General features: G+C 38.5%; 18 protein-coding genes, 1 long non-coding RNA gene and 1 pseudogene across 26 annotated transcripts; 9 read left to right on the forward strand and 11 right to left on the reverse strand.

Moving 5' to 3' along the window:
- The first annotated feature begins 4,054 nt into the window (after positions 1-4,054).
- On the forward strand, positions 4,055-18,691 carry LOC141815315 (electron transfer flavoprotein-ubiquinone oxidoreductase, mitochondrial). Of its 3 annotated transcripts, none has more exons than XR_012600538.1 (18): positions 4,055-4,460; positions 4,705-4,781; positions 6,606-6,712; positions 7,603-7,684; positions 7,758-7,866; positions 10,068-10,114; positions 10,220-10,294; positions 11,638-11,754; positions 12,377-12,445; positions 13,181-13,273; positions 13,625-13,727; positions 15,685-15,809; positions 15,964-16,013; positions 16,089-16,155; positions 16,266-16,345; positions 17,310-17,389; positions 17,501-17,567; positions 18,105-18,186. XR_012600538.1 is itself a non-coding variant. In XM_074703251.1 (18 exons), the coding sequence occupies exons 1-18, from the start codon at positions 4,082-4,084 to the stop codon at positions 18,186-18,188; spliced, it is 1,860 nt and encodes a 619-aa protein (XP_074559352.1). In that variant the 5' UTR covers positions 4,055-4,081; the 3' UTR covers positions 18,189-18,691. The 3 variants fall into 3 exon arrangements, 2 of the variants coding, with proteins under 2 accessions (XP_074559352.1, XP_074559353.1); XM_074703251.1 differs by having other exon boundaries at positions 17,261-17,389; positions 18,105-18,691; XM_074703252.1 differs by having other exon boundaries at positions 10,232-10,294; positions 17,261-17,389; positions 18,105-18,691.
- Positions 18,692-20,378: 1,687 nt separating this feature from the next.
- On the forward strand, positions 20,379-21,067 carry LOC141814338 (calcium-binding protein KIC-like). Its single transcript, XM_074702280.1, has one exon. The coding sequence runs from the start codon at positions 20,543-20,545 to the stop codon at positions 20,939-20,941; it is 399 nt and encodes a 132-aa protein (XP_074558381.1). The 5' UTR covers positions 20,379-20,542; the 3' UTR covers positions 20,942-21,067.
- A 1,577-nt stretch (positions 21,068-22,644) lies between these two features.
- LOC141814337 (putative serine/threonine-protein kinase WNK6) lies at positions 22,645-26,258 on the reverse strand. The gene is made up of 7 exons (XM_074702279.1): positions 25,647-26,258; positions 25,382-25,419; positions 25,014-25,241; positions 24,710-24,930; positions 24,238-24,395; positions 23,742-24,138; positions 22,645-23,669 (listed from the first exon to the last, which is right to left on the reverse strand). The coding sequence occupies exons 1-7, from the start codon at positions 25,752-25,754 to the stop codon at positions 22,855-22,857; spliced, it is 1,965 nt and encodes a 654-aa protein (XP_074558380.1). The 5' UTR covers positions 25,755-26,258; the 3' UTR covers positions 22,645-22,854.
- Positions 26,259-27,423: 1,165 nt separating this feature from the next.
- Positions 27,424-31,810, reverse strand: LOC141815045 (uncharacterized). Of its 2 annotated transcripts, none has more exons than XM_074703008.1 (5): positions 31,426-31,810; positions 31,001-31,073; positions 30,508-30,658; positions 29,141-29,182; positions 27,424-28,375 (listed from the first exon to the last, which is right to left on the reverse strand). In XM_074703008.1, the coding sequence occupies exons 1-5, from the start codon at positions 31,494-31,496 to the stop codon at positions 27,534-27,536; spliced, it is 1,179 nt and encodes a 392-aa protein (XP_074559109.1). In that variant the 5' UTR covers positions 31,497-31,810; the 3' UTR covers positions 27,424-27,533. The 2 variants fall into 2 exon arrangements, with proteins under 2 accessions (XP_074559109.1, XP_074559108.1); XM_074703007.1 differs by having other exon boundaries at positions 30,502-30,658.
- Positions 31,811-33,361: 1,551 nt separating this feature from the next.
- LOC141814989 (uncharacterized) lies at positions 33,362-39,025 on the reverse strand. Its single transcript, XM_074702948.1, has 9 exons — positions 38,891-39,025; positions 37,653-37,743; positions 35,875-36,463; positions 35,707-35,790; positions 34,654-35,609; positions 34,467-34,568; positions 34,212-34,364; positions 34,009-34,134; positions 33,362-33,906 (listed from the first exon to the last, which is right to left on the reverse strand). The coding sequence occupies exons 3-9, from the start codon at positions 36,404-36,406 to the stop codon at positions 33,745-33,747; spliced, it is 2,115 nt and encodes a 704-aa protein (XP_074559049.1). The 5' UTR covers positions 36,407-36,463; positions 37,653-37,743; positions 38,891-39,025; the 3' UTR covers positions 33,362-33,744.
- Positions 39,026-42,808: 3,783 nt separating this feature from the next.
- Positions 42,809-46,238, forward strand: LOC141814835 (uncharacterized). The gene is made up of 3 exons (XM_074702784.1): positions 42,809-43,183; positions 45,176-45,324; positions 45,806-46,238. Exons 1-3 carry the CDS (start codon positions 42,995-42,997, stop codon positions 45,942-45,944), a joined length of 477 nt encoding a protein of 158 aa, XP_074558885.1. The 5' UTR covers positions 42,809-42,994; the 3' UTR covers positions 45,945-46,238.
- A 4,106-nt stretch (positions 46,239-50,344) lies between these two features.
- On the forward strand, positions 50,345-53,033 carry LOC141814594 (F-box protein PP2-A13-like). 2 transcript variants are annotated; one of them, XM_074702533.1, is made up of 4 exons: positions 50,345-50,835; positions 50,966-51,084; positions 51,430-51,522; positions 52,264-52,396. In XM_074702533.1, exons 1-3 carry the CDS (start codon positions 50,518-50,520, stop codon positions 51,491-51,493), a joined length of 501 nt encoding a protein of 166 aa, XP_074558634.1. In that variant the 5' UTR covers positions 50,345-50,517; the 3' UTR covers positions 51,494-51,522; positions 52,264-52,396. The 2 variants fall into 2 exon arrangements, with proteins under 2 accessions (XP_074558634.1, XP_074558633.1); XM_074702532.1 differs by lacking the exon at positions 51,430-51,522 and having other exon boundaries at positions 52,264-53,033.
- A 1,496-nt stretch (positions 53,034-54,529) lies between these two features.
- LOC141814879 (uncharacterized) lies at positions 54,530-54,955 on the forward strand. Its single transcript, XM_074702834.1, has one exon. It carries the CDS (start codon positions 54,539-54,541, stop codon positions 54,860-54,862), a length of 324 nt encoding a protein of 107 aa, XP_074558935.1. The 5' UTR covers positions 54,530-54,538; the 3' UTR covers positions 54,863-54,955.
- Positions 54,956-58,056: 3,101 nt separating this feature from the next.
- LOC141814943 (uncharacterized) lies at positions 58,057-66,052 on the forward strand. The gene is made up of 3 exons (XM_074702902.1): positions 58,057-58,640; positions 59,139-59,959; positions 65,588-66,052. The coding sequence occupies exons 1-3, from the start codon at positions 58,097-58,099 to the stop codon at positions 65,609-65,611; spliced, it is 1,389 nt and encodes a 462-aa protein (XP_074559003.1). The 5' UTR covers positions 58,057-58,096; the 3' UTR covers positions 65,612-66,052.
- Positions 66,053-66,126: 74 nt separating this feature from the next.
- Positions 66,127-68,382, reverse strand: LOC141814642 (cytochrome P450 704C1-like). The gene is given in 7 exon segments (XM_074702576.1): positions 66,127-66,454; positions 66,549-66,752; positions 66,984-67,319; positions 67,400-67,687; positions 67,754-67,969; positions 68,052-68,291; positions 68,293-68,382. Coding segments are annotated over 7 exon segments (1,554 nt in total). The 5' UTR covers positions 68,356-68,382; the 3' UTR covers positions 66,127-66,247.
- Positions 68,383-71,334: 2,952 nt separating this feature from the next.
- On the reverse strand, positions 71,335-73,453 carry LOC141815272 (cytochrome P450 704C1-like). Its single transcript, XM_074703194.1, is given in 5 exon segments — positions 71,335-71,600; positions 71,683-72,302; positions 72,387-72,663; positions 72,731-72,946; positions 73,130-73,453. Coding segments are annotated over 5 exon segments (1,617 nt in total). The 3' UTR covers positions 71,335-71,420.
- A 3,158-nt stretch (positions 73,454-76,611) lies between these two features.
- LOC141815026 (ethylene-responsive transcription factor RAP2-13-like) lies at positions 76,612-77,481 on the reverse strand. Its single transcript, XM_074702986.1, has one exon. The coding sequence runs from the start codon at positions 77,479-77,481 to the stop codon at positions 76,612-76,614; it is 870 nt and encodes a 289-aa protein (XP_074559087.1).
- Positions 77,482-79,825: 2,344 nt separating this feature from the next.
- LOC141814398 (CBL-interacting protein kinase 9-like) lies at positions 79,826-83,265 on the forward strand. Its single transcript, XM_074702357.1, has 13 exons — positions 79,826-79,840; positions 79,994-80,065; positions 80,251-80,358; positions 80,445-80,525; positions 80,644-80,697; positions 80,796-80,921; positions 81,017-81,106; positions 81,232-81,354; positions 81,619-81,726; positions 82,327-82,443; positions 82,552-82,608; positions 83,049-83,123; positions 83,203-83,265. The coding sequence occupies exons 1-13, from the start codon at positions 79,826-79,828 to the stop codon at positions 83,263-83,265; spliced, it is 1,089 nt and encodes a 362-aa protein (XP_074558458.1).
- Positions 83,266-84,526: 1,261 nt separating this feature from the next.
- On the forward strand, positions 84,527-85,803 carry LOC141814152 (uncharacterized). The gene is made up of 3 exons (XR_012600454.1): positions 84,527-84,577; positions 85,237-85,341; positions 85,432-85,803. It is a non-coding gene; the product is annotated as an uncharacterized LOC141814152 (long non-coding RNA).
- Positions 85,804-90,932: 5,129 nt separating this feature from the next.
- LOC141814843 (homeobox protein BEL1 homolog) lies at positions 90,933-94,451 on the forward strand. Its single transcript, XM_074702792.1, has 5 exons — positions 90,933-91,133; positions 91,662-92,333; positions 92,857-93,236; positions 93,468-93,528; positions 93,665-94,451. Exons 2-5 carry the CDS (start codon positions 91,674-91,676, stop codon positions 94,220-94,222), a joined length of 1,659 nt encoding a protein of 552 aa, XP_074558893.1. The 5' UTR covers positions 90,933-91,133; positions 91,662-91,673; the 3' UTR covers positions 94,223-94,451.
- Positions 94,452-94,945: 494 nt separating this feature from the next.
- On the reverse strand, positions 94,946-98,989 carry LOC141814844 (uncharacterized). Its single transcript, XM_074702793.1, has 4 exons — positions 98,601-98,989; positions 95,876-96,349; positions 95,497-95,801; positions 94,946-95,185 (listed from the first exon to the last, which is right to left on the reverse strand). The coding sequence occupies exons 2-4, from the start codon at positions 96,300-96,302 to the stop codon at positions 95,141-95,143; spliced, it is 777 nt and encodes a 258-aa protein (XP_074558894.1). The 5' UTR covers positions 96,303-96,349; positions 98,601-98,989; the 3' UTR covers positions 94,946-95,140.
- Positions 98,990-100,852: 1,863 nt separating this feature from the next.
- LOC141814919 (homeobox protein knotted-1-like 3) lies at positions 100,853-102,812 on the reverse strand. Of its 2 annotated transcripts, XM_074702878.1 has the most exons (7): positions 102,775-102,792; positions 102,388-102,652; positions 102,131-102,251; positions 101,543-101,733; positions 101,348-101,479; positions 101,136-101,272; positions 100,853-101,034 (listed from the first exon to the last, which is right to left on the reverse strand). In XM_074702878.1, exons 2-7 carry the CDS (start codon positions 102,631-102,633, stop codon positions 101,031-101,033), a joined length of 831 nt encoding a protein of 276 aa, XP_074558979.1. In that variant the 5' UTR covers positions 102,634-102,652; positions 102,775-102,792; the 3' UTR covers positions 100,853-101,030. The 2 variants fall into 2 exon arrangements, with proteins under 2 accessions (XP_074558979.1, XP_074558978.1); XM_074702877.1 differs by having other exon boundaries at positions 102,388-102,812.
- Positions 102,813-104,636: 1,824 nt separating this feature from the next.
- On the reverse strand, positions 104,637-112,215 carry LOC141814947 (protein TRANSPARENT TESTA GLABRA 1-like). Of its 3 annotated transcripts, none has more exons than XM_074702906.1 (2): positions 111,136-112,194; positions 104,637-104,656 (listed from the first exon to the last, which is right to left on the reverse strand). In XM_074702906.1, the coding sequence occupies exon 1, from the start codon at positions 112,192-112,194 to the stop codon at positions 111,154-111,156; it is 1,041 nt and encodes a 346-aa protein (XP_074559007.1). In that variant the 3' UTR covers positions 104,637-104,656; positions 111,136-111,153. The 3 variants fall into 3 exon arrangements, with proteins under 3 accessions (XP_074559007.1, XP_074559006.1, XP_074559008.1); XM_074702905.1 differs by lacking the exon at positions 104,637-104,656 and adding an exon at positions 108,768-108,959; XM_074702907.1 differs by lacking the exon at positions 104,637-104,656 and adding an exon at positions 110,712-110,913 and having other exon boundaries at positions 111,136-112,215.
- A 1,922-nt stretch (positions 112,216-114,137) lies between these two features.
- Positions 114,138-115,686, reverse strand: LOC141814945 (B3 domain-containing protein Os03g0120900-like). Its single transcript, XM_074702903.1, has 2 exons — positions 115,485-115,686; positions 114,138-115,414 (listed from the first exon to the last, which is right to left on the reverse strand). The coding sequence occupies exon 2, from the start codon at positions 115,340-115,342 to the stop codon at positions 114,233-114,235; it is 1,110 nt and encodes a 369-aa protein (XP_074559004.1). The 5' UTR covers positions 115,343-115,414; positions 115,485-115,686; the 3' UTR covers positions 114,138-114,232.
- A 2,274-nt stretch (positions 115,687-117,960) lies between these two features.
- On the reverse strand, positions 117,961-120,130 carry LOC141814944 (uncharacterized; annotated as a pseudogene).
- Between the last annotated feature and the right edge of the window lie 1,766 nt (positions 120,131-121,896).

The following is a 121,896-nucleotide window of genomic DNA, read 5'->3' on the forward strand; positions in this document are numbered from 1 at the left end:
CTTCACCTCCGTCCAATAATGTAAAGAGGCAAGGCAAATCGATGACAATTTGAAATCAAGGCTAAAACTTTGGATTGATTCATGATCGACAGCTCTGAGAATCAGTAGTGTTTCTGATCGAGATTTAAAAGAAAGTGAATACCAGGAAAGCCGTAGCGAGCTACGTTAAGGACATCAAGCTGTGACTTGGTCTATCAGGCTTCGATGCATCAAAGAAGTCGATAACGAGTGGTGGAAAATGAGCGTTGCCGGAGGATGAGACAGACTTCATCAATTCTTCGCCAAAGGGTGACCCAGCTGATCGTAGGAGAGTGTGTGTGTCTCTAATGATGAAGTAAGATTTTGGTTTCAGATCAAAGATGTGAATTTTGTGTGTTTAAGATGGTTCTATTTTTTTAACCAATAGTTAGCGCAATTGCAGGCGAACGTCATCTTGTTGTTTGTGAAAGTTGGCATAGATAAGATTCTTTACTCGAGGAAGATTAACCTCAAGATTTATAAAGGGTACAAGGGGTTCATGGAAACCTTGGATAACATATTCAAATGATTTTCCTTATGCAAGCAAATTGTTAATATCGTCACAAATTATGTGTTTGTATTTTTCAATAATTTTTATTATAAATTATTAATTCTCACATCTTTTGTAACAGAAATATCAAGATAAAAAAAGTTACAATAGATGTAAATATATTATCACTTATAAAGATAAAGATTGTGACTTAATGTTGGTTAGAGATATTCTAAGTGTCATGTATTAACTTGTGTGTTTGAAAAAAAAAATTCTTGTGAATTAACATGAATTTTTTTAATTGCTATTTGCAGAATATTTATATCTTCTTGCAAAACACTAAAGATAATGAAAGGATATGAAGCAAGAGGTCGAAAATCAAGACAACAATAAATCAACTAATTGTACAAAGAAATACAAATGGAACTTGAATGTTTACTTCATTAAATTAATTATTTTATTCAAATTCATATACGCTGAACAGAGAGAAAGGAAAAAATTGAAAATAAATTTTAGATCATTTTAACATCCCTATTTAAACAAGAAGTCAAAAATATAAAAAAAAAATTTATAAAATAAGATACTAAACTATTCAAGCATGCATCTAATTGGGAATATCATATATGTTATATATAGCATGTGTTATTATTGTATGAAACAAAAGGAAAAACTTTAGATCTATTTATATATTATAAATTAATATTTAATATATTATAAAATAATTGATATTGAATTCTTATTATAGATTGATATTTAAGAAATTATCATAAGAATACTTTTGTAAAATGGTCTTAGTTTTGACATTTTAATGAATTTATTTATGGTATCGATCAGTGAGTATGATCATTGTGGCCCAAATAATGAATTTTGATATCATTTCTCGTACTTGAATAAAGTTGAAAAAATTATTGAGTCAAACTCATTTGTGATGTCGGATAGTGAATATTATTGTCTTACCATTTATAATGAGCTCCCAATATCATTTCTCAAGGTGATAACATATTTTAAAAAAAATTGAGTTCAATATAGTGTATCGCGATGGTATTTGATGACATGAGTGTATTAAAGAAATCGAGCCGAGCACATATGACTTTGTTTAGAATGATTTAGGCATTTCTAGATCTATCAACTATTTTGGAGATAAAATTGACTAATAAATCTAAGATATTCTAAAAACGTATCAATCTATCTTCATCTTTAGATCATTCTATATTACTGAGTAACACATTGTTGCTGATCTTCAAAAGATCAGCAACACATTATTATTATTGGTCTTCAGAAGACCAACAACATGTCTCTGACCGTCCGAAGATCAGTATGAAATGCCTATATATGCATAATAAACCAAAAATATTATAATAAAAAAATTGATCTGACTCAGAGAATAAGTTCATGGGTGGTTGATATCAATATGAATAATCTAAGTTGAATCAATGTTGGAAAGACCAATTCTATGTTTTAGAAAAAAAAATAAAGATTTAAAGACATTAGTTAAATTGAGTTGTCAGGTTGCCTAACAGTCTTCTTCCCCCATTTCCTAATTATGCCACCAATTGGATCTCTATCATTTTGTTGTTTCACTGCTTTTTTGCTAACGTGTTCGATATATAATTTCATGTTTCTCATTGAGAAGATAATTAATTTAAATTGAGTTAGCAACATAAATCAAGTAGACAATTAATTTTTGAAAAGCAATAATATGTTACACGCATTACTACTACACATGAATTCCCAATATAAAGACATGCAAAACTAAACAACTTACAATTTTTTTTTTATTCCATCGAAAAATGGAGGAAACAAATAAAAATTAAACAAATGATATTAATTCCTGTAATTATGAAATGACAATGAATATGAATCTCAAAATAATTTAAATATTTATTAATTAACAATATATTTTATAGTGCATCTAACCTCTTAAGTTGTATTTTCCTATTCCTTATATTTTGCCAAATAAATTTTTAAATACATATGAGGAACATCACTATCTTTATTACTGATTATAATTTTTTTTCTTAATACTTCTTTTATATGGAATGTAAGAAGTAATAATTTACAATAATAATTATTGAAGAATACAAACACATCAGTTGGTGATGATAATAGCAATTAAATTATGCTTGTTTATCTAGGAAAAATCGTGCTTGTTTACCCAAGGCCTTCTTGAGCTCCTTGTACTCCTTTAAAACCTTGAGGTCAATCTTCCTCAAGTAAGAAGTCTCATTCATGCTAACTTTACAAACAATCAGGCAGTGTCTGCCTCCGTCTCCGCCTTCAATTATGTCTTGGTATTTTATCAAACAACTATTAGTAAAAAAATAGAACCATCCTAAAACACACAAAGTTCATATATTTGTTTTGAAATCAAAAACTTACTTCGCCGTCAATGACACACCAACGCTCTTGCAACCAGAGTCACTCTCTAGCGAAGAATCGACAAAGTTGGTCTAATCCTCTAGAAGCATTTATTTTCTGCCACTTGTGATTGGCTTCTCTGATGCATCGGAGCCCGACAGACCAAGCCGCAACTCAATGTCCTGGACATAGCTTATCACGGCTTCTATATAGTTCACTTTCTTCCAAATCTCAATCAGAAACACCATTAAACTCATAGTACATCATGAATCAATCTAAAATTCTAGCCTTGATCTCAAATTATCATTGACTTACCGTGCCTCTTTGCATCGTTGGAGATGACGGAGAAAACCCATCGAAATGGAGACCAAAGAGCAAAGTTGAAAGATTAGATAACAGAAAAAATAAAATCCTTTGAATTTTTTTTATTCAGATGAATAGTACAAATATAGAGGAATTATGGGGAAAAATTAAAAAATATATATATAATTTAGTCAATTAAGAAAAAATGAGGTACACATTTTAAATAATACTTAAAATCAAATACACGGTTTGTTAAAATACCGAAATATCAATCTTTGATCTCGATCTCTAAAATCTTACAGCATCGTTGCCCAACTCCTAGGTCACGGTGGCCTCGCGCAGGCCGCTACCACCTCGTAGATAACTCACCGTAACCTCCTAGATAACACCTTTTTCTTCTTCTTTTTTTTTTTTTTCCATTTTCATTTATTTATTTTTTATTTTTTATTTGTTTTCTCCCTTCCGTCCATGTGAAATAATTCGTGGATCATAAATATGCTCCAGAGATTTTATAACTTCACATAATTATTATATTTTAATAATTTTGCAGATTAAAATGTGAATATAATTATTAATATATTCTTAAAACTCGTTTATATTATTATATCTTCCTATTTACATTTAAAGCGATCTAAGTTTGTTAAATTAAAATAACCATTTTATTTTAATAGGTCTTCATACTTTTTAATGAAACTAAATATCTTTAAAAATATATCAAATATATAGAAATTTAATATAATAAAAGGTGATTAAAGTTTTGCGTTCCGTACTTGGCTTCGTGGCCGTCTGCAGATAAGATCGACACGTGTACGTCGATCTGGTTATTATTATTTATTGTTATCTTTTTCGATCAATTGCACGAACACAGCGAAAGCCGTCCGCCGGAGAAATCACCGTCGTGGATCCTCCGCCATGTACCGATCTTTGCTCTCCGCTTTCACCTCCAAATCACGCCTTGTCTCATCCCGCTGCGTTAAACCTTCCGCCATTTCTCGTCTTCAAGCACCGATCGTCTCCTCAGCACTCCCGACCGCCCGCAGCCTTCTATCTGATGCCCTAGATCTGACGAGATCGATCATCCCCCATCGAGGATTTCTCGGGGACTGTCGCGTGATCAGAAGAAGTAGAGGCTACGCCAGCGGGTCTGGCGACCGGGAGGTGCTGGAGTACGACGTGGTCATTGTGGGGGCGGGGCCAGCTGGACTGTCTGCTGCCATACGGTTGAAGCAGATGTGCCTTGAGAGGAATGTTGATCTTTCCGTCTGCGTCTTGGAGAAGGGTCCTGAAGTCGGTGAGGTCCTAATTTGGCATTGTTTTCTCTTCTGTATTAGCTAGCAATTATCGGGACTTTATTTTTTTCATCTTTGGTTGTTCGCCTTCTTTTTTTCGAGCATGTCTGAAAACTTACGTCTTGCTCTGCCATTTATGATTAAAATAGGAAGAGAGAAATGAGACATTTTTTCCTTTCGTTTTTTGGTAAAATGTGACTTTGCTTATAGTAAGTGTTTCTTGTGACCTATAGATTTTTCTTGCAGGTGCTCATATTATATCAGGGAATGTGTTTGAGCCTCGTGCATTAGATGAACTAATCCCACAATGGAGACATGAGGGTGTATGTTTACTCTCTATTGGTTCATATTCCCATATTAATTTTTTGAAATCATTCACATAGATAATTTTGTTTTCATTTTTTCTAATCATTGATGAGCTGAGGAGGAATACTATCAAAGGGGATCTTAACTTGTTCAACACCTAGCAGGTTATGCTTTATTAGTTTTCATTCTCCCAATGATGAACATGGTTGGTTAGAAATTCAATAATTAACAGTAAAAGGAATTTGACACATCTCCGTATATTGTGTTAACTTGTAAGGTCTTTGGCTAATTGCATATTCTTAACAAATGTGAGGTAAGAATCTCTCTTTTAGGCTGTTGGTCTTATAGGTTGTTTGTGAATCTCAATGTTTAGAGAATGCATATGAGGGTTGTTAAAGTTGATTCCATCCATCCCAAAAGTCTAACACTTAGGAAAGTAACCGATATATATGTGCTACCTATTTATATGTGGGTCGGTATGTTTGACTAGCCCAGATTCATCACATCAATACATATGATAACATGGTTCTCATATTGTGCCAAGCAGTACAATTGAAACATATTGTTCCCATACCAAAACTCGATATTACTCTACAGATAATCTATCATATGTTGTCGTGCTAATCATGTTAATGAGTATCATGACATATTGAGATTCAACTCCCCTTGGCATTCAATAAAATGTCTCAAGATGAATTTAAATAATGTTTGTTACTTTTTTGTAGCTTTGTTTGTTTTATACATCGTGAAAATTGTACCATTTTAGATGGGCATAAAGTCCAAAATCAGGTATATAGTTTAGTTCTCTTCTTCTTCTTTATCATCTCCTTCCGCCTTTCCCTTCCAATTATCCATTGACATTATACATTGAAACATAGGCACAATACCAAAACATTAATGTCCGAAACTATGACATAGCTCTAGATTTTGAACCAATGTGATATTACTATTGTCATATGTAGGATGTGGATTCAAGACCTTTTGTCTATTACCATGTTAAAGTTGTTTGACTAAGAACTTATCCCAAAGCTCAAACTATTAGAAAAGAAACCAATTCATATAATTATACCCAAAACTTGTTATGTATGGATGAGAGATTGTCGGTATCAACACCCATGATGGGTGCAGCAGGTTTGGGAAGATCACCCAAACCCTTTGTTACACTTCTCAAGCATTATTTAGAAATTTCCCTTTCTAGGAATGACATGTTTTAAGGCTTTGGGTTCTTAAAAATTTAATGACTTTCAATGAGACTAACTTTATGTTCCTGTCATCTAGTGTACATTGGTTGTGAAAATCAAATTAATTTCCATCCACATGGAAATTGTTACTGAAAAGTCAACAAATCTTGATTTACCTATCTCTTGTTTTTCTTGCTGCACAAATATGATAGAACTTGACGTTTACATCTAGATTTTGTGTATGCCCCAGATACTCTCCAATTATTACCTATAGTAACGACGCATGGATTCTTTGTTTACATTGTTTTGCAAGTGGGGATATTTAGTAAACTGTATAATTGCTTGATACATATTGCACAGTATTAATCCTTGATAAAATAAGCAAGATTTAACTATGGTAACAATTCCTGAAATTAGAGATGCAACAGCAGTTTACTAGCTGAGGCCCTGCGATCCTAAGACCTGATCATCTATAATGGAATTGTCAAAAGACCTACATGGAATTTCAGGACTTTAGGTCATTTTGAGTGAGATGAGTACCAACAAGGACCTACCTAAAAATTCAAGTTGTTGCTATGTGCACTTAGGACTACAAATACAATGCCAAACAAATACATGGTCATTTTTTTTCTTTTTTGTTTTTGTGTAAATGCTCTGCAGGCCCCAGTTGAGGTTCCTGTCTCCTCTGATAAGTTTTGGCTGCTTACGAAAAATCACTCATTGGCACTTCCTTCTCCTTTTGATAACAAAGGAAACTATGTGATTAGGTATGTAGCTTTTCATTTCTTACATCACCATAGAGAAGTTTTATGATTTGCTTGTATAATTTTTTAGATTTGAAGCTTCTCCATATTGCTATTGCCTGCTGCATTTTGCTTTCTCTTCACCATATGAATTTGGCATATGTGCATCAACATATTTTGGCAACACATTAGAAAAAGCTATATTAAAGGTGAGGACTATATTGAGATGGATGGGCAGAGTTGCTAGCAGGGCTAAAGGTAATAAAATGTTGATATCCTTTCTGGATATCTGGTTTCTCACCGTCAAAAACTTGATGACTGAAGCAAATCTAGCCTTATTTTAAGGGGCATTATTTGAACATAGTCATCAATTAAGATGAATCTCCAATTTATTTTATTTATCTTTTGTTCTTTAACAATGTTTTCTTTTTCTCACATTATTGTTGAGTTGTCAGAAACCAATAAACACTCATGTTTCTGCCTCATTATTATATATTGATGCACCTAACTCTCCTATAAGTCACATCTAGGATATAAATGCATCTTCATATGTGCTATACACACTAATTATCGAGTAGCTTAATGGCCAGTATTTTGCCAGTGTGGCTTTAATAACTGAGTCTCATGCTATGTCAGGGTATGCAGACAAAATCTTTGCATGATCTTTGGCAAATGAATGGTGGTCATGCACCTCCGCAAATTATGGATAGAGGATGGACACATAGAATGCAAATTCTTTATAGAACTAAAACACTTCATATTCACAAATTTGATTTTTTTAGTCTATTTACTCATATTAGTTAGGAACATGTGCTTAGGAGTTTTGGTCTTATCCTCTAGTTATTTTCTGAAATGATTTTAGTTTATTTTGTATTCTGAAGAGAACTCCCCCTTCACACTATTTCCTCTTGTAGCTTGAGCCAGCTGGTCCGTTGGATGGCTTCAAAAGCTGAAGAGATCGGAGTTGAAATATATCCAGGTTTTGCTGCTAGTGAGGTAACATAACTGGTATCTCGAGTGTACAATATATTTAAAAGTATCTTTTTTTCTGAGTTTTATAATTGGACAGATTTTATATGATGCAAATGACAGTGTGGTTGGGGTTGCGACTAATGATATGGGAGTTGCTAAAGATGGTTCAAAGAGGGAAACATTTCAACGTGGTGTTGAGCTGAAAGGCATGCATCTTTAACATCTGTAACAGACTGCATTACTCTATTCTTATCTAGCATGATCCTAGTCACGATATCCAAATACTAAGCTTGTATGTTTTTCATCTAGTCAGATTACAGTAAGGGATCATGATTGCGAGTAAAGGTGATGCACAACAAACTAGTGAAAATAAGAGGAGAGAGGAGGAAGGATTAGAAAGCCAAGAGAACTTTATTTAATTAGCAAATTTTCACAAACATATATTAAACCACTTCTATAAGATTTACAACAAAAACATAGTAGACTAATGACTGAATCTAAAATTTTGAATCAGCTTTATTTTGCATCATTCTTCCCATTAGGAAAAACGCTATCCATTTAATAGGGATGTCAACGGAGCAGAGCAGCTTGTGTGATGGATTCTTATTCTCAATCCTCACCTTGCCATACTTATTTTGCAACGGATATAGGGCGGGGTAATAAGATTTAAATAAAATATATGATAACATATACAAAATATGTATCGTTCATTAAATTTCAATGCACGTGGGCCAGGATAGAGCATAAATATTAGCACCCCCTCCTCCACCAGCATGCACGTTATAATTTTTGTATCTTATTCCCGCATCATCTGTATCATGAGTTATCCACCCCATTTATATTATGGGTGGGGTGGCGGCCCCAATTAGGGCGGTTGATGAAAGTCATTCATGGAGATACCTTTAGATTCTTATTTCTTACCCTTGTTAAGTTTCAAAGAATATATTAGGTATAAATTCTGTAGCTTGTTTTCAGTCCTAAGTAATAGCTATATGTAAGTTAAAATTTGATAAGGATTAGAAAATTAAACATATTGATAAGAACTTCTATCCCCTTCATTTGTAAACCAATCTAATATTGACCAGCGTATTGTATGTCAGTATGAGGGTATTAGTCACCATCAGTAAAGAGGAACCATGGAGGGAAAGATGGAAATAAGAACGAGAAAAAGAGTACTAGGAGGAAAAATAAGAGGAAGGAAGAGTAGCTGAACCATTGTCATATTGAAGAGGAAGATTCTCTTTAAATCAAGAGGAAGGGAAGGTGGGCTTGTGTCAAAATTGTTGTAATTCAATTGTGTCATTCTTTTTCCCGTTATAGTTGGCTGTTGGAAATAGAAATTTTGACCATGTCGACCAAAGTGACATGACATTTAAAACCCCTAATTTGCATGGTGCAATTTTTTGCATATTAAATTATATATCTCATTTGATCAAGTCATAACAATTGGTATCTAACCATTCTGATCCTAAACACGGAGAGTGATTTGGAGAGGGTCTATGTTGTGATGGTGGAGCTACCATCGAGCCTTGTATTCTCTAGGCTATGGGTAGGACTTCCATTCTTGATGAAGATATATAGCCTTGTGTGAGGAATTTTAGGTACCCTTAGTCCCACATGATGACTTATGGATTAACAAAGAGGCTCATAAGTTTAGAGGAACTATAATTTACTCGGGCTTGAGCATTTGTCTAATGATTGTGCCTAAAACATTAAAAGATTAGTCCTCTATTTGGGGCGCCCCAACAATTACTGTTAGAGTGAACATAATACTAGACATGGTGAGCTATTCAAAAATGGTAGCATGTGTGATGGGGGAGCTACAATTGGACAAGGGTGGCATGACAGAAGGTGTCAATCTAAATATATGCATTACAGAAGCTTTAACCATGTCAACCCTGGGCGTGGAATCAAGGTAGGCAAGCGATGGAAACAGTGGAAATGTGCAAACCCTAGGTCAAATGGTCGAAACATGGTGGATGGAATATATATGCATCTTCTTATATCAACTCCTTCTTTCTCCTTTGCATCTACTATTTGTATGAAATATGCACAAATTACCTTTGCCAACTAGCATGTCTTTCAGGACAATCTGGCATCTTGCTACCATTTCCATTCAGAAAATGAAACTGCTTGAAAGTCCGGCAAGGAAGATCACTAACAATCCTAGTTTTCTTTATTCTAGTTTATATGTAGCTTGTCTTTCAGTAATGTTTTTTTACATATTATCTTTTATGAAAAAATGTGGTCCAAATTCCGTGCTTATACAAATTTATTAACTTGCATTCATGAAAAATAGGAGGTCATGATTTGCGGAATTCTTTTTCAATGCCTGAATCTTTTTTTCCTTTTAAGACACAGCAAGTTTTGATTTTGAAAATTACAAGGTGTTTGAAATATGTTGCAGGACGTGTTACACTTCTTGCAGAAGGATGTCGAGGATCACTATCAGAGGTTTGCAGAACTTTTACTCTTTGCCACTATCGCTATTGTGCCATCCCTTTTGTTAGTTTTTGGGATTGTAATTCTTATCTTTACTTGTCAAAATTTTCTTGCTAGAAAATTATAAAGGGTCACAAACTGCGGGAAAAAGTACAAGGACAACATCAAACATATGCCTTAGGAATTAAAGAGGTAATTGATATTCTCTACTTGTTTTCTTTAATAATAATTTAGATATATTAATGCCATAGTCTAGTCTTGCATTTTATTCCTTATCACGAGCAGGGATGTTGTTTGCATATGTAGGTCTTTTGGCACTTCACTAGTACTATTTTTGAGATACAAACATCTGGAAAGCATTGCTGCAGATTTTCATTTCTCCTAAATGCACAAACATGAACTGATTTGCTTTTTCCAAATCAATTGCAGCTTCTGATTTCAATTACCTTATAGCAATATCCCTAGCATAATAGAGTCTGTATTTCCTTGTGTTGCTCCTGATAGGAAATACCCATAGCATAATAGAATATGTATTTCCATGTGTTTCTTTTGAGTGATTTGGAAATCCATCTTCTATTCAATTTTGTATTCCCAGTACCAAATTATGAAGCCAACTCAATCTGGCTCTCAAAGCTTTTGGCAATTCAACACTAACCCCAAACAGCTCTTAGCACAACCATATAGAAATCTACACGACATTAAACTCCAAATGATAAAAAGCTCCCTTTTGTCCTTTCCATTTTGAATGTGAAATGTTGTTTTATTATTCATCTTAGTTGGAGAATACTTTACTAATATTATTCAGAAAAGAGAACTATTACAGCATCTAGAATCCTGATATAATAACTTATAACTACTTAATATGGAATTTCAAAAACTCTCACTTATAAGGAACTACTTATCCAAGTCATCTCCTTTACAATGAAATTATGATATCGTCTTATCCAAGTCATCTACTTAATAATAAATTCAAGTCATCTCAAAAAGTCTCACTTAATAGGAATTTCTTTGTTTCCTTGATTATTCTCTTATTGTTGAGCCTATACGTCGTATGATAATTTAGTTATACTTTGAACCTATAGTTTCTAAAAATTTTCTGCACAATCAAAGTCTCGAGTTTAATCTACTTATACTATCAACATTGGCACAATATTATTTGTAAATAATATACCTTAAGGACATTTAGTTTGGATTTGATTGTTGAATTCATGCGGTATTAACATAAAATGATGGATTTTAGAGTTGAAATTGGTTGTTATTAATAACTGTCCTTATAATTTGAAACTTGGATCTTCTCCCAGTAATCACCTATATGATTGTTCTGTGAGTTGTTGGTTTGTCATTTTGTTGGAGAACAACATAATTATTATCAAAATGTTAAAGCAATCTAAATCTTGTTTTTACAAGTGCACATAAGAGTTGCTTTCAGATGTTTTGAACAAAGATTTCTGACCGAATCCTTATTCAAGGTCTTTCTATTATATGTTTTATGTGTCAAATATTTAAGTTCTTGACGAGAAGGCATGCATATTCAGGTATGGGAAGTTGAGGAAGACAAACATAACCCAGGAGCTGTGCTGCATACTATTGGATGGCCACTGGATATGAAGACATATGGAGGTTCTTTTCTGTACCATATGAGCAATAGGCAGGTGAATTAGTATTTCTTTTTCTTTCCATTAAATGACATGATGAGCAGAATAGAGGGTGATATTCTATAGGTTAAAGCAAGTTTAAAATATCGTTTTATGCTTTATCACAAACTAATAATGTAGGAGAATGATATTTGTGCTTAGTAGAATGCAAACAAATGCATCTAGATTTTTTTTTTTATCTCCAACTAAATATTTCTCAAGTCACTGTGATTGCCTGGCCAACTTGTGTGCGGAGATGTACAACTTTCCCAAGATTTAAGAGACTTGGTGTATCAGTTTCAGGTTTCTATGTATTAGTTGTTAACCTAGAGAAATCTAACTTTTCAAAAAAAAAGAGGGAATCATACACCAATGGACTAATCTTGTAGTTAGTGTAACTATACACAATTTCCCTCCGTTATTTTCCTTCTCAAATTGCATCTGTTTCTTTACTTGTAAGCTAACTGCTCCTACTGTTTAATATTTGAAAACAATCCTTGTCACTGGGATATTTATTTACGGTTAGCATAGCAATGCATTTAATTCTTTCTGTTAAGATTTCATTTTGTTGCTTATTACCTTTTAATGTGTATTGTGATTTTTATGATACTGAGTCCATTGTTTACATGTTTATATGCAGATTGCAATTGGACTTGTTATTGCCTTGAACTATCAGAATCCATATTTGAGTCCTTATGATGAATTCCAGGTAATTTTACCTGGGATACATGGTCTCTATGGATCCCTCAAAATATAGTGTTTGTAATCTTATAGTTGGAGCATGAATCGGAAACTGTGTGCTTATTGATTGCTTGCATTTTAAAAGCTTTTTTAGTTCTAACATAGTCAAAGTCAAAAGAAGACAACATAATCACACCACTTAATCTTATCAATATGTTTAATTTTCTAATCCTTATAAATTGCCGCAGTGCTAACCCTATCAATGCTACCCTATCATATCTTGGCACCTGTTATATGGTGTGAACTTCAGTTCATTAGTCTTCTTTATCTCTTTACATTGTTGGCACATAATCCATATTATTAGTTTGATACTATCTGGATGATGGTATGTGCTTAAATCTAAAACATTATCCGTGTATTGATTCTAAAATCTGTCTTCCTCATATAGAGTGCTGCATCTATGAACATAAACACACATCTAAAATTGTTTGCTCAGGTTGGGAGATTTAAAATTTGATGCTGAATTTCTGGAAAGGTAGCTAATATCAATCTACAATTTTCATCTAAGAAATACTTTTCATTTAATTATCTTCAAAAGTAGTTGGAAACAATAACTGATTCATTCTATACTAATTTTCTTCTGTATTCTTCTTTGGCTAATTTGGTAATCTTTCTACTCAATATATTTCTTCCATCATGTTGATTGACCAAATTAAGCATTTGATTGACTATTTTGTTTCCTGTGTTTCATGCTAAATTTTAGAGATTCAAGCATCATCCTGCAATAAAACCTCTCCTGTCAGGCGGTACAGTTCTTGAATATGGTGCTCGCTCACTAAACGAAGGTGGTTTTCAGGTAGGTATGGGGAATTGAGTATTTGATAAAAGCTGATATGGTCCAGACTTTAGGCCTCAAAATAGTATTGGAAACAGTTTGTGCTTGGTGCCATGGACTGGAATTGTTCTGTTGTCCATATGTATGCTGATTAGCAAGAGATGATATGAAGAAAAAATTATAAATGATTAGGAACAGACAAAAAAAAAAGTTATATCGATCAAAACATTAGTACTTTTCTGGCTTGTATGTACAAACCATATGATTGTGATCTAGGACCATGATATATAACACCTTATGCACTCATCTATACATAAGTATTCCATTTTTAATGTAGAGATACTGACATGACTATCTTACATCTATTTTCAGTCGATACCGTATCCAGTTTTTCCTGGAGGAGCAATTATTGGATGTTCTGCAGGCTTTTTAGATGTGCCGAAGATAAAGGGCACACATACTGCCATGAAATCAGGTTTGGATATTTTATTCCATTCTTTTTGAAAGCCTGAGTTGATTCATCGCTCCTTTCTATGCAATGCATTATATTTATCTGTTTCGACTCCTTTACTAGCGTAATTGAACAGACCACCTATTTTACCTCTTCTCTATTCAAAGTAGAATTTTGCTTATTACACATTATAAATATGCATGAGAATATTATAACCATTGTCATCCACATGTGGACATCAAGAGCATAAAAAGGATAAAGTTTTTATTTAAAGTGAATCATTTAATAAGGCTTACCAAGTGCAAAAATAAGCCATCAGGACGTTATGGCAGAAGATAAACTAAAATAACATAACAGATGCCTCTCAGACGAACTTGCTCTTCTTTGCAGTGAGCTCACTAAGTCACTCACTAGGATCTGGGAAAAAAATATTTATGCAACTAGGGTCGGGTATGTTTCTTCTGAATCAGGGTCAAGGCAATTATATATCAAATGCTAGAGATCAAGTAAAATTAGAAGCAAATAAGAGTAAATTTGATGGAATATAATGATGCTATCATACAAAACATTACATGGAAGCATAAGAGCATAATTCACAAAGAAACTCCTATACTCCTTTGGAGAAGTGGACACACATGTCAAAGTGTGTCATGAACTCTATTTTTGTCACGTTTGACAACTCAGATCTGAATAAAGAACCACCATAAAACACAATCTATTAGTATTGATTCCCTATATTGGGGGGCAAAATTGTGCTTTTGGGGTATGTCATAATAAGAAAGCAATAACAAGTGCCATAAAGAAGATGATATACAAGTGAAGGAACAAATTACTAAACGTGATGCATTGTTGGTTCTTTAGAAAGTCATATTTGTAGGATATAAAATCATATATTCATCAAGCACAATCTAAACTAATTATTAATAATTAGATCTATAGTGTGCCAGAAAATCAAAGAACATTAATTAAGTAGTAATGGAAGAATTGTAATGTAGTTGAGGTCTTCAAGAATGAAAAAAGGGCACTAAATGAAATTTTGGTAGGTTGTGATTGGATATAATAACTTCATAATGATCATTTTCCTTACACTACATATATTGATTGATTATTGAATTTCAATTTGACAAACTACTACGTTTAGAGGACAACTTAACTTGCAACTCACTACATATATTAATTAATTATCCAATTTTGCTTAGACTAACTGCTATGTTTAGAAAACAACTTAACTTGCAATTCAATGGCATTTTATATAATAGATGAGAGAGTTTTATTGGATTAATCAATCCATTTGCAATATTAATAATACCACAAACTCATTGAACCTTTTGATAAATTATGCAGTACAATGAGTCGTATGTAATAAAAACTAGTTAAATAAAAAATTATCTAATATTGGGCTTGAAAATAGTATAGCTAGATTATAATAGGTATTTAACATAAATAGTCCATTACTATTTATATTCTGGAAAATTGATTTAGTAGCACTTTTGGTTTCCCACATTGACATTTTGCCATGCATCATACATTTCATTAATATTCATAGTAGTAATGCAACATTTCATGATCAATAATAAGCAAAGATTTCACAAAAGTGTATAAAACAATTGATGCCAACGATGTGCAAAAGCTGATAGAAGAATAAAGGAGATTAAATAACACACCACCAAAAAAGAAGGGTGAAGAAACCATACTTGAAATTTGAAGTCAACTCTTCTCACAATATATTTAAGATCCAAAATTTTAATTTTAAATTCGGAATTTATTAAATATAGAAATATTAGTAAACATGAAACTCCAGCATTTGAATTTTAAACATAAAATTCGGAATTAAATAAAAGGAAAATATTTCGTGCATTGGATTTCAAAATTTGAAATAGAGATTTAAAATTTCAAAATTTGTGACAAGTTATCCTTGGATGCCCGAGCATCAATTTGTTTTTTCAAAAGAGCTTAACTTGATCAACTTTGTTCTTTCTAGGTATGCTGGCAGGGGAGGCAGCTTTTAAGGTGCTTGTTGAAGGAGCAAAAATGGAATTGTACTGGGAGAATCTGAAAAAATCTTGGGTGTGGGATGATCTAAAACGGGCCAGAAATTATAGACCAGTTAGTCATGAATTCATTATCTTGTCATATTTAGCATATTGCCAGACAAAGTCTACAGGATTCACACCATAAGCACATTAGTGAATCTTTTTTCTTTTTGGCATATATGTTTTCCTATTTCAAGCTTATGAAGAACATTCACATTCTCTTGCAGGCATTTAATTTTGGCCTTGTTCCTGGCTTGGCCTTCTCAGCATTAGAGCGGTAGATTGACTTACATATCAATGTTATGATTTCTGCATTTTCAACATCAAATTGCCAAGTTATCTTTCATTGCAGTTATATATTTAGAGGAAAATTGCCTTTGACACTGAAGCATGGAAAACCAGATCATAAAGCTACGCATGTGAGGACCAGTTGCTTCTGATTGTTAGAATATAAAATTCTATTACATATTGAATGGGAAATTTGAAAATGAATTATTAATTTCACCTGGAGATTTGGAAATTTCCACAGATCTCCAGTATGCACACTCCAATCCAGTATCCAAAACCTGATGGACAAATTTCTTTCGATGTGCCAACTTCCTTGTACAGGTTTGTTGAATGCCAAACTATATATCTGCAATTCTGCCTTGCAATGTTAAAATATTTTTATTAGTAGATCATGCACTTCAGAGCTGTAAGATCAATGAATTCTTCTATTCATATGGCGCCCTTCAAGCTAGGGGGATTGTTTACTGTGGATCTCATCACATGGCATCTCCATCCATACAAAGTCTTAAGTTCCTTGCAGGAGATTAATAAGAATAGATTTAGCAACTTGCAAGGAAATCCAGAAAGAACAATTTAAATGTAAATTCCTTCATCAAGGACAGAATTTGATTATGGGTCTAGTTTTGTTTTATATGAAAATTAAGCATTTCCACACTTCACAAGCTTGCTGACGTTGCATGAATTTAGTGCTATGTGGTAATCATTATTTTTTATGCTGACATTTGCTGGCATGTATGTAATTTTTTGGCATGTGTTGTTTGCTAAGAAACATAAAATCACAAACATCAATATATATCTAATGTAGCCTCTATGAGCTGGCCAGCTTTTCGAAATTGTCAATGTCATACACAATTATCTTTCCTTATGCCTTTATTTCATCTGCACAGACCATAAATGTTAATCAAAGAATTTGGATGACACTTGCCTGTCATATATCCTTTTTTTGTCATTCTAGTAATGGTTATCTCACTGATTGTCTTTATCTTCACATTTGTCAAAGTTCAGTCCACCAGTACATAATTTAGATGAATTATGAGTATTTTAGTTTTACTTGGATTGGAGATTAAGAATTTCCCCTTTTGGTTTAAGTAGTTTGGAACCATAGAGAACTGGTGCTTACTTTGACAACCAGATCATTTGATAGAATTTTGCTAGAACAGTTAACATCTTTTAGCCTTTTCTCCTACACTATTGCTCTACACTTAGAATAATTTGATTTGATCTATGCTACTGCAGAAGTAGCACAAATCATGAACATGACCAGCCTGCTCATCTACATTTGAAGGATCCAACATTACCTGAATCAGTAAATCTTGCTCTATATGGTGGACCAGAATCAAGATATTGCCCAGCTCGTGTATATGAGTAAGTCAATTCTATGGTCACATTGTGGCAGAAAAGACTTAAATGAAACCAACTAGTAGGCTTTCTTTCCACATTTGTGATTAATCTTTTTTATATTTTTGTTTGTGGAAGGTATGTTCCAGATGAGAATCAAGTCATGAAGCTTCAAATCAATGCACAAAATTGCCTTCATTGTAAGGTACTAAATTCTCACTCAGATCTTCTTTGTGACTGGTAGAAGGGTAAAGGTACCTACATAATTGATTTTAATAACGAAGTTTTTGTTCTATTGCCATGGATTGTCATGACCCTACAGACTAAGTGATGATACATTAAGGTCCTTGATACCACAAATAAACTTTTTTTTTATCATAATTATTGTGGCTAGGTCACTTTCCTGGTTAAATGCACCTCCGAATCATACTACAGGAGCATTACTAATCTGATGAACAGGTTGTATCTTTCTTTGCTTGATGGTTGAATGATTTCATGCTATTAGACGTTTAGCATTAGCCTTGGCATTTCAACAGTTTAAGGATGTCATTGGAACCAAATTATCATATTTCTTTATAGAAATGTTTACTAGTTCCTCGACAGTTGTCATTGAGTGTGTGTTTTTGGTGAAAACTAACTGTTGTATTACACTTATTTTAGTAATCTTTGCTTTCTATGGTGCTTTTAATGAAATATCTGAATTGCTCTCACTGTAATATTGTTTTTGTTAATCATGTCGTAGGCCTGTGACATTAAAGATCCAAGGCAAAACATCGAGTGGACGGTACCTGAAGGTGGTGGTGGTCCTGGATACACAGTTATGTGATAACATCACACACAAAAAGGGGCCACAGAACTCGCAGTCGAATGCAACGATCAGCAATATGATTGATGGCTTGCCTCTTCCTGGGCACATTCTATCATACTAGTTTTCTCTCTCAAAAGGGAAGTACTTGCTCATGGTCTGTAGATTTATGTCATCTAGGACACAGGAAAGCGATAAATTATTGCAATATGAGTAAAGAGGTGAAGTTTCCTCAAAATAAACCCCATAGAATCCGAAACAGATTTTATCCTCAAACAAGGTGAAGTTTCTGCTGCTCAGAAGAGGACAAAGTTGGTTCAGTGGGGAAATGTGATCATCCTCTGTTTCTGTATTACCCTCTTTTTCTGTTTCTAGAACTCATTATTGTTCCTTTAAGCAACCTTATTCCAAAGAATCAATTCTAATCAAATCTGATCGTGCGAATTTCAAAGTCAACCTTGCTACCATCCTTTGGAACCATTAGTGCTGAGAGGCATATATAGGAGTCACAGTCAAGAACTAACAGTGTGAATATATTTTTAAAGCACTATGAACCTTGCTACCATTCCCATTGTTATTTTAATAATTTGAGAACTGTCGATGTGATTTGTTTTTTCAAAAGGATGTTGATGGTCAATTGTTTATAAAACTTTTCAAATTGGAAGATGAAAGGTTCATTGGATTTGCCTTCTGCTCTATCATATTCAAAGGTTTCTTTTTTTATTTAAAAAAAAAGAATTATATTTGAATTAATCTCTCACAATCAGTCCGATTAATTTTGAAAATAGACAGTTCGTCATCAATGGTTCGAGGTGAGATTCCTGTATAGACAAATGGATGGGCATCGACTGCATCCGTTTCTAGGGTTACCTACCCTCTCCATCCTCGATCCACCGTCCAGTAGTAGCTCAACGGTGGATCTATAAGCTTGCAGTTCCACTGATGTAACAACACCTCGCTTGCGCCTGCCCAAAATTGCACCAGTCGTCTTATCTTCTTCTTCATCCAAGTGCAAAACGATCGTATTTCATGGACGACGTACTACGAAGAAGAGGAGAAAGCAAATTTAGTGGGAGCTTTTTCTTTGAGGCGAATGTTGTCCGGCTCGAGGTTTCACCAATTCTCCACGATGCAAACAAATTAAACGAAGAATTGAAGAAACCTCGGACCAGGCTTCATTCCCCCCAATCACAGCTAGCCAGCTATAGCTTCCATCACCACCATTCTCGATCTCATGTGTTTACTTAATCTCTCTTTCTTCCTTCAATAGATCTTTTTGTGGATTTAAAGTTCAGAGAAATTGATTTCTTCTGGTATTCTGCAATATTAATTAATCCTCCGGCCGGCTAGAGTTGTTCTTTGCCATCTTTAATTGGTCTCTGAAATGTAACTGCATTAATATTACTTAAATTATGTTTAATTAGATGACTTAAATTATGTCTGCAACTCGTCTGTGAACGCATGTAGTAGTAATTATATTAATTTGGAGGTAGCAGCTTGTACTTAACTCAGTAAGGCCGGCCGGCCGGCCGGCATGCATGACGTCGACGACGCCGAGCCGGTTGCCGACACGGCGGCGGTCCAGCTGGAAGCATGCAAGAGTTGAGAACCCGGCCGCCGGTAAGGGATCGAGCTGGAGGTCCTGGCCATCGGAGCTGCTCCAGCCTACGTACGTCTCCAAACGGTAGCGTTTCGTTTGATAGAAGCGGAAGGGAATGACTTCTTGCCATTTAGGGAAACAGGGGGAGTGATGTGTACAGAAGTGTTCCTCTCAATCTTTCCCGTGTTTAGTGTTTACCAATTCTAGCAATATTTAACTTTTCTTATTTTCTAATTTTAGGATCATAAAAAACTTTTGATTAAATAAATAAATATATATATATATATATTATAAAAATATATATAAAATTGTAGACGTACAAAGTTTCTATCAATATGCATTTTGGAAAAAGATCAAATCATATACGTTTTCAGAAAAAAATTTAATCATATTAAATCTATTGTATGTATTTTTTTTTGCTATATTTGTAAGATTTTGTTTTTGCAATTCGAATATGTGATTTTTCAGAAAACATGAAAGCAATTTTATTATTGCTCAAATTAAGTTCGCCATTAATTGAACAAGTAAGCCGGAGAAAATAAAAGCAATTGGTTGGAATAAATTAACTGGACGCGGAATTCGTTGACGATCAAACTCTGCCAGATCTTCAATATTATTCCCGATCGAAGAACCTGTCTCGGAACACGCTCGAGGAAGCTTCTCGGAAGCCGCGCCACGAACACCGTCCGCCACACACCTTCGCCGAAACTGTTCCATCGCCCCGCAATTAAATACCAATTCGATCGAGATTGAACTGCCAGCCGAGTGGTCCAACATGGCGGAGGAGGGAAAGGCGAGAGGGGAGGCCGCGGCGGCTGCGGAGGAGGAGTACGAGGACCTGCTGCCGGTGATGGCGGAGCGGATGGAGGCGGAGCAGTTCATGCGGGAGCTGTGCGCGGGGTTCCGTCTGCTGGCGGAGGCGGAGAGCGGGCTGATCACGCCGGCGAGCCTGCGGCGGAACGCGGCGGCCGCGTTGGGGGTGGAGGGGATGGCGGCGGCGGAGGCGGAGGCGATGGTGAGGGAGGGGGACATGGACGGAGACGGCGCGCTCAACGAGCGGGAGTTCTGCGTGCTCATGGTCCGGCTCAGCCCCGAGATGATGGCGGACGCCGAGGCGTGGATCGAGAGCCTGCTGCTGACACCGCCGCCGCCGCCGCCGGCCGATGCTAATTGACGATTAATTAATTGATAAATTTGTGACTGTGTTAATAACGATCAGACGATCGATGAATTATGATGATCTTGTTGGATCGTGCGCTGTCAAAATTTTGGTATACAAATCTCCTCTGCCTTACTATTACTTGAATTGCATGGAATCTTTTCTTTTGTTAATTATTTTTTCAATACGCTATCGGAAATAATTAGTAGATTTCAAAAAAAAAATAAAACAAAACAAAAATGAATGATTATCAATAAGATCAGGTATAGGCCCATTAGCATTATATATATATATATATATATAGAAATGATATCATGCACGACAAATTCCTACGTGTCCATGAGCGACACCGCTGACCCACCGCCACTACCACCACCCTCGCCGCCCCGTCCGGCCACCGCCGACCTTTCCCGGTCGTACGTTGGTCCTTCGATCGGTCTTCGACCGCTATTCGATCAAAATCCGACCCGATCGCGCCACTGTCATAACACGGTCGACGTCGATCCTTCCTCGATCAATCTCCAACCGCGATTCGGTTGGAATCCTGGCCGATCGCCGTCGACAATGACCGCACAATGAAGGGCCGCAAGATTTGACTGTTTCTGATCAAATTACGTCGAATTCCGACCACTATCCGACCGGAATCCAACGCCGGACGAAGCGCAGACAAATTGCGCGTCGATCGTGATTCGACCGACGACCGACAGTGGTCAAACGGTGCAGCAAAAGCAACGACAATGGCGGTAGATCGACGGTGTCGCACATAGACGCGTACGAATCCGTCACGTAAAATATCATTTTCGTATATATATATATATATATATATATATATATATATATATGAGTTTGATATCCTGCGCGAACGAAAAAACGCGCCCCATGCGCACGCGATCCCGGCCGTTCATCGCGAAAAATCCAGGCCGTTTATTAAAAAAAATCACTGTAGCTTCTCTGCGTCGTCGGCGCCGCTCCCCCGTCCGGCCACCGCCGACCACCGGACAGGCGGCGATGGATGCGCAACTCACCGGCGCCGGACTGGTGGTCGGATTCCGACCGAATCACGGCTGGATACCGACCGCGATCGCGGCCGGTATCCGACCGCGATTCGATCGAAATCCGACTGATTTCCGGCCGACAGTGGTCGTTGGGCACTGTCCTGTTTCCGACCGGATTCCGACCGTAATCCGATCGGAATCCGATGCCGGAATGTGCACCGGCGAGTTGCGCATCCAACGGTCCGGGTCCGGTGGCCGGCGGTGATCAGACGACGGCGCGACAACGGCGGAAGTGGGCGGGGGTCGGCAATCGCGCACGGATCGCATAGGAATGAGTCGCGCGGGATATCAAACCCCATATATATATATATATATATATATATATATATATATATATATATCGGTTACATATGAAGCGAAATTCAATTTCAAATTAAAATGCCAGAAGAATTCACCACAATGCCAGGAAACAGAATCTCAAGAGTGTCCCTGTATGCTATCCTATTCTATCAGAAAGGCCAACATAGATTATGAAAAATTTCAACCTAGAAATTTTCGAAAAAGACTAGTGACACCTCTCTTATTCATGGACTATGATCTTCTACATAAACTCTGGATACATCACTTGTATATACACACAATAAATGAGAATCCTTGTGAGTTGTAGCTTATTTATGAGCAAAAACAACGCATGAGCGTAGAAGAAAAAGCACAAAGTGATCCTTCAGTACAAAAATAAGCAATAGTCTGTATATAATAAGAATGCAAAATCAGAAATGGAACCAAATCGCATTCTGTGACCCAGAGGAATCCAACCATATCAATTACACACTATAACTAAATGAACTTACAGTTGAACAAATTTAATGTGAAACATCTATGCAAAGAAAAAAAAGAGAAAAAACTTTCAAATGAAGATGGAGTAGGAAGCAATTAATCACCACTCTTCTTCTTTGAATACCTCTTTCTAGCATTTTTCTTTGCTTCCTCTCGCATCTTAGAAAGCTCATAAAGCCACCGTTCGAAATGAGCATCTATCATGACCAGCTCTGATCTCAACTCATTTTGATCTTCATCAGTCAGGGGCAGTGAAGAAGATTGCTTCAGCATATTCAAGTCAGTAGCATGATTTCTATCATTGCAATTGAACGAGTGCGAGTTTAAATTAATGTTGGCAAGCAAAAAAGGAGCCCCAACATCACTAGTTTGTGTATCTGCTTTAGAATCAACATCAGTATTATACCCACTTGGGTTCTTAAAGCTTCCCGTAAAGATATCAGAATAAAGTGACCCTTGAGAACTTTTGTCCCCTCTACAACCATATAATGTGTTGCACTCAGAAGGCGACATCATTGATTCTTCCACCTTTTCTTCTACCTTCCTGTATGATCGACCATGATCACTTTCTACAAACTTCCCTTCTGAGCTCTTCAGGTTTAGCTGAGATAAACCAGTATGGTCATAGTCAAACTCAGAATAATCACTTGAGTGTTGTGACTTGGAGGGCTGCACTGAAAAAAACTCATTGTCGCCATATGCTTCATAATCCTCGTTATGAATATTCTCACTAGAATGACCAATTGAGAGTTTCCAGCCAGGTGCAAGTTTCATGATCAGGAAATCAATAAAATCAGCTATGAAGACAACATCATAATCAGATAGTTCCAGTTGTTCCACCATTTCAGAAGCTACTCCAAGGGCAGTATCAGATTTTAAGCAGAACACAAAATGAATATACTTTACCATACCTGTATACCAAAGAAAAAAATATAAGCAATTTCATAGAAAAGTCATCACGAACACAATATTGCTTTACTCACCAAATGCATCTCCAATACGCAAAATTAGTGAGACAGATGAATCATCATGTTTACTTCCTTGAAGTGTAAATTCTTTGTTTTCATTTGTTCTTTGGAATTCCAAAACCGTGATAGGTGTTGTTAAATTACTGCTCTCAGTGCCATTACTAGTTGGAAGTGACTTGTAATCAGAGTCAATGTCCATGTATAGAGGCCTTGAGATTGGATTTGTATTAAGCATATTTTTGGAAACTTGAACAATATCTGAAAGAGATTCCTTCTTGTTATTAATTTGAAGAAATGGATCTTTCAAGAGTTCCTTGGCAGGTAATCTTTCTGAAGCAGAAACCAAGCATTTCTCAATAAACTGCCGTACCTCAGGATCTGTTACTTTAGCAAGTGCAGCAGGCTTTATTCCCTACAATATTAAATAGGACGTCTTGGTAATTTTAAAAATTGAACTGCAAAATAAAATTCATTATTAAGTGGGCAGATGCTCTAATAGGTAACAGCTTACATTTGTGACTTTCTTGAAAATTTGAGCTGGATTTTTGCATTCACTGTATGGATATTCAAGTGTAATCATCTCCAACATGCACATTCCAAAAGAATAAATGTCCACTAATTCGTTGTACTCCTCTTCATACAGCTCTGGGGCCATAAATTCAGGGGTACCTGTCATTGCCATTTGTTAAGTCATTATATACATGTATGCTCATAAGACATTTATTTGACACCAAAAGATAATAAACATAATGCAAGAAAGTAAATAATGGAAAAACAGACAAGTGATAGAGAAAAAAAAAAGGAAAAAAAAATTAGTAGTGAAACAAAAAAGCAACCTAAATAGAACATCATCACAACCAATAGACAACTTTTTTAAGAAATAGCCATTTGGTAGCTAAAGATCTGACACTGATGTGACAGAGAATAAGCATTCAAGTGTTATCTTCTGATGAAAAAGGAATTTGGAAAACTTTTGTTCATACCAATAACACTACGAGCACTAGGTTGCTGCATGACAATAGCCAACCCAAGATCCCCAATCTTAACTTCTCCATTATTTCCATTCACAAAAATGTTATCACATTTCAGATCACGGTGAAGTATTGGAGGTTTGTGATTGTGAAGGTACTCCAAACCTCGAAGGATTTGTGATGCCCAGTTCTTTATAGCCTTCATATCCACATTCTTATGCCTCTTGCGATATCTACAAGTACAGAAATTGGTCCAATTATAGATGTATCCCATTCAAGTAAGTCAAGCATCATATAATGGGGCCAGACTACCTACTGCCTTAAACTTCCAGAAGTAAAAAGCTCAGTTATGATGTTTATGGTCTTCGTCTGATGATCAACCCATGAGTCGATAAATTTGATGATATTCTCATGCTTTAAGGATCTCAGAAGGTAGACTTCAGAATACAGACGCTCAAGGCTATCCGGAGATTGCAGCACCTCCTCAATGCATACTTGGTTCCATGCAACTTCTATCCCATCAACCTCATCAAATCCTTTGTAACTACACAGGGCAAATAGAACTTATATTTGTAAACTCTCCAAAGTCATACATATTATCGAAACATTTCGTCAACTGTAGCTAAACAGATCATTATAAATAAGAAAATAAAGGGAAAAAAGAACTGAAAATCTATAACATACACGGTCTTAAATGCTCCCCTTCCCAGAATCTCGTTGAACTGCAGCAAAGGAGAACAATGATAGCAAACAAAATCAAAACTAAAAAAATAAATAGCTGGAGATTCCAAACCATTGCTCATATTAGTATCAATCAAAATGAAAAGTTGAACGACAAACTGCTATTCTTGAACCAATTTAATTGAAATAGAAAAATATGGACAAATATATAAATGTTAGAAAGGGAAAAAAAAATCTTTGACGCAGAAGTTTATCAGAATGCACTCACACGAATATACCGCCCCGTCGGATCAGTCTCCACACAGCGTTCAGCCTCCAACAAGCTACTCACCCCTAGATCGAATGGAAATCCATTTACTGATGACCCCAGCTCCATTTCAAATAACGACGACAGCAAGACGAACAGAAGCGAGGAGAGAAAGGGAGGTAAAAGAAAATCAAGTGGAAGGTATCAAAGGAAGACGAGGCGGCGAAGGAATCCTTCAGAGAACGCCTCGGACGCGACGGAGAAGGAATCGGTGGCCGATAGCAGGCGGGATCCGCAAGCAACGGCCGGCTTCTCCACGAGGGCGAGATCCATCGCCCCAGTCCCAGTAGTAGTTGTCGCAATTGTGCAACGACTGCGGCCTCTCATGCTCCTGCTACCGCTCCCGATTCCGGCGACTGGCAATCTCGCGTAGTCTGCATCCCTCGGCAGGCGAGGCCGATCCCCCTCGGAAGAGAGACAGAGGCGGACGAGGGCCAACCCCAGCAGGGAACCGGCAGATCCAGAGGAGGACTAGGAGGAGGAGGAGGAAGGAAGGAGGGGAATGAAAAAAAAACCCTAATCGCAGATGCGGAAGCGGCGGAGAGAAAGGGGATTGAAGGAAGCGAGGATTGGAGCCGGAAGAGGAGGAAAGGCGTAACAGCTGTTCGGTGCCATAATTATAGACTTTTTCTTTTACTATTTCTCCGCCTTTTCGGGGGAGCAATTATAGACATTCCTTCAAATTATTATTATTATTATTAAATAAAAATAATTTATTTATTTTTTTTTCCATTGAGAAATTGAACGCAGGTGTTTAAATTTTCCAAAAAATTATACAAACTGCTATATCACCTCTAGATTATTTTTTCCACACTAAACATTTATATTTCAAGGAAATAATTAGTGATACTTGCTGTGGATTTGAAGTGTTAGAATATTTTATGGATGAAATGAATTCAACAATAAATAAATAGAAAGAGTTGATTTTTATTATTTGGTAGGTGAATTAGAATTGCTAGTCTTTACAATTATGTAGTACAGAGAAATGATATACTACGCGATTTTTCCTATGCAACTCGTGCGCGACATCGCCGATCCATCACCGCTACCGTCGCCCTCACCGTGTCGCCCGACTACCGTTGGCCGCTGCCTCGAGCACAATCAACGCGTCGCTTGCCGGCGCTCCGTCCGGCGTCGGATTCCGACCACTATCTCGGTCGAAATCCGGTGTAATTCGGTTGGAAACAGAGCCGGCAGTAGCACGACCACTGTCAACCACGATCGACCCTATTTCCAACCAAATCGCGATCGTCAGACAGTCGAGGAAGGGCTACCGTGCGGCGCGCACTGCTGATCGCAATCGAGTCGGATTCCGGCCAAATCGCGATCGGAGACCGACCGAGGAAGGTCCGCCGTGTGACACCGGCCCGTCCTCTATCGTCCGACGATCGCGATTTGGCCAAAAACAAGGCCGATCGCGGTCGACAGTGGCACGCGCCACTGTCGATCGCGATCAACCCTGTTCCCGGTCAAATTCGTCGAATTCCAACTACTATCCGATCGATCACCGCCCGAGACGACGGCCAACGGTGGCCAGATGACACGACAAAGGTGGCGCAACGGCAGTGCATCGCAAATGTCACGCACAGATCACGGATTCCTCGTCGCGCATAGGTGTGTCGCACACGATATCATCTTTGCCATGTGTTAAACGCCCCACAATTTTGAAAATGGAGCTTTATGATTTATTTAGAAATTTTATATCATGTGATTTTATTTATCTTCTCTTGAAGTGGAATTTGATGAAGATGGCAACTGCCAAAGATAATTCTAATGAACTAATTTACATATGTTAAGGATTCACGCAGGAAAATCAAATGTAGTAAAATATATGGAGCCATGGATGCTTTAGACCTCCTGAATGAGGGTGTTTGGCTTTGACATTCTTTTCCTTTCGGCTTTCACATTTTCGCCCAATTGTGATAGAGATGCTTTCTCTACTTTCACAAAGCCTGCCAATGTCGACCAGGTCTCTGCTGGCTGCTCGTGAACCCAGCACATCAAGAAATACACCTTCCTTTCTGCGGATCTTAGTTTCTGAGTGGTTTTGTTTCTTTCCCTCTTGCTGATATTCTCTGACTGAAGCATTCTTTCACCAGCTTGAAAGAGTCTTTGAAAATCACACAAGCAGCAGATGAGAGCGTGAGGCCCCAAGGAAAGAAGGCATATGACATCGTCCACGAGCCCAATTGAGAAACTGAAACCTCCAGCTTGTCTGTAGATGGGTGAGCATGTTTCCTCCATGCAAGCTGTGAGTGCCTCTGTTACAGTTTCGGGCCGGCCAGCATCGCCTAGTACTTTTGAGATGCTCAAGGCCATAGTGGAAGCACCCAGAGGGTCAGAATGCCAATCCCCATTGTAAAGGCGAAGTGTGAAACAGTAACTGTAGAGTATATCGATCACATGAACTGCAAGAAGAGGGGAAGGCTCCCCGCGCATCAACTGCTTGAGTGGTTGAAGTGGACTTTCTGGTCCAACTGGAATCTCACTAATAGTATCTGTAGTTGATTGAACATCAAGTGCCTTGACAAGCTGGCAACCTTCAGGGCTTAGAGAAATAGATCTTGCAGAAGGTTTCCTCCACCAGGGAGTCCATGGCTCTATAAGTTTGCTAAGTTCTCCAGATGCAATTGCTCTCCTAAAGTGTTTGGTTTCCTCTGGAGATAAATCTTCAAGTTTGATTTCTTCACCTACGAAATTTAAAATAAGAATGATCTGAGAACATCAAACAAAGCAGCAACGTCCCGAACACAGATATTGTGCAAAAGGGAAAAACAGAATCTCCAGATTCACACTGGTTGACAATGTCACTCAACCAACATGAAGGCTGGGATGTGTCAAAAGGAAGGACACAAACAATCTATGTATTGGTATGCAAGTGTACTGTAACGTGTCGTGTTTACAGTATCAGCAGGCTATCAAATCCATGGATTAGTGGAATTACTGAGCAGAGCCCATACTCCTTCTCAAAGCACAGTTTGAGTCAAAATTGAATCCTTGGTTTCCATTTCCACTTCCAAGGTCTCACATTCAGCTTAGGTAAATAAGGGAAGTATAAATTGTGCTTGGGAGCCACACTATTCTATGGAGTTGATTTCGCACGGTGCTTGGAAACCATATCAATCCATGGAATTGAATTCCTACCGTCAGTGTAAACATGGCATAAGTGTAGTTTAAGATGCCTACAAGGGAACGCAAATTTCTGATCTAGCAAAGTGTACAGGAGATCTCTGATTTATGATATCTTGGCCTCTGAAGAGGGCCAAGAGGTCCAGTAGAAATAAAAATTGCTGGAATATGCAGTAGATGAAGGAAAAATATAATTGTTTTATTACCTTATACTTCATAGATTTAGAAAGTTATTTATCATTCAAGGGTGCTATTGGTTATTCAATGAGTTTGTTGCAGAAAGATTTGCATTACAAATAAATATGAGAGGAAGGACAATGGCATACCTGACAAAACTTTCTGGATGATCTCCTCTGATAGCATAGTCTCTGTAAAAAAAAGTAAAAAAGGTTAGCGCGTGGTTCATAGTCACCTAAACTCACCTTGTTGATTTTTCTTTACAATCATTATGCAACAACAACTAACAAGCATCAGTTCAGTAAAAGCATGGCTTATGAGGTCACAAGGATGATATATAATGAAGACTCAAGCAATAGATCTTAGAAAAGAATATCTTTAAGAGAATATGTGATGCATTAAGGCCTCATTTCCTACAAAGGATGAACCTGTTAGGGAAAGAAAAGAAAAATATTCATAAGAAATTATGAAATAATTTTCAGACGATTGTTTCCTCAGAGAGAGGGAAAGAGAGAGAAAATTTTAAATTTTAAAACATTATTTAAAAAAACATTAATCAAAATAGATTTAAAAGATTTGTTTTAAGTTAGGATATGAGTTCCATTGGATGCAAAGCAATCTTTCTGTCCAAATTGGATAGAAACAATATAGAGGAAAATGAGTTCCATTGGATACAAAAGTAATCTTTCCGTCCAAATCAGATAGAAACAATGTAGACAAAAACTGAAGAAAGGTTTCCTTTGTCTTTTCCTTCCCTTGATAATTTTCACCAAACAAAATGGAAGGAAAGTGCCGCGGAGAAAAATTTTCCTATCATTTGATTTCCTTCCTAGTTTCCTTCTGTCTTAGGAAGCATGCCTTTAATGTCTTGCTGAGTTAATTTTCTTAGGACCAGTTTGTAGAAGTTGTAGGTTGAGAAGCATGTTGGTTGGCTTGTATGGGTCATTGTACGAGTTAATGGGCTAGATGGATGTCTTAACCCACATGACGAGGACTATATCATAAGGCAACAAGCATTAACTGTACCCTGAAAATTAGTAATTTGATTTGCTGCATCTCTCTTCTCAGCTCCTCCTTTAATCTTCTCTGTTCTAAGCATATTTCTCTTAGCCGTCTTCATTATTTTAGTGTTCTCCCTCCTACCCTTTATCCTCTCTTTTCCTTCCTCCTTGTCCTGCATATTTAAATCCTACTCATTTTGCTATTTTAGACACTTTGACGCCTTAGTGATGAAGAGTTATCCATCTTTCATCCATTTTGTCTAAGCAATTATGTTATTAGTTCAAGACAAGGTTACCAACTTATGGTTTGTTGTCATCATAACCTCATTGTTACGGGACCAAGTCATAAACCATTGTGCCCTAAGGTTGAATGGAACTTTCTCAAACATAAATAATATAATCAAAATTATAAATAAGCTCTAAGGTTGAATCAAAGCATTTCAAACAAAAAAAAAAAACATAAAACTTCTTGAGGCCCAGAAAATAAAATGGAGAATAAGTCTATCAACCATCACCATCATCTTCAGAGTTCATCTCTTCTTCAGAATGGAACCTTTTCAGTATATCAACCATTTTCCTCTTTGTTTCATCATCTGGTTGCACCTGTTTCAGCTCCTCCATCACATTCTCACGCATGAAAGATTCTGTGCAGCGAAGGCTGTGCCTCTGCACAAGTAACCAATAGGATTACATACACAGCAAAAGGTCACAATTTAAGTTAGACTACAAAAACCAAGATGGAATGCACCACTAATATCAACGATTTCTCAACACTTATTCTTGGTAAACAACTGAAAATTGGATATGCAGATGCATAACAATCAAGTAAGTGCATAAGCCTTCAAATTAATGCTGCAGCCACAATCACTCAAATGAAAATCCTTTAAAAAATTCCTGAATGAACATCTTGAGCATATGGAATATGGATTGCACACTTTGTATCATTTTAATATAATGTAAAGTTGCAAACAAAGAGAAGGTTATGATAAAGGATGAACGTTACATCACCTTGTAACATTGAAGTGAGCAGTAGCGAGAATTGCACCGAGGACAGGTATACTGAGAAAATTGCTTCTGGCATCTAAAAAGAATAAGGAAAGGCATCGCAATCAAAATCCAACAGTTAAGCAATATCACATAGAACCTCAATGAGCAAAGCGTAAAAACACAATAATTAAGTTTCCATACGCAAACGTGTAACTATCAAAATCACAAGCAAAAGAGCAAAAATGAACACCTAAAAACCCCCTAAAAATCTATCTTATTCTTAGAAAAATCATCCTACTCTTCCTAAGCTTCCTTGCCACATCAAAAATAAATAAATAACAAAACTGAATAGGGGGAAATTTTCCAGAACCCTAACATTCCAGAACCCAGAGTCCAGATCTTGCAAGATGGAGGATCAAATAATAAAAAAGGAACCTGGAACTCACACTCGGCAAATAATCCTGGGTTCGGAGCTAGAGGTAGAAGTATTGGCTTCGGCGACAATCACCTTCTCCATGCTGGACCAACCAAATATCTCTCGGTAAACCGATGACAATGACACGATGAGGAGAGGCTTTACAATCTGTTACCGCTACGATCAAGCGCTTCAGCCTCCGGCGACTGCTTAAAACAGGGAAGGACCGCAGGAGGCTGCCCCCCTTGTTGGAGAGCGAGGGAACCGCGGTATCTGGAGAAGGGCCGGCATGCTGGAGTTGTGCGGTGGAAGAAGCAGTGGCTTGCGGAGAGAACGGTGAGCAGCAGCGACAACACTGGGATGAAACAGCAGCAGCGGTGGCCGGCGGGAAGAAACAACGCAGTGTGAGAGAGAGAGAGAGAGAGAGAGAGAGATCTTGTAGGGCAAAAATAAAAGGGGCTCCTCAAATTTCACAAATCATCGTCAAAAACGTTTTTTTTTTAATAAATAAATCGGAAATAAAAAATCATCAATAATTTTATCTCAAAAATATTTATTATTTTAATATTATTATTATAACTGTTATCTACGCGGTCTGAAAATGGCGTTTAAACTGCCGTCTCCATTTCCGAAACACTGGAAAACGTTTCCACTTACAAGAAACGGCCAATGGAGGTCGTAGCGGCGTCGGGGTCAGGTGGCGCGACCGCAGAGCGAGCGCTGGCAGCGCTAGAGCTCCTCTGCACGATCTCGGACGGTGTCGCGGAGGTGCGGAGCCACCCGCGACACCACCGGGGCTAGTCGGAGCAGTAGAAAAGATGACAGGGAGGGGGCGGGAGTATGCCATCGGGGTGATGGTGGCAATATAAGGTGGTGCAGAGGCGGGATCAGCACCGGCGGAGGTGGGAAGAGCGGTGGTAGCGACTATGCAGGGGGATTGCAACGCCCGAATACAGCGAAAGGGGGCGCAGCTGCTGCGCACGCTGCATGAGAGCGGATGGCTGGTGGAACGATGGATGCGACGGAGAAGACGAAGGAGGTTTTTGTACGTTTCCAAAATCTGGAAACTTCATTATTGCCATTTTCCCGTTTCCGTATTTTCCGTTTCTCGTCTCCAAGTTTTCAGACAACATAGACTATTATAATATATAAAAAGTATTTAATAATTATTATAATATATATATATATATATATATATATATATATATATAGGAATTTGATATCCTGCGCAACCGCCCGATGCGCGATCGTGCGCGCACCGATCGCAGCCGTCCATTTCTCGCGATTGCACAGTGTTTCTCCTCGGACGTTCGTCGCTTTCCGGCGTCCGTTCATCGCCGTCCGACCACCGATTCCCGCCGGACCGGACCCATTGGAACCGCAACTCACCGGCGGTCCGGCGGGTGGGCCGGAATCCGGCCGGATTCCGGCCGAATCGGGGCCGGACTCCGGCCGCGGTCGACGCGCCGGCGCTCCGGCCCAATCCAGCCGGAATCCGGTGCCGATGTGTGCGCCGTCGAGTTGCGCTTCCAACGAGCCCGGGATGGTGGCCGGCGGTGACCGGACGGCGAAGAACGGCGGCGATGAACGTCGAGAGGTCGGGCGGTCGCGTATGGGTGTCGGGTTTTTTCGTCGCGCGGGATATCAGAACTCTATATATATATATATAAAAGATGAATTTATGATTTATTTTAATTAAAATGATTTTACATATTTTAAATATTATTATATTAAAATACTTTTAATTAATTTATTTTAAAATAATTATATAAATTACTAAATAACTATTACAAAACTATAACAATATTATATTATAATATAATAATTTTTACCTGTTATAATAATTCATTATAATTATTATAATAATATTAAAAATAAAAAATAATATTGTATGAAAACTCTGATTGACATGCCAAGCTCAAACTACATCCAAAAAATGCACTCAAAGTCAAACAAGTGGAATTAGAACAAACTCACGACATCATACAATGGAGTTTGGTCGACAACAGATTTTATCATTCAAACGGGTTAGATTGATGACTAAACATCAGATTTAGGACAACTTTACATGATCAAGAACAATAAATTCTCTAATTCTTAACACCCAAGCCATGATGATACTATGCACACATCATCTCATGCTAGATCAATGATTCAAGCTTCTCTTTGAGCTTACACAGGCACCACTACAAAACCTATCAACCTGCTTCAGGATTGAAGGCTTACCACAATATTATCGCTTACTAAACACAATCTGTTTTTTCATGGCAGAGCCTTCCATCTTCAGATTTCAGGAGACATTCTATGAGACATGGCTGGCTTCGAGCATAGGCGATTACAATTGGTGAGATTAACTGGAACTCACTATGGGAGATTGATGGTAACCAGGGAATGAAGAAGCTCCTTTGTCCATGAGCTTAGTGGCCAGATCACTGGATCTCAAGCAGCTATTTTGTTGTAAAAGTTGTATGAGTGATAAAAATATATCCATCCTGGTGACTTCTCTGTTGGCCTACAATAGAAGGAAAATGAAGCATTGAGTTCCAAGCACAAAATATGGATCATTGAGATCTGGAGGCAAAATATTTTAGTCTTTCCTTAGATTCAAACCTACCTCAACCAAGAACCTAGCCCAAATTTTGCACTCACGAGTTTCCATTACTCCTTTCAAGATTATCAGCCCAAACCCACGTATGATATCTGCTATCTCAAGAAAGAGACCTCGATCTTCGCACAGCATCTGCAGCACAAAAATGTCCAGCTCACAGAAAATTGGAAATAGAAAATGGGGAAAAAAAAAGTGTTAAATTGTTTTACCTCAACGAGCATCTGACCCGGCGGTGTCAGATCCTCAACTATAATCGGACAGACCATAGTTTGCCCTGCGACTTCGTATGCCCAAGTTGCCCCAGCACCGGTAACACCGCCAGAGTTGTCTTTTAGAACCACACCACTCTCCTCACCAATGATCTTAAAACTCAAACAATGATCAGTAGTGAGTAAAACAAAATTATTTTTTAATATTGCTTTTTAAGGAAATATCTAAATCACAATATAGTCACAAATATGTACCTTGGGTTCATCGGCTTGTTTGAGTTTGTCCGCGTACTTTGTCACACTTTGCAGAAAGAGCATATGCTTGATTGTTTTGTCCAATAAAGCATCAATGCTACACTGTTACATTGGCGAAGGACAATATTAAGGAATAAATAAAAGGAGTAAATTGGCAACCAATACCAACTGCCAAGTTGTAATGTACCTTTGCACCATTTGGCACAATTTCCCTCAGTTCCTTCAGACGATCTTGGATTTGTTGACGATCTTTTGGTCTTGGACGGGTACTCTCACCAGGTCTTGCCCTTTTCTTTACAGCCTTTGTAGATTCTTCAGGTTTCTTTGACTGATTTAGAACAGAAGTCTCAGTATTGATACTGGAGCTGTCATCAATCCATGAACAGAAATTGGAATTTGATAGTGCTTCCTTTGGAGATTCATGAACAACCTCAGAGTTAGAGAATGGCAATAACAGATTCGATGCAACATTTACAGAAGGAAGACCTACTGAAGGAGGAGCCTGATTTCTGTACACTGAAGGATCTCCCAATCCACTAGAAAATTGACTCCCCAAATTAAGACGAGAAATAGGATTACAATATTTGGCACTAGAGCAGTGAGCAGAACCTTTATTGGCATGATCACCAGCTATAGCCTCCATCAATAACTGAAGACCAGAGTCTGAGAACATTCCCTTATCAGAAGCTGAGGCTGAGCTCATTTCCATTGCTGAGAGACAACCTGAAGTGCCGGAGCTTCTACTTGAAGTGTTATTGTGAACTGGCATTGTAATATTATCCCACAGTTCAGGTGCAAAATTGTTTTGACCCATGTCTAGTCCCACACTACCAAACTGATCATTGTCATAAAGTAGCCGAATAGGTGCTATTGAAGAGTTCCCTTTGTTATCACTCTCTAAAACCAGTGAATTAACTGCAGCTGAAATGGAATTCTCAAGTTGCTTTTGCGACGACCTGGTAATCATGTTGCAACCACTGTTGTCACTCTCAACAAGACTAGATGATACAGAGTGGACACCTCCAATACTCTCATTCTTTTGCACACTTGCCTCATCAAGTATATGCTCAGAATGTTGATCACAAACATCAGTCACAGGAGGATCTTTATGATGATATAATAAAGAACTTTCAGATCTGGAATCTGGAGAGAGTGATTTACAGTATCATTTATATTTCATGATGCAAAAGAGCAAAAGGAAAGTTTTGAGCCATATATATCAACTAAATGAATACTTTACCATATATGCATGCTTTTGCAATCTCAGAAAGGTTTGCTTTAGGCATTGAATCCAGTGGCGCAAATATACTAGAGGAAGGAGAACCTGCAAAAGATTCACACAATCTGTTAATACAATGAAAATGAATATTAAAATCCAAAGTTTTATTAAACAAGTAATTCATAGTACCAGATGACAGCCCTTGCCCTATCATCAGGTGGGAGCTTGTGAAATTGTTCAAGTAATTGTGTGTCTTAAAGAACATCATGCCTGAAATTTCTGGGCAGTCAGACATAGACTGTAATTTGGTGTTAGGCGGCACTTGCACTGGATTTTTCACGATGGTTGAGTCCTGGAGTTCTGTGAAGTGAACTGAGGAGTTTGTAACCATAAAGGATGTCTTCTGGAGTGAATTGTAGTACTCTCTAGAATCATCAGTAGATTGAGCTGATAGGGATTCTAGTAAATGAGGGTTCATGGCATTACGAGTACTGGAACTATAATAAGATCCTAGAGGATAGATGTTGGGAGAAGAGATAGGACCTAAAGAATCAGTGTTATTCAACTGCTCTCCAAAAGCTTCATGGAAGGTACTAGCATTCTGATAGCAAGAATAAGGATCTGCAGAGGAACTTGCAAAACTGAATGTTTCATGCTGATCAGGAAACTCCATTGCTTCATGAGTAGCTACATATTGGAAATGTCCAGACAAATTCTCCATAAACAGAAATGAACTCTTTGCTAGATCAAAATTTCAAATATCAGGAACATATTATGCCTGCGCATCATTATATTAATCAAATTCTTGAGAAATGCATTCATGTTTGATAAAAAACGGAGCTGAGTAATTCAAAAGCTAAAGCTTCGACTCACAGGTTGTATAAATGTGCACAATATAGTTAAATTGTTATGAACAGAGTATGTTGATCATAAATGTTGGTAGACTCTCAAAAATAGAAAATAAACATTGACTTAACGAATCTCCTTAATCAAACTATTACTCATAATCTTACATAAACAAACTGAATATTCTCCTTGTACTTAGAAAAACATCACGTGTACCATAGTCTGAAGAGGGAAAGCCCGCATATCTAGCTAGCAATTCAAGATATTGAAAAATAGAGAATTACGTATTCTGCATAATTCTGAAAATTTGAAATTGACATAATGACCTTAAACAAGTATCCTTGTGAAACCATCTACCTTAATAAAAATTTGTGTCATGGTATAATATTTATATTCCTATATTCAAATCAACACCTATTTCATTGATAAATTTCATCTTTTCTCAGTTAGAAATCATTCTCTATCTTCTATATTTTCTGTGATTCCATAATATCCATATAGAAAAATCTTAGTTTATGGGATACATCATAAAAAAATCAAAAGCACATCTATCTAGTACCCAGAAAACAGCTTTGGGGATGTAAATGAGTTACTATAGATTACAATTTCCATTGTTAATTACAAATAAGTGTGCATGACAGAAATCACCAGTTTAAATTACACTAGGAGAAATTTTTAACTTGCACAGCAGTGAATATTATACAGCAAAGAGAAACCTAAGCTAATTGCAGTGATGAGGACTCACTGAGTGTACGCAAATTTCAAAGGTTATCAGCTTTGGAACAAACAAGCATATGCAGTAGTATTAATGAACATTGCACAACAATAAATGATGTTTTTAAGTTTTCCCTAGTATGAAATATCATGGAAATATACATAAATCTAAGCAAATAAGAATATGAAGTTTATGTCAAATATCCATTTGGATTACAAATATTTGTGCTTCTAAACAATTTCTCATGGTTCCAATTGGATATTCTTAATAAACCTACAAACTTTGACTCGATCTGTTATGATGTAAAGAAGAAATTTTTTTCCTTCACAAATAAGAAAAAAGCATCATACTTCCATGATTAACAAAGTATAGGAAATCATTTGTACAAGTAAATATCCCGTATTACCTTAGATAACTTGAGTTGCTCAGAGGAGATAAATGAGCGAGATCTGAATTAACAAATTTAGAATTTCATCCATAAACTCTTGATCAACTATCTACATGAAAATAAACAGGAGAGGGACCGTCAATGAATCAACTGTTTTGCAAGTATTCAACATGGTACTTAGACATCGTATGTTCATTTGGATATTTGAAGTCGTAATTGATCTGAGTCCATAAACGACAGAAATATACCTTAACAAAATATGCAATTGTTCAGAACAGTGGCAAAGAAAATCATATTTGCATTGTTTAAAATAAGTAGGGTGAGGAGAAAATACAAAGAATGTCAGGAAGTTAAACATTTGTCAAAAAAGGAATTTGGCTGCATTATGCAAAAATGACTAATCACGGCTGGTGAAAGAAGTACCACTAAGCACTTGAGATTACATGGGATCAGTAGATACGGAGCAAACTGTATTATTCTTACATAAAATCAATGAAAACAGCAGAGATAATAAACATGATCCACAACAACAACAAAAAGATAAAGAAACATGCACACTCACAATCTCTTCTAGATCTGAAATATTTTGAGCATGAGTGATCGTAATTCAATTTCAAGGAGTTTATTTTTAGCAGGACAAGAACCTAAGGACATAGGGATAACCAGAAAAAAATGGTCATCCCTATTGCTCTGGCTAAAAAGGACAAACTTTTACCAGGAAGGGGAAAGAAAGAGCAAAGCTTTTTTTTTTTTCCTACTGCAGTGTGAAGAGGAAAGTCATCTTGCAAAAGTAAGCCAAAGCCAACACCATCAAACGAGTCATCCACTAAGGAATATTCGCTATCAACCATAAGCACTATAGTTCTGAACCAAAACATATGTTTCGACAAAAGAAACTGTCAATGAGGACCATTGTTGAAGAATGTTCAAAACACACACGCCAACAAAAAAAAATATTTTTTTTTTTTACTGGAGATCGCTTTCCCATTCATGTCATCTTCCCACAATTCGGGGATTCCGGAAGACAAGATAGGGTAGAAGCAAGCCAAAATTAACTTCCCTCCAGAAAAAGAACAAATCCATGGACTCTCACATCAGTTCCTAACGCAAGAAACAAAAAGATTCTCTAAGACATAAAAACAAGCCCCAAAGATTCGAAAAATCTAAGAAGTAGATACGAACAAACTAGAGATACAGCGGGTCTCCACGATCCTCAACCATGGCACCAGGCCAGGACACACCGCCACGGCACCTACCTCACCGCCGGCTCCTCCGCGATCGCCTCCTCGCTTAGAACTCAGAAGAGGAGAGAAAGCAGAGAAGTACACGCGGAAGTGGAGAAGAAAAAGAACCCTAAAATGTCGTCGCCTTATTCAAGCACTGGCCTCGGCCTCTCCTGCGTGCTCAGACTCGCTCTCTGGCAGTGGCCTCGCAGTGAGAGAGCGGAGCGGTTCAAGTAGACATTGGGCCGAACCCGATACAGAAACAAAAACCGGTTTTTCGGTTGCCAATAAAACGGGCGGATGGAAGCGTTACAATGGACGATACTTTCTTATTCAACAAATTTTAATTAACTAACTCTTTTTTTATATACATGATTTTCATAATCAACCCTTAATAATTAATTTTAAGATTTTGGATTAGGTCTCATTTATTGTGCATCTCCTAATATTAATTTTTTGAAAAAACAATCAATAATAAACCTTTCTCTTTTTTTTTTGAACACAATGATCAAGCCTTTGTGCACTATGTGCTCCTCTTTACTCCAACACAGAGATAGGCAAGAGATTGGCAATGTCTTCTTCTTTCCTTTTCCTTTGACCACACAAGTCGTCACTGAGCAATAGCAGTGCTACTATTCCTCACAAAACCCTAAATCTGAATTCTAAACTCTATCAGACTTAAACCATGAAGAAAAGGAATGTTACAGTGAGAAAGAAATATGAAAGTCCTCCTCATCAGACAGACTCTGATACTTTTGAGAAAGAAGAAGAAGAAGAAGAAGAAGAAGAAGCATAATGCCGCTACTCCATGTACGCTAAAGAGGAGCTTGTTTGGTTACTGTGAACTTACTCAGCGAAGTCTATCTTCTCGTTTGTTAAGCACTGTGTGTACTCCATGAAGCTAAGGCATGGCCCCTGTCTTGTTTTGAAGCTGTAAAGAACATCTGTCACTCTCGGAGCCACAACGGGCATGGAATCCGAGGTCCACAGTGATAAAGTATGGGGATCATCCATCATGTAGCATGACGTTTTGTCTAGGAGAATGCTATTTCACCAGTTTTTTTTTCTCAGAAGCCAAGAGATGTGTCGTCTCCCTTGTTCTTTAATCTCTCTGCCCGTCTTTAATATGATAAGCCCCACAGGATATGCGTGTTGGAATCTTGACTATTAGGGTTTCAGCCTAAAATATCATATTGAAAGAGAATTGATATTCTAGTACGATCCACGCTGCACGACCTTGTACACGACATAGCTGACCCCCACCGCTTCCAGTCGCGTCGTCCGATCACCACTGACCACCGGACCGAGCCTGATCGACGCGCCACTCGCCGGCGCATCAGCCGGCGTCGGATTCCGGACGGATTGTGATCGGAATCTGACGAAATTTGATCAGAACGCGGTCGGCAGTGGCATATGGCATTTCCAACCAAATCGAGGATGGAGACCGGCCGGGGAAGGACTAGCGTGCGACGGTGGCCCTTCCCCGGCTGGTCTCCGGGCACGATTTGGCCGGAAACGTCGCGTGCCACTGCCGGCCGCGTTCCGATCAAATTTCATCGGATTCTGTCCATAATCCGGTCGGAATCCAACGTCGGCTGACACGCAGTTGAGTGGCGTATCGATCGGGCCCGGTCCGACGGTCGACGGTGATCGGACGGCGAGGCGAGGGCGGCCGGAAGCGGCAAGAGGTCGGGCGGACGAAACTCTGTGCATTCCCATATTTAGACGGTCAGATCTGACTCGCAATCGTATGATGGACGGTGGATCGTGAGTCGCGCAGACTATCAAAATCGCATATTGAAAATTTTAGTATTTAAAAAATATACCAAAATTTTTGATATTTTTTTTCTCCCCAAAGAACATCACTCACTCTTTGGAGTGATAATGATCACTATTAGCAATGTTAGTCGTAATTAATTTTAATTCAAAATCTTACAAATTAATTATTCTTGGGACCACTGTGCTCGATTGATTGCTTGTTTGTTTGTTTGTTAATAGTCCAATCATCTTCGTTCACAATGATTGAGGACCTGCCAAAAGGAATATTTCTAGGGTTCATTAATGGCTCGGGGGTGACCCCCATGAAATAAATATACAATTTAATGGACACAGTCCGCAGATGGTGGCCTCCCTCCCACCTTAAACCCTAGTCGTAACCCTAGCCATGGCCCATAATTAAGAGCAGGACTGTAGCAAGCCGCTGCAAGCACGAAGTTGTTCCCATTATTCTTGGCATCGAGCCCTATAATTCTGTCTGCTCGAGCTTCAGAAAGTGTCCCCCTCCTTAATCATGGCCGGCCCGTCCACTGCAAGGTCAATGGCCTAAGAAATTAAAGTGCTAGCTCCTCTTTCTTTTCTTTTGAAGAAAGAGATGTAGCAAGGCCGTGAAAAGAGGGGCAGGGCGTTACTGGTGCCTGTGCAGGACACCATGACCACAAAAGCTAGCAGAGATGAACCATGTGACTTCACTGCATGCCCCTTAGCTTGCTCGATCGCCTTTGCACTTCACTTAGCTTGCCTCTCTCCCTTCTTCTTCTGCTAAATGTTGGATCAGATTCAGTTCATTAAATTCCACTGTTGCAGTGCTACAGAATCCACTCTAACTAGCTAATTTTGTGGGGGCTTTTTTTTCCCCTCTCGAATGATTATAAATTAAGCTGCGCATGCATGCCGCTGCTCGTGCAGTTGTGCGTGCATGCATGCATGCACATTCCTATGCGGACGGAGTGATTTGGGACCATCTTGGAGCCCTCCTTACTTGTTTGGAAGGGCATCTCAATCCCTAGTCAAATTGAATCTCAGTAAAACAAAAATATTTAATCAATTAATTTAAAATCGAATTAGATAAATCAAAACTGAACTAATTGATTGATTGAAAAATTTTTTGGAAGTAGGATACACCTGTATATAATCTTATGTTGATTTTTCATGTAATAAATCAATCTTTTTTTTTTACAAATTATTGAAATCACACAAATCGAACCAATAGAATTGTCAAATCTACTAATCATCCTTCTAGAGAGTCACAATTTAAAGATTTTTCTTTTAAACATGACTTCAATTTAATGTTTAATCGGTTTTTTAATTTTAAAATTAAGATAAAACTAAATAAATTAAAATAATCGAGATTTTTTATTAAAAAATTAAAATTTTGAAATAACTCAATTAAATTTTTGATATTTTGTTCATTTAACATACTATTTTATTATTTTCTTTAGATGCTCTCTGCGTATCTAAACCTTCTGCAATTAGAAGCTGTCAAATGGGGCAATCCATGGTGGGATGGGCCAACCCATAGTGGATCCATTATATGGTGGTGGGGGGGGGGGGGGGGGGGGGGGGGGGGGGACACCCATCACTTGGTGGGGGCTAACCCAATCCAACTTAAGGCGGGTTGCAAGTTAACCCACGGGCCTGTTAAAAATATAAAAAATTTTAAGTTTTGAATTATAATTTAAATTGAGTAAATTAACATTTTTAAATTTAAATTATAATTTTTAAATTTGAATTATAATTTAAATGGATCAAATACTAATTCATTGAGTTTTTTAAATTTTAAAATATAAAATAAATAAATAAAATTTCTCAACCCATGGATCAACCCACATAGGTCGCGGGCCTAAGCGGGCCAATCCATCTTAAAATGGGTTGATAAAATTTTAACTCAATCTGTCTAAATTACTTGACGGGGCGGACAACTCAATGGGTCTAATCTAAATTAACGGCTGTATCTGCAATTCTAGATAGATGCAGCCCAATTGCCCAAAAGATGAGTTGGGCCTCCAAAGGCTAAGGTTTCACTTGAGTTTCTCGAGTATTTACATTTATCGAGATAAAAAAAATTAAAAATGATTTTTTCTAAATGATTATTTTAATGGCTCGTTTGATTTAAAAGAGGATAATTTTGAATGAGAACGGAAAAAAAAATGAACTGTTTGTCGCTATCCACAGTAGCCTAAATTTAACGCAGTTCCGTTCCGTCTTCCTTTTCTGGCGTCGTTTTCTTCGAACCCTTCCGCCGCTCCGGTGGTTTACAATCGCTTCCGTCGTCGGGATTCCTAAATCCTCCCTTTCTTTGGTCAGCCATAATCCATCCAGTTCCTGCGCCTTGAGATCGGGGAAGAGGCGGCGTCGCGCATGATGGCGAAGCTCTATGTGGAGGCGGTGCCGCCGGCGGATCTGAACAAGAACACGGAGTGGTTTGTCTACCCTGGTGTCTGGACGACCTACATCCTCATTCTCTTCTTCTCCTGGCTTCTCGTGCTCTCCCTCTTCGGCTGCGCCCCTGGAACGGCCTGGACGTTTGTCAATCTCGCCCACTTTGCCGTATGCTCTCTCTTTCTCTTTCTCTTTCTCTTTCTCTCATGATTGTTTCGATTTCTATCGAGGTTCGGGTAGAATTAATAGTTGATTGTCTTTGTTGGTATTTTTTTTTTGAATCTTGATGGGGAAGATTTGGAGGGTTATCGTTAGGGGAAGTCGTGGGATATTTCGTGGTTATTTTCCTCTGGCTATAAAATTTCTTATTGCTTCTCCTCCATGCGATCTGCAAATCATAAAATTTTTATACAGTGGTCGAGCTTTCATTACTTCCCTTATTTGCGTTTAAAGTGATGGTGTTATTTGATTACATGACCAATTAGACACCTGGGGTAGCATTCACCTACCACAAAGAGATATTTGATTACGACCACAGTCCGATTGGCACACTGCTGCCAACATGTCTAAACACATCATAGAAGTCTTCGGCAGGCGGACGTGTCAACCCAATTCATGCATGAACAACCAAGACATGTTGATTTGTGCAATGGCTTGGCCATAACTTATGGCTGCTACATGATTTCAAGCGGTGAGCCTTAGGGATAAAAGTGGGTTGGTAAGGCAATGAACAGTATGTCTGAACACCATTTCATCTTCCACAAGTATTTTCTTATTCTCTTCAGCAGGCCACTGGCTTGAGCACTAAAGGTGATAGCTTGGGTTCCAACACTAATTATCATTTCCTTGCTTTGCAACATCCCTTTGACTGACGAACATCCAGATGCTGCATTTCATCCTGTTGCAAGAAGACTTAGTTGGCTCTAATCGCTTAATGATTGGATCACCATAGAGCGTATTTATAGATTAATCTGTTTTCAGCCAGAAATAATTTATCTTTTATAAAAGCCATCATTTTTTTTTGAAAGGGAGTCTTGGTGCAACAGTAAAACTGTTGTCATATGACCTTGAGATCATGAATTCGAGTCGAGGAAACAGGCTCTTGCACAATGCAAGATAAGGTTGTGTACAATAGACCTAATGTGGTCTGATTCTTCCTTGAGACCCTGCACTAGCGGAAGCTTCGTGCACCGGACTATCTTTGTTTTTTAGAAGCCATGTTTTTCTAATTGTTTCTTTAGTAGATTATGTTTACTGTATTTGCTGTCATTTTTTTTTTCACATATAACTATGACTCACTCACTTTTAGCAAAAAGATGTCTTGGAGAAAATGGTTTGCTGCATAACACTAGGACTTATTAATTTATATTTGAGATTGTATAGGATGGTACTCGAGCTAACTGAAGGTAGGATTTCTGAGTGTCTCTCGCCGTTTTTGATTCAATAATCTATTCAGGACATCAATCTGTTTTTATTACTTTTCTTATAAATTCAAAATTTTGTGGTTTGTCTGACATTTTGCTCATGACTTGTTTGGTCCATGGACTAGTATTTTTTTTTTATAATGATACAATTATATTGTACCATTTTTTCTCAAGATGCATATCTGATGTCATCTTTTGATTCACTATATATACATTATTGTTTTTGAGTATTTGTTATAATTTCTACTTTGGCTTTGAATTTAATTTAATGAGTTTATTGTATGGTGCTTGGCCATAACTAGGCCCTCATATAATATATTACTGTTTCATCTTTGTTTGACTGATTACTAAATTATGAAGTTAAGAATGAGATTTGTGTACTTGATGAACTTTATTTAGTTGAATATCATATGAAATTTGACTATTTCATCTTTGTTCAAGGGATTACTAACCAGGATTTAGATAAGCTGTTTACATGTATCTGCACTCCAAAAGCATTAGATAAATGTTTACACGCATTATCACTCCATAAGTTAAAAAAAATAGAAGTGGGATATTATTACTCTTTCTCTCAGGTTGTCACTTTGATTCTCGGCAATTCAGGAACAGAATAGTACTGCTTTCTATTTGCAATTTCATTGGTCTTCTGTTTCAATTCACCATCTGGTCGGCCATTTCCTTCTAGATCCATCTTTATTTATTTATTTATTGTTTCCCTTGTTTTTTCTTTGTCCAGATGACTTATCACTTTTTCCACTGGAAGAAGGGAACACCCTTTTCAGAGGACCAGGGCATATATAACAGTTTGACTTGGTGGGAGCAGATGGATAATGGAAAACAGCTTACACGCAATAGAAAGTTCTTGACTGTCGTCCCTGTGGTTCTGTAAGTGTTTCTATCAATATTGCTTTCAGTAATGAGTTTCTATAATGAATGAATCACAAAGGTGATGTACTATTGAATGATGTTAGACAGTCATTAATTCTGATTCACAATTTCCAAATTCATAGGTATCTCATTCTCAGTGTTTGCAAAAGAATGCATTCATATCTTGCTAATATAAATCACATCCTTGTCTCATCAAATTCCAAGTGACCATTTGCAAATGAATACGAACTTTGCCACTCGACTTTGGTCTTTAATTCCCGCTGCAAACAAAACCAGTCATATACAAATTCTTGAAATAACAGGTTTCTTTACAATTGTTGCCATGTTGAAACCTAAGCTTCATGACATTAGTTTTGATTGGTTTAGCAACTAAAATTTCCAAATTTTTGCATCGTGTGGCTAACTCGTTTCTAACAATGCCTCCTGCACCTTTATCTGCTTGCTAGTTAATTTCTCAAGTGATTTGGCAATTCTTCAGGTACTTAATAGCTTCCCACACAACTGATTACCGGCATCCAATGCTTTTCCTCAACACGATTGCAGTGATCGTACTAGTCATTGCCAAATTGCCTAACATGCACAAAGTTCGTATCTTTGGGATCAACGGCGGCCACTGAGAAGCAGTTCTTTGTGAGAAATGATGGTGTGATATATTTAGTATGTCATTCGAACTGCGGCCTAGTCGGTATATGTTAGAAAGAAATCCGTGTACAGAATATATAAGAAACAAATGGTCTGCTGGTGTTTCTGATACATGTGTGAGGGTCTGTAAAGAAGAGAAGCGGAAAGAAATTAGACCGTAGATATTGTTTGTCAAATTCAAGAGACTCTTAGTGTAAACAGATGTAGATTGAATCCAAAAGCTTAATATTGTACCTGCGTTAATGAGAAAACAAACCTTGAACTCCTGCTTAATATTGTACCTGGGTTTCATTTCTCCATGGATCATTTACATGTCCCTTGATTCCTCCCATGCGATGCATCTTGTCCAAATGAGTATTTCATTCGCACAGCAGGCAAGCTGCGAGTGGAATACTCACTTGAGCAAGAGGCTTAGCCATGGGAGGTCAGTCTCCCTCTCTATGCTGTTGTGCCATTGCTCAATAGTCTCGTCCCATCTTATAGAGCTAGCGAGTCAACTCTTCTTTGCACATTCCTTGTTTTCGGTGGCTACTTTGATAATTTGTTGGTTGGCTTCTCCCTCCAAAGAAGATTGGTAAGTGAGATGGCTATCAGGTAAAGCATCTGACAAAGGAAGGATGGACATAGTAGACCAACAGCTGAAATCAATTGGCATTAGGATCTCTATTGTCAATCTATCATTCAAATATCAACTCAGTTATACCCAACAAGAGATCACATGAGAAGGTTGACACATTTTGAGATTTCAGAGCACAGTTGAGTTAGTTATAATAGAGCAGACTTATTGAAATGGCGATTGAATCTCGACTAAGTTAAGACAAGGTCCTCCTATGTCATGGTCAATTGTAATTTCTTAATTTACCTCCTTATTGATTGTCATAAGATTGATCGTGTAGGACCGCTAAGTGACGGAGACTTCACACACCAAAAGAATAAATTAAATGCATCCTTATACACAACTGATTAACTTAAACATAGAATTATTATTGAATTAAAATGACCAAACAATAAAATAAAAATGACATCAAAAGAATTTTCATGTCATTTCATTTCATTTACAAGGAAATAAGTTACGAAAGTAGAAAATCCGCTTTGGGGCTCTGCCTGCGCCACCCTAATAGAGATGACGACGCCGCCGGAGGCTGGACCGGTTGCCGTCAAGATGCGATTATTACCTGCCGAAGTCGTACGAGATTTCCGATTATTCGGCTGTTGCAGTTGGAACCGTCCCTTCTCTGTCTTTTTTTTTCGCTTCGTCCATGAGTAAACTTAGTTTCTTCCATTGTTCTTGTAGAATGCATACAAGACATTGCGCGGAGAGCAGCCGCTTCTGTGGCAGGTATGGTGTCGCTCGCATCGCCGGTGCAAAGACGGTGGCCGGGGATAAGGATTTCTTCCTTGGGGAGTCGAGCACTGCTTACCTCCGTTCGGCCAGTCTAAAATCTAAATGTAAGGAAAAAGGCTCGATTGGATTCCGTTTTCAGCATTATTTTTTATTCTGCTGTTCTTGTGTTGCAATTACAACTTTAGAATAAACAACCTAGTGGATTGAAAACTAGGCTGTTTTAGATAATTTAGAGGACCACAAATAGTTGGGCAACCACGGATCGATGATGATGATGGTGAGTTGCTCAATAAACAAGTGTTTTCGTGTAAACTGTAAGTAAAATCTACCTATTTGAATTCTTTGTGTTAATTATTCCTGTGCAAGAGTTAGAACAATGAGATTAGAGTCGAGTTGAGCTTAATTGGGATATAGAATTCAAAGCGAAAAATCAAGTTTACATAATAATGACAGCTCTATTCCTAGTTATCTCATCAGTATCAATCTTTCATCAGCTAGTTATGCTTTTTTTTGCAGTTACTATGATACTTGTATTGTTTTTGGTCCCTCATCCTTACAAATCTACACACTGCTTGCATCACAACTGCCTATGTATCTGTTGAAGCTTTAAGATTAGGCTTATTAGAAGTGGCTTTGCATAGAAAATATATACTATCATTTTCCCTCTGTTAAACTCCAGGGTATGGAAAAAAAAAGAACTTTGGTGCCCAATTCAGAAGTTTCCCAACACATGGATCACTAATCAAATAAGCACATTTCATGTTTCTTATAACTTTCTGTTCTAGGAATTCTGTCTATGCAATGTTTGTATGATATCTGGGCAGCATAGTTTGTATTGAGTTATGAAGGTCCATGTAAGAGTTGCAATTGCAGCCCAAGACAGATTAGCAAATTCATTTGTAGAAATGATAATGATGTGGAAGTTAGAAATTGTTTGTTGGCTATGATTTGCATAGTCATAGATGGGTAAAGTGGAATGTTGATGGCATCAAATTGTGTTTGATATTTTTTAAATAAAAAATAAAAAATTCAAAATATATAAGCAACATAAAAACCAGAAGAATAAAAAAAATTTAGAGAAATATATAGAGAAATGGATGGTCTGGTCTAATTTACACCTCTACCTATCTGTTATTAGTTTATATTATTATTTATGCATTCTGCAATAAAAAGCTATTCATAAATGAACATGCATTCCCAAGTGATTTAGTAGAATAAATTAGTAGTGGATTGATAAATATGACGGGAGGAATCATGTGATGCCCACATGTTAGGTACCTGGAGTGATAAATTAGAAAGCATCAAAATGAACTTCCATTGTGATGATTGTTTGATTTAGTTCTGCTAATTTCTTTAATCCATCTATCACTAATCTATCCTAAGCTATTCATGTTTGTTTTATCCATCCGTTCAGGTAAACTATGAATGCTCACCATTAGAATCATGAACCCATCCATTCTGTCTTTTCATTTTCTTTGGTGTGTTATAGTTAAAACAGGTTGAACACGCTTCATTCATAATCTTTCTTTGATCATTTTAATCAATTTTTGAACTCACATTTATTTGTCTCTGCTTCCGCCATCACCATTGAAGTTTCAACATCAGAATCATATCAAATCTGGAGCCGCTCTTGCCTGTAAGGCTGTAATGTTGTCATGTTTTGTAGCCCTTCGTGTCCTTTTGTCCAGGTAGTCGATTTACAGAGACTGCAATTTGGATGGCCTCCAAGCAAAGGACGGTGCTATTGCCCTGTTGCAAGAGATCTACATTCCACAATAATTCAATTCCAGGTACACTGCAGTGCACACACCATCTACTTCATCTACAGTAAAAACAGAATAACAAGAAAAAAAAAACATGCCCGCTCTGCTCCTCTTATCATTGTTATGATGTTTGTTTGTTGGAAAATGTCTCAGATTATTCCCTGAATGTTAGAAATTGTCCATCAAACGCAACAAGAGGATCATAATTCAAATCTGACGGATATTTTATGTAGAAGGTATGTTTTGAAGTTATCCGATAAAATTGAAATGAAAATGAATCAAATTGTTTACTTTCAGATCAGTGAGTTTGGATATTTGAATTATTGAAATGAAAATGAGTAGGTAGATGGGTTCAATCCAAAATGAATTTATGCAATGTTTTTTCTAACTATTTAAGATTTACAACATGATTTAAATCTTTGTGTAATACATTCACTGAATGCTAAATGAGTAATAGCAACATTTATTATTAAAATCTTTACCCCACGAAAAGGGGAAAGGTCGGTGATAATTAAAAGCTGGTCGCTACTTTTTAGTGCTTAGTTGTGTACACGATTGGTGTTGTTTTTTTTCATAATTTAAGGAGAAATTTTTTATTCCAATGGTTTCACACGATTAGTTTTATGATCATTTATGAAGAGGTAAATCGAGAAAGTTTGTTACAACGAAGGAGGATATTAATTGTTCTATCATAATCAATTCAACTATCGTAATTAATTCAATTATATCTGATGGGTTTTATCACCTCATTAATTTTAGGGCTAGTTGTTCACATGTAACAAAAAATGCTCTTCAATATTGATTTTATAATGATTTCGATTTGAAAAGGGTAAATCAGGATGATCAAATTTTTTAAAAGATTATTCTCTCAAGGATTCGATTGTTATTTCCATTGACAATCTATGTGGCAATTAGATATTTATGGTGGTTGATAATTAATATCTAATCTTGGAAGTTTAATCTGTATTAGGTGAGTTAAAGTTTGTTCATTTACTTATTAAGTTTATTTAAATTTATTTATCACTAATTTTATCAAACTCAAATTAGATAAAATTAAAATTAGCTTTCTATCGAACACTAATTTTTTTTCTATGTTTCAATGCCGTGATCGTTCCTTCGTTTTGAGCCAAACAGGGGCAAAATAGTCTTTTGACCGACAAGTTTGATATTACAGGGGTACTTTCGTCATTTCAGCTATTTTATATTACCAAATTATTTACCACCACCTTCTCTCGTTCGCCCTCTTTATCCTAACACCCACCTTCCAGTTTGCCCCCGTTACGATCTCGATCGATCGGGAGCGCTGCGCCAACTGTTTGCTTCATCGCTACGTCTCCGTGATTTCCTTTTTTGGGATTTGAGCCTTCTCCCCTGGCTCTGGCTCTGGGACATCGGATTGGGTGGGATTAAGACTGGAGTTTAGGGATTTTAGTGCCGCCTATGGGCGCCAGTGCATCCGTCGTTGTGAATCCGGAGGGGGAGCTCGAGACAGGCCTCGGGGACCTGCCGGAGAGCTGCGTGGCGGCGGTGCTGCTCCACCTCCACCCGCCGGAGATCTGCGGCGCCGCGCGGCTGAGCCGGACGTTCCGGGCCGCTGCGTCGGCGGACTTTGTGTGGGAAGCGAAGCTCCCGGAGAACTACGCGTATCTTATGGAGATGGCTTGCGGTGAGAATTCCAGCTGCAAAAAGGATCGCCTTTGCTTGAAGGAGGTGTATTCTCGGCTGTGCCGGCCGAATCCCCTTGACGGGGGCAACAAGGTGAGATTTTTTTCCCTCTATTCAAAATGAACGCTTTTTTGTTTTGTTTAATTGGTAAAATTATGGAAATTAGTAATATAGTCCTTGTTTTTCGACCAAGTGAGATTATTTTTCTTTTTATGAAATTTAGATATTCTGGCTGGAGAAGAACCAGGGTGGGATTTGCATGTCGATTTCGTCAAAAGGGCTACTGATTACAGGGATTGATGATCGGAGGTACTGGAATTACGTCCCCACTAATGAGTCCAGGTATCTCATCTGAACAATAGTAAAACAGAGTGGTTTATCTGTCAGCATTAAATTTATACATCACATATATACTCATTCTCTGTGTATATGATAATTTAGTTTTCTGTTTCTCTTCTTTCTTAGGATACAATTTATCTGCCACATGATTTTTTGTAGTCAATCTTCATCCTAAAATAACCTTGTTTCTGATCAATTACGTTGAAAACATATAAGTTGACATTTCAGAAATATCACAAGAGAATCTGATCCAGTATGTGCATTTAGGTGGATATGGAACCAGCGCTCTTAATAACTTTGTTTCCTAATCACTACATTTTTTTAATATTCTTCTCCTAGTTTTTGCAGAAATCTAGCATTCTCACATACTATAGAGATGGTTACTAGGACCTTGGCTATGCTCCGTTCTTGAAGTGCAGCGTATGTTACATCACAGCACTTGTGAGGACTCTTTTATAATATTTTTTTCTTTATTATTTTCTTTTTCAAAATATTAGCCCCTAGCAGATTCTGGCGCTTAGGAAGGTTACTGTCTCTAAACCGGCCATAATGATATTTGTTATTCCATGATCACAAGTTTCAGAAACATAGATCAAACACTGCTTTTATTTAAGGGATTGTTTTTACCTAAGACGAACAAAATGAAACAGAAACTTGGAAGGCAACTAGGAAAATGGGTAAGTGCCATGTTCTCTTCAAATATCTCTGAAAATTTCTTTATTAACACAATCTGTGAATGACATGTGAATGTACCCCCATCCAATAGTTTGCTATAGAAATCTAACTCAGCTTTATAAAAAGTAAATATATGCAATCCGAAATCTAAGTCAAGCTTGAAAAGTTGAAAATTTGACTGGGAATTTCTGGAAAAGAAGGTTTAGACCAACTTCAAAATCAACACCAAAATTGACTCTTTCTATCTTTCTCTGCTTTCATTTTCTTAAAGAATAAAATTTTCAACTTAATGTTATATGCATGTAGGACTCTTTGGAAATCATTTCCAAAGTCGGTCCATCTTAAGAATAACAATTTTTTTGTCTGCATAAATTTTTTTTCTGATACAAGCAGGGACTAATCTGCATGAAATATTATTGATAGATAAATAACATTGGTTATGAAGTGTTCTTGAAAGAGTCGCTCTTAATGGAAAAGACAAAACTCATCTGGATGTTTACCTTGCAGATTCCATGAAGTAGCTTATCTTCAACAAACTTGGTGGTTTGAGGTTGACGGCGAAGTTGATTTCCACTTCCCTGCGGGCACTTACAGCCTATATTTCAGGCTCCATCTTGGCCGACCTGCTAGGAGATTTGGCTGCCGGGTCTGCAGCTTCGACCATGTTCACGGATGGGACATAAAACCGGTGCAGTTTCAGCTGTCGACTTCTGATGGTCAGAATGCTACTTCTCATTGTTATTTAGACGAACCCGGGAGATGGATTCTGTGTCACGCAGGAGATTTTGTTACTGAAAACTCCAACATGTCAACCAAGCTCAAATTTTCAATGACACAAATAGATTGCACGCACACAAAAGGCGGAATCTGCGTGGACTCTGTGTTGATTTATCCCAAAGGTTTCGTGCGGGATAAGATCTTTAACTCATGACAGCGGCGGAGTCATTGCGATACAAACACTGAAAGACAGGAAACTAGCACCCTTCCCCCTAGGCTACGAGCAATGTAGATATGGGATCTGTATCATTTTGAATGAAAAAAACAGAGTTGTGAGGTTCTGATGAAGTTAAAAAGGATTGTTATTAACTTAGATCATAGGGAGAACAAAACAATGGGGAGGTTCAGCTCAGTGACAACAGAACAGGAAGTGCAATTTTTTTACTGTAATCCAGTTCTGAAAATTCTGTTTCATGCTTACTAAATTTATGAGATAGTGTGTGCCATTTTACTGTCATTCATTTCTATGTGAATACTTAAAATGGTGTATTTATTTATTTGTTTATCATCTCATTTTTTTTATTTTTGCAAATATATTTATTTTTAATATTGTTGTAGTTTGTAAATTATAAAGTTGCTCATTGGATTGTGGATTTGTGGGGTGAAGACATTGATGCTTCTTCCATCAATAATGTAAAGACTTTGTGCTGGTGGACAAGATCCTTGTTGTTTTTTACTTACGTCGTCACTAAGTTCATGTCATTCCTCTTCCATCAATAGTGATTCCCACTAACTTCCAAATTGAATTAATGGAGGAGGAGAACAATAACAAAAAAAATATTATATTGCGTTCCTATGAAACAAAACTAGCTAGCTCCACGTGTGCAACGCTCCTCCACTCATCAAAAACATCGCGTGCAAATTTTAAGTCTCGCACGCGGCTAATTTTGTTCCACACGTTCTAGTCCACAAACAACTGGCATAATAATTTATTATGATTATAATAATAATAATATAGATATTTTAATTTTGATAACACTGATAAATTATAATTACTATAATAATATACATCAAATAATTATAAAACATGACTGATACAATATAAATACTTTTAATATTGATTAAAGTAATTATATAACAATTATGATCCACAATTATTATAATTATATTTGTTTAATTTTATATTATAATAATTAAAAAAGAGTAATGATTCATAGCATGAAAAATATCAACATGAATACAGTATGACACTCATAACTATATACAATGGATCCCACTGACATGCAATAGACCCCATTGTCAATGTGAATGTCATGCTACATTCATGCTGATATTTTTCATACTATGAATCATTACTCTTTAAAAAAATGATACGCTACATGAAAAATATAACATAAAATTCAATATAAAATACTCAACTACATGAAAATGAACTTCATTGCATAGATGTGAGACTTATTGCATGGATATGAAATCCACTGCATAGAGTGTGTCATATTAAATTTTATATTTCATTTTTCATTGTAATGTATCATTACTCTAATAATTATGATAAATACAAAAGGAAGGATCTTTTAACTATTCACGTGGCCAAAGGCTGCGTGTTCTTGAATGCCGACTTGTGCGGGTGCATGCAGCCCCCTTCGATGCTGGTGCTGGATTCATTCCACAGTGAGCCAGCCCTCCCACTACGGCGATCCCTCCCCTCCCCTCCCCTCTCATGTTCAATGCATCTATCCACATTCTGAATCAATCACCATCACCTTCTTCTCTCTTCTCAGGAAAGTAGTGTTTGTTTGGGCCCAAACCAAGCACCACCACTGTCACTGTGCAATCACAAGCCGCACTTGGGGTGGCTGAGTGGCTCCGCCCCACCACCACCGCCATCCACCGCTGCCCATGCGAAATCCTTCTCTCTGACAACTTCGGCCTCCACGCTTTCCCAATTAACAGAATTCAAATGTCAAGGAATCCGGCACTGCTATTCTGTGCATCTCCGTTTCTCTATAAATACCACTGCCTATTTCACCCTCGATGATACAGATAACAGAGCAGCGGTATACCAATGGCGAGGCCCTCTGCTAGCGTTTGCTCCGCCGCGTCGTGGTACGTCGCACTGGCCCTCGGGGTGCTAGTCCTGGCGAGCTCGCTGCATGAAGGTGGCTCGGCGGCGGCGACGGTGGAGCTGGTGGCACGGCCTTGCGACGAGATCTACGTGGTGGGCGAGGGGGAGACGCTGCACAGCATCAGCGACAAGTGCGGCGACCCCTTCATCGTGGAGCGCAACCCGCACATACACGACCCCGACGACGTCTTCCCGGGCCTCGTCCTCATGATCACCCCGTCCAAGCCTCCTGTGCAGATACCAGAAACATATACAAAATGGTGAGGATTAACTGATCGTGATCTGTAAATATACATATATATATGGATGAAGATTGTTGAAACCCAAATTAATGGAATCAAAATCCCAAATAAAAATACTTGTTTCTTCTGATTTGCCTGGAAAACATACTCGATGAGGGACTGCTTAATTGGGAGGAGCTCGCTAATTTTCTGAAAAATTGTATTAGATGAGATGAGCGAATCTCCTTTCTAACAAAGAAACTTCGCAGCAAAATTCATACATCCAAATATATCCTTTCTCAAAAATCAAACTATTATACTCAAGGAAGATTATTAAAACGATTCCAAACCTTTTCTACGATCAGAGGCATCTATGCACCCTGTTCTTTTAAGGTTCCAAATACTTTCTATGATCAGAGGGACCTGCAAACCATCTCCAAAATGCCAGTATGAGAGTTTACAATAGCAAGAAGGGAAGAAAAAAAAACAGCAGAGTAACATAGGTAAGCTCTAATCTTACTTTCTAAGATCAGAGTATTTTTTTTCCCTCCATGAATCTCTAACCGTATAGGGTATACTGAATTTTCAGTTGTGTCATCTGTAATTCTGACAGGGTGAGGAGTCGATACTTGCGGTTTGGACATGATCAGCAAGTCTCCCTTCAAATGCTTAGCTGTAGGAATTTTGGACATAATTAGAAGAATCAACAATCTTGTCTTCTTATCCAAATGATGATGGTTGTTCAGGGAGGATCTGGTAGAATATGATGTAGGTACCATTCTCGGCCAATTTAAGATGATTTGATATTGCCAACTTTGGACAACCAAATTCTTAGACAATAACAGATTGACCTTTGGAATCTGGATCAGAGCAATGCAAATTGGGTGCTACATTTCTATCTATGGTGTTGAGCGATGAACATAAATCATGGTTCAACAGTAATAATCTATAATAATCATGGAGAAAAAACAAAGAAGTATGATTTTTCATTATTTCAGAGATAGCCTATTTTTTGTATGATCTAGAGATGTTGCATAAAAGTCTCATTGATAAAGTTGGCAATATGTAGTTAGGTTGAAATATTATACATAATGGTCATGTTCTTGGCTAATGTAGGTTGATTTGACATTTTGAACTTGGATGGCCAAATTCTATAACAGATTGGCCTTTGGAATCTGGATCAAAGTTATGCAAATTAGGTGCTATATTTCTATGTTGTCGAACAGTGTGGATATAGTACACGTAAATCATGGATAAACAATAATAATGTATAATAATCAAGGAGGAAAATGAGGAACAGGAAGTGAGAGCATACCTTTCTACTTCCAAAATTTCCTACATGGTTAATATTAAGCAAAATGTACTGTTATTTTTATAAAAATTCTTCTGTTTTTTATCATCTAATCATAATGGCCTATGCATAAAGGATACAAAAGATCAAGAAAGTGGCAATGCACTATAGACAAGAATGGTATAGGTATGAGATTCAGTGACCAATGCTCAAGTGGGAAAAAGCAAAGGAAACAACTCCCAACCAAATGAACACATAATAAATTGACAACACTTGTTAGTGTTTGTATCTAAGACCAAAATAATGTTTGGCATGGAGTTGGAGTCCAAAGTAAATGTTAAGATTGTAGAGCAAGATGATAGAAGGCATGAGGAGACAGAGTACAAAAAATGATAACTTCAAAATTCTTATTTATGACAGTCAAATGGAAGAAGACAAAATAAAAGGTAAAGAACATTACATGAATGTTACAAAAATAAGCATGTGTCCATGGAAACATATATCCCTCAGCCCATGGAGATCATGCCAAAATTTTCTAGAACCAGATTTATCTTTGCTTTTAGCTAAGATTTTGGAAACAACCTAAGTAATAGATAATAGGTAATGGGTCTAGAAGACAAGGAAAATAGACGTTTTTAATCATTTTGCATCAATGTAATTGGCAAGATAGGCTTAAGGCTACAGATAAATCCTCAAACAAGCATACCGATGCATCATGCTCTAAGCTAAGATTAATATTGCAATCGCATCAAATGATAATGGATCGACTACAAGACAAAAATTCTAAGTAATCAAATGATTTGATCAAATCTCCAGCAGTAAAAAGTTCTGAATAACACCTACCACATTCACATTTGTCCTCTTGCAACATATGCGTTCACATCAAAATGCCCCTTTTAGCACTTCCAAGCTAACTATATACCATATTCTTCCGTTGAATGAAGATCCGAACAGAAGATTCAAGCCGATCACTTAGGACATAGTCAGATCTACAACGACAGATGAAGTATGAGAAAGATCGGGTCATCACTTACCCTGGCCTTGGTCTTGGAGCAAAAGGAACCGACGAAGTTGGGCGTCTCCTCCTCCACGAAGTCGACGCCGGAGCCGTGCATAGTTGATGAGAATAAGGCCGCGCTCGCGGCAGACATCGGCGAGAGTGAGAGTGCCGACGACGTTGGCTCGGATGGTCTCCACGCTGTGAGTCTCGCACCAGTCGATGAAAACGTGGGTAGGAGATTTGCGGGACGCGGCCTCGAGCTGGGCGCGGCTAGAGCCGACCGGCGCCGTAGGCGAACGAGATGCCACGGTCGGTACAGAGGCGGCCCAGCAAGCCGCCTATCCAGCCGGTGCGGCCGTAGATGAGGAACCTGAGGCCGGACGCATCCGAGTCGTTCTCCGTCACCAGACCCATCGATCGCCGGCCGACCCTGCTTCTGCTCGAGCAGACGGAACCAGATCAAAGGAGAGGGAGAGGGAGAATGCAGGCGGCGCACGAGCCTACTGATATATCACCACCCTCGTAGCGGTTTCGGAGAGATATCCGGCACGTGATTATGTCGGGATGACGTTACGAGTCTCCGAAAGGACGAAATAAATATTTTAAAATTGAAGGAGATATTATTTTATATTTACAACAGGGTCTTTTAAAAATTTGTGAAGCCTTAGGGTGATTTTGAAAAATTTCTTTTTTTTGTTGATCCGTACAATTTTATATAATTAAATGGTGTTTTGTAGAAATCTGTATGTGCCAAATCAGCATATTAAAATAGAGATGACAAGAACTCCAAAACCCGTTTCCCTGCGATTCGCTCGCATCACGGCCGTCGAACGCCGTTTCCCTTTCCCTTCCGTCCCGAACGGCGCCGACGACTCCCACTGCAGTCTCATCTTCTCGACTATAAAAACTCGCATTTTCTTAATCATTTCCTTGGCGAATCATTCGACTCCGAGGCGAGCGTGGAGCGATAGAGAAGCCTCAGCGGCATGGCGACCCACCTCGGCGACGAGGGCGACACTCTCGAAACCCTAGAGCACCTTCTCCAAGTTTCGCAGACCGCCGCTGGCCGCGCCCGCCTCAACGCCGAAGGAACCCTCACCGCGGTTCTCCGCCGCCTTTCCTCCTCCCCCTCGCCGCTCCTCCTCCCCCGCCTTTACCTCGTCCGCAACCTCTGCTACTGCGACCATGCCAACCAGGAAGCCTTCCTCGCTGCTGGCGGCCTCGATCGGGTCGCCTCCGCCCTCATCGGTGAGCCGTCGGTCAGCATGGAAATCGTCCGGACGGTGCTTCAGGTCCTGGCAAGCGTCGCCGCAGGTGGCGAGGCGTACATGGGCGCCGTGTGGGCTCGGTTCTTCCCCGTCTGGTTCCGCGAGATTTCTAGGTCGAGCGACCCTGCCATCTGCGATGCCCTATGCGGGGTCTTGAACACGTGCTGTACTGCAGGGGAATGGCGCCGGAGGCTGAGCGAGCTTTGTGAGCTCGAGAGGGGATTACCTATTCTCTTGAACATCGTCATCACCATGTCCGGCGGTCAGTTTCTACCGTTTGTTTGCTGCAATGTTTATATTTCTCACAGAAGTTAAAATATATTGGCATTCTGAACCCTAGTCTCAGACTATGATACTATTTTCTTAATCTTGAAACCTAACAGTGTCTGGCACAAAACAATATCCTCTTTCTATTTGATTTTCCTTTGAATTCCTAGTCCTCGTATATCAGCAACGCAAAATTTCATTTCTAGTGGTTTTCGGGCAAATATCGTAAATGTGTTAAATAAAAGGCGAATTTCTTAGCTTGATCCAGTTTCATCGTTCTGCCTAATCCTTATTTTAGTCTTTATGCTGACCAAAAATCCAACGTGAGTTTTTGCTTGACATGTAATTTTAATTTTCTCTGCTCTAGGACCCCTTTTCACTTGATTATAGTATTATTTTTATTTTTTGCTTCTCTCTATAATTTAATCTGAAATGCTCTGTAGGTTGCGTTTGTGTAATTGAAGTTTTGTCACCATTTTGCATTAAATTGCAGTTTGTGTTCTTCAAAAAGAAGCGTATTTCTACTGGCTCCTAGGTAAAGTTTGTATCGAGGAAACATATTTTACCCTTGTATTCCAGGGCTTAAGCTCGGTTAATATCATTGGCATTGCGAGTTGTGGTGTTGACTTCACCAAAGAGCAAATCTTCCTTCTTGAAACACTACTAGATGGCATGCTCTCTTTTCCCATTTCGAAGAATTTTGCACTTGGTGTTCTTCAAATATTGATAGAAGCTTATACTATTACCACTGCTAGTTCCTTAACCAAATCTGATGCTGAGACTGGTCATGCAAACACTGCCCTACAGTACTTGCTCCTGATGCTGAGGGACATATGTTCTTGGAAACAACGTTCAACAACCATGGAGGACCCTGCTGACTTGTTTCAATGTGAAGATCTAATAGAGCTTCTTTTAAGATTTCTTCGTGAACTCGAGCCCCCAATAACTGCTGATAATCAAGAAATACAGCCTTTGTCAAGCTCAAAATTGGCCCCATACCAAGGTTTCCAGAAGGATGTAGTATCTGTCATTTGCAATTATTTACATGGAAGAAAACACGTTCAAGATGAGATCAGAAAGCAGGATGGAATCCCTCTGCTACTGCAACAGTGCATTGTGGATGAAAGTTATCCTTACATGAGGAAAATTGCCGCATTAACTATACGAAACTTGCTGGAAGGTAATGTAGCCAACCAGTATGAAGTTGCCCAACTTGAGCTGAAAGAGCCTGTCATCACACCTCAAATTGCTCAAATGGGACTGAGAGTGGAAATAGACCAGGACACTCAGCGTCCAAAGTTGGTAAATATTTTGGTAAGTTCCTATGTACATCTTTAAAGTACATAATCAGTAAAGAAATAGATGAGAACACTCAGCCTTCATTTCACTTGTTTGTTTTAAGACTATTTTGAATGTTTCTCATAGTAACTCTCTGGTACTGCTTGTTTGTGAGGTTGGCATGTCAAATCTTTTCAACAAACAAAAATAGGGTTGTCATGTTGGTTATGGCTAATTTTGCATAAGGCATGGATGTTATGTGATGTAATAACCGGATTTAGATGCTCAAACTATGGCACAGTGCATACATGAATTTGACTTGAATGTAGCATTTCCTAGGCAATGAGAGTGCAGAGTTGTTGGGATGCTCTTGGTGTTAATTTTGATGTAATTAGATAAAAACCATACAGTATCAATTGTGTTCGATCCTAACAATGACAATGCAATCTAGATTATTTTACAGATTTTTTTTAATATCAGTAGAAAAAAGACATTTCTAAATGGAACAAGAGGATAGACTACAACAACCAAAGAAAGTAATAAACACTGTCTCCAATAACATGGTGCTTTTCCTCCTAGAGGGACAGAATTAGTTGTTTTAGATGAAATGAATAAAACCATAATTTTCTGAGGCAGACAATGGTAGTCAGGAATGTCATAAATACCTTAGGATCTTATGATGTTGGGATCCAAATTAACTTAGATGATTGAGATAGTAGGTAGGATCTAGTCATGCCATGATTTTATGAACCTATGCCCTGATTCTATGCTGCCTCATGGTTCCCATGTAGGATCTGGAATTTAACAATATTTACTTAACAAATATATATTTACAATCACATAGCATTTAAAGCTAGACATAAGTAGACATCTACCTTTTTCATGTCATGTTATTGGTTAAAGTTTTCTTTTATATGCTATTCTTTTAATTTCCAATTGGGAGAGTGCTATTTAGTCTTGTCATTGACATTGATCTATAATTATCACTCATCTTAATAAATTTCTACTTGCTATATAAAGATGCATACTTTATGAATTATATTGCATTTATCATATATTTTCTTTATTAATAAATTAATAATGTTTAATGTTATTAACATGATAAGTTTAAATTCTCACCAATTATACCATATATCAAAATTTTGCACATATGATAAATTCTAAATTTAGAAGTTATTTCTTATGAAAATTTAAAATTTTCAAACAGTTTTAAATATTTATAATTCTGCATTGTGATCCTATAACTTGAGCCTTAATGTTGTGGTTGCTTAACACTAAGGATAAGGGAAGGAAAAAAATGGAAATAAATAGCTCAACACTTTGTTTACTTGTTTTATATGATAAAGAAGAAGAGGGGAAATTACAATTTCTACCTTTTCTTCTTCGTCTTTCTTAAGCACATAAGCTCACTCTCAAAACATGTCTGCCGTTGTCGCTTGGCCAGTATTCCTTGAGCTTACCCTCTATTGAACTCATTGGTCTCTAAGCTCTCCTACTACTTACTGTTTGATCTTTGACATTTCACAAATCCACTTGCTTTGCAAGCTCCACACATTGTATGAGCTTTAACGTCATTCGCCATATGAGTTCCAACACCTTCCACTACATGAGATCAGATGCTTGACCACTTTGCTCGCTGCCAAAGCTTTGATTCTGCTCGAGCTCCAACAACTCTTGCTACCGATCATGCTTTGAAGTCAACCTTAAGCTCCGATGCTGTTTGTCGCCTAAGCTCTACACTGTTGCTCAATCTCCCCTATTTGAGATCGTCGCCTAAGCAAATGCTTGTCTGACCTCCTCACCGTTATGTGGAATCCGTAAAAGGAGGGCAATGCCAACTTTTTGATAGGATTCCAAAGAAGAAATTTGCTTCTTCATGCTATTCCTCAAATGCTATTTTGCCCAAATTTGATTCCACAAAATCAAATTCTTTTGTCTTTCCTCCCAAATTTGGACAAGGTAAATAACGGGATGAATCTCAAACTTTACGAATTCCTTTCTTTTCCTCTCAATTACTTCATAGTAAACTCAACATAAATCTCTCCCCCAAGTAGGATCAATAGATTCATAATCTTTTCTTTTGTCTTTTGACTTCAAACTAATGACTCAGACCTTTTCTAGCTTTTCCAGTCGGTTTTCATTCATTAACTATTTTGATTCTTGAATTGAATCTAAATTAGGTTCTAAAACAATTAAAAGGCATAATCTACTTAACTAATTCTCCTAATAACAAAATCTATTTTACTGTCAAATACGATATATTTTTAAAAGCTTAATTAACAAAGTTTTGACAGCTTAAAGATTTCTAATCTAAAATTTTTTATATAAACTTTCTAATTTTAATCTATCTTAACCCTACTTTTAAATCACATCATGTACTTGCTATTGTGGTATCCTCCCAAGTTCACATTAATGATAAATGTTCTTAGGTACTAGCAATCAAATGAGTATGTGAATGGTCGATTATCCTAAGAATGTTTTACTAATATATGACAACATAACTGTTATAAGCTTGTACCAAAGTTCAAAATTCTTGATTGGATGCTTATACTAAGGACAAGGATAAGTTGAAGGATTTTCCAAATGACAGTTATAAGCATTCTAATCTTTAGCTACAATTTGCACATGTATAAGCAAGTAGGAAAGCTAATTACTCTGCAAGCACTAGGATTAGAGGTTCCTTAAACGAGCCAACTCTTTAACTAGGATCCCTTGTTTAAGATTTCACAAATAAACTATTTTCTTAAGTACTTTTGCTTACAACTATGAAAAGTTTTAAATTATTTATTCTTGCAAATAACCCCTGGTTGGCACTTTTTTGTAATTTTTTAAAGATTTCAAATTATTTTATTGTGGATAACCCCTTGTCGACACCTTTTCAATGGTACCCTCTTACTATTGTTCCTCAGGCTTTATGAAAGTGTTGGACTGTCAGCAACCCTAGGCAAGCTTGACAATGTATTAATTCCGTTCTTGCAAAACCACCCTATTAATAAAAGGCCCATTAAGAGTAGTGGTTCAAACAAGTATTAAATGAATCCACAATCATACGCTAACTCTTGTTCACCCTACGAAGCACACAGATAAACTTGCAATGATTCTGAACAAAGAGGAACCAACCTCAAAACTCATCCAAATTACAAAAAACGAAAGATAAAGAGATAGGTCTGTAATGCTTAATGACTTCTTCTCTCCATGGATAGCTTGTATTATGTGTTGATCAAGTTGGATGTCTTTTGAAGTCTTCTAGGTCAAAGCTTGCTTGGAGGTTTCAAGACTACTCAATAAACTCAAAACTTGCTCTTGGACAAAAAAGAGAGGACATGAGCTCAAAAGCCCAATTAAACAATTAAGAAATAAGAATTTTAGATGGCTGTTGGCAAGTGTATTTATGCTGCTAGGTGAAATTAAAGCCATTGGATCTGAATAAAAAAATATAACATTCTGAGAACTAGTATAACAGTTAGATTAGACAAAGGTTTAAAGGACATGTTGATTAATTGGCATCTTCTCTGGCTGACAAGTTGTCTGTACGAGCTCCTGCCACTTAAGATTCTGGAATTCTCTAATGCTACATGTATAAGTTCTCTAATAGTGGGAAAGACTAGTGGTTGGGGAGAAAATTTTGAGTCTTTAGGTTGGATTAATAGAACCAACCTAGGTTTGGACTATGATCACCCAACTCTTTCTTGATCTTATCTTGAATACTGTCAGAGGCATACTGGAGGAGGAGATAGAGTCCTAGTTGTTCTTATGACTTCTACCTTACATTTCTTACCTATTTGCTGCCTAAGTTTTGTTGCGAGATCAAGATAATGAACTTGCTCCATGTAGTCTCCCACCAAGTAGATCAAGCATCTCATCGATCTCTTGTTTAGAAGGACAAAACCTCTATTATTGTTTAATAATTTTATGCTAATAATTGTTTAATTAAGTTGTTCTTTATTGACTCTAGTACTTTAGGTATTAGCGATATGTTGACTAGATTATACAATATGATGTTACCTTTTAGTAATATGAACTTGATAATAATTCATATTATTTGCTAATTTAACCTAGCATTATTTTCCATTTTTGATATTACTCAATTGGTACAACTGATATTGACGACCATATTGGTGTCAACTTCGGTATTGTTTATAACCTCGATTTTAGTTGTGGTATTGACCCCTATTCAAGTTGATACTATAATGGTGTTGACTCATCTTGCACGCATAAGGGTCTCAGTTTGTCTGGTCGTGCTGAACTTACAGTATTGCAAGGATTTGCAATTTCTACATTCATTTTGATATAATCTCTTAATTCCAGCTCTTTTATAAATACTAATCCATCTAAATTCCATTCTTAAGATTATAACAATGAACTTTTAGGGGTCAATAATTTTTTTACGCTACCTGATTTTCAACTCATGATGCATGCTAATCTACCTGGACATTTCCATAAGAAAGCTTGTTCGGGTTGAATTGTATATTGGGAAAAAAAATATGAAAGATGGTATATGATATCTTTTCTTTCATTGATAGTTATCTAAAAAATATTTGAGAATTCTCATTTTTGAAGTTACAGTTCTGGAGAGATTAAGATTTGAAAATTAGACATGCTATATTACGTATAAGTTTTTATAATTTCTTTAATTTAATAGCATGCAAATTAAGATTTTTTGATTAATTAATCTCTTTATATATTCTTTTTAATTTTACCATGCATGTTTGATAGGTATGATGTTTATGGTTATGTACTTGTTTTTTGAATCTTGTATCCCATCTATACTATCTATGAACTCCTTATTAATCGTACCATACTTCGTATCAGAGATAGTGTATCATATTAGACTACATAGGCCAAAATGTTAAGTATCCTGTGTCATCCTTATACTGCTCCTGATATATTACTGGAACAATGAAACTTGCTCGTATCACCTAATACAAGATGATACTCAAATCTACGATTGAGGTTTTTGCCCAATAGAGACCAATATGGATTCATGAAGTGATGAACTGTTTATTTCTGTCTTCTCTGTATGGCAGTGGTAGTTGAAATTGGATTATTCTAGTAGGAAATTACTTTTCTTGCTTGGATGTCTATTGGATGTGTTGGTGATTCATACTCAAGTTCTCGTCAACAACTAAACACCCTTCTATTCTATCTTAGTTGAAATATGTTTTTATGCACCATTGAATATTAATGCAATACTAAAAAGATTCAAGAACTATTGAAATGCTAATTTTTCTAGTTATTGTAGATAACTAATATATATGATGTAGGATGGATGGATGCAAGAGGGAGGAACAAGGTGGATAAAAGAATGAAACACAATGATAAAGCACTAGTGAAATGGATCATAAACTTGTCCATTCACATCGACTTATACCATTTAAGCAATTAAACCTTCAAGGAGCCTTTGCATGGATAAACTAAGACAATGTAAATGCATCACTATAAGACAACAAATTTTCGTAGCTAATCTTGAGTCTCAAAGTTCAATTAGCTTTTCGCCCAACTCCATGATTGTGCATGGATGCATTGAAGGCCCTGGATCAGCCATTGAGGTTTACGTGTGCAGATATCTAGGCACAATCATTTGGGTATCTTAAGTATGAACTATCTCTCAAAATTTGTGGTATTGCAGATGCTTACTCGAGTATACTGGTTTTTGTTCTACAGGTCCAAGAAGGCAATTATGGTTGATACTCGTACTGATCAGAAATTGCCTTAAGACAGTGGATTGCCCTTCGACGTCAATGAGACCTTATAGTTTTTTGTATCTCATTTATTCCCTCTTTTGTAAGGGCCTCGTTGTTCATGCATATGTTAGAGAAAGAAAAGTTGAACTTTACAAACTTTGTTATGGTACATAATCCCGTTTACAGGAGTTGTATTTTTCTCTTAATTATTTTCTTAAGCCGTAAGAAACTATCTTGAAAGTTGTCACTGACATTCTTATGGCTGTTTGTAGATATCCGACAATTTGCAACCCTTATATCAAGTATCTCTTTCTTATTCCCCCTCAATCTGATTAGTGAAATTTCTGTGGCTGATTATTTATTTATTTATTTTGTTGGACCATCATTTATGTAAGATTATATCGACTGACAAGTGTTTTTCATTATATTAATTAATTTTATATTTTGCTCTTCTCTTTTACGTTTTTCACTTTCTTATTCAATTTTTATATATCTTAAAATTGCAAGTGAATCTTAAGGTAAAGGAATAAAAAAGTGTGACAAGATTTCAAAGGGAATTAAATTACAATACAGATCAATATACATAACATGAGGTTTGGTAAACCATTTGCACCTATGAAGATACTGTTATTATTGTTTCTCACAATTCACACTTGTAATTTTTGCATGACCTAACCAGTGCAGAAAGAAACAAGCCTCCATCAACATGAAGGGTGAGCATGACCCTATGTTTGACAGTTTGCTTCTCATCCCACAGTTTGAATTTACACCCGAACAGAAGCGTCGCGGCAAGGATCTTCATCTGCCGGTATGCGAAATCCCTCCCCAGACAAATTCGAGGACCGGCCTATAAAAAACCAAGAGTAATTAAGCAGAAGATCATCTTCTGATCAACTTGTTGAGAGTTTAGCATCTTGATAATTTTTATTGGTTTTGCTCACTTGGAAAGCAGTGAACTTGAAGGGACTCTCTGGCACAAAAAGTCCATCGTCGCTGAGCCATCTCTCTGGCCTGAACTCTTCTGCATCTTCACCCCATAAGGACTTCAATCTTCCCATGGGGTATGGCTGGTAGTTTACCATGTCGCCTCTCTTCACATCAAATCCATCTGGGAGTGTGTCATCTGAGAAGCAATACTTGACATCCTAATTGAAACATGAGTTGGTCATCTCAGAGAATTATTCAAAATTCTAAGATAATTTGGTACTGCCCTAGAAGTTCTATGGATGATGCAATCAAATCTCTACCATGATATTGATAGCACAAATTTTGAGCTAGCTAGAGTACTCGTTTCTAAATCTCTTCTTCTTGTATCATACTGAATTATGGGTGTTAGGCAATATGTTGAAGAAGATCTATGAAAAATCAATACTAACCATTGGAACAGCAGGGTATAGCCGGAGAGTCTCAGTCAGTGCTGCATGTAGGTAGTGCATACTGTTGAGGGCTTCTTCACTCAGGCATTTGGCAAATTCATCCATGGTTACTTCATCTTTTATCTTGGTTGCTTCTTTCACCTCTTGTGCCACTTTTTCTTGTATCTCAGGATGCTTGCAAAGCATGTAAAAGAACCACGAAAGCGTCCCCGCGGTCGTGTCTCGGCCGGCAATCACAAAGTTCAGCACAATGTCTCTCAGGTACTTGTAGCTCATCTCATCAGGATTCTTCTCTCTTTCAATTAGGAACCTAGACATGATATCTTCCTTCTCCATCTGCCAAAGTAAAACCAAAGAGTTAGCATGTAGGAGGAGACACTCTAGAACCAAGATGTTAGCATCAGCTGCTGACATACAAATTCAACACCATATTTAGACTTGTTTTGAATCTTTGCATCGATCAGTTTGTAGACGAAATCGTCGATGACTTTGAGGTTCTTCTTCATTTGGGCTTCTGAGCCTACATTCAGAAACCTCTTGAATTTCCAAAGCACGTCAAAGTAGCGCACAAGCAGTTGAGCACTCGAATCATCGAAGGCCTTCGCGAAAGCCCTCCCTTCTTTGCTTGATCCGGACAGAGTGCTCAGGTCCACCCCAAACCCTATTTTGAATATGGAATCCAATGTGCTTTTCATGAACAACTCCTGAAATGGAAGATGAATGAGAAAGCCCCTAAGCTCAAGAAGACAATGAGTAGAACTAGGGCTCACTTGGATCTCGATCACCTCGTTGGATCTGGCCGCGTCTGAGATAACCCTAGCGAGCTTAACGGCGTTGGTTCTGAACACCGCGCTGCTGTAATTCCTCAACACCTTGGTGGAGAACTCGTGGCTGGAGATCTTTCGCTGGCCGGACCACTTCTTGCCGTCCACGGCGAAGATCCCATCACCCAGCAAATCACTCAAGACATCGTAGTTGAAACTGCCCTGGATAAATAGCAAAAATCGACATCGCGCACTCGAATCATGCCGAGCAATTACAGGATATGGGAAGGGGGAACGCGACTACCTTGCCGTAGTTGGCGAAATTGGTCTTGAGGATGTACTCGATGTTGGCGGGGTCGACGGTGTAGACGTAGTTTCCGAAGGGGGTGAGGGTCCGGAACGTTGAGTGCTTGCGGGAGAGGTCCGTGTGAAACTCCAAAAGGCGGTGGAGGTTGAGGAACTGGTGGAAGATTGTGCCGACGACGGGCGGGTAGTTGGGCTTCCTCTTGCGACTCCACGGGAGGGGATTGAGGAGGTAGAAGGCCCGCTACTGCAGCGGCCGCCGCCAGCGAGATCGCGGCGAGGACGAAGAGGAAGAAGGAGAGCATGGTTGCGTCAGTGGGCGGCTGCTTATGCTTTGTCTGGGAGGAGGGGAGGGAAGGGGTAAGAAGGGTAAATAAAGGGAGGAGAAGGGTAAGTCTTTACCTTCGTTATCCATAAAAAGGAAAATTTATTTACATTTTAATTTGGGATGTAAGGAAGAAGAAATAATTTTAAATATTATTTATTTCAATTTTATTTATATTTTAATATATTAATTTTTAAATAATTTATTTAACTTAAAATTTTTAAATTTCTCTAGTTGAACATGATCTTTTTATTCATTTCTTATATCAATAAATTTTTATAAAAATATACGTAAAAATACTAATTTATCCTTTGTCGTACCAAAGTATACAGATTTTATATTTCGCATGTTTATTGTATGTCTATTCATTATCTTTTAAATTTTTTTTATTTATTTAAGTTGTAAATATTTATTTTAGGTGATGGTAGTTTTGATAAGAAAAATATGGTATTGATTTAATAAACTATACATATTTTTTCACATGTAGATTTATTTTAAGAAGTAAGAGTATTTTTATAATTTTATACATTTAACATTCATTCCTTTTCCTTTCCTTCCAAACAAGGTAATACATATTACATTAATGAACCTTCCCTTCCTCCCAAACAAGGTGAACATAAATACTTCCTTTTCCCTTCCTTCCCCTCCCTTCCTCTTCCGTTAATGAATCTTCGCTCACCCCATTCAAACAGGTCGTTAGTCGCATGGAGTGCGGTTTTTAAAGATTCGAGCAAGTGCAGCAACACCACGTGTATCGTATATTTAATAATCGAATTAGGGCATCTGCAACGCTAGTGCGTTAATAACACTAAAAAAATAAAAATAAATACATATGGTGGGCTCACTGTCACACGAACGCGTTCAAAACATTGAACGCGTTCAGGTTGCTCTTGTTGGGTATAAAAGGATGTCCGTATCTCCATAATGGCATGATATTGTCCACTTTGGACCTAACCCCTCATGGTTTTGCTCTTGGACTCTACCCAAAAGGCCTCATGCCAATGGAGATATTTTTCATCCTTTTAAACACATGATCTTTCCCATGTTTTAGATGTGGGACTATGTTTGCACCCTTGCAACCCAATTTGGACCATGGCTCCCCTACTTCCTTTATTTTTCCCGAGGGTCCCCACATGGTTAGATCTGGATCATGGCTCATCCGGCGGTTAGTCCGGTGAAGAGCGGCCTCGCTCTGATACCAATTGTTGGGTCCAAAAGGATGTTCGTATCTCCACAATGGCATGATATTGTCCACTTTGGACCTAAGCCCTCATGGTTTTGCTCTTGGGCTCTACCTAAAAGGCCTCATGCCAATGGAGATACTTTCCATCATTTTAAACTCATGATCTTTCCCATATGTTTTAGATATGGGACTATGTTTACACCCTTGCAACTCAACAGCTCTCTCCTCCACGTCACCCAAGAGATGCGGTTGAACGCACGATGAACGCGCGTTACAGATGGCCTTAGACTAGTAAATATTATATTTATTTAATATCAATAAATTTCTGATCCATAAATAAATTCAATCAGTGCATGAGTATGGACATTTTATGGGAATAAAAGGTTCATATTCAAATACTATTAAAAATAATAAAAATAATAGGATGAATAACGTTCTGTTTACTTAAATGTCTGAAAGAGACTTTGTTAATTATTAAGATAAATTATAATAAATATTAATGAAAGCCTTAAATTGTTAGCTATGATATTACTTAGACCTAAATATTAATTGTCTGAAAGAGACTTGTTAATTAATATTAATAAATATTAATGAATGATTTAAATCTGAATTAGAATTGAATTATAATTCAAAATGATTTAAATTTAAATTTGATTTAAATTATTTAAATATTGGTGCTTACTAATTTTTTTTTTCCTTTCTTTCTAAATTTCCTTTTTTATCTTTTTCATTTATACAATATAATTTATATTTATAAAGGAGAACAAATTTTCTTTTCTAGAAGACGAATCTAAAATCCTTCAGTATAAGAAATATTTGTGTTCATTAAAAAAAGAAACAAAAACAAAAAAGAATTTAGCTTTATCAATTTGTTCAAATTTTCATGAAAAACTACTTTTGGAGTTTATAAGTACGAAATAACTAGAATTAAATACTTATTTAATTTGTATTTTTATTCTCAAGGGGAATTAAAATTTAATTTACAAATAGAACTTGGAGCTTTTTTAAAAATAAAGGTACATAACAACCATTTGATCCCACCAAAGTTAAACAAATAGATTAAGATGTTTATATGCCTAATTTATGCATGATAGGTAATCTATGTCCTTGCATAACTTGTTGGAGTATTTCTCATACAATAATGGATTCTTTTTCTTAAATTTTGTTTTTAGCAAATTGTATGTTAGAAGCAACATGTTTGATTAGACCACGGATTATAAATATTTATAAAAGTCGCATTGTTATTTCTCGAGGTAATCCACATTGATGTAATGACAGCGACGAATTCGTGATAATATAGGATGTTTCAAATAATTTACATGTTTATGAGTTTCACGAAATCTTTCTTCTTTGCCTTTAATTATATTTGAAAATGACTTATAAAATTTTTTATGACCCTCCTTAGGTTGTCCACGGATCCTATTATTAAAAAGTGTATTGGCTCATTAGCTTTCATTTAAAAGTTAAATAAATTTGGCGTGAGCTTGGCTCGTTAATATATATATAAAAATTGGATATGCTACACATTTTATGTTGCACCCCTCTAGTATAATTTTTTAAATTTTTTTAGAGTTTAGGATGTAATGTTTAGGGTTCAAGATTTAGGATTTAAAATTAAATAGAGTTAGAAATTCTTATTCATACGAATTTGATCATGAATTAATTCCCCTTTCATTATATGTTATAAATACCAAGTTTTATGTTTCTCATTTCATATTTCATATTTAAAAATCAATAAATTCTGTCCCACATCCCTTTAAATTACTAGACATACAAGTTTTTATTCACTAGGGGAACGATTCATTGAACTTATTGTTTCCCCAAATCTTTTGCAAGCATTGAACTATTCATTCAGATGTTCTTTATCTGGTGGACACTTGAAGATAGAGACCTTGATCAATTTGAAGCGTCGTCATGGTTTTGTAGTGGACAACCTTCTCCTCATCACTGAGCTTGAACTGAAACCAGTACAGAAGAACTGCTGCATATGTCTTCATCTGTCTGTAGGCAAATTCTCTCCCCAAGCAGATTCTTGGACCAGCCTGAAACACACAAGAGTTTCTTTAGTTCTTTTATTACCTGTTTCTCCAACTCTGTTCTGTCTATGAGGATCAATTTACTCACCTGAAAAGCTACAAATTTAAATGGACTTTCAGGCTGGAAGATCCCTTCATCATCAAGCCATCTTTCCGGCCGAAAGCTTTCGGCATCCTCACCCCACAAATACTCCATTCTACCCATTGCATAGGGCTGAAAAAACACAATGTCACCTTTACTCACATTGTAGCCTCCAGGTAGAATGTCATCTGAAAAGCAAACCTTGTTTTCCTGCATCACAAAAACAATTCATCAAGGTTCATCATGCATTTGTTCAGAGTGAATTGTAGCACTTGAACTCACAAGAGGAACTACAGGGAAGAGCCTGAGTGTCTCGGTGAGGGAAGCATGAAGATAGTGGAGATTGTTGAGGGACTCGTCGCTTATGTTTTGTGAAAACTCTACAAAGTCTGTGCACTCCTTGGTTTCGAGTAGCAGTACTCGCTTCACTTCTTGATGTATCTTCTCTTGCACCGAGGGGTCCTTGCAGATCAAGTAGAAGAACCAAGCGAGCGAGCCCGCCGTGGTATCTTTTCCGGCGATGACAAAGTTCAGAATTATGTCCCTCAGATATCGCGTGTCCATCGTCTGCGGATCCTTGCTCTCCTCTAAAAACTTTGACAAAATGTCATCTCCCTTTTCCTGATCATGAGCATAAGCATTGGTTGTTTGAGTTTCATTCGTAGTGTTCGAATGTTCATCATGTTCGCTGACTGCAGCAACCTTTCCTCGGCGGCTGGCTATTTGTTCGAACCTGATGTCCATCACTTTGTACACGAATTCATCGATCACTTTGAGATTTCGCTTGAGAGCTGCCTCGGATCCAACTCCCAAAAGTCTCGCGATCCTCCAAAAGACATTCACATACCTCAACAGGGTGAACTCGTTTGCTGCATCGAAGGCTTTGGCGAACTCGGCCCCGTCCTGATTCGAACCGCCCAAGCAATCCAGCTCGAACCCGAACGCGATCTTGAAGGTGGAGTCCATGGTGGATTTCATCAGGAGATCCTGTCGGGGCTCTCAGAGCTTAGTTTTAGGCATGAACAGATCAAAATAACATAAAAATTAAAGGTGCCTGCATATCAAACTGCTCATTGGAGTTGGCATAGGCAGAGAGGATTGTTGCGAGCTTGGAGGCACTATTTTTGAAAATGGCACCACTGAAATCTCTCAAGGATTTGGTGGAGAAGTTGAAGCTCGCGAGCTTCCGCTGGTGGCGCCACTTATCGCCGTCGACTGCAAATATGCCATCTCCAAACAAATCTCGCAGATTTCTGTAGTTGTACAATCCCTGAATTAACCAGATCTTTGAGTCAGTTAATGACTGCCATTACACGTTTAACATTTCTATTAGTTCTTCGATATCAAATTGTTGACCACTCAAGTTCATGTACGTTCGTACGTAGAACTTGTATGGAGATGATTGTTTTGTAGGTGCAGTGATTATTATTTCTGGTACTTAAAAAAGGGATACCTTGCCGTAGTTGTTGAAGTTGGTCTTGAGTATGTACTCGACGACGGCGGGGTCGGCGGTGTAGAGCTGCCGGCCGAAGGGCGAGAGCAACCGGTAGTTCTTGTGGAGGCGCGACAGCTCCGTGTGGTAGTCGTGAAGCCTTTGGAAGTTGAGGAACTGGTGAAAGATGGTGCCCACCACCGGAGGAAGCAGTACTTGCGTCCTCTTCCAGCCGCCGCCACCGCTGCCGCCGCCGAAGAAGAAGAAGAAGAAGAAGAAGGCGACAGCTGCGAGCAGCAGAAACCCAACCGCCGGCGTAGCAGCAGCAGCGACCAAAGATGCCATGAAGAAGGGGAGTCGATTAAGGGTGCAGTTAAGGGTGATGAGCAAGAAACGCTAGCTAACAATCAGGGAAATAAATAAAAGAGGACCACTCGATAGCGACGAAGATTCTGCAATAAGAACCATAAAGTGATCATCCTTTTGTTGGCCACGGAGTTGCATTTTGATCGAGTTTGATCGTCCTGTGCTTTAATTTGGTGGTTGGACATTCAATTCTCGTCTTCCACAAAATCTCAATGCTTCCGTTGCATTTTACATTTGGTGGTTGATTCACAAAATCTCAATGTGGCAAAAGATGATAATACTCATTCTAAATGTCCCTCAATGATTCAATAAAAGATGATAATATTTACTTCCTAAATTAAATCACGATGATCGAGTGACTAGTATTCTTTCACAAAATCTTAAGATACTATGTATATTTATTTTGATAATTTAGGTGTCTAAATTTTGTCCAATTAATTTTTTGAGAAGTAGATGATTTTTTTATTTAATACCAAAATGAGACTAAAACATTTCCGTCTTACAAAAACTAATATTTTAGTTGGAGCTGCGGCGCATGAGCTGGAGGTGAAATGCGACGTCAAAGTCTCAGGGTTGGATAGGAAGGGGCGCATCTCCTCGCAGGACTGCAACAGCAGTCTTCGTTCGTGAAAATGGAAGATTAAACGGGAAGAAGAAGAATTGCTCTGCTTTTCCTCTGTTTTTTTTTCTTTTTCTGTTTCCTGTTTCATGAGGGGGCAATTTGAATCAGAGGCATGCATGAATGTGGTGTAAGGATATGTTGCTATTAAATTATGATAACTCAAAATTTTCCTAATTAATTAAATTCTACTGTTTTTCACCACAATGTCTATGATCAAGTGCATTATATGTGTCTTGGGACATAACTGATTTGGTTATGATGGAGCAGACTTGCAGAAGAAAGTAAGGGTTTGAATCTCGACAAAGTCGAGCAATATCCTCCTCCGTCGTGATCAACTACAATTTCTTGATTTACCTCTTCAAAGATGATCATGGAGCCAACCATGTGAGATTGTTAGGATGGCGAATTTCACCTTTTTACAAAAGAAGTGCATTATCTGTGCTCCGAGGGATGAACTTATTAAAGTGGGCAAAGGTTGAATTTCGATAAAGTCGAGACAATGTCCTCCTGTAATGATCAACTATAATTTTCTAATTTACCTTCTCACAGACGGTTGTGGAATCGATTGTATGAAATCGCTTGGATGACAGTTCACCTTTTATTGAAGTGCATTATTTGTTCGTCGTTCATCTATCTCTCGGGGATGTCTATTTGGTTAAAGAGTGGCAGACTTATCTTCCTTCACTTAACTACAAAAGTGCATCATCTGTTCTATCTCATCAATATTTTATTGCTTTTTTTTTTATCAAACTTATGATTAGGGATGAGTAAAAGATAGGTCAAATTGAATTAATCAATTGAACCGATTAAATTTAGAAGTTCAATTCGATTAATTTATTTTTTAAATTTATTCGATTCAATTTTAATTTTAAATTTTATAAATTAATTAAATCAAAATATTATATATGAATAGAATGTAACTCGATTTGATAAATTAATTTCATTTGATTGTTCAATAATATCAAATGATCACTTGATTGATAAAAAAAATTAGGTAATTTAATAATCGACTGAATTAATTAATTTTATAATTTATTTGCTTTTAATGATAAAATTAGATTGATTCGATTTGTAATTTTTTTAATTTAATCGATTTTTATTTTAAACAATGGATTGATTTTGAATTCATTGCTGACATTACTTGTGATGCTTGTAAGCACAAAGTAGCTCCAGAGTGTAACATAGACGATGAACATATGGTATTATTGATATAATGGCTCAGAGATCGATTTGAAGAGGTGATGATTTAAGATGGATTTTGTCATGCATCTAACACCTATAAATCTAAATGAATCCTCCTTCATATTCGTGGATCGATTTTAAGAGGACCGTTGACATAACGGATCTAATTTTTTTAAGCACAAAGTCAACTCGATGTAATTATGTCTAGATTCAGGAATCCATGTGCCCAAATAGAGTGAGACCAATCATTTGAGTATCTTTAGCAAATGGTTGACTTTGTGCATGCCAGCCCTCTGATAAATTTAATGATGAAAAACGAAATAAAAGAATGCAGCATTTTGCTGATCAGTGAAACAACATCTACATCCATTTCAAATGAAATGAATATTTTAAAGATTTTCAATTTACTCCAATCCGATAAATAAATCAAGCAAAAATTCATTCACTCTCAAAATTAATTAAAAAATAATAATAAACTAGAAAGATGTTTCACAAAAATGATAAATCCAAATTAGCTTCATTGACTATCTTCTGAGAGTGATCAGTCCGGCCCCACGAAAATTTCCCACTGCCATCAGGGTAAATCGGGAAGTGCACGCAGCGGCCAGTCAAAACGCCCAGCATCCTTTGATTGCGCTCCCCATTTGGAGGAAAAATTCTACAAATATGCCGTAGCTGGGATCGAATCGTAAGTGCCTAACTTACAACCTGAATATTTTACTGCGGCACTATTATCCGGAGACAGAAAGATGTTTCACAACCTCTATATTATTAAATGGACTCTGTAAAAATTTTCAGTTGATCATTAAGATAATTTTAAAAAATATTTATATTGAAGTCATTCACATCCATCTCTATAGAATGTTATGCTCCATCTTAGTGTCAAGATCATGAATTTGTTCATCATATGATAATCGATCCTTGTACTATTTTTAATATTTTTTTTATCTTTTGAGCATAGTTGAGTTAGTTACGATGGAACAGATTTATAGAAAAGGACAAGAATTCGAATATATCATCTTCTCTTTCTGTTGTGATCAACTGCAACTTCTCGAATTCTTCACAGATGGTCATGAATCACGTGTGAATAGTCAAGATGGTAAATTTTATCTTTTTGTAAGAGAGCAAGAGCAATTTTTGCATTTATGATCCTGATCAGACCATGAAAACTTAGTACAGTGCTAGAAAAGTTTCTGTAAATGGAATGAGTTCTGGATTCATTCCTCAAGCGGCGAAGAAGATCAAACAAAGGCCATGCAAATGACTAAAATTCCATTTGCAGTAAGCCGCAAGAACAAGTTGCAGACCAGGAATCGAAGAAGGAAGATGATCACTAATTGGAAGAGAGGATGGAATCCCAGTCGATCTCCCAAGATGGATACTTTCGCAGCTTAAAGCTCTCTGATTCGTCCCACGGCGCCTCCGTGAAGTCCAAGAGCTGCATCTCCGAGGCGGCCGACGTGCTCGAGGAGCTGTCGTCTCCGTCCGGCGACGGCGAGCTCTTGGATTTGTTTTCCTCCGAGGGCGAGAAGACTTCGACGGCGGAAGCTGCTGCCGGGGAGGTTTTGCCCTGTCGTTGTCCGCTGGCCAAGCTCTCGCAGACGGCTTTGAGCTTGGCGTCGACCGAGGAGGCAAGCGGCGCGCCGAAGTGCGCTCCGTTTCGCTTGAACTCCGGGAAGTTGAGCCGCGCGGCGTCCCCCCGGAGCTTGAAGGCGGCGCGGTCGTAGGCCATGGCGGCCTCCTCCGCGGTGTCGAAGGTGCCGAGCCAGAGGCGGGTGCGGTTCCGGGGGAGGCGGATCTCCGCCACCCACTTCCCCCAGTGGCGCTGCCGGACGCCGCGGTAGAGCTTGGCCGCGGGCTTCGCCGGCGAGGCTGCTCGCTTCATGGGCTGCGGCCGGGGGCCGAGGAGGCGCGCGGCGGCGCTCGCTTTTCCGGCGGGAGGAAGGCGATCGGGGCGACAGCTGCTAGGGCTCAAAAAGCTAACCGGAACCATGCCAGATCTCAGGGATGAAGCAGGAAAGCAATCAAAGACGGGATTTTGATGCAGAACAGAGGGCGAGGAAAAAGAGAAGGAGGGCACGGGGGAAGCAGAATCAGAGAAGGACGGAGTAGAACCGCCATGAATCAGAGCTTCGAATGCTTCATTTACAGGATCTGATGAGAAGAACTGCACGCTATTGTACACATCTATAGCCGTAGCCATGTCTGCTCTATTGAATCAAAATCAAATCTTTAGCTCAAAGAGAATTCGGGAAGAAGGGGGATCAAGCTCTGGTTCTTCAGGGAAGAAAGGAATGAAATGCCAACTGAGAGCTCGATAGAGTTCAGAGGAAGAAGAAGAGGAATATTCGGAGGATCTTTGTGGCCTACCAAGTTGTGAGTTATTTAGGGGTGCGTAGGGTAGTTATATAGGCATATAGCTCATGTTCATCGCCCAATCACCAGATGCCAAGTGCCCACTCCTGTAGAGATTACTGGCACCTGCCGGTGGCACTACCCCCAGGTGCCAGTTGTTTAGGGTTAGGTTTTGAGGCAAACCTGTGGGTTTATTTCTTCTTTAAAAATTGACCTTTCTTGGATTAGGAAAATAGAATTGGTGTAACTAAGGGTTGTTTACCTCATCCAATGAAGAGGAGAAAAACACAAGTAGTAGTGATAGTTTTCGAAAGTCATCTCTTATTTGAATCGGTCGAGAATCAACCAAGAGAAACCAATGTCGATAGTGTGATCGCAGGTTATTTATCATCATCGAATCGGTAAAGAGTCAGTAGAGAGATCTCTAATGTTCCTCTTCGAGATCAACATTGTAGCAATGGATTGAATGGGTGAATGAATCCCCAATTTACTCATTTTCATTATGAGCACACAGACAATGTTGTAGGGTGCAATAGTAGAAGGCAATCAAACGAGCATATTACGATAATTTTTCCTCCCTTCTCTCCCTAGAGGCTCGCAACATAAACAAGTTGAATGAAGTACGAATAGACCGAATCCAAATACGCATACACATTTTTATTTATATATTCTTGATTGTCATTGGCTCTTATCATAGCACCATAAATTAAGACTTAAACAGAGTTTTACCTAGTAAATAATTCTTAAAAACTACTAACTTCAAAGCATGTAGTCAATTTTTAAAGCCCAAGACAATGGGTACAATTGGAGCTCACATGCATCTAACTTTGTTGATTGGGTACATTAGGAATCTTGGAGCTCCATAGGAGTTTGGAACTTTGCTTTGTCCTTTTCCCTATCAATCTCAGTCTAAAGGACAACTTATGCCCTAAGCTCCCGCAAATGCGAAATCGTAAAAATGAATATATTATACGTAATTTTATTTATCCTGCATTAAACTGAGACTATTTCTATAACTCAAACCATGACCACTAAGTTATACGACAATAACTTGATCGTTGCACCAAAACTCCTTTTCAATTCCTATAGAAAATTTTCACTTATCATCAAGAAAAATCCAAAAAATGCTCACGTTGAGATAGAACCGTCAATTTGATTTGGACCTGTTGATTCGACTCAGCCCGTCAAATAATTTAAGTGGGTTGAAATTTTATCAATCCATTTTAAGATAGATTCAAATGAGCGACCCGTCTAAGCTGACCATCCACGTGGATAGGCCCGTGGCGAGCTTGGATTGAGAAAATTTATTTTTTAAAAAAATTTAAAATTAAAATAGAAAATTCAATGAACTAGTGAACTTGACCCGTCTAAACTACAATTCAAATTTAAAAATTTCAACTTAACCTATTTAAATTGTAATTTAAATTTAAAATTTTTAATATAATTATATTTTTTTGATAGACTCATGAGTTGACCCATTTAATCCACCTTGAATTGAATTGGAGATTTTTCAATCTACCAAATTGATGGGTCGAATCCATCTCGCTCCACCATATGATAGATTTCTGACGATTAACTTACCTCGTCATGAGTTAGTCTATTTGATAGTTCTATGTTGACTTGTTGAGACCACCAACTACCGACCTCCACAATCGACCTATCACTTAGATCATCATGCTCCATTTAAATATTAAAATCATAGGCCGCAACACGACCGCTCTACCAAATGATAGCCTGATCTATTTAGATAATCGTACTTCGTGCTACTTTCTATAATTTTCCCCCTCCAAATAAAGTATATATATGTACGCTCCAGTCGAAAATCAAATCGTGACACTACAGAGAATCCACCAATGATCCTCTATTTTTACAATAATTTATCACTTGGAAGCTTTAATCGTTGAAAGGAAGTTAGATAGTCTACATGCATCCCCCTGACCCGTCATCATGATGATCAAAAAGCAGAAGATTAAGCACTAAGCAGGAGACATTATCACTTCGATTGCTTCAATACTTTCCAAAGAACTTTCATGAATCATGTTTTATGCATGAAAGGAAAAAAAAACACTTAAAATAAAAGTAAATGTATGGGGGACATGGCACGGTTTGATAGGTCTCATCAAATATAATTATATAAGATGAACATGGGAGATTCCATCATTGTACATCACTAAATAAACAAACCTGAACATATGAAGCTGCACCAGGTTGGCCTTCCCCATGCGATGCCTGGCTGATACTTTCAATAGTTTCCAGGAAGTGAGAAAAGCCAGTCCAGAATAGTAGATATACTGATCAACAATTTTCTTATCATCTACATAATCACAATAATCAAGGTATAGAGTTAGGATCATCTGAAGGTCATAGCTAGCAAGACAAAGATATACATTGTTCTTGAATTTGTTGATGGAGGCGAGCTCTATGACAAAATAGTAAGATTTTTTTTAATTTTTTTATTCAAATGTTTATAATAGTCCTGAAAGTTAGATGCACAATTTGTTATGGTTCACATTTTCATTTCAGATGCATTGTTGAGATTGCAAATATTAAACAACTTAAAAGTTTTAAATAGGCGTATTTTAGTAGGAATCACTTATCTTCCTATTATTGACAGAAGCACAACGGTGGCATATTAAAAGAAGATGAAGCAAGGAGATACTTTCACCAACTAATTGATGCTGTTGATTACTGTCACAGTAGAGGTGTATACCACAGAGATTTAAAGGTCTGTTCATATTCACTAATTGGATATGCTATAGTGGATTTCTTGGTTCATCAGCCAGAATTAATGAAACCTTGATTAATTTGCAGCCAGAAAATCTGCTTTTAGATTCTTCTGGTGTACTTAAAGTTTCTGACTTTGGTTTAAGTGCATTTGCACCACAAATACGGGTAAGGATATCCTTTGAACTTCAAAAATTCCCATTGATTGGACTTGTTTCTCCAACTCAGTTCTTTTGATTTGATTTAATCCTATATTTTCTCATCCTATATTTGTTTGGTGGCTTAGGAGGATGGATTATTGCACACTGCATGTGGAACTCCTAATTATGTTGCACCCGAGGTATATCTTCACACTCGTCTTCTTTCTACAGAGTACATTTTGCAGCTTTGATTCAGTGAAAGAACTGGAACCTGCTAATAATAATTTTATTTTTCCAGGTCCTCAATGATAAAGGTTATGATGGTACAATATCAGATGTATGGTCATGTGGTGTAATACTGTTTGTCCTTATAGCTGGATACTTGCCCTTTGATGATCAGAACATCACGATTTTGCATAAAAAAGTACGCTATATCAGTAGATTCATCATTGTTTTTCTTATAAAAAAAATCCATGTTTCCCTATTTCTGAGTATCATCTTAATTCACCTAAACCACAGATCTCTAAGGCAGATTATTCATTTCCAGCTTGGTTCTCATCAGCTGCAAAGAAACTAATTGCTCGTATTCTAGATCCAAATCCTTTAACTGTAAGTTCTAATTATGTTACTTGATTTCTTAAACCAGTTAATCGAGAAGTTGCAGTAATTATTTTTTTTGGAAATGAGAGTGTTTCTTGGCTTTAAAACTTATTTTCCTTGCCCTTTTGACACAGAGAATAACAATTCCACAAATTTTATCAGATGAATGGTTCAAGAAAGGATATAAGCCACCATCTTTTGAACATGGTGAAGATGTGAGCCTTGATGATATTGATGCTGTCTTCAATAATTCAGAGGTAGTTACTAAACATAAAGGAGTATGTTTGCCTAGTATAAGTAGAGGTGTCAAATAGGTTGATATGTTACTTTAGCTAAGAAAATAAGACTAATTTTACCCCTGGCCAGTCATGTACATTTGACCAAGTCTGATATGCTGGACTGACCATTGACACCTAATTACAAGCAATTTGTTAGCTCCTGATGTCAAAATATGGACAAATCCAATTATTATTTCACACAGTGACTTTTTTTTTTGGCTTGTTTTGTGTTATATAATCCAGGAACATCTTGTAACAGAAAAGAAGGAAAAGCCAGAGTCAATGAATGCCTTCGAACTCATTTCCAGAGCACAAGGTTTCAATTTGGGAAATTTGTTTGAAAAATATATGGTAAATTCTGCTGTGTTTTTCCGATTTTCAAATCTTTTGTTGGATCATCTTTTTGTTTGATTATGCTTTTCTGAATGGTAAAGGATCTTCTTGTAAATACAGTCAAATTGATCAATATTTTTCTGGAAATTCTGATTGTTGTTCCTAGAAGGAAATAATTATACTTTCTAAAAAATTAATTTTTTAAGATGTAAAATTTACTTAGTTCTCTAAAGAATCTTTATGGAATAAGAATCATTAATATATATTTTTTAAAAAATTATCTATATAAACCGTATCATGTTTCAGGTTGGATCAGGTCATTGTGTATAATATTGTTAGCTCTGATACATTTATTTAATTTTTTTTACTAAAGTTATTTTTGTCTAACCTTGGATTTGGTGCCTCGCCTATTGGTCTTCGATCACCATATATGAGAGGTTGCTGCATCATTTTAATTACTCCTTTCTGAGAGGACTGGAAGATATTTCTTGGTTAATATGCAATTGATTTGCACGTCTATATATTCTTCTGTATACACTGTGTCATCAATTTCACAATATGTTTCACCTAAAATAGTGTTGCTCAAAGGGATCACAACATCTTCTGTGTTTTATGCAGGGTCTAGTCAAAAGAGAAACGCGCTTCACTTCTCAGCGTCCTCCAGATGAAATCATATCTAGGCTAGAGGAGGCTGCTAAACCCCTGGGTTTCAACGTGCGCAAGCACAATTACAAGGTAAGATGATATATAGGACTGCTGCTCACTTTCGTAAATCTAGACAACTTTGATGCAACCATATCTGAGTTAGCTAGTTGCTACTTTTCTTTTTTTTTTTTTGTCAAGATGAAATTGCAAGGTGACAAGTCTGGACGAAAAGGCCACCTATCGGTAGCAACAGAGGTAAATAGATTTGTCTGGTTTTCGTTTGCTTGGTATATTTCTCTGAAGTAAATTATTAGGATTGTCAGTGTAGGATTTGGTATTTAGGATTAGTGTTTTGTTGAGTGTTATCTTAACAATGGGAATCAAGCACAAAAGTCTGGATTGAGTTAATCCATCGACGCGCCACATGACTTCTTCCAAGCTACATCTATGCTTGCACCAAAAGTTCTTAGGATTAATTGCTCCATAATAAATACATGCACTTGTTGCACATGTGGTATAGTCAGTCACCACTCAAACTATACTCTTGCTGATGTAAAGTGATCATTTATTTCACGGGCACATTTTTGTTTTTTTTTTAAGAATTTTATTCCAACTGGATGGGGAAAATATTAAACTACACCTTTTGGGTTTCTATACTTAATGGCTACTGAATCCTAACATAATTTACCCTCTAGGTTTTTGAGATAGCTCCTTCTCTTCACATGGTCGAGCTCCGTAAAACTGGCGGTGATACATTGGAGTTTCACAAGGTATATATGTCAAAAAGTGAAATACTTTTACTCACTTTCTTGATTTCCATATACAAGTAAAATGATTATTTCGATGCAGTTTTACAAGAATTTCTCTTCGGGCCTGAAAGATATAATCTGGACAACTGACACTAGCTCTTAGAACCACATGGTTTAATTTTTTCCCCGGATTGCAGTTGTACTCATGTGTCGGATTGAAGAACAGGCCAAAATCAATGGCGAGATTCCTTGATGCTAGCTGTAAATGTAAATCCATTGATTCTATTGGATTTTCTCGTACTTTTCAATAAAACTTTTGCCTTTCTTATAGTGTTTTGGTCGTCTAGTATATAAAATGGGAAGACAGAATACCTCTGCTAGACATTTTCTCAAACAAGTCATCTCCTTTTGGTACACAAACAATTTAATTTCCAATATGCTGGATATCCGGTAATGAAATATATTTGCAGAAGTCTTGTTATACTGCTCTTCCATTTAGCTCGAGCAAGCATGACCGAGCGAAACTGGCCAATTTATGTAGGTGTGGCACTGGGTCGTATTTAATTGTCATCACTGATATTTAAGAAGGCTCCAAATGAACTAACTAGCGTGCGACTGCTAGCTTTACATGTAGCGCATGTTGTATCCGATAGAAATCTACCATTAAAACCTCCCATTTGTTGAAGCCAGTCAATTAAAACCATTTGGATTGTAACTCAGGAATACATTTGATCTCCAATCCGGAAGCTATTGGAATTATATTTTTTTTTTGTAAGGGAGTTGAGCAAACTTGAAGTCCTATATGAATCTCTCAGGCTCTCCCCATCATTCCATCATGAAGTGGAATGATGGAAAAGCTCATGATCCGCCATGAAAGATCTCCAAGAATATGAGGGCGCAGCGGAGGAGCAACTCCTCCTTAATTCCTCGTCCAGCTGGTCGGATGCGCCTGCCGGGACTCCAAATCTGTGGCTGCGATCGTCGTCGAGCTCGGACGTGAAATTTACGAAATTGTCGGCAGCGGCCGCACCGCAGCAGAGGCCGAGAGAGAGGCAACGTCGGCGGCGAAGACCCTCGCGATGACCTCCACCTCCTCCTACTGGGATCGAGCTAATGATCAAGCTGGCGGAGAGCTCCACCGGCACGCCGAGCGTGTCCGGTGCTTCGCCAGCTCGGCGAGCTGGAGCAGGACGCGGTGTCGTGTGGGCATTGCGCCGCTCAGCTTCAGCGAGGGCAGAGCCGAGCGGCGAGTGGAGGAGGAGAGCGTGGCGGTGGTGAAGGAGAGCTGCGGGATTTCCGACGTTTATACTTATTGGGCTCCATTGATGGGCCGGCATCCGGCCTGTTATCTGGAAGTCTCAGGAACCTTCGCCTCGCCTTCTCTTTCAATTCTTAAACCACCACTTCCCTTTCCTTCCCGTCTCTCTACTCCCTTTCCGGGGTTGCTGCCTGCGTCGGCGAATTAAACAGATCAGGTGAATGGTTTTCTGTTATCATCTTCCTATAACTCTTTGAATCTGAAGGGGCGAATGTTCTTGCACGAACATAGATTGGTGATCTTGTTTAGAGTTGCTTACTCAAGATTTGCGTTTGTTTTCTTAATCGTAATTATCCTTGATCGACATGGATGTGGTTGTGAAGCGTAGAGAAAATGCCAGGATCTTCTATTAGTGTGGCGATTACTTGAATTTGTTCTCTTACAAAAATTTTCAAATGTTTCTGATCTCTGTTTTAGTTTCTTGAACGGCCTTGGGAGATTCTTCCACAAGGTGTGTGTTTTTCGAAGAAGATTGCAGTTGTTAATTTGTAGAAGCTAATACATCATACTCATTAACATGATCTTCAAAGTCATAGTCATTGTTTTAATGAGTGCAAGAGATTTACGGATCTGTCCACGCTCAAGAAACGAGCACTTCCTCCTATGATAGTACACTGTACGCTTAATTGTTTTGGATTGTTTAAGTGTTGTTGGATTACTTATAGCTGCTTGACCTCGACTAGAAGGCTAGAAACTTGGATCACCCAATACTTTTTGCTTCATTTTGTAATAAAAATTAAATGAACACATAATTTTCATACATTAATCGAACTGTCTGACCAACTATCAAGATTTTCAATGAAATTTTTGTGGCAGGATCGCTGAGCTGCTTTAGGTTTGTGCAAATCTCGATGAGAGTTCTGAAGAAACTACCAGTGAAAAGCATTCTTGAGCATTTATATCCGATGAAGGGAACACTAAGTAATGCTTCACTGCAGTGCAGTTGAACTATTCTTCTTTTTTTTTTTTGTCATTCATCTATTTCATAATTGAGCAACATATTTCCGGCAGGGACCGTGAAAATTGCTACCCCAAATAAGCATGGGGAAGAACACATCATCAGAGGGAAAGCCGAACCACTTGTAGCGTTCGATAACCCAAGGTTACCTCCTGTACTCGGTCCTTTGATTGTTCTGTCATTTCTGGGGATGTCAAGTAGTAATGAGGAGGATGACTAAAGTATCATTAAGAGTGTTTCAGTCTGTGTCGAAGTTTTATGTGGTTTTCAGGATGTTTAGTTTGTAGTTTACCTGCTGAACCACGCATGATATGTGTAGGACAACAAAATAAGACATTACAGTCTCCTCCCATGAATATATAAGATAACAAAGGACAACAAAATCTGTTTTCCTGTGGTTCAAATTGTAGCATTGTTGATCAAACTTTGCAGTTACCATTCTGTTTGTTGATACATTAGTTTAAAGCCTGCTTAGTTAAGAGACGAGTTGACCAACAGTGAAGAAGGCCTTTGTCAAGTGAGGGTTGGTCAAATGCCGAATGGGTTCGTTGACCCATTCAGCATTTCATATAAGGCTAAGTTGACTATATAAAGTCTATGAGCTACTGATGCAATAGACGCTCAATTAAATTCAAAATTAAAATTTATAATTGATCATTAAAAAAAAAAAGGATATTATCTAGATTTTGTTGAGATTTGATTTTTATCCATTTCAATAAATCTGTTTTGCATTAACGAACTCAATTATATCCTGAAGGTAAATAAGTGAACATTATTATTAAAGTAGAGAGTTTACCTTTTTTTTTTATTAATTCGGATTTATATATTTAAGCATATATTCTAATAAATATTTTAATTATATATATATATAAATAAATAAAGATAAAGAAAATTGTACTCACACTGCCATAAAATCCTGATCTGTGAAGCAATGTCACTATTAGAGAAGAGAGAACATCCAATTTGCCCTCACACTCAAATGGCGATCGAACTCATCGCTGTCAGAATCCAACCACGGGCTGTCGTCGGCGCTCAGTGGCCGCTCCCGGCTGGCAACGAGCGGGGCCTGACAAAGTGGGCAAGTGCGCCGGCGGTCATGCTCCAGCCACAGGTTGAGGCATCTGCGGTGGAACACGTGGCGTGGCGACAGTTCGGCAACCGCCGGATCTCCTCCTCCCGGCGTTCGAACTCGAAGAGGCACACCGCGCAGCAGCCGGCAGCGGCGGCGTGCCCCTCTGCCCCTGCCAGTTCGTCGCGCCGCACGACGAGGAGCGCATCTCCGGCGTCACTCCGCTGCCGTGCGCAACTCACGCCCACTATCGTCCACGTCGAGGAGGTCGGTGAGGCCGACGGCGCGGAAGGCGAGGGAGATGAGGCGCCGGAGGTGGCCAAGCAGCAGGGCAATGCGGAGGAGAGCTCTCGGCCTAATTAAGGAGGAGCAGCACCGCCTCGGCGGAGCACGCCAGAAACCCCATGCAAACAAGAACGAACTAGCTACTTCTTTGTTCTACTACCCACAGTACAGTACAGTTCACTTTCTACAAGAGTAGGAATCCGCCGCCTTAGCGGTCCACATGATCGGTTACACGATCATTTATAAGGAGGTAAATCGAGTTGATCATGACGTAAGAAGGTATTGTCTGATTTTATCGAGATTCTAATCTTTATCCTCTTCTACAAGTCTATTGCATTGTACGATAGTTCACTCTGTTCTGCGTTGGATGGTGCTCTGGCGCCTTTTAATTAATTCCAATGTGAGGCTTTTCTCCTCGAGGTGGTTTTCACTGAAAAGATTCGCCTGAAGCCAATAGAAAGCAAAACCACATTAATGGCGTACGTTCTACCTTCACGTACAGTGGATCCAGATTTGTACGAGTTGTCGATCTTTGCGAGAGCTCTGAAAAATCTGGCTGTACTATTGCAACACATTTTGCAAAAGTAAATTGGAAAAGAGCATATGATTTTATTCCGATTAATAAATGGTGGATTATCAAATCAGTAGTTGATGTATATATTCTTGGAAGATAATTATCAAGAAAGATAAAGAAATCTAAAAAATATTTAAAAAGAGAATTCGAATGACGTCGAGAGTGAGTCCCGATAAACCACTCCGACCTTTAAATTAGGATTTTACGTAAGAAAAGAGTTTGATGACTTAGAAATTAGGATTGATGTGTGTATGCTTGTGCCCATGGGTATAAGCAATTTAGCATCCGTTTAAAAAATATTCTACGATACTCGTTCCAGTTTAGAAAGATTCTGATTGTTCGTAATTTTGACGATATTTTTTTATTTTTTCAAAAGAAACAGTCTTAGGCTCCCCTGATTGTGCGGACTGACCGTCTCTTGAGATTAAGCAGATGCTAAGATTGAGACCTGAGACTGAAATAGATTCGGCGCGTGATGCTGAGTGAGTGTTGAGACCCGAGTCCGAGGCCCGAGTATGAGATTGAGACTTGAGAACGAGATGGAATAGACATGTGATGCAAAGTGAGTGTCGAGATTGCAATTCGGAATCGAAACTCAAGATTGAGAAGAGATCAACATGAGATGTCGAATGCATGCCGAGATCAAAATTCAAGATCGAGATTCAAGGCCAAGAAGAAGTCAGTATGTAGTGTTGAGTTTGAGGTCGAACTTGAGGTTGAGAAGAGGTCAGTACGTGATATTGAGTTTATGATCGAAACTTGAGGCCGAGAAAAGATCGGCACGAGATGTCGAATGCATGCCAAGGCTAAAGCTCAAGGTCCAAACTCAAGGTCGAAAAGAGATCGATACATGATGTCAAATTTGAGATCGAAACTTAAAGTCGGGGACTCGAGGTACCAAGATTTAGGGAAATGATACTTAGCATGAAAAATTCAACATGAATGAAGCATATGACACTCCCACTGCATGCCAGTGAACCCACTGCCTATGTAAGTGTTATGCTCCATTTATACTAGGATTTTTCATACTAAGTATCATTCCCCCAAGATTTATACTGGATCTCTGTAATCAAAATCAAAATAGTACATTTAACCAACAATCTTTCTGATGTTTCTTTAAATATCTTCTTTCTTATTTTAAAATCATATAGTAATCCTGAAATTATTATATAACAAGCACATAATCATTTAGCAATTCCACCGTATCAAACTTTATTATTATATTCTTCCTTATCTCCTCATCTCTTTGTCAAGAACACTTTATTTTTGCTTAAATAATTAAACAGCGGCAATATATTAATTCCTGGGGCAAAAATTAAAATGGCTTCTCTCATTTGTATTTTCTTCGTACGAACATCTCATTTTTAATTCAAATTAAATGAGCGTCTAATTTGATTTGAATTATCCAAAATATCTCTATCATTCGATCGTTATAAAAGTTAGTTATTAATTTTTATATATTAATTGTAGAAGATAGATGTTAATTTCTACACTTTTACAATTAATTTCTATAATTATAGAAGCTAGATGCTAACTTTTATACCCTTTAGCTTCTGTAACAGTAATTTTACATCATGTTAATTTTATTTCGTTGAATGATAATCTATTAAATAATATTTTAATAAGTAAAATAAATGATAAAGACTTTATTACATTCAAATGAAAATAGTTTAATCATGATCAAACATATAAAAACTAATATGTAACTTGTATGATGTATAGAAGTTAGTTGTTAGCTTATAATTTTATTTCATTTTGATTTTATTTTTCTGAATGATAATTTAATTATAACAGTATTTTAATTGACAAAATAAATGATATAAACTCTATGATATTCATTACATTTTAAATAAATATAATCTAATTATTCTGTAAAAGTTAAATAGTAACTATCTACTACTTAACACAGATAGCTACTAAAAAAATAAAAGGGTGAGTAAACCAAGCAATTCATATTAGATGAGATATCTATGTAATTTTAATTAAAAATGATTTAATTAAAATAAAAGGTCATCTTAATTTTATCTATAACTTTAAAAATCACATATACTCTTCTGTAAAAGGTAAAATCTATCATCCCAACAGTTTTATGATCATCTATAAAAAGATAAATCAAAAAACTATAATTGATCACGACGGAGGAGGATATTGTTGGGTTGCAAGAGTGCAAACATAGTCCCACATCTAAAACACATGGGAAAGATCATGGGTTTAAAAGGATGGAAAGTATCTCCATTGGCATGAGGCCTTTTGGGTAGAGTCCAAGAGCAAAACCATGAGGGCTTAGGCCCAAAGTGGACAATATCATGCCATTGTGGAGATGTGGACATTCTTTAGACCCAACAATTGGTATCAGAGCGAGGCCGCTCTTCACCGGACTAACTGTCGGATGAGCCATGATCCAGATCTAACAATGTGGGGACCCTCTCGCTCTTCACCGGACTAACTGTCGGATGAGCCATGATCCAGATCTAACCAGACCCTCTCGCTCTTCACCGGACTAACTGTCGGATGAGCCATGATCCAGATCTAACCATGTGGGGACCCTCGGGGAAAACAAATGAAGTAGGAGAGGCTCGGACCATGAGGGACATGGCAGCCGGACCAGAAATGATAGTGGAGCTTCCAGTGGTCCTTTGTTTGAGGGAGGGATTGTTGGGTTGCAAGAGTGCAAACATAGTCCCACATCTAAAACACATGGGAAAGATCATGAGTTTAAAGGATGGAAAGTATCTCCATTGGCATGAGACCTTTTAGGTAGAGTCCAAGAGCAAAACTGCCATTATGGAAATGTGAACATTCTTTAGACCCAACAGATATTACTCAACTTTGTCAAAATTAAATAAACTGTATTGAATAAACTCATACACTCAATACTCAATGATATGATATGATTCGATCCCTGATGAGTGTACTGTCCCTCGATCATCACAAACAAATAAACAGAGTGTAAGGTTAGACGACGACATCAAGCCAAACATGCTTGCATAGTACAGGAATGGATAGCTCTCCTTCGACCAATCCAATCCAATCTAATCTAATCTCTCACGTCCTGTGGACACCTGGCCCCACCTCCACGTCGCCCTCCAGCTCTTATCACTGACACTGCATCCACCTGACAATAAAGCTCCTCCTAAACATTAATCATTCATCCATCTTTTCCAATCAACAAGTCAAAATTGTCTGTTTCCTCATACATTTAATTTTCTTCGTCAGGGCTTAACGATCCATACCGGCTTTCAACTGTTGTGATCGCAAGCTGTTCTAACAGTTACTGATGCGGCTGTGCGAGTTAGCCTAAAATCTAGTCAGGCAGCTGCCTGACAGTACTTCAGCCGAACTACACCGGCCGGCGACGAAGCAATTTCTTCTTCTGGTAGGTGTCGTGAAGCATGTAGCAAAAAGACAAGCGTGTTGAGTTATGAATGGGCCGAGGAAGACAGGCCGAAGAAGGAAGATGACGCCAGGAAGACGAAATTAAAACGTGTTTAGTTAGCGTTGATTGTGTGTATTAGACCTGGGGAGGCTTCGAGATAGAAGAAAACAGCAGGGTACGAGGTGGGGGTGGACCACTAGCGATTGATTAGATGAGATGAGGTGAGAAAGGGAAGGGAAAAGGGGGAAAAGAAGGAAGACGAAGAAGAAGTGAAAATGGCATAGCATAAGAGGAAGATGCATGCGGTCCCAGGCTTTTGGGGGTGGGTGGTCCTCTAGCTGCTGTTTTTCCATTGGCGTTTTAATGGGAATTAGTTGGAAGGAGAGGACCACATCCCCCCGCTCTGGCTCGGCGCACAGCTCCCTGTTTCCGGAATATTTTCCACTCTCCGGTTAGCGTTAATTGCTCCTTCTCTTCTTCCTCTCCTCAGTTCATTCATTAGATTAGTCGGTTCTCTCTCCAGTCCAGTGGAGAATTAAGTAGAGCAGGGGAAGAGGAGGATCGAGTCGGGTGCATATCTGAAAAGTAGTTGTGAGAAAGAGAGAAAGGAGGAGTTGGGATTCGTGCCGATCCCAGATCAGACACTCGACAAAAGATGGATGATGCATGGCCATGCGGCGGCTGTTGAAGAGAGGAGAGAGAGAGAGGAAAGGAGAGGCCTTTTGCTAAGGATGTCATGCATCCAACCTCCTTTCTTATACGATCTTTGTGTCCTTTCTTTGTTCCTCCGGCTTTCATAGATTAGATTTGATGTAGAGGAAGCGTTTTCTTAATTTATTTAGGTTGTGGAAAGCGCTAATGCTTGATTCTCATATTTAAAATCACTGGAAAGGTTAATCTTCAGCGAGATCTTTAATCATCTGTGTTCTTCAGTTATACTCCATATTTATTGAATTTTTGTGTTTTTCACGGCGTGCAGGATCAGTTCTCGATGGCTCATGATCGCTCGACTCATCGCCAGACCTTGGGTTACACCGATTTCTCCTCCGGCGCCGGCGCCGGCGCGATGCAGGGGTTTCAGTCGAGCCAGGAGCTGTTCGGCCTGCAACAAGCGGCGGCTGCAGGAATGGACATCATGGGGCGAGCCTTCTTCCCCCCTACCGTCGCTGCTGCTGCTGCTGCCAGCTCCCCCGTGCCACCGCCGCCGCTGATCATGAGCGAGAATAATCTGTTGTTCCCGTGGCCGGCGGAGCCGCAGAATCGGACGCTCCTCGACGTCGAATCCTCCTCCTCAGCGAGGTTCCTGTTCCCGGCCGCGCCACCGTGCGAGCCGCCGTCCATGGCCGCTCCCAGCAGCAGCAGCCTGTCCTTGTCCTTGAACCACGCCCTAGGCCTAACCAATTATTCAAGAGACAACCAGCTGCTGAAGAACTCCAAGTTCTTGATCCCAGCTCGCGAGCTACTGAACGAGTTCTGCAATCTCAAAACCGCCGGCGCCGGCGGAACATCCAAACCCATGGCCGGCAAAAGCAATCCTCACTGGGAGGAAGGAAGAAGGCCCTCTACCTCCTCCAATCCCTCCAATCCCTACACCTTCAACATCCACGAGCTTCAAGCGCGGAAGGCCAAACTCATGGCCATGCTACAAGAGGTGATGACCACGATGATCACTTCAACCCCCTTTTTTTTCTCCACTTATAATCGATGTCCAAATTCCTGGCTATCAGCTGCCCACATCTCACAGCAAGGACATGATTGATTGGTAACGGTAGGTCTGAGAGAATTGAAAGACCACCAGATTTGCAGTAGAAGTAGTAGCAGTAGTGGGAGAGTAAACGAGGGAGAGGAAGAAGTAATTGACCAGGGGAGAATCCTGATTCCTACCGGACTCAAAATTGATTGGTTCTGTCCGAGTTCAATTATGCAGTACTGGCTGCCATTAGTGCAGGATGATATTCCTGGGAGTTCCATTTACTTTGGGAAACCTCTATTCCTTTCCCTGAGGCATCTAGGCCTGCAGGTGCTCCATCCCTCCTCTGTCGTCGAACTGGAGCCACTGCATCTCCCTCCTTTTGCTAACCCTAATCATCATATATATATATATATATATATATATATATATATATGTAGCTGAGTTGATTAGATTGATTGGTTAATTTTGATCTTGATTCTAGGTGGACAGTCGGTACAGGCGGTATCGCGAGCAAATGCGAGCGCTGGTGGCGTCGTTCGAGGAGGTGGCCGGCGAGGGGTCGGCGGCGGCGTACTCCACCTTGGCGTCCAAGGTGATGTCGAGGCACTTCCGGTGCCTGCGCGACGGGATCGCGGAGCAGGTGCAGGCAATGGGGGAGAAGGACGACGACGCGGTAGCGCCGGGGACCACTACCCGCGGCGAGACGCCGAGGTTGAAGCTGATCGGCCGGTGCCTCCGGCAGCAGCGGGCGCTCCGCCACCCCGGCGTGATGGAGAGCCACCCCTGGCGGCCGCAGAGGGGCCTCCCCGAGCGCTCCGTCGCCGTCCTCCGTGCATGGCTCTTCGAGCACTTCCTCCACCCGTAATTAATTACACACTATAATCCCTTCTTCTTCTTCTTCTTCCTTCTTCTTCTTCTTCGCTTACCCTAGTTCTTGACATGCATGCATCACATATACAACACATGCGTATGAAAATTTTCAGGTTTCTGATTTTGGATCGCCTGCAACACTTGTTCATCACAAGAGAAGCAAATCAAATTGATTAATTATGCATGTATTTCTAATTAATAAAATTAGTGTTGCTTCTGCAGGTATCCTAGCGACGTTGATAAACATATATTAGCTCGGCAAACTGGACTCTCCCGGAGTCAGGTATGAATATTCAACTCTACCGCTCGCTTTCTCGATCGGTCGCCGGCGTAAGCGTTGATCTCTATAACCAGAATGTCCAGTCGTGTCTGTCTTGTAGTAACTAATTAACTACTTATATAATTGCGATTATGAACAGGTATCAAATTGGTTTATAAACGCTCGGGTACGGCTATGGAAGCCAATGGTGGAAGAGATGTACAAGGAAGAAACAAAGGACAAGGAGATGCAAACAACTGAACTAGAGGAGAACAACGAAAACAGCAGTCATAACGCGAGCCGGAACCTGATGTACAACGACCTGCAAGTGGTGGTGATGGATGAGGAGCAGAAGCCGGATCCGGACTCGCTCTCCTGGGTCATCAGCGGGCGCGACGGCAGGGGCAGCGGCAAGGGCTTCCGAAACCCTAGCGAGAGCTTCGGCGTTGTCGACATCGACTTCGCGTCCTACGGCGACGGCAACGGCTCAGGAGGGTTGATGCATCACGGCGGCGGCGTCTCGCTGACGCTCGGCCTGCAGCAGCACGACGGGGGGAGGGGAGGGATGAGCCTGTCGTTCTCGCCGCCGACGGCGACGCAGATCTTCTCGAGGGAGGCGCACATGATGGAGGAGGCGGCGCAGCACGCGACGACGACGACGACGACGTACCGGAACCTCATGGGAGCTCATCAGTTGCTGCGAGACTTGGCGGGGTGATTGAATCGATTCATGCACAAGTCTAATGGAGGTGATCATTAAGGTGATTAATTGAAGATTAACGAGTCAACGTTTGCTGTATATACATGCACACATACATGTTGATCATGGAGAAAGTAGATTGTCCTTTGGGCATAGTTGAGTTGGTTATGACGAACAGAGTTGTTGAATTAGTTGTGAGGCTATCGTATAGGACCGCTAAAGTGACAAATTCTATTTTTTTATTGAAATGGAGAATGTAAATTAATTAACTTATAAGCTTTATAAGTTCCTATAAGATATCGACAAAAGCAAGACTAGTGAACTCTTTAATATCAAACTATCACTTCCTATAAATGAAAATATAGATAGTCAACAATATTTTAAAATGTAAATCCATAAGTCATAAGACTTCAAAAGTAATCAAGTTCTTAGGAGTTTTATCTTCATACCCTAAAAATAATATAAGATTATTTGCATAGTCTTCAAGTTCTTAATTAATAAGCTTTTCATGTGTTGATCAAATATTAAAATATTATAATTATCGTCAATTACTTAGTAAAATCCTCACCTCCTATCTCATAACATCTCATTAAGCAAAATGAGACTCCTTAGAAACATTAATTTACTTAGTTGTCATCTTTTATCTCATTATCATCTCATTTATTTTCTAAAAACACAGAAAAAAGATAAAATGATGATTAAAGTTATTCCTATGCTAAAATATTTTCCCTAAAAGAATAATGAAATAAAGGGGAAGATATATACATTGTTTGTTGGTTGCAGAGCAGCAAAGCTTACACACTGCTCCCGAATCAGGCTCATAAAAGTGTACAATATTTCACATAATTACATAACTACACAAAGTAAAACTAAAAAAAAAAAATTGATCACTTTTTGTTTGTTGCTCAACAAAATTGATTATTCCCAGCAATTCCCTCATAGTTTGATGCCCCCTTTGATTAGTCCTCCTTTTACTTTTACCTGCAAAATGTTTGACCAAAAGTCTACTGAATTAGTTGATGTACTTAATCCATAGGTAATTAGTTAGAATGCATCATCATCATCAGGCGACTAATTACAGTGTTAGATGAATAATTTTATTGTTTAACCTTCAAATCGAGCCAATGTCACTCTGTTCCTGCAGAGAACAGAGTCATTTGCTGAAGATTTGAAGTGATTTTCACGTTTTTTCAATGATCGAACAAATAGTTTAATTGAACGAAAATGGAGGAAGAAGATGAAGTAATTAATTAATGTGGATTTAATTCAAGAACAGGGATCGTCGACGTTACCGCTTCGACGTCGATCCTGTAAACGAGCATCTTGCGCCGTTCCCTGCAGCTTGTCCGGTACGCCACCACCACGTGCGCGATGGCCATCGCCACCGAAGCGAAGAACAGCGCCTCCACGGCCGCCGCGTCGTCGCCGGCGGCCAGCGCGAGGACTCGCCGCGGGTCCCCTCCTCGCAGCGAACTATCCGCGGCCGCCGACGCCATGCTGGAGACCTTGATCAGGACGTAGACGACGGAGGCAGCGCTGCAGGCGGAGGCGACGCCGAGGTACACCCCCCGGCTCCCGCCGCACGCGAGGAAAGCGCCTGAAAAGCCAGCTAAACACTAACTCCTCCGAGCAATTAATCAATTAATTAACTCCCCTGCCGGGTCGACTTACAGAGGATTAAGAGCGACCGGAGGACGGAGACGACGGGGAGGTCGACCAGCGAGGAGCGGAAGCGGAAACTCCCGAGCTGTCGGGACACGGAAGCGGCGGAGAGCGGCGAGTCACAGACGGCGGAGACGACCGCGGCGTGGAAGAGCAAGTCGACGACGACGACGAGCAGGGGCGGGGCGCAGTCGAGCAGCAGGGAGGCGAGCATGGAAGCGAGGAAGAAGAGGGTCTTGGCCCACCGCCACGGGCGGCTGCCGAGGGGCCTCGTCCTCGGCGAGCAGCCCATGGTCATCATCAGGGTCCTCTTCTCCATGGCTCCTCCGCGGCGGTCGCGGCAACCAGCTCCAGTACAATCAAAGCATTGGGAATGGATCATCCTACGTAACCGATCCAAATTAAAAACAAAGTGGCGGCCGCGAAGAATCCGCATCCAATTGGCACACCAACCGCCCTCCTATCTTTCTCACATAATTTAACCTGACAAAAAAAATATTAAAAAAAAAGATTCGGAGATAAAAGAATATAATTCATTTTTTTCAAAATAAATAGAAATTCTTTCAGTTGCTTTATCATTCACAAGCTGGCCGCGGAGTGAACGCGGAAGTCTCCATTTCAATATCTGCTAATTTAAATTTGCATCAAATCCATTAACAGTGGGGAAAAAGCAAATTGGAGAAGGGACAGGTTGACATATAGATACATACTTGCTTTGGAAGGAAATTAATGATTCTGACAGATAGATCTGCTGATGGTGTCCACGTGAACTGGGCCAGCCCTTATTTATGTTGTTACAAGGGTTTGTTTATAGTGAAGGATAGGAAGTTGGAAAGAAAAGAGAACAAAAATTAGATAGAAAGTTATTTGTGTTTAGGTGGAAGGAAAGATGGAAGATGAAAAGGAACTCTTTGCAATTAATGAATCACAAGTGAGGCTTGGCCATAGTTGTGGATTAATACCCTTTATAGGGAGGCAAATCACAACCCAAAGACTAACTCAATTTGGGTTGTTTGATCCATCTAAATCACCTCCAACCTAGACCCAACCAAACCCTAGCAAGGGAGTGACTCTTCTTTAGTTATTACTAGATGTCCCCGGGGCAATAGTGCAATGATAGAACATCCGGGTTGTGACACAGGGACTCGCGACTCGATCCCCAGCTACGACGTATTTGCAAGAATTTTCTTCCAAATGGAGAACACAATCAAAGGATGCTGAGCATCTGGATTAGCCACCGTACCGATTTACCCTGATAGTCGGTGGGAAATTTCCGTGAGACCGGACCGGACACCTCTAGGTATTGAGTCCATGAGACTGACTGAGATTTATCTTCTTTTTTTTTTAGTTATTACTAGATCATCCTTTTATAAGTTGATTAATTCCAACAATCATCTGTTCATGGGATGGGCCAAGCTTAAAAATGTGTTTCACAGCTAGTTTGGTCCAATGGTGTGATAGTAGCATAATTAATTAGGTTACATTATTTCAACCAAACATGCTTAAAATGGTTGAATTAAGCTAGACTCGAGGAAACTAGCAACGACTAACTCTTTAACTAGAATCCAATCAAATAACAATATTCATATACAGCAAACAATAAACATGTGCTATCATAGAATTAGTCAAGGACTTGGTGCAGCGACCCTAATTTAGACCCAAAGTTTTTTTTTATATAACAAATATAAAGAAATAGAAGAAAGTCTTCGCGACCAATCCTGTTTCAGTTCAGGAGAGCTGCCATCAAATTCCGTTGTATTTATAAACACTTGTTTCTCATTTTAAGTCCAAATGTTTGTTTGCAAGATGTCATGCCTTTTGAGTTTTGACAATCAGTTAGGAGGTCAAAGAGGCAATGTAATTTTAAGATGAAGGTGATGCTATCGATGAAGGGGTCAAACCTGGGGACTGGATGCTACTTTGTGATGACATGTGTCATGTGCCCACAATCATTATTCACACTTTTGGCTAAAATGCAGCTCAGACTTTCTTTTTTCCAAAATTCCAGCACCAAGTATTTTGTAGACTCATGGTCCAAATGATCTTGCAGGTCCAAATCTTTTTCAGAACACATGAAAAGAAGGTTTGATGTCGTTTATAGAGATAAGCCATGTTTCATGAAGCCTGGAGTTGCACTCTTTCCATCTCATCTACGTCCCCAACACCTTTAAATCCATGTCTTTTTCCCCAACAACATTTATCATGTTTGAATGGAAGCCTTGTCATCTGCACTCTTTTTGGGTTATCATGAACTATGTAATGACGTTTAGGAATTTTTCCTAGTTTAAGGGGGGAAAAATCTATCCAAACTTTGTTTTCTTAGTATAATAAACCTATCTGTAAAAAGTTAAGAGCAACAGAGCCGTGGACCATAATACTTATCATCTATAAACAAGATTTGTAAGAATAATGTTTCACAACTGAAAAATATCGAAAACAGCATTTACACATCAAACTAAATAATTGCATGAACTAAAAAAGAAGTGTGTCCATCATATGATTGTTAAGAACCACATTATACAAAGAGCAATAAATATAGCCTCCATGCTATGGGAATAATAATACTGAATAACAATGTGTTAACTAATTGGGACTGTAGAACTGTAAATATGATGGATACTGGTAGAGTAGACAGTGCAATTATTGTAAATCACGAGTATTACTCCAAACTAATTATCAGCAAAGTAAAATTTTCTTATATCATAATTGAATGGCAAGTAAACTCTTTGCTTACCTTGATGTAGCATTCCAGCCCCAACATATGCCCCCCATAAGAAAGCTGTAAGTAATTGAAACAGTAGATCAGTATCAATGACATAGTATCAAATTTCATCTTTTCTTTTCACTGGTGCATGGGTTACACCGTCGTCGCAGCAATACAGCTCATGTAGCAGATTTGGAAGTCATTGTTTTTTGTCACTTCAACCAAAATTGCTAATCTGACAATTGAGAGGGCAAAAAGATGGCCATGGATATCAGTAGCATCAGAAGAAAATTTGAATCCAAGCTTATCCAGGGCACATTATTCTCGTAAGTCGTAAAATCCTACATAATTATTACATGACATTATATGTTGGAGTTCAATAATATGGTCCATAATATGAGTGACAATGCATATGGTCCATTAATTGTGTTAGATCTACTAGGGGTGTAACAAATGCTTTTCATCCAAATTTACATTCAGGTTCAGCTCTAAGTTTTGTTTTACTAGTATCAAAATGAGTCTCCTTGATGAATGTTATTGACATATGACAAGCAAACATTATTATGCCAAAATGAACTAGAGAGGTTATTAGAAAAATAAAATAGAGAAAAATATATTATTATTCAGGAACAAATAGGTACAGACCCAAATCTAACAGTTGATGAAATAACAGAAAATAGGCATAAAACTTTGACCTGATTTCACTCTATCTCACCAGTCTTCTCTTAGTTAAGTTGCAAGCGTAACTATTGCAATCGTCTCAACTATCTTAACGGATAAAAATTATGCTTCTATCAACTTTATAAGACTCAGAGAAGAGAGAATGATAGGATATGAACATAATGCTCTCTCAAAGAATCAAAGAATTAAAGTTGTATCTGATATGCCTACATAGTACATAGAACAAACATTTCCTGCCCTGCATGCAATATTAAGATAAACGATGCAACAAAATAGAGGAATAAAAATAAGTCTTTGATGTTTCGCTTGATTGTCATGTTAATAGTTGTTATGTATTGGAGAACATTTATAGAAGATTTCTAAAGATAACTACACAAGATCTTGATTTGTTATCTTTCAGTGGAGAAAATACAGTAGCCACAATTACCAAGAAAAAACCTACACGAGAAGTGAAATTTCTCTAAAGCCTAAAATTGAGAGGAATCCACAAATTAGAAAAATACAATCAATGAAAAGGAGCAAGAATGAAAAATGTTCAAGAATGAGAGAAGAATAATTGGATGTAGAGTGAACTTCTAAGAGAAGGTATATAGATCGTGGAACTTTTAGGAATTTTTCTCTAATCTCTCTTTTTATTTTCACTTTGTTGTACATAGCACGCCTCTCATGTTACTTCAATAGAAACTTTGTTTTTACTAGTTAGAAAAATAACTAAGAATGAAATAAAAAAGAAATAAACCAACAATGATCTGCTAACCTTGATATAGGTGGTCACAAAGGGATAAGTCAGATAAACTAGAGCAAGTATCCAACACCAAAAAGGTTAAAACAAAGGAAGAACTTACATTGTAAATGCTCGCACAGATCTCAGATTTGGCAATATTGCCTTATCATGGTCACCCTTCTCTAGAAATACTTGTTTTACCTTTTGTCTGGATTCTGGTTTCCAGAAAACTTGGCCTAGAGACACCCCAAGCAAATCAGCTATCCTTGTGGCCATGGACTCAGCATCATGCACATTAGGAAGTGTATTCTCCTTGAAATGAGATGCTAAATTGAGAAAACCTAATGTTTTGATTCAAGGTCCAACATCTGTGTCAATTTTAGCAGAAGCTTTCGGGATGCCCTTTGCTACACTAACCAGGCAGTTTTGACTATGATGATACACTGCTTTTAGATCCCAAATCTTGGCAAGTACAAAGCAGAAGCTGAAGCGATCTCGAAGAGACAATCATTTGTACCAGTTTCACGTCACAGACCTCCCTTGCAAATATTTTTTTGACTATTTCCAGCAAACTAGGCCTCGAAGCCGACCACGACCATCGCACGCGTCCATGCACAAGCCCGGGTCGGATCGGCCACGATCCATTCTCTCTATCAAGCATCTCCGCACCGAGGAGCCTGCGAGGAATGGAATAATCGCCGGAGCTCGTCACGGAACTCATCGTGACAGAACTCGCCGAACACTCGGCGAAAGAGAAAGCGGCGTCGAGACCGAGGACCTCGTAGTGGGCCGACGCTTCTAGTGGGCCACCTTGTAGCATTAAAAATTTCGGCCCAAATTTAAAAGTTTAAATACGAAGTGAAAAATCCCAGATATAAATGTACATCTTATTTTAAATAATACATTTATCTCCAACGCAGAATCAAATTATATCTGATAAATCAATTACTGAATCCTTATACAAATCTTCCTTGAAGATCAAGACATAATCGATAGTAGGGTAAATAGAAGATCATCCAGTTATCGGAGTCTTCTTGGTTAATCTTGTATTTTTGCTACCTGTAAGAAATAATTATAATGAACCATGTCTTATAAATATACATAAATCAATACATAACAAATTCATGCGTTTAATTATATATATGTATGTATGTGTATACCTTTTGCGTTTAGACTTGAGAGTTGTTGCTGACTGAGAATTGTTGTGCCAATTGCGCTTTCGCTGATTGATGAACCAATTGTTAATTTGCTTTAGCTGCAATCCTGTCTCCTCGACTAATTTAGCTTTGTCGTCTTCCTGAAACGACGAATAAGATTCATGTATCCAACCCAAATAGTTAAGACTCGACGATGTGTATTTATATATACTTACAGTTGGATATGGCCATTTAGAATTTTGTTGCCACCATTGCTTCAGAATTGAAGTGGTGTCGCCTGGCAACTTCCCTGCTCTTCTCTTCCGAAGAATCTCTTCTCTTACATCCTCAATTCTCGACCTAAATCCCTGCAAGAAGTTAATCGACAATGAGGACGTTAACTATATTGTTACAGTGACATATTTGTGTACCTGTTTCAGTTCAATCTTCAATCCCTGCCTTACTGTCTCCATTAGGGACCTCTCAGATTCAGTGGGAAGAAGTGGACCAAATCCTACCATGTCATGCCCGTCCACCCCCACATCCATGGGGTAATCCGCCGGCCCAAGCTCATCCTCGTCGTCCGACATGGTTGCTCCCAATCCTTCTTCCAGAGTCACTCCTAATTAACATGCGCAATGCAATTAACTTGCTGTAGAGATGAATGATTGTGTTCGTTTGTGCTAAATCTTTTCCAACATAGAGGAGGGAGATGGTGTTTAGGCTAATTGCAATTAGGTGAGACGTCAAGCGTGACGAAGATCTCCCTTGTCGCCATTTACTAACCCACTTTAACTAACGCCTTCGGGTCACCCTCTCCCAGTCCCACCGTCCGTCCACCACAACCTTCCTCGAAGTCGAACACCACCGGTAACAACTAGATTTCTACATTCAATCGAAGCAGCAAGGCTAGAGTTCATGGCAATTCAATTGCATTCCATCGATGCGTATGCTTAATTACCAGTTAGAAGATCGAGGAAAGTAGTTGAAACTAGACGCGAAATAGTTGGATTGATCACCTGTGAGGCCTTGCAGAGACTGCTCCATCTCCCTGCACGCCATGACCGCCTCCACGGCGTGCACCCGCACGTGCTGCTGCAGCTGCTCCCGGAACGAGCCCAGCACCATCGCATACTGCGCCTGGACCAGATGCAATATTCTAAATTACGAGGAGCAAAATAAAAATAAGATCGGTAAAGTTACAGGGGGCAAATTGCAACTTTCCGATGAGTTCGCAGGAAGATTTTTAGGTTTAAACAAAAAAATTAGGGCTCACCAGGAAGGCGTCGAGTTCCTGCTTGTCTTGGGGGGATAGCACCGGATGGCGGGCGGCGGCGTAGGAGCGGACGAGGTGGTGCGACTGCGCCAGCTGCGCGTCGATGAGCGGGAGGTGGTCGGTGGGCGTCGCGACGCGCAGGCATCCGACGTGGGCCCCCAGCAGCTGCTCCCACAGCGGGTGCACCGCCATCTCCGCCTTCACGAGCTGCTGCTGCTCCTCCTCCTCCGCCGCCGCCGTCCCCATCCCCTGCACCGCTCGATCGCTTCGCGCCGAGAGCAAAAAGGAAACAGGAAACTTTTGGGATCGCGAAGAGGAGGAAATCGAAGAGAGAAAGAAGGAACAGAAATCAAATAAACGGAGGAGAGGAGGTTGTTTAGCTCGCACCGACCGCCTCCGCCCTCTCGCCTTCGACCTCTCCACAGTTTAATTATGAGAGCTAATGATACATAATTAAAGCAATGCAGAGTAATTAACTACTGTTGTTGGTGACCATTTGCTTGCACCGGTCGCTAACCACGCTTCTCTTTTAGTATGAATTAATATAATTACATCGTATGGTACATGCTAATCCAGTAGACAAAATGGTAAATCCATATTAAAGGATATACTGTTGCATGTTCTAATAGAATTCTCTTAAGATTTTCCTTATCTTAAGTGTTCTATGGTCATGGAGAATCCTCTATTTTCAAAATTAATTCTGAATTTTTTACCCGGAGACAAAAAATAAAATAAAAAAAAACATACAGTGGAAGTGGTTGTGATCTTGTCGGCAGCTGACTTAGGGCCTCCATCTTTCCAGATTTTTGGTTGCGATGTGTCTCGATCATCCTTTCAGATACTTCCTACTTTTGCGCAAAAGGATAAAATAATTTCATGTAATTTTATAATGATATAACTTGCTGGATAATTTTTTTTATCAAGATAAAAATTGAATTGTTTTATAAAAATATTAATAAGCTGTGTGTGTGTATACAAAGTAATATTATATTTTTATAACATGAACAATGACATGACTTGCTTAATTAGGGTTCAATAGGCATATTACATAGATGAGGTGGGGAGAACATTAGTTGGGAGGAGATGAAGTAGGTGGTCAAATATATAAAAAGAAATCGATCGACTTTCTAATCACTTCAACTTATGATAAGGTTGGGTAGAGAGGCAATATATATTATTTAAAATAATATTTTACCTAAATTATAAAACAACAATTTATAAAAAAATTTAATAGATAAATTTGATAGAAAAAAATAAATTTAAACAAAATTAAATTCAGCTTCACACTAGTTCTTATGAAGCATGCTATGATTTTATTTTATTTTCCAAGAAAATGAGAATTCACAAAAAAAAAGGTGAAGTTGATATTTTGATTCCTTGCTATTGCACATCCTCTTAATTAAGCTACTTACTTATTAATTGGAAAGCTTCCCGATATGATTGAGACACTTCTCCTAATATGCAAATGATTTAGTGGCTACCAATTTTTTGGAGTTGATAAATCTAAAAAGTTATTGAAAGGTATTATGAAATAAACAAATATATAAATAAATAATATATATATTTCCCATGAACAATTTCGAAGGAAAATAAAAAAAAAAACCAGGGGGAAAAAAGTCTAAAACAAACAAGGAGAATTGGAAAGCTAAGCAAGCCCAGAACTAATATTGTAATATAGTGAATGATAATGTTTTGAATCGGTCCAAGTGAAAATTCAATAAATAAAAAAATTATGAAAAATTGAGCTACTATTATTCAAATCTAGTTTAAAAAAACGTAACCATTCAAATCAGACTCACAGTTTAAAGGGCAAACATGAAGCACGTTATTTAATCTTCTATGGGCTATAATGTATGCATGCTACTTCAACAACAAAAGTAAAAAGATTTAAACTACATATGAAGCTCCATTGTTTATTGTAACTTCTGTGAAACCCATGATTTGATCCATCTTAAACGAACAAATGTGACAACATAATTCACTCAATCGATATGATGAGTTGATGACCAGTCAAACGGGGTTTACATTTCTTATCTGAAGTAGAGAAATACAAGCTATGCATGATAGGCCAACAAACAGCAATCTAGTAAATGCAGAATACTACTTATCCATCTAGTTACATACAAGCTTTAGCAGATGTGGTTGAGAAGATCATACATATCTTACAAATCGAAGAGTAAGAGCATAAACCTGGTTCTGACATTTACATGCGACGACAATCAGCTCCCAGATGACAAAAAGTCAGTGAGCTGTCCAGTCGGCTCTGAACCTGTAAAGGGATGGAAAACAGCCATAAATAGGATATATGGCTAAATCTATCATCTCTGACCTCTAAGGAGATAAAGAGCTAACTTTGCAAACCAAAACTTATAATTTTATCTACACAAGCTGTAAGATTGGTTATATGAGCAAATAACAATGAGATTTTGTTAAATAATCCATTTACATAGAAAAGCAGGTGAAAATTCTTGCATCTCTCTAGAATAAAGCTTGTTAACTTTCATATGAAAAGCCTCTACGACCCATAGAGCTTGTTAGCTTCCGAGGTGTACATTATTCAAATCTTTCAGAAGCCTTGCACAGATTATTTTTAATCAAACAACTAAAATTGGCTTTATTCATAGAATGCATAGTCAGAACATGTTGATGGAAAGTTGCCAGATCCAAATATTTATATTACCATAGTTAAAGCAGATCGATTTCTCAATGCTAGATATTATTCATGCAGTTATCCAAAATAGAATCATGCAGTTCCTTCTTGTTGTTATTGCATCGTATCATCAGGGCAATTTTTGAATTCTGTACCATTGTACCGTATACAGACCACCATTTACTAAGTAGTATGTTAGGAGGGTTCCTATCACAGGACCTTCCAGGCTCAGATGATGTGCCAAGACAGCAGCCAGTAATATCTCAGACACATCAGAAAGGCAAGAAGATCCAAAGCATGAAGATGTATCCATAGCATGGGGAGAGGAAAGTGGGTGTATCATCAAAGATGCTGGAAAATTGTAGAGGGAAAGACAATATATATGGTCATTATTGTATTTCCATCTCAAAGTCAGTCTGATGTTCAAAGATAGTGAATAATTATAGAGGGAAAGGCAGATGTGTGTGCATATGGATATAATGTGGTCATTACCATTTTTCCAACCCATAACTTGGTATTGATATCTTGAGTTGTTATATCATTGGGAAAAAGGACCTAGTTGTAAATTTTAAAATTGGTTGGAAATTAAAAATAGCAGCCGAACCCTTCTTTCCCATGGTTGACCCTTTCTTCTTCCTCTCCTTTTTATGATTGCCCTAACCCTAATTTTTCCCCCAATCAACATTCACCACCCTCAAACCCTCCGTCGCACATCGTGGTCGTTGAACGCCCTTGTAGCTAGCATTGTCGTCGTCACGCTACCATCATCACATCGCCAACGCCCCACGGCGAAAACCCTTCCATTTGAGGTGGATTTTTTTTGCTTGTCTCCCTTTTAACTATCTTGTGCATGATTAAACCTACCCAATATATAATGATTTTCAATGACTTGAAAAGAGTTGCATAATGTCTGTTCTTTGTCTTGTGAACAAATCATAGCTAGTTCTATCATTGAGCCAACAACAAGTGGCTAAAGGCTAAGGCAATCATATCTGATTCTTGTAAATTATTTTAGCTATCTTTTTCTTCTCTGCAGTTTTTAAATTCATCACGTTTTCTTGCCTATTGATGATGCGCAAGCATCATGCATGCAGTGAACTTGATGTCCAATATTTAAAATATAACATGCTTGAAATTTCTGATCCTACATTTGAGCTTCAAAGAGAAGAGCATTTGAAGTCTCAAATGGGCCATACCCTTATTTTAGACAATCTTGTTAGAACAAAGGGAACAAGTGAAGTTGCTTGAGATTATTTTGTAGATTCAATTATTATATGATTTTGGATGGACCATCGTTAGGTTAGGTTTCCCATATGATGAGTTATAAACAAATCAACTATATTTTAGTGATAACATAGGAGAACTTAAGATAGTTCCTTAAAGAGAACATAAACTCTTATGAGAATTTTAAGAGGGTAAATAACAAAGAAATTTTTGTTGAAGTAGTTATCTAAAATCGATAATATGGGAGAGCTTCGGCTCAACACTTGTAAGAAGTGTGTAACTTCCCAACCAAGTTAATAAAGAAATGAGGGTAACCCTTATGTCATCGAACTTTGGTTATAAAGATATAAGATTATTTATGCTAGATTGATAATAAAATAACTCTCTATAAATGTAGAACATTTGCTCCGTACTTTAAAAAGAGCTTTTGAGTCATTTTGGCGTGTTCATTGGCTTCGGCCAAATTGAGAAAAATTTTCCTCATTGGGATGAATTGCGGATCGTTCACCCTATTCGTATATGAGGCACCTTACGGGATGGATTGCAGGTCGTTCATCCTATTTTCATGTGAAATATTTTTCGGGTGGATTGTGGGTTGTTCACCCTATCTATGTCTGTATAGATGCATACTTACGATGTCATTTCATTACAGGTGGATTGCAGGTCGTTCACTTTGCTATATGATGTATCTTTTTCAAGTGGATTGCAGGTCGCTCACTTTGATATTTTTCATTTATACATGATGTGTTTGTATTAGGTGAAATGCAGGATCGTTCACCTTTACTGAAACGACACCTTCTGGACGAGTATATTGCACGTCGTTCACCCACTCAATAAATCATATTGAGTTGTTGAATAAAATAAGACAATAATAAAAATTGATGATATTAATTAAGAAGGGAATAAAAGACGAATGACATGAAAAAGATAAACGATAAATGATGTTGTTGCCTCTTTAATAATATTTTCATGCACGTCTTTCGTATCTCCACTTTGCACTTTGTACTCATTTTCCTTTTTCCTTTGACCTCCAGATTCGCAGATTTGAGACGATTTTCAAGTTTGATCAATAAAGTTGGAGATTATTCAGAAATACTCAACAATAGTTATGGAGATGGTTTCTACAGAGTCCATTAAGTTTACTTCATTTGCATAGTTGACTACTTATACATTTTGTTATTTTCGACATTGTTCATTTCATTATCTGCACGAGGTCAGTTGTTAGTCATGTCATGGTATGATAGAGTCAGATTTTGGGGTCGAACATTGTCTGCATCATTGAATAAAGTATTGCATATTTATGTTCGTACAATGTGTATACCCTTGTTGAATATTATTTATGGATTTTGATGCAAGAATGAATATTGTCCGAGCAAGGAGGCTAACTTCCATATGGGATGAAGGTCTCCGGATCGTGACATGAGTTCTCTAATGGAACAAGCATTGCAGTGCCGGAAGAAGGTTGGAAATCCATAAGGACTCAATAAGAGACCTCACCGAGGGATTATCCAACACCCATGCAGAAACTTGATTGTCATGGTCTCATCCCAATCTGACACCAACAGACCCAAATTAAACATAACAGTTGTTATAGATCCCACATAAGCATGTGGCTCAGTAGCACTACATAAACTACTAACCAATGCAACTCTGATGACATATTTTCTGAAGTTGAAGCATGATGTTGATGAACAAATAAATTAATGGACGGTACACATTACCAGTCAAGATTTAAAAAACAAGTATAAACTAGTAAACATTCCTTAGGATCATAATGTACAACCTGATACGAATGGTACATATTGATCTGATGAGGAAAAACACTTGAACGACCCAATTTTAGGTGCTTCGTGTGTGCATTGGACAATCTTCCTCGAGTGCTACTTCCTTCTTGTACTGGCAGATATATTACCAACAGGTAGCTTCATTAGCTACTGTCCAATTTGTGTGTGTGTGTGTGTGTATATATATATATATATATATATATATGGTATAAAAAAATTAAGCTGTTTTTTTACTCAAATTCTCCCCTCATGTCATCATATCTACAATCCAGTGAATGTCCACTCTAGTCTTCTATTGACTCTGCTTCATTATGCCTTGCTATTGCTCGATTGGTTTCAGGTATGGCTTTTATCATATTTTTGGTTTCTTGATGCTGGATTTCATCTCAGCAAGATCTTATTTTCCACTTTTTCTCATCGCCCAGATATGCATATTTCCATTGTCAATGGTACTGACATTCTCTTTTCATCATGCAAAGAATCAATTCACACCCTTGCTCCTCACACTAAATAATGTTTGTAGTCTTGTAGGTTCCTAAACTTACTGTTAGTTATCTTTCAATAAGCTATTTCACTTCAATTTTCTATAAATTATCTCACCAAATTATTTACTACTTTCTAATCTTCTTACCGTATTACTTAGGTATGCAAACAAAGATGATAGCTGGAAGTGGAACTTTATAAGAACACCAGATTCAAATGGATAAGAATTTACCATCGTTAAAAGAAAACTTTCTTAAATTCACAACATACCTCAAGATTGCTCATCTACAATTCTTGAGCATCACATATGAAGAAATACAATATGGAGACACTAATGCCAGGTTCATGTGTAGGATAACTCACTGGATCAAATATATGAACTGGAGGTGTAGCTCGTTCCAGAATCTAAAATTTCACTTTCAGTATGCTACCTAAGATAACCCAAATTATTTGGGGGAAAAAATCAGAATTAATGAAAATAGAAACAAGAAACTCATGGAAATTAGTCAAAAGAAAAAAAAATGAAACCTCCAATAAAACAATCAGATTTAATTGAAACCTGAAAGCAGTACGAGATAAACATATATAATTATTACAGAAAGACACGTGAATGTGAAAATTGAGAAATGTAACCTGTTTTTTGGAATGTTTCTCACCAAAATCAAAACAAAAATGAAGAACAAATTCAAGAACCAAAAGAGAACAGGAGAGGTACATAACTAATTTTAAAAGTGGAAAGTCAAAGGAATGGAATAATTAATAAAAGATCACAAGAGAAAGAAAAATCTTTAGGTTAGACAAAATGCTTAAGCCCACCTATTCGTTTACTTGCACAAAAGCTTGGGTTTAGTCAATATAACTAATCATTAAACAACCAATCAAACCTATGATTGACAGGACAAACTGCAGGAGCAAGCTTGTTCCATCTTTCTCTAAGACAAATCTATATGATTTTGGTGGACGCCCAGTACAGAACAATTAAAACTGTAATGAAAACAGTTGAAATGTTTTATTTTGAAAAGCAATGGAAAAGGATGGATTTCTTGCCCTCCTGAAGAGACTCAGCTGAATGTTTCACCTTATAAATGTGACTAAAACAATTGTCTCCAACTTTTTTATGAATCAAGATTCTGTCTTATACAAGATATTAGCTTTGAAAATATTATTGCAAATTTATTCTGGATCATCTCTCCTATATGAAAGAAATGGAGAACTTCAGATTTGGACAAAGATAAAATGATGACAGAAAATCAAATCTGAATTGTATCATAGCTTCTTTAGATAAGCTATCCAAGACTTTTGGCTATCAGCATCTAAACAATTCCAGGTTGCAGAAGCCAAGTTAAATATTGAGATCAATATCCAGTTTGTTGCATTTTGTTGTTTTGACTCAATTTAGTTGGCATGTAATAATATATTTGTGGACTAATGAGATTGATTAATTACCATCAGAACATTAAAGTGTAAATAAAAACCAAATCCAATTCAATTAATTGATAGGTAATAAGAAAACCAGCAGTAAACAGAAGGCTGTTGCCTGAAATAAAAGATTAAGATACATTTATCTAAAACTAATCATCTCTGCCTGTTGGCTACTGCTTTCTAGTTGTTTCTCAGATTTGAACCTAAATGTACTTCATCAAACTATTTGAAGCATATGGGTGACCATATTACTGGTAAAAACAACTCAAAACACATGAACTTCAATGGCGTCCAATAACCTTTTCCTCCTACTCATTAAATAAGAGAACTCTGTCATTTTCCTACAACTCTCCTATGTAATGTTACTAAAAGTGACTTAAAAGATTAAATATCAACAGAGGTATAGTCTTTATATCTATATAGCTGACCCAAATTAGTTGGGACTAACGTAGCCTGCTCTTATAGTTCATATTTTCCTACAGAAGTCATAATCACATTCACATTCAGAAGCAGGTGCCAGTTATGTGGCATGATACTGTAATCTATTAAAGTTCGTGTATCGGTGTTGAACAAACCAAAAAAGCTTTGATGGCCAGCTTCAATTCAGTAGTGTGATTGCTGTTGTCCTCTTTCCTACAAAAATCACATTGGCAGCCACATTCAAGACTAGGCAACAATTATGCAGTATGAAACCTATTATTGTTTCTAAAAGCTGGCATGGCTGCGTTCAACAAACAAAAAAACTCCTCAATGGCATGATTGAATTGCAAAAGTTAAGTAGCACTTGTTCACTTGTTTTGTATAGCTTATGAGGATACATTGGAGTTCCATTGAATACCCAGATCCATTTATTCCCACCCACAAATAGATACAGGGATTAGGGTACTTTGGAATCAGTAATCTCACGTAGAACTGGGAACCAAGGCGTTTCTGTTGAACCTTGGATCTTCACAATTGGAGCTCCTGGTGAAACGAGAGGATTTATGATTTGCCACAGGAAAAAAAAAACTCACATCTTTACTCACTTTCAAATGGAAACATAACTGACAGTAGCACTTGTATGTTAATCTAATTGTTCCTCGGAGAAATGGCAACAAGAATTTGCAATTTGTTGAAGTAGAGAACGGAGAAATGAAGCTTGAAAGTCGGGAAATATAAAAATCGGGGATGCGTCGTGAAGCATACCTTTTAGGTTTTCACTATTCAGACCCTAAGCAGCTGCACCTTATTGGCGAAGGCGATTCCAATCCAATCAGGGTGTGCAGCAGACCACTGAAGCTGGTTGATTTCCGAGCCAGCTGGGTAGACCAGAACTGGATCTATGCCCTCTGGAGCTACTGCGGTGGTCGCCGCCGTCGAGGAGCCACTAACTGCTGCGGCCGCCGGCAATTCCCAGATCAGCGCCTGACCATCATCCCCCGCGGAGCAAATATGCCGCGCGGCCTGCGGCGCCCAAGCGATGGCGTTGACGCTGGCGCGGTGTTTCTGAAGCTCGGCAACGGGGGCGGTAGGGGAGCGGATGTCAAGCACGACGACGCGGTTGCTATCCATCATGGTGACGGCCATGTAGCAGCGGTCAATCTTGTTCCAGGCGAGGCGGAGGAGGGGAGTGTCGGGACGAGGGCTCTCGTAGATAATGGTAGAGTGCTCCTTGTCGCGGAGGTCGAAGATGCGGACAGATCCGTCGGCAGAGACGGAGGCAAAGACGCCGGCCTCGCCCCAGGCAATGTCATACACCTCCTTATCGTGGGCGATGAGCTGCGTCTCGATGGCGCCGCGGTCGACGTCCCAAATCGTGCAGGTGGTGTCGATGGAGCAGGTGCCGATGCGGCGGGGCTCGAGGTCGTTCCAGTCGAAGGAGGTGAGGGGCGCGCAGTATCCGCTGGACTTGCTGCTGTCGAGAAGGGAGCGTAGGTCGGTGGCGTCGGGGCCGACGTGCCAGAGTCGGAGCGAGTCGGAGGCGGAGGCTAGGAGAGGGATTGTGTGGGGGTGGAACATGAGCTTGGTGGGAGGGTAAGGGTGGTCGAAGGAGAGAGCCGGCTCGGGGCGGAAGGCGAGGGCGTCGTCGTCGAAGCCTACCAGTTCGACGCGGTTGCCATACTCCTCCAAGAATGAGCCCAGGGCGAGACGCGGAGAGGAGGCGGCGGCGGCGGAAGAGGAGAAGGCCATGGCGTAGACTGGGTGCGGCGAGTCGAGGGTGAAGACATTAGGGTTCAGCGGGGACTCCTGAGCTTTGCTCTCCATTTCTTCCGCTTCCTCTTCTTCCTCTTCCACTCTCCCTATAAATATACTTTTCATATAGCGACAGGAAGTTGGGAATTAGACAAATATATTTTTTTTATTTTTTATTTTCATTTTATTATTATCTCTATAAATATTCATAATTAATGGTGTGGATTAATTTGATGAGATAGCACGTGCGTTGAGAAAGTCAATTTGAATAGTCAAGCATCACTTAATAATATTCAAAGCGTGAGTGCTCCCGTTGACTTAGAAACGCATAAGCACACACAATATGGCGGTAGGACATCCAAGTTGTCATTCAAATACTTACGATTCGATCTTCAACCATGACGTATTTATAGAAATTTTACTCCAAATGAGAATCGCAATCAAAGGATATTGGGCATCTGTGTTGACTGCTGCATGTGCTTTCCGATTTTCCTTGATAACCGATGGGAAACTTTGGAACAGACTGATCATCTCAGGAATTGAGTCAATACCACTAACTGAGATAATCAAATTTTTTTTTTACATAAGCACGCACATGGCTGAGAAAATTCTAGAACCATGACTAAGTCAACCGAGAGATGTACCGGAAGAAAAATCCTACTTTTCAAATAAAAAATAAATAAACTAAATATTATGCATATTATTTAGGCCATTTATATGTTTGGATAATTAGGTTATCTAGGATTTAAAAAAATAAATTTATTTTTTTTAATTATAATTAATCTATAATAATTTTTTTTTAGGATCATCTAAGTGGTTGGGCTTGAGGCTGAGGCCTTTTGGGCCTCCCCTAAGGTCTGGCCATGATCAACATTGCCTAAGCATTAGGGATCGACCAATAATCCTTATCCAAATCACATTAACTTAAAAATGTTCATACTTATTTGTTCAACTAGATTTATCAAAATGCTTCTTGCACCTTACAGAACTTGTCTACTTGAAGTTTTCAAAATAAGCTCACCCTTTGTTTATCAAATGCAAAAGGATGAGCTATACCTTAAAGACCATGTAAGGAATGAGTATCAGATTAATTATGTTGTTTGGCCAATAAGCATCAGATTAGTGGTTCAGAGTAGTAAAACAGTTTGTTTTGAGTATATGTAACTGCTAATTACTATATTGAATATCCCAGTTATTGTTAATCAGAGTATACTGCATGATTAATTGCATCAAATATATAGATCAATGCTTTTGTTTTCAGTATGTATAATCAACTAGCTAGTTACTGATTAAATAATCCTCTTTTTATTTCTATAAAATATTTCTAGCAATGCAGTTTAGGTTGTGAAAACTAAAACTAAATAAAAGGTCAACTTTATGCTTAATTAGAGAGGAACAACATATAAAGATCATGTTCAGCCAAAAAATGAACTAAAAAACACATAAGCCAGCTGAAGCATCAATGCATTTTTCAGAAGCTTAATTAGATATCATTACATCAACATGAAGTATTTACTAAAGATTGATTAGGGACTTACATACTTTCCACAATATATAATGCTCTCACAAGACCATCATATGCCATTGTCATCAGAAATGAGATAGATATTCATAGTGCATGAACACAAAGACTAGTATATATAATAACAAGCTAAGCAGATTACTTAAGAGGAAATATTGAAGTATGTATAAAGCAAGAACTTGTTCTCCAAAAGCATATGATTATTCGTGGAAAGAAACTAGGCAACTTAAACAAACAGTGTAGTCATATATATTTCAATAGCTTTAAGCTTCATAAATATTATGTTCAGTAATCTTCAGAAGCAGAAGAACATTAAAAGAAAGCACGGTGAAATGAAGTTTATGATGAAGGAAAAAGGTGATATTTTGAAATGGTCTTCTTCTGCCATCTCTCTATGAATCTTCTGTGCATTCATTAATTCCTTTCTAGTGGAGTATATGCAATGTATTTAATTAGAACAGAATATATATATTTGTTTAGCTTTTTTTAGTTAATTAATGTTCAGCATCTGAATTGCTCATGAGGATGATGCATACATTTGTATAATCTAATTACGTTGTCTTCTCATCGATCGTCTCCTGTTCTTCTTCACAAGTCAAGATCCAATGTCAAGTGGTGTTCTTCGTGCGCCAACGACGACGACGAGGCTTGCGAGGGCTCCTCAAGGAACGGGATGAATCGCTGCGTAAAAGTCGACAACCGCGGTGTTGTAGTACTGCTAGTCGCTGATAGATCGCCGAGGAATCGGCCGGCCGCAGTATTGCAGGCGCCGTCAGATTCGGCGCAGGAGTCGAGGTTGACTCCGAACAGCCTCACGCGCTTGCCAGCCGCCGCCGCCTGGTTCCGACCCAGCGGAAGGGAATTGAGAGCCACCGGTGGGACCCCGAGCTGCGGTTGCGGTGTCCGTGGCGGACCGCCTGCAACCATCGAAGACCCGCCGATAAAGAGAAAATGATGGGGCGAGGTCGGGTATCCGTACGGAGACACCTGGTGGTGGTGGTCGTGAGCAGCTGCTGCCGGAGGGACGAAGAATCGGGCGCCGTCGCCCCAGAGTGCAAGTTGCTGCCTCGTTGCCAAGGAAGTCACCCTCGCGAAGGAGGGCGGCAGGCGGGGGATCCGGCCGTAGTGGTGCTGATTCTCGGGGCGTCGGCGCTGCCAGTCGATGTAGAGGTTTCCCCTGTCGCCAGGGTCGTCTCCGACGCCGCGGCCGAAGGAGACGACGTCCCCGGCGTCCAGGCACTTCTCCTTCACGAAGCGGCTCCAGCCCTTGGTCATCACGTAGCTCTGGCTGCTGTTCCAGTAGGAGTAGCGGAAGCGCCACGACCTCCCCGTCCGGTCCTCGAAGCTCAGCAGCATCCCTTTCTCGTCGCTCGCCAAATTCAGCGGGAAGTACTTCTCCGCGTGCTGCTTCGGGATCACCAGCCTGTTCAGCTTCCCCACGTCGCTCGGCGTCACCACCTTGTCGAACATGTGCTCCTTATTCTCCAAGAACAAGCTATTAGCGCTCTCTTGCTCGGCCCGACCGGCTACACCGGCGGTTGTTGGACCGACGACCTGCCATCGGAGAGCCGCAGAAGAGGAGGAAGCATATGGACATGGTTGTAAACTATTAGTAACCAAGGAAGGATCACGCTTCGACTCCTGATCCTTGATCATGTAAAAGCCATCTGATCTTGCTCTCGAAGTAGTGAACTCCATCGACAATTGAGATCAGTAAAGTGATGCTCTTGCTGTTGACTAGTGACTATAATTCATCTTCCATGTGAATTTCTGTACAATCTTCATATGATCAGGAAAGGAATTGCATACGAAAAGGGGGGAGAGGAAACTAAATTGATACCTTGAGCTTTGACTTCTGAGGGAGAGGTAGAAATTAAATTAGTTGCAGCTGGGAAAGAGAGAATCATGGAAACATATATACGGTCTGCTTGGCTTTGTTTCTGCTTCCTTCCTAGCTTTGCCTCTGCCAATCCATGAAGGTTCCCATGAGAAGGGTGTATTATTGTTGCCTCACTGCAAACCAAACAGGAATAATAGAGATGGACGATGGAGAGAGAGAGAGGAAAGTAAGAGAGTAATAGTAGGTTCGTTCTTTAAAAGGGAGTGCAAGAGAGGGGAGTGTAGGGAGGATATGAGCCCATGAGTTTTCTGGTTGCATTCATGTGAGCTTGTCCTTTTCATCTCAGCAAGTGTTCAGACACAGAGCTGTGCCAAACCCCTAAGACAGGCCAGTTCCTAAATCCTTCCCTTGCCATCTCTTCCATCATTTCTCTTACTTAATTACTTTGATCATAAAAGATGGAATTGTAATATAATTAATTAAGCTAGTAAGTGATGAGCTAGAAACAATTAAGTACAGATGATTGTTGGAATTAGGGTTTGACAAAGGAATGAATTGACTTTTATCAGTTTTGGACTGTTCAGAGAGAGGTACTGAAAGGAGACAATGGAGGATTTCTCTTTATCCTAACGACCTGACTCCGATCCTTCCTTGCCTGCCCCAAATACATGGGGGAGGGAAAGATTCCTAAGGCCTGAATAATGTTTTTTTTTGTGTTTTGGACAATTAAAGAAATATTAATTAATGGTCTACACAACTTAGTGTTTGCTATGATCCAGACATAATAAATAAGTAAAACTTTACTGTATATATAATTTAGTCATCACTCATTCTTTCATTCATCTGTGGTGTTTGGTCACCCTTACAGTAACATGCACATTCTTCGAGCTAAAAACTTTCAAATGGTGCAGATAAGAACAATAATTTTTTGAGGGGGGCATGGCCCTTAAGATGAAAGGCTGGCTAGCTAGCTACCTCATGGGGGACTCTCTCTCTCTCTCTCTCTCTGTAGATCGCATTCTCCTTTCATATACTGAATTGTACATACTAGCATCAATGTAATAGCAGCATCATTAAGAGGTATATATAATGCCCATTAAATGTTTCCCTTCAGAAAATAATGCCCATTCAATGAGCCAAAATGACCCTATGTATAGCTAGTTAGGACTGAGGACCACACTCCTTAATGATTCTCTGATGAACTTTAGTTTCTTCAACTCTTCCAGTTCTAGTGAGTGCATTAGGATCCCCCCACTTGTCGCCTCCCCCTTATTCCTTCTAGTAGAACTCCACTCATCTCCTGGCATGGTCTCGTGCAGCCCCTTTATTTAATTTGTCTCTAATTCACTTATCGAGTCAATCTAGATCACTACAAAAAAACAGGGTATTTGCGACGAATTTTGCGACGAAAAAATAAAAAATTTTCGTCGCAAACTATATTTGCGACGAAAATGGCGACAAAAATTTTTTCGTTCCGAACAGCGTGTCGCAAGACCTGGCGACGAAAAAATTCAAATTCGTTGCTAATTTTGCGACGAATTTATAATTCGTTGCAAAATTCGTCGCAAATATTTGCGACGAAACTATATTTTCGTTCCAAAAAATTGCAACGAAAATAATATTTCGTCGCCAAATTTGCGACGTAAAACTTATTTGTCGCTAAAATTCGCGTCCCCGAACCAAAAAACTGCAATAAAAAAAGATCATATTCGCGACGAATTCACTGTTTTCGTCGCCAAATTGGCGACGAAAAAAGTTAATTCGTCGCCAATTTGGCGACGAATTCAGTAATTCGTCACCAAATTTGCGACGAATCTGAATTCGTCGCAATTTGGCGACGAAAACAGTGAATTCGTTGCCAAATTTGGCGACGAACTTATTCGTCGCCAAATTTGGCGACGAAAACAGTGATTCGTCGCCAAATTTGGCGAAAATTCAGTGAATTCGTCGCAAATTTGGCGACGAATTCACTTTTTTCGTCGCCAATTTTACGATATCAACAGTATATATTTTCGATATTTTGGCGACGAAACCCTGTTTCGTCGCAAAGTTCGTCGCAAAACAAAAAAAAAATTCACAGGAACAATCTGTTTTTACGATATATGAATCCTGTTTACAATAATAGATCCACAAATCATTCCAAACTCATAATCACAAATACATCCACACACATAATCACAAACACATCCATAAATATAATCACATCCTACTTAAACATCCATATAAACACATCCTAATGATCAAACAATACAAAACATTTCCAAATATAAACATAACATCCAAATGATCATAATATACATAACATCCAAATGTAAGAAACTCCAAATATAGCAACTACAATGTATCAACTCATCCAAACTTCAAATGTATCAAACATAACGTTCCATGGAGTCAAAAAATGACGGTGGAAAAACCCTTTCTAAATTGCACAAAATGATTGGAATATTTTTCTCTAAACTCTCCATGTGTGAATGTCTCAAAACTGTTGAGCAAAGATCGTGAAGGAAAATACTTAACTCTGAAATTGCAGCCCAGACAAAATTTGGTAACAGCTCTTTAAATGCAATAGGAATAAGTCTTTCCATGAATATATGACAATCATGACTTTTCATACCAATTAATTTGCATTCATTCATATCAACACATCTTCCAATATTAGAGACATAACCATCTGGAAATTTCAAAGATTTTAGCCATTCACAAACAATACGTCTCTGCTCTCTATTTAATGTATAAATTGCCTTTGGCTTTGGCCCCCTACTATTTTCATCGACATCAAGACTGGGTCTTTTACAAATCAGTCGCATATCTTTTCTTGCATTCAAATTATCTTTTGTTTTTCCAGGGATATCCATGACTGTATTTATCAGATTATCAAAAACATTTTTCTCAATATGCATCACATCTAGATTATGATGTAGTAAATGACTGTACCAGTATGGTAGCTCCCAAAATATACTCCGTTTAGTCCATTTATGTGTGCTCCCATATTCATAAGGTGTACCATGTGGATCTTCAATAACAGAAGGAAAGTTATAAACTCTGTACCAAAGCTGTTGACCTGATAATCTCATTGGTGGAGGTGTTCTTTCAACTCTATTTTTAGTGAATTCATCTTTATTCCTTCTGAATTTATGATTTGCTGGTAAAAATTGTCTATGACAATCAAAATAACTCGCCTTCCTTCCATATTTCAATCTGAATGATTTTGATCTCTCCATACATATTGGACATCCTAAAATTCCTGCGGTAGACCATCCTGATAACATGCCATAAGCCGGAAAATCATTTATCGTCCAAAGCAGTGCAGCCTTCATTACAAACATCTTATTAGTATGAATATCATATGTAGGAAAACCATCATTCCATAATTGTTTCAGCTCTGCAATCAGTGGTTGCATATAAACATCAATTAACTTTTTCGGATTTTGAGGACCAGGCACAACCAATGTTAAAAACATATATTCTGTTTTCATACACATCCCAGGTGGCAGATTATACGGAGTTAATATAACTGGCCAACAAGAATAATTTCTTCCTGATTTACCAAATGGAGCAAATCCATCAGCACATAGACCCAATCTTATATTCCGAATTTCCTTTGCAAAATCAGGATATGTTCTATCAAAATGTTTCCATGCCTCTCCATCTGATGGATGACACATTAGACCATTTTCTGTTTGATGATTTGCATGCCAAGTCATGTGTTCAGCAGTAACTTCTGATGCATAGAGTCTTTGTAACCTAGGAGTCAAAGGCAAATAAAATAGCTGACTATATGCTTTACGTCGTTGTTGAGGCTTATTGATTCTCTTATACCTACTTTGATTACAGAATTTGCATACATCTGCATCTTGATCTTCTCCCCAGTATATCATACAACCATCTCGGCAAGCATCAATCCTTTCCACTGGAAGACCTAAGTCTTTCACAAGTTTTTTCATACTGTAAAAATCAGTAGGCAAGTTGTGATCACGCGGAAGTGCCTCTCCCATAACTTGAACAAAATCATTAAAACAATCTTCAGACACATTATGATCTGTCTTAACATTCAATAGTCTTGCAGTGACAGATAATTTAGTGTGAGTGTCACAACCAGCCCACAAAGGTTCATCTGCAACACTTAACATTTCTTGAAATTGTTGGTATCCCTCAGTATTTAAATTTTCATAAACATTTTGTTCTTGTACCCCCTCCAATGGTGATGGATAAGCAGAAAATATTTGTTCATCTGTTGGAGGACAACTAGAACTTGCAAAACTCGGATCAGAAAATATATTATGACCTCCTGCACTCTGATATGGATTAAATTGATAATTATAACCACTTTGATCAGCACTACCTGACACTTGTATATTTTGTCCATAATATTCCTCGTCAGGTATAAATGGTTCACCATGAGATGTCCAATTATAATAATTCGGAGTAAACCCAAATCTACACAGATGTTCGCGAACTTTGTCACATTGTAAAAATTTACCATTATGACATTTTCTACAAGGACATCTTATCTTTTCTCCATCCATAAATTCAACATGAGTACAAGCAAATTCTAGAAATTGTTCCATTCCAATAATAAACTCATCAGTTAAACCTTTACGGTTAGGTTTATTCTTTCTATACATCCAACCTCTTTCATTCTGCATATTTCCTGTTTTCAATTTATTCAATTGTTAAACAAAATAATAGCATGTAAACACTATCATAATGAAGCATCAATTTATTCACGGTGTGGAAAAAATTAATGAAGCTATCATTCATAGGACAAAGTTGAGATAGATAGAGGAATAACTAAAATATATCTATATAATTTAATTTAATTAGACATAAGCAAGAAACTATAAGGACATCTATTTACCATTAGTTGAAATAAACAGTAATATCTGTATATCACACATTACAATCCTTAAGGTTACAACCTTATGGTTAACTACACCAAGTTGAAAAATTTAAGAATGTTCTTACATGAAAAACATCTATTTTCCAAGTTACAACCTTATGGTTAACTACACATCTATTTTCCAAGTTTTCATCCTTCCATGTAAAAACAACAAAGTTGAGCAAGAAATTAACAAAACTGTGATTTCTAGCTTAAGTTGGCCAAAACTGTAAAAACTACATGCATCTATCACACATTACACTCCTGCAGCCGGCCAAAGTTGGCCACAACCAGTGGTCCCCCGGCAGTCAGCGGCCCGCCGCCGGCGAACAGCCCACCACCGGCGAACAGCCCACCACCCCATCACACAGTGTTCCACATGCATAAACAACACTAAAATGAAGCAACGAAGAAGAGTCTAGGGTTTACCGTCGCCGACAATCGCCTCGTCGTCGTCACAGTCGCCGGAGGAGGAAGAAGGACGTCACAGTCGCCGGAGGAGGAAGATATCGCGCAGGAGGGAGAGAAATCGCGGAGGAGAAGGCGTCACAGTCGCCGGAGGAGAGAGAAAGGATCGGAGGAGGAAGGATCGCCGGAGGGATCGGGAACGCCGGAATCGCCGCGGAGGAGGAAGAAATCGCGCAGGAGGAGAGAAATCGCGGAGGAGAAGGAAAAGGGGATCGGCGGAAGGTAGATCTAGGGTTTTTTTGCGACGAACTTGTTTTTCGTCGCAAACTTTGCGACGAAACAGCCTTTTCGTCCCAAATTTGGCGACGAAACCATTTTTTCGTCGCCAAATCGAATAAGTGATGGCCCCACCCTAACCCGCGTGCCCTATATCAAGTTTGGCGACGAATTCGTCTTTTCGTCGCAATTTGGCGACGAAACCACCAATTCGTCGCCAAATTCCAGAACCCTAATTGATGGCCCCATCCTCCCGCGTGACCCGAACCCAATATATCAAATTTGGCGACGAATTCGTCTTTTCGTCGCAAATTGGCGACGAAACCACCAATTCGTCGCCAAATTCCAACCCTAATTCAAGTTTGGCCCACCCTCACCCGCGTGACCCGATCCCAATATATCAAATTTGGCGACGAATTAGTCTTTTCGTCGCAAATTGGCGACGAAACCACCAATTCGTCGCCAAATTCCAGAACCCTAATTCCCGCCGTAACCAGTGGACCCCAACTTCTGGTCAAATTTGGCGACGAATTTCAAATTCGTCGCCAAATTTGGCGACGAATTTTCAAATTCGTCGCCAAATTGGCGACGAAATTTCAAATTCGTCGCCAAATTGGCGACGAAAAATTCGTCGCCAAATTGGCGACGAATTTGGCGACGAATTTTATTTTTCGTCGCCAATTTGGGACGAATTTAGCAACGAATATGTATTCGTTCCAAATTTGCGACTAAACTTTTTTTGTCGTAATTTTCGTTGCAAATTTGCGACGAAGATTGTTTTTGTCGCAATATTTGTCGCCAATTGGCGACGAAAAATTTTTGTCGCAAATTATCGTCGCAAAATAGCTG

The sequence above is a fragment of the Curcuma longa genome, chromosome 21 (assembly GCF_044706935.1).
Source record: "Curcuma longa cultivar G26 ecotype Majalengka, Jawa Barat chromosome 21, ITB_CL_G26_1.1, whole genome shotgun sequence".
Lineage (NCBI taxonomy): Eukaryota > Viridiplantae > Streptophyta > Magnoliopsida > Zingiberales > Zingiberaceae > Curcuma > Curcuma longa.

Bases quoted from the DNA above. Each gene is read 5' to 3' on its own strand.
- LOC141815045 (XM_074703007.1), bottom strand. From the start codon at position 31,496: ATGGAGAAGGTGATTGTCGCCGAAGCCAATACTTCTACCTCTAGCTCC. The intron at 31,074-31,425 runs GTGAGTTCCAGG...TATTCTTTTTAG, and splicing joins CCCAGGATTATTTGCCGAGT to ATGCCAGAAGCAATTTTCTC. The intron at 29,183-30,501 runs GTTGATAGACTT...TTTTTTTTACAG, and splicing joins CTCTGAAGATGATGGTGATG to AGACTATGCTATCAGAGGAG.
- LOC141814398 (XM_074702357.1), top strand. The intron at 80,526-80,643 runs GTAAGGATATCC...TTGGTGGCTTAG, and splicing joins CATTTGCACCACAAATACGG to GAGGATGGATTATTGCACAC. The intron at 80,698-80,795 runs GTATATCTTCAC...TTATTTTTCCAG, and splicing joins CTAATTATGTTGCACCCGAG to GTCCTCAATGATAAAGGTTA.
- LOC141814943 (XM_074702902.1), top strand. From the start codon at position 58,097: ATGGCGACCCACCTCGGCGACGAGGGCGACACTCTCGAAACCCTAGAG. The intron at 58,641-59,138 runs GTCAGTTTCTAC...ATTAAATTGCAG, and splicing joins CGTCATCACCATGTCCGGCG to TTTGTGTTCTTCAAAAAGAA. The intron at 59,960-65,587 runs GTAAGTTCCTAT...TTTGTTCTACAG, and splicing joins CAAAGTTGGTAAATATTTTG to GTCCAAGAAGGCAATTATGG.
- LOC141814919 (XM_074702877.1), bottom strand. From the start codon at position 102,633: ATGGGGACGGCGGCGGCGGAGGAGGAGGAGCAGCAGCAGCTCGTGAAG. The intron at 102,252-102,387 runs GTGAGCCCTAAT...CATCTGGTCCAG, and splicing joins AGGAACTCGACGCCTTCCTG to GCGCAGTATGCGATGGTGCT. The intron at 101,734-102,130 runs GTGATCAATCCA...CATGTTAATTAG, and splicing joins GTCTCTGCAAGGCCTCACAG to GAGTGACTCTGGAAGAAGGA.
- LOC141814338 (XM_074702280.1), top strand. From the start codon at position 20,543: ATGGCGGAGGAGGGAAAGGCGAGAGGGGAGGCCGCGGCGGCTGCGGAG.
- LOC141814947 (XM_074702906.1), bottom strand. From the start codon at position 112,194: ATGGAGAGCAAAGCTCAGGAGTCCCCGCTGAACCCTAATGTCTTCACC.
- LOC141814844 (XM_074702793.1), bottom strand. From the start codon at position 96,302: ATGCGGATTCTTCGCGGCCGCCACTTTGTTTTTAATTTGGATCGGTTA. The intron at 95,802-95,875 runs GTAAGTCGACCC...CTGGCTTTTCAG, and splicing joins CCGGTCGCTCTTAATCCTCT to GCGCTTTCCTCGCGTGCGGC. The intron at 95,186-95,496 runs GTAACGTCGACG...AACATTTTGCAG, and splicing joins ACAGGATCGACGTCGAAGCG to GTAAAAGTAAAAGGAGGACT.
- LOC141814879 (XM_074702834.1), top strand. From the start codon at position 54,539: ATGGCGAGGCCCTCTGCTAGCGTTTGCTCCGCCGCGTCGTGGTACGTC.
- LOC141815026 (XM_074702986.1), bottom strand. From the start codon at position 77,481: ATGGCTACGGCTATAGATGTGTACAATAGCGTGCAGTTCTTCTCATCA.
- LOC141815315 (XM_074703251.1), top strand. From the start codon at position 4,082: ATGTACCGATCTTTGCTCTCCGCTTTCACCTCCAAATCACGCCTTGTC. The intron at 7,867-10,067 runs GCATGCATCTTT...AATATGTTGCAG, and splicing joins ACGTGGTGTTGAGCTGAAAG to GACGTGTTACACTTCTTGCA. The intron at 16,014-16,088 runs GTAGATTGACTT...CTTTCATTGCAG, and splicing joins GCCTTCTCAGCATTAGAGCG to TTATATATTTAGAGGAAAAT.
- LOC141814945 (XM_074702903.1), bottom strand. From the start codon at position 115,342: ATGGAGTTCACTACTTCGAGAGCAAGATCAGATGGCTTTTACATGATC.
- LOC141814989 (XM_074702948.1), bottom strand. From the start codon at position 36,406: ATGGAGAATTTGTCTGGACATTTCCAATATGTAGCTACTCATGAAGCA. The intron at 35,791-35,874 runs GTACTATGAATT...AATCTTTTGCAG, and splicing joins AGGGCAAGGGCTGTCATCTG to GTTCTCCTTCCTCTAGTATA. The intron at 35,610-35,706 runs GTAAAGTATTCA...CACTCTCTCCAG, and splicing joins TGCAAAAGCATGCATATATG to ATTCCAGATCTGAAAGTTCT.
- LOC141814843 (XM_074702792.1), top strand. From the start codon at position 91,674: ATGGCTCATGATCGCTCGACTCATCGCCAGACCTTGGGTTACACCGAT. The intron at 92,334-92,856 runs GTGATGACCACG...TCTTGATTCTAG, and splicing joins TCATGGCCATGCTACAAGAG to GTGGACAGTCGGTACAGGCG. The intron at 93,237-93,467 runs GTAATTAATTAC...TTGCTTCTGCAG, and splicing joins TTCGAGCACTTCCTCCACCC to GTATCCTAGCGACGTTGATA.
- LOC141814835 (XM_074702784.1), top strand. From the start codon at position 42,995: ATGATGGCGAAGCTCTATGTGGAGGCGGTGCCGCCGGCGGATCTGAAC. The intron at 43,184-45,175 runs GTATGCTCTCTC...TTCTTTGTCCAG, and splicing joins TCAATCTCGCCCACTTTGCC to ATGACTTATCACTTTTTCCA. The intron at 45,325-45,805 runs GTAAGTGTTTCT...GCAATTCTTCAG, and splicing joins ACTGTCGTCCCTGTGGTTCT to GTACTTAATAGCTTCCCACA.
- LOC141814337 (XM_074702279.1), bottom strand. From the start codon at position 25,754: ATGGAGCTGGGGTCATCAGTAAATGGATTTCCATTCGATCTAGGGGTG. The intron at 25,420-25,646 runs GTGAGTGCATTC...CCTTTGCTGCAG, and splicing joins CGACGGGGCGGTATATTCGT to TTCAACGAGATTCTGGGAAG. The intron at 23,670-23,741 runs GTGAGTAAAGCA...TTTGGTATACAG, and splicing joins GCGTATTGGAGATGCATTTG to GTATGGTAAAGTATATTCAT.
- LOC141814594 (XM_074702532.1), top strand. From the start codon at position 50,518: ATGGGCGCCAGTGCATCCGTCGTTGTGAATCCGGAGGGGGAGCTCGAG. The intron at 50,836-50,965 runs GTGAGATTTTTT...TATGAAATTTAG, and splicing joins CCCTTGACGGGGGCAACAAG to ATATTCTGGCTGGAGAAGAA. The intron at 51,085-52,263 runs GTATCTCATCTG...TTTACCTTGCAG, and splicing joins GTCCCCACTAATGAGTCCAG to ATTCCATGAAGTAGCTTATC.